This window comes from Carassius carassius, chromosome 5, assembly GCF_963082965.1.
Source record: "Carassius carassius chromosome 5, fCarCar2.1, whole genome shotgun sequence".
Classification (NCBI taxonomy): Eukaryota; Metazoa; Chordata; class Actinopteri; order Cypriniformes; family Cyprinidae; genus Carassius; species Carassius carassius.
In genome coordinates this window covers 41861040-41981039 of record NC_081759.1, presented here as the reverse complement: position 1 = coordinate 41981039, position 120000 = coordinate 41861040, and the positions used below count along the sequence as shown (strand labels likewise).

The window sequence follows — 120000 nt, the reverse complement described above, 5'->3', positions numbered from 1 at the left end:
CCAACCATATGACTAAGTCCAAAATTCCCAAAAAACACTAAGTCCAACCCCCACAAAAACACTAAGACCAACCATATGACTAAGTCCAAAATTCCCAAAAAACACTAAGTCCAACCCACCCAAAAATACTAAGTCCCACCCATACATTCGAAAATCAAGTAAGTGATCAACTCCATATCTCGGCACCTGGTGGCGCTAGACCGAAGAAACCAAGTGCAATCGACTGGGGAGGGCCCAAGGAGTATAATAAACCACGTTTCAGCTCTCTAGCAGATACGGATCACAAGATATGGGGGGTCGATCAATTCAAAGGTGATCAATCTTCGCATTTATCCCTATAACCTAACCCTAATCTAACCCTAACTCTATTCTAACCCTAACCCTAACCTAACCTAACCCTAACCCTAACCTAACTCTAACCCTAACCCTAACTAACCCTAACTCTCTAACCTAACCCTAACCCTAACCTAACCCTAACCCTAACCCTAACCCTAACCCTAATCCTCCATCCATACAGATGTCGAGTTTTTTCAAAGATGTACTGCACCATACAACACCCTAACCTTAACACCCATTTTGTTGTGCAAACCTAGTGGAAATAACCACAAATGTTTTAACCCCATTTGGGATTTTTTTTGCGTTGACTCATGGACTCGGTCTGGCTTGGGTCGGTCTTTAGTGGTCAGTGGACGGATGGACCGTGCACAACCAGGTTCAGACCTCAGGTCTGGACCTTGGACGTTTCATTCCCCTAACCCTAAAACCACCCAAAACCTAACCAAACCACTCCAAAAACACTTGGGGACCCCCGAAAACCACTGGAAACCACTCAAAACCAACAAAGACCCCACCAAAACCACCCAAAACGTGACTAAGTCCAAAATTCCCAAAAAATACTAAGTCCAACCATTGACTAAGTCCAAAATTCCCCAAAAACACTAAGTCCAACCCCCACAAAAACACTAAGTCCCACCCATACATTCGAAAATCAAGTAAGTGATCAACTCCATATCTCGGCAACTGGTGGCGCTAGACCGACGAAACCAAGTGCAATCAACTGGGGAGGGCCCAAGGAGTATAATAAACCATGTTTCAGCTCTATAGCAGATACGGATCACAAGATATGGGGGGTCGATCAATTCAAAGGTGATCAATCTTCGCATTTATCCCTATAACCTAACTCTAACCCTAACCCTAAAACCACCCAAAACCTAACCAAACCACTCCAAAAACACTTGGGGACCCCCGAAAACCACTGGAAACCACTCAAAACCAACAAAGACCCCACCAAAACCACCCAAAACATGACTAAGTCCAAAATTCCCAAAAAATACTAAGTCCAACCATATGACTAAGTCCAAAATTCCCAAAAAACACTAAGTCCAACCATTGACTAAGTCCAAAATTCCCCAAAAACACTAAGTCCAACCCCCACAAAAACACTAAGTCCCACCCATACATTCGAAAATCAAGTAAGTGATCAACTCCATATCTCGGCAACTGGTGGCGCTAGACCGACGAAACCAAGTGCAATCAACTGGGGAGGGCCCAAGGAGTATAATAAACCATGTTTCAGCTCTATAGCAGATATGGATCACAAGATATGGGGGGTCGATCAATTCAAAGGTGATCAATCTTCGCATTTATCCCTATAACCTAACTCTAACCCTAACCCTAACCTAACCCTAACGCATTTATCCCTATAACCTAACCCTAACCCTAACCCTAACCCTAACCCTCTAACTCTAACCCTCTAACTCTAACCCTAACCCTAACTAACCCTAACCCTAACCCTAACTCTAACCCTAACCCTAACTCTAACTCTAACCTAAGTTTTTTCAAAGATGTACTGCACCATACAACACCCTAACCTTAACACCCATTTTGTTGTGCAAACCTAGTGGAAATAACCACAAATATTTTAACCCCATTTGGGATTTTTTTGCGTTGACTCATGGACTCGGTCTGGCTTGGGTCGGTCTTTAGTGGTCAGTGGACGGATGGACCGTGCACAACCAGGTTCAGACCTCAGGTCTGGACCTTGGACGTTTCATTCCTCTAACCCTAACCCTAAAACCACCCAAAACCTAACCAAACCACTCCAAAAACACTTGGGGACCCCCGAAAACCACTGGAAACCACTCACTAAGTCCAACCATTGACTAAGTCCAAAATTCCCCAAAAACACTAAGTCCAACCCCCACAAAAACACTAAGTGCAACCATATGACTAAGTCCAAAATTCCCAAAAAAGACTAAGTCCAACCATATGACTAAGTCCAAAATTCCCAAAAAACACTAAGTCCAACCCCCACAAAAACACTTAGACCAACCATATGACTAAGTCCAAAATTCCCAAAAAACACTAAGTCCAACCCACCCAAAAACAATAAGTCCCACCCATACATTCGAAAATCAAGTAAGTGATCAACTCCATATCTCGGCACCTGGTGGCGCTAGACCGACGAAACAAAGTGCAATCGACTGGGGAGGGCCCAAGGAGTATAATAAACCACGTTTCAGCTCTCTAGCAGATACGGATCACAAGATATGGGGGGTCGATCAATTCAAAGGTGATCAATCTTCGCATTTATCCCTATAACCTAACTCTAACCCTAACCCTAACCCTACGCATTTATCCCTATAACCTAACCCTAACCATAAAAACCACCCAAAACCTAACCAAACCACTCCAAAAACACTTGGGGACCCCCGAAAACCACTGGAAACCACTCACTGAGTCCAACCATTGACTAAGTCCAAAATTCCCCAAAAACACTAAGTCCAACCCCCACAAAAACACTAAGTGCAACCATATGACTAAGTCCAAAATTCCCAAAAAAGACTAAGTCCAACCATATGACTAAGTCCAAAATTCCCAAAAAACACTAAGTCCAACCCCCACAAAAACACTAAGACCAACCATATGACTAAGTCCAAAATTCCCAAAAAACACTAAGTCCAACCCACCCAAAAATACTAAGTCCCACCCATACATTCGAAAATCAAGTAAGTGATCAACTCCATATCTCGGCACCTGGTGGCGCTAGACCGAAGAAACCAAGTGCAATCGACTGGGGAGGGCCCAAGGAGTATAATAAACCACGTTTCAGCTCTCTAGCAGATACGGATCACAAGATATGGGGGGTCGATCAATTCAAAGGTGATCAATCTTCGCATTTATCCCTATAACCTAACCCTAACCCTAATAGAAACGAAGTGCACCCCACCCTATAAGGGGGTGCAATTTCGCATTTTACCCTATATACCTAACTCTAACCCTAACCCTAAAACCACCCAAAACCTAACCAAACCACTCCAAAAACACTTGGGGACCCCCGAAAACCACTGGAAACCACTCAAAACCACTCAAAACCAACAAAGACCCCACCAAAACCACCCAAAAAGTGACTAAGTCCAAAATTCCCAAAAAATACTAAGTCCAACCATATGACTAAGTCCAAAATTCCCAAAAAACACTAAGTCCAACCATTGACTAAGTCCAAAATTCCCCAAAAACACTAAGTCCAACCCCCACAAAAACACTAAGTCCCACCCATACATTCGAAAATCAAGTAAGTGATCAACTCCATATCTCGGCAACTGGTGGCGCTAGACCGACGAAACCAAGTGCAATCAACTGGGGAGGGCCCAAGGAGTATAATAAACCATGTTTCAGCTCTATAGCAGATACGGATCACAAGATATGGGGGGTCGATCAATTCAAAGGTGATCAATCTTCGCATTTATCCCTATAACCTAACTCTAACCCTAACCCTAAAACCACCCAAAACCTAACCAAACCACTCCAAAAACACTTGGGGACCCCCGAAAACCACTGGAAACCACTCAAAACCACTCAAAACCAACAAAGACCCCACCAAAACCACCCAAAAAGTGACTAAGTCCAAAATTCCCAATAAATACTAAGTCCAACCATATGACTAAGTCCAAAATTCCCAAAAAACACTAAGTCCAACCATTGACTAAGTCCAAAATTCCCCAAAAACACTAAGTCCAACCCCCACAAAAACACTAAGTCCCACCCATACATTCGAAAATCAAGTAAGTGATCAACTCCATATCTCGGCAACTGGTGGCGCTAGACCGACGAAACCAAGTGCAATCAACTGGGGAGGGCCCAAGGAGTATAATAAACCATGTTTCAGCTCTATAGCAGATACGGATCACAAGATATGGGGGGTCGATCAATTCAAAGGTGATCAATCTTCGCATTTATCCCTATAACCTAACTCTAACCCTAACCCTAAAACCACCCAAAACCTAACCAAACCACTCCAAAAACACTTGGGGACCCCCGAAAACCACTGGAAACCACTCAAAACCACTCAAAACCAACAAAGACCCCACCAAAACCACCCAAAACGTGACTAAGTCCAAAATTCCCAAAAAATACTAAGTCCAACCATATGACTAAGTCCAAAATTCCCAAAAAACACTAAGTCCAACCATTGACTAAGTCCAAAATTCCCCAAAAACACTAAGTCCAACCCCCACAAAAACACTAAGACCACCCATACATTCGAAAATCAAGTAAGTGATCAACTCCATATCTCGGCAACTGGTGGCGCTAGACCGATGAAACCAAGTGCAATCGACTGGGGAGTGCCCAAGGAGTATAATAAACCACGTTTCAGCTCTCTAGCAGATACGGATCACAAGATATGGGGGGTCGATCAATTCAAAGGTGATCAATCTTCGCATTTATCCCTATAACCTAACCCTAACCCTAATAGAAACGAAGTGCACCCCACCCTATAAGGGGGTGCAATTTCGCATTTTACCCTATATACCTATAACCTAACCCTAACTCTAACCCTAACCTAACCTAACCTAACCCTAACCCTAACCCTAACACTAAGTCCAACCCCCACAAAAACACTAAGTCCCACCCATACATTCTAAAATCAAGTAAGTGATCAACTCCATATCTCGGCAACTGGTGGCGCTAGACCGACGAAGCTAACCCTGAAATCTGTTCGTCCAGCATACCCTTAGTGCAATTTCATATTAACTCTATGAAAGGATATTTCTGTGGCCACAGAAAATACTTTCATACAGTATTAATGCATTATGGCATGTAGCAAAATCGGAATCGTAAAGGGAAATTGAATTTTAAGGCAGAATCAGTAACTCTTCAAATTTTTGTCACAGTGTCTGGTCTGTGTAATACTGGGTGTCTCACTTCCCCATATAGTCACCCCACTGCAGGTACAACATTTCTCACAAGCCTTTGTCTGATTGATCACTGTTAATTGCACACCTGTTAATTGCGCTCAGCTGTTCCCACTTTCATTGTTTTAACCTGTCCATACTAACCCAGTTTTTTTATATCAGTTTCAATCCTTGGTTTATATCACCCTGCTTTTCGTGTTCCCTAGTGTTTGTCATGTTTCTTGTTTTGGACTGCTTTTGTGGATATTGACCTCTTGCCTGACTGGATTACGATTATTGGATTCTCTTAATAAAACAATGCAATTGGATCTTTCTGTTTGTGTGTACGTTCGTGACAATTTGTGCACAGGATTTTTATTAACCAAACACTAACGCAAGCTAGTCTATAAACAAATAAACATACAAACACACATACAGATTGTATGTATTGTAAGGTGGAAGCAATCGCCCATCTAATTCTCACTTAAAACACCCCCACAACAACCTCTCTTTTTGTGGCATTTCCATAGGGAAGGAATGCAGCAAGGTACCTGGTAAACATACTCTGGTGCAGGATGATTGGAAGAGGATTGAGACTGGGAGCAGAGAACAGGGCTGCTTGCCAGGTAACCAGCTTCCATACAGCATTTGATGTTAAATAGGGTTTGGCGATCATAGGTCAGCACTGAGTCTACATGATAGTAGTGCAACACCACACAGAGCACAAACAGTACAGGTACTACTGACTGAAATAGAAAAGAGAGACTGCATGTCGAGTGCACTGGTGCCATCATTTTTCAAACAGGTCCTGTGTCAAATCTTAACAGAGTAAGCCAAGCCATCAAGACATGAACATGAAACTACATCTACATATAACAAGCAACACTAACAAATATAAGGTATGAAACAAACCTCAATGACCTGCAGCTCTGGTGTACAGAAGAACAGCTTCTGTGCCAAACTCGCATTTAAACACTAAACACCTTCACACTGAGGCCAGCTCGCTTGTATGATCAACCCCAAGCATGTGTCTTGTAAACAATTGCTAATCGAGCTTGACCAGGGTCCTGTACTATGAAGCTAGATTAGCTGGCTAGTAGGGTTGTGCGATTGGAGGAAAATATCTAATTGCAATTTTTTTTTGGACAGATATTGCGATGGCGATTTAATTTGCTATTTTAATTTTGCAAAGTCAAGCTTCAGCTTAAAATTGTCAATAGTATGCAGCACAGTATGGATATTGTTACCCTGCTGAAAAACAACAACACCACCACCACACACACATAAAAAAAACACAATATAAACCATCACAGAAAGTCTTGTGGTTTCCATTATAACAATTACAAAATAATTTGTGTAGTGTGTTTTGGGAATTACTCCCATATGAATTACTGTTGTTCTATTGTTTCCCATCTGACAGATTACATCCCACCAATAGAATCCATCAAATACCAGTAGACACCATTATAGTTTACAGAAAAGCTGATATAATTACCATTTTAACCCTTAAATCCATTACATTTTGTATTGTGTTTTGGGAGGAGTTCTATTTTTATTGCTTTTTTTTATTTATTTTTTTGCAGGGAATATTATAATTGTATTACTACTTTTACAGAATTTACTTAATTATTTAATTTTGCAGGAAATATTTGTTTATTTTTGTGTAAATAAAGAACTAGTACTTTAGTCGATTATTAAAGTGTTCCATAGGTTACGTAGGCTGATTTATTCATTTTTAAGTATCTGGGATTTTAAGAACAAGAGGAAAATGTGTTGAATGTTTCATTTCATCCGAGTGAAATTAGTAAAGCAGTTAGACTGAATTAAAAAAAAAGCGGAGCCAAACAATTTTAAAAGCGGAGCCAGGCAGGTTGCGCGCGTGCGTCGGGTCTCATATTGCCAGATGCGCTCGTGGAGACCTGCGGTGCGGTGCGGAGCCGCGCGCGAGTATAACCGAACATTACGAGAGAGGCTGAGTGTGAGCGGTGAGTTTAAACGGCTCCTCCGTGAGACGCGGCAGAGAGGAGCGAGTATGAGAAGCATTCAGAGACACAGGCTGTGTGTGCGCTCTTCTGAATTAGGAATAGCGAACATGCATTCTAAACTTCAAATTAGAATCTGTTGGGGAGATAAAATGTGCAAGATAACGTTCATGTACTAATAAAAACATATAAGAATATAAATTTTATTCTCCGGTACTGAAAGCAGAATATGTGTTGTGGCAAAACTCTTGTAAATTAACGTTACCTTTTTTGTTTGTTGTCTGTCATTTCGAAGCCAAGTAATCTCATATTACATAAGTTTTCCTTTAACTTGCCTAACCATCGACCCTGCAAACACCATAATCACACACATATATACACACACACACTCTCTCTCTCTTTCCCACTTTCGGTGTATTTTATTATTATTATTATTATTATTATTATTATTATTATTATTATTATTATTATTATTATTATTATTATTAAACGGTGGGCGTTTATGCAGTTAGAGCAGTGCTGATTTAGAGGAGAACGGATTGCGCTCACTCTACTGTTTAGTAAGACTGTCACTCAAGGCTGACATTCAAGCATATGCTCTGGAACAGAGTAATATAGCGTCCACATCGCAGGCTTTGTGATTAGCAAAATCCCAACGTCTCAAATCGCGATTGCGATTAGATTTCAATTAATCGTACAGCCCTACTGGCTAGCTCTTTCTCCAAATTAAAGGTCACTAATGCTACAAAATAAAAGTCTGACTTTAATTATGATTACTGAGTCATTTTATGATTTATATAATTATTGTGATTTATATTATTATTATTAGAATTATTATTTTTCTTTTACACACAAGCAATTTTAGTTCAACAATTATTATAGTTTATTCTAAATAAATATTAATGTATACATATCATGTAATATAAATAAGCTGTAGTATCAAAAGATTGCACTCTTTACAAAATAACAAATTTGACCTTACATGTGCGAGTCTCTATCACTATATATTTTCAAATATAAACTAAGTTAATAAGTTTCACTTCTCACTGCATTGATAGAGATTTATTTTATTTGTCCTACTTCAATTTCATATGATGTTTAAATTTGTCATATTCTTCAATCTCTTAAGAATTGGAGTGATAGAAGCCATTTTTAAAAATGAAGGAACAGTAGCAGTTGATAATTAATGTTAGTTCATCCATTAATGATAAACACACAATAGCTGTAATAATAGAAGAAACTGAATGGATACAGGACTTCACTAAAACAGTAGATGAACAGGTAGAAGTCTTCGATCCTTAAGCTGAACAGCCAGAATTTCAAAAGTTGATTGCTCTGATATAGAAATACAGAAACTTTATATCAGTCACGATAAATAAGTGCAAAACCACCTCCCTTACCAGAGCAACGAGGTTTACAATATATTGTATATATATATATATATATATATATATATATATATATATATTGCATATATATATATATATATATATATATATAATCTCTACCAAAAAATTCTTTTATTTCTGCTAACTGTATGCTCCATGTTTATTGAGTCAATTTATTGAGAAATTATCCAGCAACACTATATATCAATCTGTCTCAATTTCCGGTTCCACCTGAGAGCCGATTTAGGGTTAGAGTCCCTTTTTTTAAGAGGAGGTTGAGATATTAAAGATTTTTGAATGCCAAAATGTATAACTGAGTATTGATAATATTGAGTGCCTGATAATGTTACAACTAGTGCAGTTCAAAACATGCTGTTTGTTAGAAACGATCGTGGCTTGCAGCTTTCTGGAGAAATGCTCCTTCAAATAACTTCACACTCAGCATCCTAAACAATATGCAGGTGGATCTCAAATTAGAATGTCGTGGAAAAGTTAATTTATTTCAGTAATTCCACTCAAATTGTGAAAATTGTGTGTTAAATAAATTCAATGCACACAGACTGAAGTAGTTTGGTAGTTTTACCAAGTATTTGGTAGTTTTAATTATGATGATTTTGGCTCACATTGAACAAAAAGCCACCTCAACAAATTAGAATACTTGTTGGCCTTCTGGAAAGTATGTTCGTTTACTGTACATGTACTCAATACTTGGTAGGGGCTCTTTTTGCTTTCATCACTGCCTCAATTCAGTGTGGCATGGAGGTGATCAGTTTGTGGCACTGCTGAGGTGGTATGGAAGCCCAGGTTATATAGATAACATATCAAATGTCATGCCAAATATTGAGCTACACATTCCAAAAGGTTTGGGACAGGTAGCAATAAGAGGCCAGAAAAGTTAAATGTACATATAAGGAACATCTGGAGGACCAATTTGCAACTTATTAGGTCAAATGGCAACATGATTGGGTATAAAAAGAGCCTCTCAGAGTGGCAGTGTCTCTCAGAAGTCAAGATGGGCAGAGCATCACCAATTCCCCCAATGCTGCAGCAAAAATAGTGGAGCAATATCAGAAAATAGCTTCTCAGAGAAAACTTGCAAAGAGTTTGAAGTTACCATCATCTACAGTGCATAATATCATCCAAAGATTCAGAGAATCTGGAACAATCTCTGTGTGTAAGTGTCAAGGCTGGAAAACCATACTGGATGCCGTGATCTTCGGGCCCTTAAACGGCTGTGCATCACATACAGGAATGATACTGTAATGGAACATCACAACATGGGCTCAGGAATACTTCCAGAAAACATTTGTCGGTGAACACAATCCTTCCCAACTTTGAGATGCTGATGCCATGAAATTTAAAATCAACTTATTATTCCCTTAAAATTATACATTTTATCAGTTTAAACATTTGATATGTCATCTATGTTATATTCTGAATAAAATATTGAAATTTGAAACTTTCACATCACTGCATTCTGTTTTTATTCACAATTTGTACAGGAATCTGAAACTTTTTTGGAATTGGGTTTGTATAAACCCAAGGCCTGTTCTACTTTTAAAGCGAGTGGGTAAACTGTGCATAGATGTAGTAGGCCCAGGATTAGGCTGAACATTTCCAGATAACATCAATAAGAGCATTATCATACATCATAATTTTAGTTTAACAGGAAAAGATTTATCAGGAACCCCATCAATGGCAAACTGAAGAAAAATTAAAAAGTGATTTAATACCATAAGATTCTGAAGATACAGGATCCCATTTACATACACTTGGAAATAAAAAAAAAGTTCAGTTTATGAGGCAGGCTGACTGATGACACAGCTCAAGAATTTTTGTCTGTGAGGTTGAGAGCTGTCTGAAGTGTAACAAGTACAACCAGGGTTCACTCTCCTTATTGTGTCCATTTAATACATTTGATAAATCAAAGGTAGGATAAATCAAGTAGCCATGTGGATTTCAGATTGAACGGTTTAAAAGGGAAGATCTATAAACTCAAATAAACTTCTGTTTCACAAAGGATCCACAGCTTTAACAGTAAATATGGTACTGGGCCTGGATAAAACCAGCAGCAAAATTGAGTCCTTATCTTAGGGAATTTAAGAGCTGTACACCATTAGCCTAGGTGGATTCCTGATAGACCTAAGCCTCAGTGAGGGAGAGTCAAAAATATGTGGTGGCAATCCAATAACTTCTAATGAAATATTTTAATCTAAAGATCCTGGGATGATCGTAGAATGTTGCTCTTAAGAAAATCCTCACCTTCAAGCCTCAACCAAGGTCGCACCCTAAAGAGAGCAGCCCGAAAAATGGAGCGCAGCTGGAGGAAAATAAAACTAGAGGTATTTCGTATTGCTTGGCGGGAAAGTAACATATCCTACAGAAAAGCATTAAAAACTGCTAGATCCGATTACTTATCTTCTCTTTTAGAAGAAAACAAACATAACCCCAGGTATTTATTCAATATAGTGGCTAAATTAACGAAAAATAAAGCCTCAACAAGTGTTGACATTTCCCAACACCACAGCAGTAATGACTTTATGAACTACTTTACTTCTAAAATCGATACTATTAGAGATAAAATTGCAACCATTCAGCCGTCAGCTACAGTATTACATCAGACAGTGCACTATAGACTCCCTGAGGAACAGTTCCACTCATTCTCTACCATAGGAGAGGAAGAATTGTATAAACTTGTTAAATCATCTAAACCAACAACATGTATGTTAGACCCTATACCATCTAAGCTCCTGAAAGAGGTGCTTCCAGAAGTCATAGATCCTCTTCTGACTATTATTAATTCCTCATTGTCATTAGGATATGTCCCCAAAACCTTCAAACTGGCTGTTATTAAGCCTCTCATCAAAAAAACACAACTTGACCCCAAAGAACTAGTTAATTATAGACCAATCTCGAATCTCCCTTTTCTGTCCAAGATGCTACAAAAGGTGGTATCCTCACAATTATATTCCTTCTTAGAGAAAATCGTATATGTGAGGATTTCCAGTCAGGATTTAGACCGTATCATAGTACTGAGACTGCTCTCCTTAGAGTTACAAATGATCTGCTCTTATTATCTGATCGTGGGTGTATCTCTCTATTAGTTTTATTGGATCTTAGTGCTGCGTTTGACACAATTGACCACAACATACTTTTGCATAGACTTGAACACTTTGTTGGCATCAGTGGAAGTGCATTAGCATGGTTTAAATCGTACTTATATGACCGCCATCAGTTCGTAGCAGTGAATGAAGATGTATCCTATCGATCACAAGTGCAGTATGGAGTACCTCAAGGCTCAGTACTAGGGCCGCTACTCTTCATGCTTTATATGTTACCCTTGGGAGATATCATCAGGAAACATGGTGTTAGCTTTCACTGTTACTCTGATGATCAATCAATCAATCAATCAATCAACCTTTATTTATACAGCCCTTTACAACACTCAAAGTGAACCAAAGTGCTTTTCAGGAGATATAAAATAAAAATAATAACAATAAATATAAATATATAATGACACAAAAAGAATAAAAAAAATAATAATAATTGTCTGCCACAAAGAAAACACAAAATGCCACAACAACTGCTATAAATTAAAAGCCAGTCTAAATAAATAAGTCTTGAGCTTAGCCTCAAAGAGGCCCAAGTCGGTGATTGTACGTAAATCAGCAGGTAGCTTGTTCCAAAGGCTTGGCCCTGCTACAGAAAAAGCCCGGTCACCCCAGAGTCTGTACCTTGTCCTTGGGACCTCCAGCAAAAGTTGATTTGTTGATCTAAGAGCCCTGTTTGATTGACGCAAAGTTAACATCTCAGTTATGTACGGTGGTGCGAGGCCATTGAGAGCTTTAAAAACAAACAATAAAATCTTAAAATCAACTCTAAAAGAAACTTGAAGCCAGTGGAGCGAAGAAAGAATTGGAGTAATATGCTCACGTTTGCGTGTGTTAGTTAGAAGACGGGCTGCTGCATTCTGTACCAGCTGAAGGCGCCTGAGTGATGACTGTGAGACTCCGACATAAAGCGCATTACAGTAATCTAGTCTTGAACTAATAAAAGCATGAATAACTTTCTCAAGGTCCGAACAATTTAAAAATGGTTTGACCTTGGCCAATAGACGTAGCTGAAAAAAACTAGCTTTCACCACACTGTCAATTTGTTTATCGAATTTCAGGCTACTATCAAAAGTCACACCAAGAATTCTGATAGTCGGTTTAAGCTTCGAAATTAGCATATTAGGGTCAGTGGTTGCAGATTCACCAAATAAAATATATTCAGTCTTATCTTCATCCAAATTGAGGAAATTTTGCTCTAACCATAATTTAATGTCATCAATGCAACCAATTAGCAACCCTAGTGCATCAGTGTTTGTTGGACTAATAGGCAAATAAATTTGCAAATCATCAGCATAGCAGTGATAAGCTATGTTATGCCTGGCTATGATGGACCCAAGAGGCAGCATGTAGAGCGAAAAATAAAACCGGTCCGAGAATAGAGCCTTGTGGCACCCCACAAGAGAGAGAAGTAGTAGAGGAGGATGAGTTTTCAATCACTACAGAAAAGGTTCTGTCAGTCAAATATGACGAGAACCACTGAAACGCAGTACCCTTAATGCCAACATAATGATTAAGGCAAGACAGAAGGATTGCATGGTCCACTGTATCAAAGGCAGCCGTGAGATCGAGGAGCACTAAAATAACAGGGCTCTTGACATCAACAAACCGGGCAATATCATTGTGCACCTTTAACAGTGCAGACTCAGTACTATGTCGCGATCTAAATCCTGATTGAAATTTCTCAAACAAAGAGTTATTTTCTAAAAAAGATTGTAATTGTATAAAGACAACTTTTTCTAACACTTTTGAGAGAAAAGGCAGATGAGAAACTGGTCTGAAATTAGACAAAACTGAAGGATCCAAGTTTGGTTTTTTAAGAAAAGGCCTAACCACAGCGTGTTTGAACACAGCAGGGACAGATCCTGAGCTAAGACATTTATTAATAAAAACCAACAGGAAAGGCCCAACTGTGGTAAAAACTTCTTTTAACAATTTAGTTGGAACAAAGTCCAAGGGGCAGTTTGCAATTTTCATCTTTTGCACTACTTCATTAAAAAATGAAGCTAAAAATTCGGAAAACTCTTGAATAAAATTCTTGTTGTATTTAGGTGGACGATAAACAACAGCACACAAAACAGGGAGTGTAAACTCAATTAAAAATAGCTGTATCTCAAAAGAAAAAAAAATCATTTATAGATAAAAGTCGACATTTAAAATTGTCTTTAAAAACAGTAGCCACGGCTCCTCCCCGCCCCGACACTCGCGGGGAGCTGAAAAAACAGCATCGAGGTGGGAGGAGCTCTGAAAAGGCACTATTGTCACCTGGTTTAACCCAGGTTTCCGTCAACAAAAGAAAATCCAAAGAGTGAGAAATAAAAAAATCTTTCAAAATGAAAGTTTTGTTAGTTAGCGATCTAGTGTTGATCAAAGCAACACGTAATGTGTTGAGGCCAGACTGCTGGGAAATAACGTTACGTGCAAGCGGGAGAAGATTCTCCTTTACGGAATGCCGTCTGCAGATCCTTACGGGCCGTCGGCAAGCATGTGCATACTCGGCATCAGGAACGATGGGTCGAAGCCACCGGTAGCAATATTCTGGGGAACACTTCACAGCGCAACCGTCGTACTCTCGAGAGAGCGCCGTTAGACTGCGAGGATCAGATGCCGAAGTCAGAGTCAGGTAGGCTCTTCTTAATCTGACAAGTCTACCGCCTCTTCGCCCACGCCGTCTGCTGCGCTTTCTGTAGCGGCTGATATCAGGTAACAAGCCGGGCACATGCCACAGGTGCAAAGGTATGGATGACAGTAATGGTGGTGGCATCTTAGACTGTCCACTAGAGCCACGAGTTGTAGATTTAACCACATAATCCCTTATATTCAGAAGAGTCTGGCGATCGTATACTAACAGTGGTGACACATTCTGTGCAAAATGTGACAAAATTACCAAACACAATAACACACAGAGCAAAGGAAGACGGCTAGCCAAACACAGTGGCGCCATCTTTTTTCTGCTGTTGAGTAACCACTTGACAGTGATGATACTCAGCTCTATATTTCTTCGCGGCCCGGTGAAACACACCAATTTAAAAAACGAATGGAATGCATAGTCGATATAAAAAACTGGATGACGAGTAATTGCTTACTGCTAAATTCTGAAAAAACAGAGGTGTTAATTATAGGACCTAAAAACTCAGCTTGTAATAACCTAGAACACTGTCTAAGACTTGATGGTTGCTCTGTCAATTCTTCGTCATCAGTTAGGAACCTAGGTGTGCTATTTGATCGCAATCTTTCCTTAGAAAGCCACGTTTCTAGCATTTGTAAAACTGCATTTTTCCATCTTAAAAATATATCTAAATTACGGCCTATGCTCTCAATGTCAAATGCAGAAATGTTAATCCATGCATTTATGACCTCAAGGTTAGATTATTGTAATGCTTTATTGGGTGGTTGTTCTGCACGCTTAGTAAACAAACTACAGCTAGTCCAAAATGCAGCAGCAAGAGTTCTTACTAGAACCAGGAAGTATTACCATATTAGCCCGGTCCTGTCAACACTGCACTGGCTCCCTATCAAACATCGTATAGATTTTAAAATATTGCTTATTACTTATAAAGCCCTGAATGGTTTAGCACCTCAGTATTTGAATGAGCTCCTTTTACATTATAATCCTCTACGTGATACTGTGGCAGCTGAGTCAGCCGGCTGCTCTCTAAACGCTCTCGCGGTACTTTGATGACACACGTGACAGTCATGTGGCGTCGGCGCCGTCTCAAGTTGGACAAAATGTCTAACTGGCATGCTCTGCTTCAAGTCAGATAGCGATCGGTTTGCGCAATGCTGCGTGAAGTCGAACGCACCTAACGTGATCAGCCATGTTTACGTTATCATGTGACCTATGACGTTATAACAAGCGCAACAACTTCTAAGACAGGAGGCTTGTTTGAGATGTGCCTTGCCTCGCCTGAAATGTATGCGAGAGAAGGGGTCAACAAAAGCGCAGGCAAGCCGGACAGATCTCTCTTCTCGTATTGGATCTGACACCTGTGAGATCCAAGATGGCTATCGCGGGATTCACGCTCGTGCTCAGTGTTGCTAATAAACTGGATGTAATTCAAGTTCTGTTGCTTTTATATGAAAATAAATAAAATGGACAAGACACCCATTTAATTACATAACAAAGACGTGTTTATCAATATGTATTTCTTAAATACAGACCAATGAGCATTAAGCTGTGTTGTCAGCAAGTGGAGAGCAAACTGCGCCCGACTGCAGAATCCGACACGTGCGCCTTGCGCTCGCGAGAGTTTTTTGACATACGTCAGCATGACATCAGAGCAAGGCGGACATAACTCGGACACTTTTCTAACCGGCATGCATCCAGGGGGGCAGGGTTTCATATTTTTTTGAAGCACCCCTGGGCGCCGCCATTTGGCTAGCGGACCCCCACCTGCTGTTAGCATTCCAATGACTCCCATTCATTTTGGCGTCACTTTGACAGCGAATAACTTTACATCTGACGCGTTTAAAGACTCCATTTGTCCATTAATTATTTCTAAAGAACACAAAAATGTATAAAAGGCTCCATTACCTTGTATCTTACGTTATGGTCCCGTAGAAGCAGTTTTTGTAAAAAATAGGCTAATGATTGCGTCATAACCAGCAAATCTCTGTCGCACAGTAGAGAAATTACTGTATGGACAGGAGGAGAAGCTCGCAGGCAATCTTTTAATGTCTATGAGGCAATCGGGGGAACGTGGAGGCATAAAGTCAAGGGAGATAATTAATCAGAATACTTACCAAAATCTGCAAGATTCGGTGGGTGATTCAGATTTCTCTTGGCACAGCGATTAGAAGACTTACAGGTTGCTCATGTGACATCTACGTCATCAAGCTCAGTTTGAGTCTGCGCAGTACGCCTGACCCCCAGGAAGTGCGTGCTTCTAATTGACTTAATTTTTCTCCGTTGAATCCAATGGGGTCGCTGTGTCCATTTCTTTTACGGTCTATGCATGCATCTCGCGCTGATCACCGGTGATTGGTTCTGCGCAGATTTTGCCCATCTCAAACAAGCCTAGAGATATTCAAATCTTGCCTAAGAGATCCACTTTCCTGCATAGTTTAGCTCTTACACTAATCAAATACACCTGAGCATACTAATCAATGTTTTCAGGATCATTAGAAAATCACATGTAGGTGAGTTTGATAAGGGCCTTAGTTAAACTTTGCAGCAGATTGGCACTCCAGGGCAAGATTTTATGAACCCTGCTCTAAGATATGACTGACTGCGACAGGTTTACTATCTGTAAAGCTCATTTTCTGGTCTTGTTGAAGAAACAGCTGCCCCTTTATTGTGATTGTAGTATAACCAATACATTTTGTGTTCAGTTTTTATATTTTAACTCTACTGAAACGACCCACAGTTCAATCCTTACACAACCTTGCACAGAGAGGATGAGGAAGACCATGATTACGCCCCTGAACCACACAACCCTGAACAAGAGCAGAAGAACATGTGCAGGACAATCTGACTGATGCTGTGCTCCAAACATCTGTGTGTTGCTCTCCATGAGCACCACTACCTATAAAACATTTACACAGGGTAAAACACTTTACATCTCATGTCACCATTATATTTATTGCTAAATTTAATTTCATATTTTTACAATTGCATGCTAATTTTATAAAGCTTCATTACTTTTGTGGTGTAGTGAAGTGGACTGGTCAGCAGAAGGTTGCTGGATCTATCTCCACAGTCATCTCCACCGGTGTGTCTTTACTCCAGGTGGCTCCAGAAGGATTGAGATCCCTGTAATAAGAGCACTGTAAGTCACTTCAGATAAAAGTGTCAATTTAATACAAATTAATACATATAAATTAGATTTTTGTGAATGCTTTTTTGTGTCTTGGGCACAAATGCTCAATAAACCTGCTTATTTGTTAAAAGGTTTTTTTTTCAAGGTACTACTTTAATAATGCATGCATATTTCATACAGTCTCTATTTGGTGCTCTAAAGGGTTAGTTCATCTTAACATATGAATTCAGTCATTATTTACTCACCTCCATTCTGTTCAATCCTTGTGTGTGTGTGTGTGTATGTGGGTTTTCTGAACACAAAAGGAGATTTTGGTCAAGTTTCTCCTGCTGGTTTTTGTTCATACAGTATCAGTCAATGGAGCCTGACATTCAGATTCTTCATGACATTATTTGATGATGTTTTAGAAGCTACTGAAACTCAGGTTTTATTGACTGATGTTGTATGAACAGAAACAAGCAGAATAAACTTGACAAAAATAACATCTTCAATGTTTTTTGGTATTTGTCTAGACGTTCTCACTGGCTCTGGGCTCACTGAGTATTCATTTATATATTATAAGTAACAGAATTATATTACTTTATATTTTGGTTTTAGGTTTTCCTTTTTCTCCCCACAGATGCCGCCGTCACCTGCTCCACCACAAAAGATGTGCAGCAAATGAACCGAAATCAAGAATCAGAAAAGTGCTGTAATAACTCTATTTGAAATCACAATAATTAAAATAAACTACAACTTAAGATTTAAAAGATTTTATTGATGACTGTAGTTCACTCACTGAGAGGCTTTGATGGCAGCATTCTTTCATCAGTCACTCTTCACAAGATAAACACGTTTATTTTTTTTACTCAATTTATGAACAATACAACATGGTCAACTGAAATCGATAACGTATGTTTACTTGATGTAGATTTGTTTATTGAACTTGGATTAATCTAAAGCAGTGTTGACAGTGAATTCTACATAATAGCACACCCACATTTCTCACTCAGATGTCTGTTCATGTTAATGTGCATGTGATTTTGCTCCTATGCAATTTAATCGTCTTTAAGATGTACACTCACCTAAAGGATTATTAGGAACACCTGTTCAATTTCACATTAATGCAATTATCTAATTAACCAATACCATGGCAGTTGCTTCAATGCATTTAGCGGTGTGGTCCTGAGTGTCACTGAAACTGAATGTCAGAATGGGAAAGAAAGGTGATTTAAGCAATTTTGAGCGTGGCATGGTTGTTGGTGCCAGACAGGCCGGTCTGAGTATTTCACAATCTGCTCAGTTACTGGGATTTTCACGCACAACCATTTCTACAGTTTACAAAGAATGGTGTGAAAAGGGGAAAACATCCAGTATGCGGCAGTCCTGTGGGCGAAAATGCCTTGTTGATGCTAGAGGTCAGAGGAGAATGGGCCGACTGATTCAAGCTGTTAGAAGAGCAACTTTGACTGAAATAACCACTCGTTACAACCGAGGTATGCAGCAAAGCATTTGTGAAGCCACAACACGCACAACCTTGAGGCAGATGGGCTACAACAGCAGAAGACCCCACCGGGAACCACTCATCTTCACTACAAATAGGAAAAAGAGGCTTCAATTTGCACGAGCTCACCAAAATTGGACGGTTGAAGACTGGTCTGATGAGTCTCGATTTCGATGGTAGTCAGAATTTGGCGTAAACAGAATGAGAACATGGATCCATCATGCCTTGTTACCACTGTGCAGGCTGGTGGTGGTGGTTTAATGGTGTGGGGGATGTTTTCTTGGCACACTTTAGGCCCCTTAGTACCAATTGGGCATCATTTAAATGCCATGGCCTACCTGAGCATTGTTTCTGACCATGTCCATCCCTTTATGACCACCATGTACCCATCCTCTGATGGCTACTTCCAGCAGGATAATGCACCATGTCCCAAACTTGAATAATTTCAAATTGGTTTCTTGAACATGACAATGAGTTCACTGTACTAAAATGGCCCCCACAGTCACCAGATCTCAACCCAATAGAGCATCTTTGGGATGTGGTGGAACGGGAGCTCCTGGATGTGCATCCCACAAATCTCCATCAACTGCAAGATGCTATCCTATCAATATGGGCCAACATTTCTAAAGAATGCTTTCAGCACCTTGTTGAATCAATGCCACATAGAATTAAGGCAGTTCTGAATGAGAAAGGTGGTCAAACACAGTATTAGTATGGTGTTCCTAATAATCCTTTAGGTGAGTGTATATTGCTTATGTAAAATAAATATATGTAAAATAAAAGCAGCGTTGCAAATAAATTAGTGGATATGGCCATGGAAAATATGTTTTGTAAAATCATTGCTTTTACGCTGTTTCATTTATATTTAGCAAACCTTTTTTTGCCATTTTTCCTTTATTTGATAGGACAGTAGTTTGACTGGAAAGGAAGTTGGAGAAGGGGGGGGGGGGGGGGGGGCAGGAATGGTCCACAATCCGGGACACCAACATGGGTCACCCGAAGCACAATGACACTACATGTTGGCACACTGCCCACAAGGCTATCTGAGGCAACAATATTCGTCACTTTTGTTGCAAAACTTCTTTTCTTCTTGCAATACTTAATTTTCTTTAGCAATTCTTTATTTTTGTTTGCAAAAAGCACATAAACTTTTTTCTCAATACTTTCATTTTCAATAGCAAAACGTAATTTTCTTTTGCAAAACGTTATTCTTTTTCATATATATGTTACATCATATTGACTCCATATAGAAACGTCATTGATAGTATTTGGAAAAGAAATGCTTTCGCTAGGGTTTTTTTTTTTTTTCAAAAATGCGGGAAATGTGACTGGCTTACTGGTATTCAAAAACCTTTGCAACAAATCTCAAACCTACTGTTGCTGTAGTTTCAGCCAATCACAGTGAAGCAACTCACCCTTTAACCAATGAGCAAGAGGATCGCTTTGGCTGCGCGAGGGTTCGCAGGGCGGAGCAATAGGGGTTTGGGTTCAGAATGTGTGCGGGAGTTTGCTCCTGCCTGGTCAGAACAGAAAATGAGACAACAAAACAGCCGATGGGCAAGCGTGTGCTGTAAATAATACAACATCATGGCCTTGATACAAACGGACTCCAGTGGGAAAGGAAATGGACTAGCTAATGCTCTACAAAGTGGCGTCAGAAAAGTCTGTCCAAGTTCTAAAATTGCGAACATGCAACCAAAGGACACAGAGTTCAGCACACAAGGTCTCCCAAAAGCTTTCCTTCACAGTTTACGGACTTTATTCGATATTCTTGACGACGGAAGAAGGGGTTACGTTCATATCTCCGAGATTGAGAGTCGATGGCGCGGCGCGGAGGCTCGCGATTTACCCGCTGGGGTTCTGGAGAGTCTGAGGCGCGTTGCGCCGCGTCACGGCTGCCTGAGCTTCGAGCGGTTCGTAGCGGGGCTCAGAAACGCGATGTTCAATCCCGAAAACGGCAGCAGATCGATCGCTTCAGACCACCAACACCAGCTGAAACCCCAGCAGAGAGCCGTGCGTCCGCTCGGACCGAGTAACGCAACAAACACACTCCACAGCCGCCAGAACGGACCGCAGGACAGCTCTGTATATTCTACGCTCTATCCGGGGCTCTCGGTCACATCTCGGGGCTGCGGAGGACTCGAGAGAACCGACTGTTCATATCGATGCGATCCGATACACACCGGGAAAAACGCGCATCAGATCCGATCCATTGAATCGCTCGCTCTGGAACCTCCTGACGCCCAAAACACAGGCAAGAACATCCTTTCACTTCATCTGATTTTAGTTCGGATTAGTTCTAGTTTAGTTACCGAGACCTACTGATGATCGGCGGTTAGTGAGAGCTGATCACATTTATATCCAGATTTAAGATCAGATTGATTTTTTTTTAAATGTGTAAAACTCTGTCAGTCTCAGACGGAGTGGAAAGAAAGAAAACACTTTTCAGATGAGATTTATCGTGAATAATTACTGTTAAATCTTGTCCAGACGTTTAATGATGAAATACGGAGAACAGCTGGCTTTCAGTTAGAGAAGCTCTTCTGATGTGTTTGATATTTAATTGTGAGAGCTGTCCTCCATCAGCTTGAGTGAAAGCAGCTCTCAGTGCTTCATAATGACAGGAATGTTTGGCATGAGACAGTTTGAACATCCCAGAGCCAAACCCTTCACACACAGCAGTCAAAGCCGAAATACAGAGACAGTGAATCGACAGCACATCACACATTGTTAATCAAGTTGGTAAAATAAATTAACTTTTATGTATACATATTGCACATGATGAAGCCATAAACCAATAAACAGTTTTAGTCTTAGAAGTAACAGACACAGTCAACCTCACACACAGGGCGTGTCTAGAGAATTTTAAATGGGGGGGGGGGGGGGGGCGTCGTGACGTCATTACTTGGCGTGGCACCATGTTGATGGCCTCCTTTACTGCTATGACTACTGCGCAGTGTTTAGACGTACTCCCTTTCAACATTGAACTTTGGAAATAAGGGAAATTTCCCGGGTTGATCATCCAAAATACAGGAAAATTTCAACATTCATCTTCTGTTGCTATCCCTCTGCTGACAGCAAAAATTCGTACTACAAAAGTGCGGCATTAACTAGGGATGGGCATTTTGGGAAATTTCTCATTTCGATCATCGATAGGTTTCAAAAACGATTAATCGGGGGTGGGGCTTGTGAATCTGAAGATTATGAAAATGAAAAAATAAAAACAAAAATCTGACATGAAAATCTGTCTATGAACACATGATTAGGACACGTTAGATTATGATTATGATCAAGCAATGTTATTAATAAAGGAGCAAGAAATATCTGCCTGAGGTGAAGAGTATAGGCTACCAATAAACGGAAGCTAATTCTATGACACATCCTATGATAAATCAGATAACTGAGATACATATCAGACGTAACATTACAACTTGTATCAGCACAATAGGATGCTAAGTTATGCGTTAGACAGAGAGAGAGAGAGAGAGAATGCGCGCCAACTCCCTCTGACGCGTTTTCATGACAGCGTACTGGAAGATGGGCAAGGATAGATTTTTACTGTAGATTCCTATAAAGTTCTCATTATAAATGTATGCCATATTTGTGCTATATTTTCACCTACGTTATTAAGTGTAATAGTTGTAATTAAGTTTTTTTTTTTTAAGTTAAAGTTTTATTTTCCATAAACCCCCTGCGTGTTTTCGAAGCCATATGAATTGAATTATGCCCACAAACATGACGGAAAAAAAGCTCGGCGGCATTATTATAACATCAGTATTACAATAATAACAATAATAATAGAAAAATTAAACATTTAAGAGCAATATCATTATCGGGCATTGCTTATATGAGCATGAAACGAATTGCTGATATGCAGCGATTTCAGCATAATTGTTCATGTTAATTAATCGGACGTAGACTAGCTCTTGCAACTTTTATCTGAAAAAAATTTGTAGATGCAGATGTGAACTTGACCGAAAGTGTAACTCGGATTGCGCTTTACAAACACGAAAGTACAATAAATTCACATTAGTGTCACTATCGTTATTTTTTTTTATGTATTCTAATATTTAATTAATATTTTGTATTCAATTTGCACTTTCTGATCAACCAAAATATTATTTAAATATTATTTAACAGCATGGAAATCACTGATTATTGCTAAATAATTGAATACAATTTAAAATATATTTAAGATAAAAACTATGACAAACAAATTATTTAGATTTTCGTCATCTCTACGAATATGTTTAATGTAATTAGGCTACAAATATATCCAATGCATTTTTATTTTATAAAGACCATTTCATTATTTGTCTGATTTAAAAATTAACACACAAAGATACTTTTTCTTTTTTTGCTACTTTATTCAACAGAATTAAAAAAAAAAAAACATTGTCTTCCAGTATAACTTTAGCAGCATATTTTGATCCAGTGGTGAAACGTAGTTTTTAAAAGATAAAGAAAAATAAAGAAAAAAAGTTCACCAAATTTTAACCAAACAACTATTATAAGGTATAAAACCGAGACCAAACAGCCTAGATATTTTAACTATGGCTAAAACTCAAAACTAAAATAATAATATTATTAAAAAAAAAAAAGGATATTATATTTACCACGACCGGTGAAACATTCAAATGTCTATTCAAAAAGATAAGTCGGTCTACGTGCTCAGATGAGAGCTGAGTGCGCAGCCTGTTCACATTTAGTGGAATAAATTCGCTTCGCTGGAACAGATGTTGCAGGAACAGCCAGGTACCACTGGACAAGTATGCTTAGCTTTGTAAACCGATTCTCATTTACCTTCCACCACAGTTAAGGAAAACTTTAAACCTTCTCTGTTCCTGAAACTAATGGGCAGCAAATCTTTCACCACCATTTCAGCGAATAGCTTTGTCGTCTTCTCGGTTCTGCCTGCGTTGCATTTAGGTCTTACGGCATGTGATTCAATGCTCATCTGAGTTGCCGCTCTGTTATCGCCAGATATTTTATGTACAAATTTTAGATGATAGTGCATTGTATTTGTTGTAGATTTGTGTGACAAATGTACCCTGAACTGTATTTTCATCATTCTTCTCAAAGGGAAGCCAGCCATCACTACGTGACTTTGAGGCCATTATTATCTGTCTTCTTACGTCTTTTGAGGCATCAAGTGGGAAGCTAACCAATCAGAGCTCAGGGCGCCGCCCAACGTGCTGCCATAACCAATCAAAAAAAAAAAAAAATCGATCATGGTTTACGTGATCGATCATCACTGTCGCGGTCGAGTACTCGATTACTCGATCACTGTTGCACATCCCTAGCATTAACTAAGCGAGTTGTGAAGCTAGGCCTAACGTGACTTTGCTTACAGATTGGCATGAATTCGTGCTCTCGTAACAACCAAGCTTTTATATTAAAAAAGACAACATCACGCTAAGGTTGCTTTCAAGTAAGCAAAACGATGCTTTAAAAACATTTGTTTCGCTGGAAGGGTTAGGGTGTAACAACAGTAAAGAGACTGACAGGTCCGATCGAAGGGCTGACGGGATATTTTACAGGAAAATACTAAAACAGGAAGACAACTTTAAAAGCGCTCAAATACGTGAGAACCCTGGAAAAAAACGGGAGGGTTGACAGTTACTAACTACACTTTTGAAACACATAGTTAAAAGTACATTTGTGAGTGGTTGTTAGCACTAACAGTTACTAAACTAGCAGCTAGGTGGAGCGCAGGTTATCTTTGTCCGGATTATTATATTACTGTTTGCCAGCTTTATGATCTGCAGCTCCTGAACCCATCCATTTGTGAACTGCACATGAGACTCCAATGACTTGTAGCTTCGTAACTGTTCTGAAGTGTAGGCGCTCACAAAACAAACAAGGTAGCCGAAGATCTCTGTAATGCAGAAGTGCGACAGCAAGTTGTCGTCGGTGCTCCACTCTTTGTTGGGAATTTTTTATATGGAACCAAACTGTTAATAGTGCCGATTTTGTCCGCATACCTGTCCCTGGCATCCATATTTAGCGTATCCCTGTAAATCCCACAACCTTTTCGCAATTTTAACATCTTTTTTTATTTCCCCTCAACTCTGCTTCTTCTCGTTCGACTTGCTGAATGTTTACATTCGTGAGGCCATCAACATGGCTGCCTCGTCCCAGAATGCAACACGGCGCCCAAGTCCTATTTAAAATGTAGAACTGTGTTTTTCGGCCACACACACGTTGCAAAGTTTCGGGATTGACGTCGGGATTCACTGTCAATGTAGCAGTGATTTACATAGTGATAACCATAGCAATAGATGGGACAAATATGTGCAAAATGTGCATTAAGACTAGAGCACCCTTACTAATTCAGAAGCACCCTCAGTGATAATTTCTGGAACCTGGTTGATATGCTTTTACTGCAAAACTATATACAAAAACAACAAAATACAAATGCATTAAATAAAATAGAGTTAAGCACGTAACTAAAATAAGTAGGCTATTAATAAAATAAATAACTAAGGATGACTATAATCAGCTTGCTTCCATTTAAGCCCCTTTCACACTGCGACACAGGTAATGTGCCCTGCAATTGTTCCTGGGTCGCTAGATTTTGCCCCTTTCACACTTCCAGTGATTACCCGGAATGTGTGCATGGGTTCACAGACAACCCGTAAAGATCACGTAAAGACACGTCAGGATGTACGTGTAAGCCTACTCCTTACCTGAATTAGAAAAAAGGATATGTGCAACCTCGCACATTACATGGATCTTGTAACATTATGCGCGCTCGATGGGTTAGACTAGGGTTGTAAGAAAATATCGATACATGTATTTTGTTTGGTGATACTGTATAGATTCTCAAAAATGTAATATCTATATATATATATCATTATTATTATTATTTTTTAAATCAAGATTCATGGTAGTTGTTTCGTTTCGAGTTTATATCCCAACCACTAGATGGCAGTCTTCATCTCTGAACAAATCCCGAGGAAATACTAGCATTAAGCCACACCACTAATGTTAGCATTATTAAAGTTCTCTGCTAGTAATAGAGGAGGAAGGAACTGTCCCAGCTCACGCAGGTGAAGGATCGCCGCGCTCCGCTTTCTCTACTTTTGGGGGCGTTGTGTGCATTTGGTGCGGTGCTCATGTCGCGGTCTCTGTGATTCCATGCAGAACATAAATACAAACTGAAAAACCTGTGAAATTCAAGTGGAAAGGTTCAACATCTGTATTTATTTTGTTTTACAATTGTTTAGTTTTCTTTAGGAATCCTGTAAGCAATTACGATATTAAGCAGATGTAGTTCTTTTGTTCAGATCAAAATGTTATGACATTGTATGTTACAATTGTAAACTTAAACTTTGAACCTTTAAAGCAGGGTATTAAAATATATATGGTCTTTTTAATGAAATACATTTTATACATATAACACATTTAACTAAAGGATCCTGAAAGCACTTTTTTCCCCTTTACTCTTACTGAACAAAGAGTGGTTCAATAACGTTGAATGTTACAGGGACTGATGATTGCAAATGCAGATCCCACTGTGAACTGGTTGAATATTATTTATTTATTTATTTATTGCTAAGGTTTGCATATGTTGGTGTGTTCTTAATGACAGCTTTCTTAAAAATATATCCTATTTCTAAAATAAGAAATATCCCAATATATCTTGTCTTGCTTAGAGTATCATATATATGCAAATTCATTTTCTGCCAGCAGGAGTCGCTTTAAGAGCAGGAGAGAGAGAGAGGTTTGTCCATTAATGGCTGCAGAATCAGCGCTTAGCTCACAAATGCTGCCTTATCAAGCATTACATCCAAGATGAAAATGAAATAGAAATTTTTCTAAATACAATCGGTTCATTCTGAGATGCAGTGATCTATAAACACTCGCACCGGTTTTTGATTTTGAAACATGCAGTGCTCATGTTTACTCAATGAAGTCAAAACCTTTTGGAAAATCTATTCGTGCTAGTCAGTTTCGATATTGTGACGGCCCGCTACAAATAAATCAATATGTGGGAATCCCTGCCTGTATCGTGATATGTATCGTATCACCAGATTTTTGGCAATACACAGCCCTAGTATACGCCCCTGCTCACACATCCAACACATGTAAACTGTGTACTACTGCTCGACCGATATCTTTGAGAGCAGAATGGCCTATATAAAATGTGTGAGTGTGTATATTTATGATTTAAAACAACCAGATTTAATGCAAATTCAAATTCTGTTGTATTACAGTTTAACTCGGGGCCGCTTCTTGACATCTATAGAATGGTGGGCTGCCAGATATCCTGCGTTGTATTGTAAGGGGAAAATGTCTAGATAATTGTACTGTAGATATTGCAATATTAACTATGCGGGGTGGTGTTGGCGCAGTGGATAAGACACACGTCTTTGGTGTGAGAGACCCGGGTTTTAGTTGCTCCAGAGGTGTGTGACCTCTGACATATATAGCAATTGTAAGTCGCTTTGGATAAAAGCGTCAGCTAAATGGATAAATGTAAATGTAACTATATTATAGGCTGTTATATGTACACTGGGAAAAAAGCTTTTATGGGAAGCCCAGAATATCATGCACTTTCACAACAAAAACCTTTTAAAAAATTTTTAAATTATTACAAGAAAACCCTCTTTGTTCTCTTTCTTTGGATCATTGTTTCTACACTGACGATTTTTCATCTAACTTTTTTATTTATACCAAACAAGGCCATAATTATATCTAAAACATTAGGGGGGCTATTGTTTTGAGGAAAATATTAAGATCAGACCACTATGGTAATGGTAAAATAAGATTTTTTGCAAAGTAATCCATCTGAACTGCAAATATGTTTTTTTTTTTTTTTAAATATGCACCCATTCATTTTTTAGTTAAATAATGTTGAAAATTCAAAACAGAAAATGCTAGTGTCATCACAATAATTATAAATTAAGTGAGTCACATAAATGACAGCCCAACTTTCAATTCAATCAGTGGAATTTGACAAAAAAAAAAAGGCTTAAAGAATAGTCAAGCTGACTGTTGCTATAGTAACGAACACAATTTAACTAGGGGTGTGCACGGATAGTCGAACATTCGAATATTCGTTCTGCTCTAATTATTCAATAAATAAAAATTATATTCGAATTTAAAAAAAAAAAAAAAAAAAAACAAGTTCACAATAAAACCTAATTTGGTCACTTTCTGTGATTCTCCACGGCATATTTGAAGATGTATGCAAGCAAAAAATAATTTATGAATGAATAAGGGGCCGTTCACATATATTTTCCTTCTCCAAAGTGCTCAGGCAGAAGCGCTGCTGAGGCGACTGCCATTGCTAAGCAACAGTGACGGGCTCTCTCCATAATGACGCGGAAATTTCAGCAAAGGATAAATGGATTTGCAGCACAAAAAAATCGCTTGCAGTAGCTCTGCTACTAAATTTATGATCAGCTGTTCCTTCATCTTGGCTGAGCTTTCAACGTTGTTACGGGAAAGAATGAAGCTGAATGTTTAGTTCTTGTCACATGACCTGCGGTGCGCTTGCAGCATTCTGAAAAGTTGAGATGTTTTTAAATCAAATGCTTTGCGGACGTGCCTGGAAAAACGGGCGCGTCGCACCGTGTGCGCATCGCGACCGCGTCGCTTCCATTATGAGCGCGCATACCTCCCGCCTACATTGGAAATAACGAACTTGAGCGCACAAAAGACGCGATATGTGAACGGCCCATAAGAACTGCGGTCTTCTACAGTACTTCAAATATGCCGTGGAGAATCACAGAAAGTGACCGAATTCAAGAACATTGTTGCGGCATCTCTCAAGCAACGAATAAACACCGCTAACTTGGAGAATGCAGTGAAAACTCCTCTTCTCGCATCTGCCCTAGACCCTTGGCACAAACATCTCAGGTTTTCTCGATGAAAACATGAGAGAAGTAAGAAAAAAAAACTTTTTTGAACATTATCACATCATTTCCCTTGATGTGAGTGGTGCGGATGCAGCCGCCAACGATAAAGCGGATGCAATGCCCACTCGTCGGAGAAGGCTGAGCCAGTTCTCCAGCGATGATTACAGAGAGTCCAGCTGAGACGAGTGGGAACAGTTCTTGCTGGAGCCATGTATTCCACCAGATGAGGATCCCATTCAGTGGTGAAACGAAAACACGAAGCGCTTCACAAAACTTATTCGTTTAGCACACCGTTATTTGTGAGTCCCGCCAACGTCTGTGCCGTCAGAGCGCGTTTTCTCCGCGGCCGGCCTTATTGTTAACAGACTAAGAAGCGGACTTTCCCCCGATCATGTTTACATGCCCGTGTTTCTTAACAAGAACATGTAAAACAATAGAAAAAAAGAAAAAAAGATTTGCTGACAGTTTAAAAGTTTCAAAGTTAAGTGTAGGCTACGTTCTACAATAGCCTAATCTCTGCAGACTGCTTTACATTTTTTCTTTGTTCACTTTTTTTTCACTTTTTATTTTGCTTTTAATCTGTACTTTTGTTTTATTTATTTAACTATTGTTAAAGGTTTTCAACTACAAAGCACGATGTGTAGACTAATGTTCAAGCTTATTGTGTGTAAGCTTGTTCAAAATGACGGAAACAATAAATGTTGCTGAAAAATAACGTCTGTCTCATTAAACTTAATTTAAATAAACGAATATTCGAATATTCGTTTTTTGTGAGCTCAAATATTCGAATGTGATATTTGCAGAAAACGCCCATCCCTAAATTTAACGCACAAGCTCTTATTTCAGTGTTTACTTTCAGTTTTCATTCTTACATTCAACATTAACAGCAAGTCAAAAGGGGAAGCTTTCAACTGAATTCATTATGATTCATATTCGTATATTTAACTCCTCATAACATGAAAACTACCTGTGATAGCAGGGAAATATTTCAAAAATCATTCCAAACACTATCATTGCAATTTCTTCCTGCATATCGTCCGGAATGCTTATTCTAAAGTCTCGTGAGATTTTGCGAGATTTCCTGTGTCTACAGTCGAGACTTAGGGTGAAAATCTGTTTGTGTGTGCTGTCTTTGTCACATCATGGCACACCACACACTATAGGAGCAGAACGGTTAAATGTAGGATTTTTTATCCGCATGTTTGTGGTCTATCACATTTTGAAAATCTTATAAGATGTAAAAAATCTTTTGGTGTGTACCCAGCATAAAGCCTTCGCATGAATTCCACTCACCATGCATTCAGCTAATAATGAAGTAACACCATTTCATTGACAACATAAGAGGCCTGCTCATCTGTGTTGCTGTTTTCTTCTGCTAGCCAGTTTTCTGTTACCATACATGATTGTAGGTTATAGTTTGATTTAGCAAGCTGATTGAAGGGTGTTCATCTATTAATTTAGCCTATTTCTAGTCATGTGTGAGATTCATATGTTCATATCAGGATTTCACTTATCAGTGTTGCAAAAGGAGCATGTTGGAGCATGTCTATTATGAGCTCAACAGGAAAATCTGACTAGCCTATGTGTTCAATCAATCTGAAATTGGACTAGTAATGTATTTTAGTGCTTTTCAACAGGGATGTGATTGTTTTTTTGTGCATATCTATGTGGATTTTCTATTTATTTTCCAACCTGAGGAGTATGACTCGCAGGAGTTGTGTAAATCAGGAAATTGCTGGAATTCATACATTGATAGTGAGGGCCTTTCCAAACACCCACACTTGTGGTCTTGGCCACTTGAGAGTGTGTGCAGTGAGTGCAAGCAACAGGAGGTTAGTGCGCAAGACCAGGCGCCTCATGTATAAAACTTTGCGTAGATTTCATCCTTAAAGTGTGCGTACGCACATAAGGCAGAATTTGCGTACGCACAAAAGCTTTCAGATTTATAAAACCGTACGTACGCCAGAACCTGCGCAAGGTTCACTTTATAAATCACAAATATCTGACTATTGTGCGCAGGTGCACGTGCTTATAGCTTACCCCAATCTCCTCCCGAAATAACCATATTTAGGAGGTTAAGACCGCCTATTTTGAATATGTATGATCTCCCTGCATATTAATACGACTGATAATTGTCATTGATCTGTTTGGCTAAAAATGGAAGAACAGAAACGAAAAGCAAAAAAAAGAAACTTCACCGACTGCGAGATGGAGGTACTGCTGTCTGAGGTGGAGGGCCGAAAAAAAGTTTTATTTGATGGGCTCTCTGGGGGCATTTCAAATAAAAAGATATTAGAATGGGAGCAAGTAACAGAAGCAGTCAATGCTGTTACCTCGGTGCCTCGCACAGTCCAAGAGACAAAAAAAAAATGGTGTGACTTAAAAGTAGTCGTAAAAAAAAGAATATGTGCACACAGGTGCAGTGTCTTAACAACTGGTGGTGGTCAAGGAATCACTGACCTCTCAGCCTTTGATGCAAGGGTGGGTGCGATGATGGGGGAAACAGGATTAAGTGGAGTTCTTCCAGAATTCCAAGTGATACGGATGTGATTTGCGGTGACGATGGTAAGTAATTGATTTATCTACACATTATATAAGTTTTTTTCTGTTTAAAATTCAGCTTTTTTATTGTGGATAATTTAAATCAACCAATTCAAATTCCGTGGAAGTGGAAAGTCCTAAAATATCCAAGTGACAAATCTAGCAATAGATGCAGCTGCCCTTAAGATATACGTTTATTAAAATAGTCGATTTTCCTGTTTATTCATATGTTAAAAATTTAACTTAAAAAGACAAAAGCAAGTCATCAAGTGCATATTTTATTTCACACATGTACAGATATGCAATACAACCTTTATTTAATTAAACGTTTTTTAATGATTAAAGGAACAGTAAATCCTGGAATGCCTTCAAGCCCGGTGAGTGGTCCAAGTGGGGTAGACAAGGGATGTAGGCTTAGATCCTACGTGCCACCGCCATCCTCTGTGCCACCACCGGCATCTTGTGTGCCTCCACCAACATCCAGTGTGCCGCCATCATCAAATGCCCAAGCAACCCCATCCTGTGTGCAATCCAGTGCATCATCATCATCATCCTTTGTGCCACCACCGAGCGCTGGTAACTCAAGGCGTGTACTGACGGAAGAAGTCATGCAGACCCAACGTCACATGGTTCATTGCTGTTAATGCGGTGTGTTCCGAACTGAAAGAAATAAAAACAATTTTGTTAGAAATAAGTTGTTCACTTAAAATTCACTTGCCTTTTTACATTCCATTTATTACATTTATACGCCGCTGTATTGCCATAGCATTATGCATTAGGAGGGCCAGGGTCGGGTTCATTATCTTCAGTATGGGCGTTCGATGGAACAGGTATACCATTCTTTTGAGCAATGTTGTGCAACACTGTGCAAGCCACCACAATGCGGCAAACCTTTGTAGGGCTGTACGATACTGTGCCACCAGACCTATCCAAGCACTTCCAGCGTCCTTTTAGCAGACCAATAGTGCGTTCGACCATTGAACGCGTCCGGCAATGCTTCTCGTTATAACGCCGTTCTTGTTCGGTTTGGGGTCTAGTTAGTGGAGTTAGCAGCTACGTTCTAAGGGGATAACCACTGTCTCCTGAGAAGTAAAACATTTACACATTTTTTTTAAGAAAATATAACAAAACAATGAATGTAAATACAATGGGACAATTAATATAACATTTCAAGTGCTAGACAGAGGTAACAATTATAAACAATATTATAAGAATACTTTAAAGAAAATACATGCTTGTAAAATAGCCTACAGATAGCTTTTTATTTTTTCCAGGGCAATATTGATTCAATATAGCATTTCACTTAATTTTTTAATTCTATAAAACATGTTTTGTTTCCTGAAAATTTGCATTGATTAATGTGAAATTTTGCTTAAAAAAATATTAAAATAAGTGTGGGTTTGTTTATCATTGGAGATTATAAATATCCCTAAAAGAAAAAAACATTTTAAAAGGTATGCTTTAAACACATTTACATCATTACTCAATTACAATTACATGCGCATTCCTGCCGACTTACCAAGAAGCCATCCATCACGCACAGCTCCTGTTTGCAGTCTGTTCCCTACACTGCTGTTGGACAAAATGTAGGAAACATGAGTTTACCCAGGCCATCTCGCAACTACATTTGTCAGAGACATATGCGCATCACATATGATCTGCACGTTCAAAGAATGAAAATGTTTTCGGTTAACAAAAGCAAATTCATTATCAGATGGTGCCTTTATTGCAACATGAGTGCAGTCAATAGCACCGATTACATTGGGAAAACCGGCGATTGCTGCAAATTGCATTTTGATGTTGGCCTGTTCAGCTTGCGTGTAAGGAAAACGGATGTATCGGGGTGCCATCCCCACTATGGCATCCCATACATATGGCATGACACGGCTCAGGGATGACTGCGACATACACGATCGGTCTGCCAACTCTCGCTGGAAAGTACCAGTGGCCTAATGTGGTCAATACTTGTACAGGAACACACAGCGCGTGGTTTCTCCGTGAGTAAGAGTTGATGGAGGAGCTGGTGGAGGTGGTTTAAGAAGAGAAGAGAAAGAAGACTTTCCCATATCAAATCAAAATAAAGTATCAAATCCAAGTAGTTACATGGCTTTATTGAATAACACTAATAAAATAGGCCTACATAATGTAATAGGTCTACACAAAATATGAACATAACCAACTTAAGTTTATTATGTATTATAACAAACACCTGCAGAGGGCGCCAAATGGCTTGGCCATCCTTCACTTTACAGCGTGATTCAAGGACATTTAAATCCATGTAATTTTAATATTTGTCCGCCTTTCGAATTACAACAAGTTGTCCTCACTGTATCTAGATGCCTAATTTGCGGCCATGTGATTGGCTCTGGAACACTGGAACATTTCCCTCAGCATTCAAGCAGGCTCTGGTAAGCCCACTGCTCAAGAAACCATCTCTAAATCCAGCGCTTCTTGAAAACTACAGACCGGTATCCCTTCTTCCATTCATTGCAAAGACACTTGAGCGAGCTGTGTTCAACCAGCTTTCTATGTTCCTTGTACAGAACAACCTCCTGGACAGCAACCAATCTGGCTTCAAAAGTGGCCACTCAACTGAGACTGCTCTCGGTTACTGAAGCCCTGTGACTAGCAAGAGCAGCTTCAAAATTCTCTGTACTCATCTTACTGGACCTTTCTGCTGCTTTTGACACTGTTAATCACCAGATTCTCCTGTCCACCCTCAGAAAGATGGGCATCTCTGGAACCGCACTCCTGTGGGTTAAGACCTACCTCTCTGACAGATCCTTCAGTGTGTCTTGGAGGGGTGATGTTTCTAAGTCACAACACCTTGCTACTGGGGTTCCTCAAGGCTCAGTACTTGGACCGCTTCCCTTCTCCAGCTACATGACGTCATTAGGTTCTGTCATTCAGAAGCATGGCTTTTCTTATCACTGCTACGTTGATGACACCCAACTCTACTTCTCTTTCCAACCAGATGACCCGATGGTAGCTGCTCGAATTTCAGCCTGTCTGATTGACATTTCTAGCTGGATGAATGACCATCACCTTCAGCTTAACCTTACGAAGACAGAACTCCTGGTGATTCCAGCTAACCCATTGCTTCATCACAACTTCTTTATACAGCTGGGTTCTTCAAACAATACTCCTTCGAGGACAGCCAGAAACCTAGGAGTTGTGATGGATCATCAGTTAAGCTTCACAGACCACATTGCTACAAGATTCAAGATTTTTATTAGTCACATACAAAATTATATATAGCATATATAACCAGCAGTGAAATGTGAGTCAGGTCCGCTCCATTGACAGTGCAATTATTAAAGAAAACAACACAGATGAAAATATACATAAATATAGCTATGTAAGAATGAAATAAAAGTAAACAATCAAAATATAAGAATAAAATATAAAAAAGATGTATATTGTAGAATTAAATATAGAACACAAAATAATGTGCATGAAAGTAAACTGTAGTCTTAAATATTAAGATATACAGGGATGTACAATGTGCATATGTGCATTTTACTGTAGTCTTAAATATTAAGATACACAGGAATGTACAAGAAGCAAATGTGCAAACAGGGTGACACTGTCAGTGTGTCTAGTTGAGGAAGTGAATAATGAATATCTTACTGATAAAGTGAACATTAAGTGGAGGCATGAGGATGTTAAGAGGCTGGTTTAGAGTTTAGGAGCCTGATGGCCTGGGGGAAGAAACTCCTCCTGAGTCTCTCGGTTTTTGCCATCAGGCTATGGTAGCGCTTATCAGATGGCAGCAAAGTGAAAAGATGGTTACTGGGATGGGTGGATTCTTTGATGATTTTAGCAGCTCTACTTCTGCAGCGTTTGAGGTAGATGTCATGCAGAGAGGGGAGAGCAGACCCTGAAATGCGCTCAGCTAAGCGCACAACTCTCTGCAGGGCTTTGCAGTCTTGACTGGAGCTGTTCCCATACCACACTGAGTCAATACTGTTTCTATAGCCCCAGAATAGAAAATTTTCAGGATTGCTGGTGAGACCCTGAATTTCCTCAGCTGTCGCAGATGGTACAGTCTTTGCCTGGCTTTATTAACCTGTGTTTGAATGTGAGTAGTCCAAGTCAGGTCCTCGGAGATGTTTACACCAAGGTACTTGAAGCTGCTCACCCTCACCACAGGGGTCCCGCTGATCATAAGAGGAGGCCGAGGTCTATGAGTTTAGAAGCTAGCTTTAAGGGGACTATAGTATTAAAAGCTGAGCTATAGTCAATAAATAGGATTTGAGAGATGGCATCATCTGTGGATCTGTTTGGGCGATAGGCAAACTAAACGAGCTGATCAGCACAGGACCGCAGAACACGGCCAGAAATCCCATCAGGTCCGGCTGCTTTCCTTACATTCACTCGCTTTAGTGCCCTCCGAACCTCATCCTCCGACACGGTGATCGCATAATGATCGCTAATCTGACTGCTGCTTCCTGACGCGCTGGTCGGCAGACTCGCACTGCTTGGATTGCTTTCAAAGCGGCCGTAGAAAGTGTTTAGCTTGTCAGCCAGCGACGGATCTGGTCTCACCTCTGTAGAGGATTTATGTCCAAAGGCACAGATAGTCCTTAGTCCTTGCCACATGCGTAGGGAGTCATTTAGCTGGAAATGTGACTCTATGCGTTCCCTGTATCTGTGTTTGGCGGCTCTTACTGCACGTCGGAGAGCATAGCACGATGCTTTGTACTCGCTCATGTTTCTCGACAGAAGACCGGCATTGTAAGCAGCAGTGCGTTTGTTTATGTGGCGAGTGGGGCGGTGCCGAGGGACGTGGGAACAAGGAGTGAGGCCGGCAATGATTTGGCAAATCAGTGACACCTGCGACCCACCGCCGGTCTCGAGTCCCACGTAGGAGATGGAAGGATATAAAACTGGAGAGACGACAGTGAAGGACGAGAGAGGACCAGGCCTGGGCTTTTAGTTGTGTTTTGGTTTTTATTTGAGCGAACCAGTCATCCGTGAGGGGCTGGTGCGCTGTTTTGTGTTTATTTTGGAATTATTAAAATGTTATTTGATTGTCCGCCGGTTCCCGCCTCCTTCTTCCCGAAGATTAGGAAGTTTTTATCATTACAGTGGTGCCGAAACCCGGGAGAAGGAGGGGACGCGCTGCTTAAGATCCCTCGCCGCTGTGGTGAATCCGCGGTGCCACGGAGCTGGCGAGGAGGATGCCGCCATGGACGCTCGAGGCGGTGGACTGAAACAAGTTGCCGGGGACGGGCGAGCTCGCTGCCGACCGCCCGCGATGTGGAGGGACGGCTGTCATCCGTGAGGGAGCGGAGGAGTCGGCGCTGTTCGCCAGGGGGCCAGAGCCTGCTGCCTCCGTGAAGGTATCCGGAGGAGCAGGGAACGGGGGACTCCTGCCGGCTGCCCAAAACCGGAGGAGCCGTCGCCGTCCACCGGGCGGCGGAGGGGTGTCGTGCCATCCGCCGAGGGCCGTCCAGTGCCACCGCCAGGCACCGCGGAGGAGATCGCCCAGCCGGTCGAGGGCCGAGCAGCAGTGCATCTGGGAACCGGAATCTTTTTTTTTTTTTTTTCTCTCTCTTCCCTCTCTCGTCTCTGTCGCTCCTCCTTCCATCTCCTTTTCTCTCGTCTGTCCTACCCCCAGGTTCCCGCAGGTCCCCGTGAGCGGTCCCCCCCAGAGGGAGGGGGGGGGGGTTGGCGAGTGGGGCGGGGCCGAGGGACGTGGGAACAAGGAGTGAGGCCGGCAATGATTGGGCAAATCAGTGACACCTGCGACCCACCGCCGGTCTCGAGTCCCACGTAGGAGATGGAAGGATATAAAACTGGAGCGACGATAGTGAAGGACGAGAGAGGACCAGGCCTGGGCTTTTAGTTGTGTTTTGGTTTTTATTTGAGCGCACAAGTCGTCCGTGAGGGGCTGGTGCGCTGTTTTGTGTTTATTTTGGAATTATTAAAATGTTATTTGATTGTCCGCCGGTTCCCGCCTCCTCCTTCCCGAAGATTAGGAAGTTTTTATCATTACAGTTTACTGCTGCACGGATTGATCTGTCCACCCACGGTTTCTGATTTGAGAATGTCCGTATAGTTATTGTGTTCGTAGCTTGTTCGGCTATCGTGTTTACAAAGCTTAATGCTACATACGTGAACTCGCTGACGTCAGATGAACTTGCGCAAAACATGTCCCAGTCTACGTCATCAAGAGCCGCCTGCAGCATGGCTTCTGAGTGGGCAGACAATCGCGTCACCACCCTCTGCACCGGGGGATCTTGAACGAGCCGTTGTTTATATTCCGATGTGAGGAAAATGGCGGCATGCAAGACGACCACTGGCACGGCACCAACAGACCTAAACTCACTGGTTAAATCTTATGTGCCCTCCAGAAGTTTGCGCTCTGCAAGTGAACGACACCTTGTGGTGCCATCCCAAAGAAGTTCAAAATCACTCTCACGAACCTTTTCCTGGACTGTGCCCAGCTGGCGGAATGACCTCCAAATCTCAATTTGTACAGCTGAGTCTTTACTCTTTTTCAAGAAACATCTAAAATCTCATCTTTTTCGTCAGCATTTAACCTTAAACTAGCACTTCTCCTTCTTTTCTTTTCATTTATAAAAAAAAAAAAAACATAGCTCTGTGTTCTGTACTTGACTAACTGAGACTTGTCAAGGCACTTGTACACTGTTGTTGTTCTCTTGTTGACCTGACTGCTTCTATTGTTCTCATTTGTAAGTCGCTTTAGATAAAAGCGTCTGCTAAATTATTAACCCTAAGGTTGTGGGTTTGAGTCTTGGGCCGGCAATACCATGACTGAGGAGCCTTTGAGCAAGGCACTGAACCCCAACTGCTCCCCGGGCACAGCAGCATAAATGATGCTCACTGCTCCGGGTGTGTGTTCACTGGTGTGTGTTTGTGTGTGTGTGTTCACTGGTGTGTGTTTGTGTGTGTGTGTGTGTGTGTTCACTGGTGTGTGTGTGTGTGTGTTCACTGGTGTGTGTGTGTGTGTGTGTGTTCACTGGTGTGTGTGTGTGTGTGTGTGTTCACTGGTGTGTGTGTGTGTGTGTGTGTGTGTGTGTTCACTGGTGTGTGTGTGTGTGTGTGTGTGTGTGTGTGTGTGTTCACTGGTGTGTGTGTGTGTGTGTGTGTGTGTGTGTGTGTGTTCACTGGTGTGTGTGTGTGTGTGTGTGTTCACTGGTGTGTGTGTGTGTGTGTGTGTGTGTGTGTGTGTTCACTGGTGTGTGTGTTCACTGTTGTGTGTGTGCAGTTTGGATGGGTTAAATGCAGAGCACGAATTCTGAGTATGTGTCACAATACTTGGCTTAAGGTCACCTTACTCACTGACATTTGAACCAGTTATTATTGCCTCCTTATCATATTATATATAAATAGTCATCTTAAAGCTTGTTTTTCACTTAGGTCTATTTGTATTGCTAAAAATATCAGATTACCCAATTATTAAAGTAATCATTAGTTACAGCCTAAATTATTAAAATATTTCAAAATACAACTGCATTGTTTTGATTTGTTTGATTAAAATACAGATATTTTGTCATTTAAAAAAATCTTACAAATACTATAAAAAATAGTCTCATTCTAGTGAGCCAAGTATCTGTATCATCAAGTGTATTGTCACACACCCTAGTGTTGATAACTGGTGATATAGCTCATAATTTCCCAAGTGTTTGATGCAGCTTTCATTCCTCAGTTCAATCATATTCATGAAAAAAAATCACTTTGAATAAGGAAAGTGATAACTTTGTCAGAATATGCTTTCAAATGTTAAAGTTGCCACAGTCGTTCCATGCCTTTGTGCTGCATTTAGTTTCATTAGTTTATTAGAATTCGAAACGTAATAACATAAGATCTCTGATTTTAGTCCCTGAAAACCAAAAAAGTAGTGCTTGAAAAGTTCTTTTAATTTTGCAGTTTCTGTACAAACCCTGTTAAAAGATCTGTAATACCTGGAAATCACTACCTGTTATCATTCTCATTCAAAGACACCAGATAGGGAAAAAAAAAATCAAATTCCAAGTCCATTTCACACTTTTAAAATCTCCAGGTAAAAAAATAAAAATAAAAAATCAGATGCTACAACATTTACTGTTATTTAACAAAATTGTATCTATGTGTATATTGCTTGCAAAAGTGTTTTAATGGCTAACAGGGTCATGTCAACCAGATGAACTTTAACCCTTAGGCAGGATACAGTCTGCAACTAAATTAGTTACAAATGTAACAAAATAATAACATTTACAATATTTGATGTAGTCATTGACAGTCAGCAAACCTGTTTTTCCAGCTTGCCTCACACCAATTCAATAGAAAACAAAAAACATTCCGAAACAGTTTCAGACTTGATTTACAGTTTGAGTCAGGTTCACTGTAACTCACACTATTAACTGAGATCATAGTCGACTCCAAATGCTTTTTAGTAATTCATCATTCATAATGAACCAGGAACATAATGAAACCGGCAAAATGTTTTCTACAAAACGGTGACAAGCTGATTTACTAGTCATAGCATCATGTTTGAACAAATATTGACTATAACTATTAAAACACTAGTTTTAATGCATTATTAATTTATCAAAATCATCAGAAGTCTTATGTTAAGAGTAATTTTGTCATCAATTGCTTAAGTTTCTCGATTAGAGCCTGACCAATGAGAAGCATGATTTCTTACCCTGTTCAGATTAAGCAAGGGAAGTTTATTTATAGAACACATTTCATACACCATAGTAATTCAAAGTGCTTTATATAAAAATGAATTAAAATAATCATAAAAATAATCACAACAATAAAAGCAGAGTGCAATCGTTGGAAGATTGAATTTTCTTCATCTAGTTGTTTAGTGCAGTGTGTGTGTTTTATAACTGTTTCTAATTGTTGTTCTCTCTTATTCTGTAAGCAGAGAGTGGGGGTTTGCCTCGGTCAAAGAGTGAAACTATGACCGGATTCACACGATCTCGACGCCACGCGAGGAGCCGCGACGAGAGACGCCACACCATCACTAACGGAGTGGATTATGGGATGGTAAAGATTACTTTCTTCCCAAATAAAGTTATATATTATATATTATTATATATATAGTTATAATAAATAAATATATATAAATAAATATATATATATATATATATATATATATATTATAAATTTGTTATAAAATTGTTATAAAATTGTAATATAATTATTATACAAGTTGAAAGTTAATTCACTTTGCCAGTGAATACAAAAATGCTCTGTTCACACAAGCAATGCCGTTCCATTTTTTTTACTGGTAAAGCACCACTCACACATCAGTTTCAAATTACCAGTAAATACTGTGACATCATTAACCGGGATTGACCTCTTAACCAAGGTGGATGATAAATTAAATTAAAATTAAATTTATGCATTTAGCAGACGCTTTTATCCAAAGCTACTTACAGTGCATTCAGGCTATCAATTTTTACCTATCAAGTGTTCCCGGGGAATCGAACCCACAACCTTGCGCTTGATAGCGCAGTGCTACAGGAACACATCCTTCTGTTCCGACATCACTTTTTTAAAAATGTATATTATTATGTTATTTGTTATTTCTTTAAGTAGAACACAGGAAAACAAATACGGCTACAACATACACTAGGGATGTCAAATTTCGATTATTTCCATGATCGATCGTCTTTTAAATTAACAATCATTAACCATAATGCTGCAAAATGCGTGCGTCTATGACAGGATGTGCAAAAGCCACACACACACACACACACACACACACACACACACACACAAAGCGCTTTCTAACTTGAATTAAAGGGGTTTTAGTCTGAATAAAATGCTAGTAGCAGGATTATAAAATGAATAGATGTGATTGTTCATTTCATTAAAGGAAGAGAGTGCACCATACGTTTGAGATCAATTTACTTTGTTTACAGTTTCCTAACCCGCACGGAGACCGATGAACAAGCCTCTTTAAATGGTTTTGTGGTGCTCGTTGTTGTATTTTAAAACACAATTGCAATGTTTTCAACTGGCATTATGGCTTTTAAAATAAAATTTTCCCAAACTTACCAGTGGCGGGTGTGTGAACCGCTTCCATCGGCGCTGCTGCAGCAAAACTCATGTCTTATTCGGCACAAATCCAAATGTTTCCATATTCGCAATGTATTTGAATGTTAAAAAATTATTTGTAATGTAAACTAGCTTGCATCTAACACGCATTCGCACATAGACTGAAAAGATGATCCTCTTCATCTGAGCAAAAGTGTCCTTGGCATAACAGCAGAGTGGACCGATATAATGATCTGTTTAAACTGACCAGTGTGAATGTTTAGTTGACTACTTTATTTTGATAATGAACAGACTGCGATGTAAGTTTGAGTTGCTGGAATACGTGTGCTCCAGGCTCTGGCGTGATCAAAACCGATGAGAGATAAAAAAAAATACAAATAAAAAGTGTTTACTTTTGCACACTCGCAATAAAAAAGACTGAAGATCTGTGCTCTTGAAAAATAAAGCAAAACAAAGAGAATCTGCATTATCTTTTTTTTCCGTGAACTTGTGGAGCGCTGCCACACTTCTGTTTTTAAATTTTAATTAAGTCAGATATATTTAGCATATAAAAAAATAAATAAATAAATAAAAACATATTGTTATTTTTATGTAAGGCCTATTACTTATATAGATAAGTGTCAGTCACAGTGCCTATAATTTGCTGTTTTGAATCCAGCAATTATTTATTTACAAATTATAAATTCTGATTATGACAAATGTGGAATAAAAGCTTTGTTTATTAGAGGAATAATAGGTTAAGTAGAAAATGTTAGATCACGACCATGCCTCTGGATGCCGTTCGCGCCCATAGCCTTCGTTTACGCGTTTGTTCAGGTTTGCTTGTTGGTCAAATTTCCACAAATTTAATAACATTTAGGCATTGTTTCTTTTCCTAAATCTTCACAGTCTAACCCTATTATTTGCAGGCATTAAACTTAATTAACTTAATAAACGCAAATTATTATCTTTGACTTTTAATCACGGTTTTCGTATCTCTTAGCCTACTGTGCTAAACATGGGAAGGGAAATTAAAGATTTCATGAATTGAGAATTTGTTTGATTTATTAATTTGTTCCCTTATTTCAGTTAAATCATAGGTTATTTAGGGAACAAAATTAATGAAACATGGACAATTGCCACAAATTAATAAGTCGTAGGAACGAATAAACTAGTTGTAGGGATGAATAGCCTTGTGTTTCGCAGCCCTGCCGAAATAATCCATCCACCTCACAGGTGTGGCATATCAAGATGCTGATTAAACAGCATGATTATTGTACAGGTGTGCCTCAGACTGGCCACAATAAAAGGACACTCTAAAATGTGCAGTTTTATCTCACAGCACAATGTCACAGATGTCACAAGTTTAGAGGGAGCATGCAGGTGTCATGCTGACTGCAGGAATGTCCAGCAGAGCTGTTGTCCATGAACTGAATGTTCATTTCTCTACCATAAACCATTTCCAAAGGCTTTTCAGAGAGTTAGGCAGTACATTCAACCGGCCTCACAAGCGCAGACCATGTGTAACCGCACCAGCCCAGGACCAACACATCTTCACCTCCAACATCGTCTGAGACCAGACACCCCGACAGCTGCTGCAACAGTGGGTTTGCAAAAACAATTCCTGGAAGCTGAATCCCAGTTCTTGCATGGTCCCATACTCACTGGACATGTCACCCATTGAGCATGTTTGGGATGCTCTGGATCGGCGTATACGACAGCGTGTTCCAGTTCCTGCCGATATCCAGCAACTTCACACAGCCATCGAAGAGGAGTGGAGCAGCATCCCACAATCAACAACCTGATCAACTCTCTGTGAAGGAGATGTGCTGCACTGTGTGAGACAAACGGTGGTCACACCAGATACCCCCCCCCAGTACAGTTAAACTGCACATTTTAGAGTGACCTTTTATTGTGGCCAGTCTAAGGCACTCCTGTGCAATAATCATGCTATCAGCATCTTTATATGCCACAGCTGTGAGGCAAAGAAGTGCTCACTAACACAGATTTAGACAGATTTGTGAACAACATTTGAGAGAAATAGGCCTTTTGTGTCCATAGAAAAAGTCTTAGATATCCGAGTTAATCTCATGGAAAAATAGTGGCAAAAACAAAAGTGTTGCGTTTATATTTTTGTTCAGTGTATATAAAACCCTGACAAGCTGTGAAACAAATCCGATACGGAAAAGATTGATTTTGTGATTCTAATGTGAAAGGATGTTTTGTAATCATAGTGTCTGTGGGTTTAGTTGAGTGGAGAAGTGAAGTGGTTTTCTGTTTGAATGGTCTGAACGGTCGTCATCAGCTCCTCCTCTCAGCTGTCTTTCTCTCTTTACTCCTCGCGTGTACGTTCGCTCTGTCTCTCTCTTTCGGTGCGGTTCTCTGTTCTCCACTCATGGTGGTCAGCCGGCTCGGGCCCCGGGGCCTGGACGCTGCCGTGTGGGCCGCTTACACCACTGTCTTCATCCCTCTGAGCAGCAGCCTGTTCTCCAGCAGAGCCCTGCACTTCTACCTCTGGGTGAGTGAGACACTGACGTGTTTGTGATGGTGTTTGCTGGGCTTTTCATGCTTCCAGTGACTGTTTTCTCTGTTTCACTCATCAGTCACATTGCCATGAACTGTCTGTCTGTAAAAGTTCCACAGTTTTTGTGTAATATTTGTGGAGATTGGGCTATGTGAGATGCTCTGTGTGGGACTGTCGCTCGTTTCCCTCGTGTGGTGTCTGCATGATTTCTCTTGTGAAAGCGGACTGTTGATGTGATTCTGTCTGCTCACCATCTCTCTATACAAAGTGGATTTTCCCTTTCGACAGCCCACCGCACAAACACACGGCACAAAGCCTCTCCCCTCCCTTTGTTTCTCTTTCACTCACACGCTTTAAAAAAAAGAGTTTAGACGGCAGTTCATCGGCCTGCAGAAGATCTGCTGGCTGCTTTGAGCAATATTTCAATCATTAACATGCTCTGTATTAAATGTGTTTGTGACCTGTTACCTGTACAAAAGTAGCTTTTTTCCCAAAAGTAGCTGTTTTAGTAACTAAAATATCTTAAAGTATGTTAACAGACTGAAAGTGTTTATTTAAAGAAAATCTTCCCCCTGCTGTAGGTAACCATTACAATATCGTATAGAAGCTTTTTTCCATCATAAAAGCAAATGCCATGTCTTGTTTTGGGTATGCAGAAGTACAAATGAGACTACATGTGTGAGGCATTGGTTTTGGTGTGTTTGGTGTTGTTTTTTTTGTTTGTTTTTTTTTCATTTGTCATGGCATGGACCTCTAAGTTATGATTAGATATTTAAACCAGACATAGTATGGTGAGGGAGCAGAATTAATTAACTGTAAATGGAAATTGTGGTACTGCAAATGTATTATTAAAACTGTCATTCATTGCATTTCTCATGTGATATGCATCAAGACTTCAGTATGTTGCTTGCTAATTTGGTGTGATAAAGATACAGGATCGCAGAGTTCAAATCACCAGTTCGGTTTTATTTTGGTTTTTGTTTTGAGAATAAACCATATGTGAGGACATTGTGCTAATAAGCTTTGAACATAATCGTAAAATCAAATAAATCTTACCTGACATTTCAGAGACAGATTTGTGTACAGTAGCGTGGTTGAAGTGTGTTTGTGTGTACAGGAACATTGTTATCTGTATTTTCTTCTTTCATCCTTCTATGGCTGTGCTCAGTGTTTCTGTGCTGCAGTGTTTGGCCTGTAGCTCAGTCGACTGTTTGAAGCCATCGTGTCTCAACTAGAGATACACCAAAATGAAAATTCTTGGCTAAAGCCAAACAAAATGAAACCCTGGGCCAAAGGCCAAATACCAAACACTGTTGTTTGCGTCCCCCCCCCCCCATGTATTTTGCCTTTTTTTTCACCATTGCATAAATTTAAATAGACAAAATAAACAACAATTGCAAAACAACAATTTGAAATTATTTACTTCACACTGAATTTTTTGTTTTGTTACATTCTAGCAGACACTATACCAACGAAGCACAATTTAACTTAAAATTAATAAGTTAGAACAGTAAAACTTTTTGGCCATTTTTGAGACCCCTTTCTTGAATCATGCAAGTATTTTTTTTTACTGTTCAAATAAATGCAGCCTCGCTGAGCAGAAGAGACTTTTAAAACATTAGAATATTACAGATCCCAAATTGAACACAAATGTGTGAATATTATAATAAATGTGTTAATAGAGCTGTTGGAATTATTATAATAATTCTTTTTATTTTATTTTACAGAACAACAGTAAAATTACAATACTAACATTTATGAATGTTAATGAAGCTTTTGAAAAAAAAAATTGTTTTTGTTTTTTGGCAGAAACCCGCAGGAAGACCTCGGTGCTTCTTTTTGTTGACAACAGCAGATTTATAAATGTTTATAAAAAATTCATTTATATAATGATGTCACATGCCTTGTCAAACTCAAAGTCAAGTCACCTTTATTTATATAGCGCTTTAAACAAAATACATTGCGTCAAAGCAACTGAACAACATTCATTAGGAAAACAGTGTCAATAATGCAAAAATGATAGTTAAAGGCAGTTCATCATTGAATTCAGTGATGTCATCTCTGTTCAGTTAAATAGTGTCTGTGCATTTATTTGCAATCAAGTCAACGATATCGCTGTAGATGAAGTGTCCCCAACTAAGCAAGCCAGAGGCGACAGCGGCAAGGAACCGAAACTCCATCGGTGACAGAATGGAGAAAAAAACCTTGGGAGAAACCAGGCTCAGTTGGAGGGGCAGTTCTCCTCTGACCAGACGAAACCAGTAGTTCAATTCCAGGCTGCAGCAAACTCAGATTGTGCAGAAGAATCATCTGTTTCCTGTGGTCTTGTCCTGGTGCTCCTCTGAGTAAACTGGTTTCCACTTTAATAAAAAAGTATATAACAAACACAATTAGTGTAACCATTTTAAATAAAAAAAAAGCATGTTTTGTTTTAGCTTTTGGAGCAAGGGCGTGTAATGTCATGGGGTTGGTTCTCTCCATTGGCCAGTGAAGTAAAATAAGAGTTCATTTTGTACACAAAAACCTGTATTGAGCACATTTTAAAATACTTCAATTTAGAGCATCTTGAGTTTTTTCATTTTCATTTGTTGTTTTCCATCACTTTCTATTAAGAACAAGAATTGTCTCCAGAATAAAGTGAGGACAGGTAGGTTAGGACAGCAGGTAGAAAGAAAAGCATGGTGTATCATGAATTGATTGTTTACTATTGTCATTTTGCATTATTGAAACACTGTTTTCATATTTAATACTGTAAAGTTTTTTGACACTTTGACACTATCAGTATTGTTAAAATAGCTATATAAATAAAGGTGACTTGACTTGAATGATGACCGCACCCATTGCATGTACACTTTTAGGCAATGCCCTCTGGTAGGAAGCTTAAAGAGTTAAATATTTGACTAACACTGCAGTATGTTTACTTTTGGACCAGAAGCCATTCGGTTTTGCTATTTTTTTTTTTTTTTTTTTTATTAATTGTTTTATAGAACTCTTAAAGGTGCGTTAGGGTAAGTGACTGTATTGCTGCGTTTCCACAGCAGGAACTTTACCCAGGAACTAGGGACTTTGGGCTGGTACTCGGTGTGTTTCCACTGCAGGAACCAGGAACTAAATAAAGTTCCGGGTAAAAAAGTAAGTCCCTGCTGGCGAGGTGGTACTTTTCCAAAGTCCGGAACTTTCGGGGGCGGGACTTTGGTGCTAAACATCCTGATTGGTTGAGTTCACGCAGCATTGGTTGAGTTTAATCACCATTTATTCAGATCATTTTCAAAATATTACTGTTATTGTGTCATGAAATGTAATTTTAAAAGTATTTCAGGCGAGAATGTAGTTTTTAAAACTCAAATCTGTGGTTTATTTATAAAGACAGCTTCTATTTAAAATTGTGTTTCGGTCAGCTACACGCGATCAGCGGGAGATCAGTGTTCATCTATCTGCCGAGAGCAACCTCACCTCGGCTAGACCTTCTGATGTGTGCCGCTGGCTCTGATGTCTCTTTAGTGGTTAAACATAACATATCATTCGTTTTGGGTAAATCTAACCGGTTATCTTTGGTCTGTATTAAATCTATCTATATGTTAAAATGAAAATAAAAAAGGCAAATTTATATAATATTTCGTTTCATTGTAATGGCTGTATATACACACATATCCCTGAACTAAGTACATTTCTGCAGCTGTTATTGTGTTTAAATGAAAACGAAAAGAGGCAGTGGTATTTGATATCCCATTTCGTTTTATTGTAAATATACAGAGAGGAAAATTGCAGTAGCTATGGTCAGCTGACTGAAGTTATCAAGTAAGCTGCGTGAGCAGAATTACTGGATTTGCGTCATCGCGGACATCACACTCCCGAGTCGAACGCACAAAGTCCGCACTACCGAGGATACACGTCTGAAATCAGCGTACTTTGTATTGAGAAACGCGCGCAGACCTACGTCACCAGTCTATTTGCCTAATCTTCCCGGTACTTTACACCGCGGTGGAAACGCAGAAAGCAACAGGTCTGGGGGAAAAAAGTTCCTGGTACAAATGTTCCGGGTAATTTCGGTGGAAACGCGGCATATGTAAGGTTTTGACTCTTCATAAGCCAGAAAAAAATTACATATGCTTGTAGATATTTAGGAAACATGTTATGTTTACATACCTGTTTCTATGAAAAATAATGCTATAGTAGTAACAGTGTTGTACTATATAGAGATCTTAAAAGTGACTGAATTTACTAACCCATATTGTATTGGTATGAGTTGCATTGTCACAATTTGCAACTGTGTGGAAGTGTTTGTATTGATTCTTTTTGTGGTTAATTTATATGTGCTGTTATGTATAGCTGTGAAGCCCTAATGCAATTACCTGACTCTTGCGGGATTAAACGAGTAGTAAAGAAACTAATTTCATTACTTTTGGAACACACCCTTGTTTTGAAATCGAGGGAGCTGAACTTGAAAGGACTGTTGAGCCCATAGTAAGTCCAATTGCTTGTGTATTTGAGCCGAAAGAGTGAGGGGACGAAGCAGTACTACCAGTGGAACAAGTCGTGAACCTGCTAATTAGGGATTTATGTGGATACCCGTTAAAACAGACATTCTGACATAATTTTGTGTGGAACTGCTCCTGCTTCTTGCGTGAGTACCACATAGAGATCTATTTAGCTCTGCCTTCGCGCAAATGGCTTTAAACACTTTAAAGTTTGAACAGACAAGACTTAAAACATGTTAGCTTGCTAAACTTTCTTGAGGAAAAGTGCAAATCAGTTTACTAAATAATGTAAACTGACTGCCTCACTTCCACTTTAAAATCTAATCTAAATCTTAACGCTCCAGAGTCTCCGTTGTGTTAAATATGACCTGACCACTCACATTGTAAATCATTATTGTAAGCAAAAATTTAAAAAAGGCAACCACAAAGGGTACATACTGCAGCTTTAACAATAATTACCAATATAAGTAGCCTTACAAATTTTTTGTTGTTTTCACTTTGGATAAAAGCATCTGCTAAATGAATAAATTAAAAATATAATAGTCTTCAATAACATTCATGCATGTATCAAATTTTGTCTCCATATTAGACAGCTTCAGGTCATATCTTTCACATATATAATAAGTGTGTGTGTGTGTGTGTGTGTTGTCAGCTGAAGCAGATGAAGGAGCTGGAGCAGGAGAAAGACTCTCTGCTGGCCGGACTGGATGTGTTGGAGCGAGCCAGAGAATGGTATCAGACGCAGATCCACAACATCACTGAGACGCAGAGACACATCGGCCAGAGCCGCCACTCCACCGTACGTCCTCCTCACAAACACCAGTCCGTCGAGTCCGACTATATATCACGATATAGTGTGTGTTTTATATATATATGTATATACAGGTTTTTATTATATATCATAGAATTTCCACAATCCTTATCACCAATGCCAATATCAAACTAATACTGGCCTAAAAAGAGAAGAAAAACATCTCACTGAAGATGAAATGAGGATAAGAAACTAATTGCAAGCAATAGGACAATTAATTTTTTAATTTCTTACAATAAATAAGAAATGCTACATACATTGTGTAATTTAATTAGTCTTCACTGTGCTAATTATATCTGTCTATCTATAGATAGATGGACATATATTTAATTAATGTGTGTATTACTGTACAGGGCCGTAGCTGGGGTCATCGTGTTGTACAGTGGGCCGTTTTAAAATGGTTTAATTTATATGTTCGTTCTATTTATTTATCTGTGCCATTTACACAATGTTTACAGAAAACAGAAACAGAATAATTAAATGTAAAATAGCCCTGCATAGTCTTCAATGTAAAATAAAATATACAGTCAAACCAAAATTTATTCAGACGCTTTCAACGTGTCTTACATTATCACCGTTTATTTGCTATAGTTTAGAAATCTGTATTAAAGTATGACAAGAACTCAAAGAGTTAAACTGTAAGAACAAATTCATCTTGATAATGTCAGAAAACTTTGATAGAAAGGAATGTAATGGATAACAATCAACCAAATCTGCAGACATCTGTATGACAATATTCACACTTCTATCAATACTTTGTTGAACAATTACCAAGCAGTGTTTCATTTTGTACACTCTGTGGTGTGAAAGGGTTGCATTAGCAATTAACGAAAAAAACACGTTAGCAAAACATGGTCAGGTAAAAGTGTCTGAATAATTTTTGTTCCCAAATTATTTTTTTTAGCAATTTCAATGGTAGTCTAAAGTATGAAGAATCTTGTTGTATAATGTCACAGTTTGCTTTATTTTGCTTTACTTGCATAAATTAACTATAGTGTCCTGTACCCACTAGTAAAACAATATAAACGATTATATCTGGTGTCTGAATAATTTTTGGTTGGACTGTGGATTAATTATTGTTAAAACTACAAAGTAATTCAGTCAAGAGCAGCGAGTGATTTTCTTTCTTTCTTTTTCTTGGATTAACATTAAAGACACTGACAACCGAGATATTAAAATATGCGCAGTCACTTTAAGAGACAATGCATCCATTATAATGATACACATCCGATTTCTTTCTCAACTGTTTACTTTCACTTAAGACATAACTGACAGTTTTTTTTCGAACACACTTTCCAGGACGGGTATTGTAATATTTTGTATGAATTTGTTGGTACAAAAGCAAGAAGAGGCAGATTCAGTGTTTAAGCGATTTGAGACACGTCTCTGCGTGTGCCCTGAACTACAGAAGACCACGGTGCTCAATTGGGTTCTTTCACATCCTTTTCTGTTCACATCCTTTTCTGAAACTGCGATTTTGTATTAGTTTGTTCAAGTGCAGGAGAAGTCCTGAAGAAGAGCTGGGTTCAGTGTAGCTGTCCGTGACACGGCTCTTTGGTCTCTGATTGCACCGGGCGAGTTGAGCTTTCCCGTGTCTCGTTTGAATGCTTTAAACTCTTTTGAATGTTTAGATTGGCAAGGTTTAAAAACACGTGAAAATGATAATCTTTCATGACTCGCAGCAGTCTTCTTTTAGGCTGGCCTCAGCTGTGGGCCCCTATAATTGTCACCACCTTTCACCCCACTATCGACGGCCCTGACTGTATAGAATCTACACATAAATATATAAATACAATCACTGGCCACTTTATTAGATACACCTTGCTAGCACTGGGTTGGACCCCCTTTTACCTTCAGAACTGCCTTAACTCTTCTTGGCCACATCCCAAAGCTGCTGAATGCTGTCAAAGCGGTCTAATGCGATACTGTAGCTGACGGCTGAATGGTTAAAACTTTACTTCTAAAATCGATACTTTTAGAGATAAAGTAGTTCATAAAGTCATTACTGCTGTGATGTTGGGAACCAATTTCCTAACCTTACCAAGCAATTGAACAGGTGTACCTAATAAAGTGGCCGGTCAGTGTATATCATTATCATTATTTTTTAATTTCTTCTTATTAAATTTACAAAAGTGATTTAATCAAGAGCAATGATAGATTTCTCTCACTGTTGTTTGATTAAAATGAATGGCAGACAGGATGAATATTGAACAGTTACATTTTTGCTTTCTTTTTCAGCTGTTTACTCTCTCTTAAGACCTAAATCTCTGTGGTTATGAGGATACTTGCAAAGACAAAAAAAAATGCACACTCCTCTCAAAAAACAAAGACAGCGCACGCATATAGCTCTGTTGTTTGTGTTTCAAAGGCTTAAAAATCAGTTGTTCTAAAACCGCAGTGCTTAAAAACTCTTGTCCATGCTACAGATGTAGTCCCTGGTGTTAGGAACGAGAGCCTAGTGTTGTCCTGGCTGCTCGTTCTCCATCTGGTTCTGTCTCCACTTCATGCCCCGTTATGGCGTGTAAAGATTGCAGTAACCCAAATGATGAATAAGTGTAAACAATGTATTTTTTGACACCACGAAATAATTGATAGAGCATAATATGAAATAATAGGCTTTTTATTTGGTCTATCCAACATATCGTCATATCGTACAGCCCTAGTAGACAGTGATGATTCACGTCATTCATCATTTAAAGGAGCTTCAAAGAGAAGCGGCACCAAACCGAGCATTGGATTTAGATCAGTCCTGAGTTTAGCTTTGACTCAAACACACCTGATCCAGTTCCTTCAGCTACAGGTCTGTGTTCTCCAGGAGCTTGATCATCATAAAACACATGATCACAAAAATTCAAACTTCCTATTCTATTGCAGTATTAGACATAAATCAACAGCACTGTGTTTTAATTGTTAAAATAAATATTCATCAGTTCCAGTAATCAAATCTTCACCTTTAATCAAATATCTGTGTTTCATTATTTCAGGAGTTTTTGGCTGAATCTGGTCAGAGTCATTTGGATGTTGTTCTGCCTAAACTACAGGACGTCACACGCTGCCTCCGCGATTTACTCTCATTCTCTGGGGAGGTTGGTATAAAATCTCCTTTCACTCTGATATATTATTGTTGTTGCTGACCTAATTGAAAATGTGCCTTTCTCCAGACCCTCTCACCCACCGGCTCCTCAAGCACTCCTCCTGCTCCTCCTGCTCCTGCGCCTCCTCAGGCCATCCACATACTGAAGGAGCAGAACCGGCTCCTCACACAGGTCTCACACACACACACACACACACACACACACACACACACACACACACACTCTCTCTCGCGCTCTCTCTCTCTCTCTCCCTCACACATTTACATTTAATCATTTATCAGACGCTTTTATGCAAAGCGACTTACAAATGAGAACAATAGAAGCAGTCGGGTCAACAAGAGAACAACAAAAGTACACAAGCGCCATGACAAGTCTCAGTTAGTCTAGTACAGAACGCATACCCAGGTTTTGTTTTTAAATGAAAAGACAAGAAAAGAAAAGAAGGAAAAGCACTAGTATTAGTTGGTTACGTGCTGGTGAAAAAGAGTCTAAAGAGTCTTTAGATAAATCTTGAAAATGAGTAAAGAGATCTGGAGGTCATTCCACCAGCTGGGCACAGTCCAGGAAAAGGTCCGTGAGAGTGATTATGAACTTCTTTGGGATGGCACCACAAGGAGTCGTTCACTTGCAGAGCGCAAACTTCTGGAGGACACATAAGATTTAACCAATGAGTTTAGGTAAGTTGGTGCCGTGCCAGTGGTCGTCTTGTAGGCAAGCATCAGTACCTTGAATTTGATGCGAGCGGCTACCGGTAGCCAGTGTAACCTGATGAGGAGCGGAGTAACGTGAGCTTTTTTTTGGCTCATTGAAGACAACCCTCACTGCTGCATTCTGGATCAATTGCAGAGGCTTGACAGTACATGCAGGAAGAGCCAGGAGAGCATTACAATAGTCCAGTCTGGAGAGAACAAGAGCTTGGACAAGAAGTTGGGTGGCTTGCTCTGACAGGAAGGGTCTAATCTTCCTAATGTTGTATAAGGCAAACCTGCAGGACCGGGTCGTTGTAGCAATGTGGTCTGTGAAGCTTAACTGATGATCCATCACAACTCCTAGGTTTCTGGCTGTCCTCGAAGGAGTAATGGTTGATGAGCCCAGCTGTATAGAGAAGTTGTGATGAAGCAATGGGTTAGCTGGAATCACCAGGAGTTCTGTCTTCGTAAGGTTAAGCTGAAGGTGATGGTCATTCATCCAGCTAGAGATGTCACTCAGACAGGCTGAAATGCGAGTAGCTACCGTCGGGTTATCTGGCTGGAATGAGAAGTAGAGTTGGGTGTCATCAGCGTAGCAGTGATAAGAAAAGCCATGCTTCTGAATAACAGATCCTAATGATGTCATGTAGCTGGAGAAGGGAAGCGGTCCAAGTACTGAGCCTTGAGGAACCCCAGTAGCAAGGTGTTGTGACTTAGAAACATCACCCCTCCAAGACACACTGAAGGATCTGTCAGAGAGGTAGGACTTACCCCACAGGAGTGCTGTTCCAGAGATGCCCATCTTTCTCTCTCTCTCTCACACACACACACACACACACACACCATAAATATCAGATATGGTTTTCAGTCTTTAATAAACACAAAATTTCTCAAGAGCAATTTTTGAAGGGGACACAAATAATACAGCTAACATTGTACTTGTAAGGATATGTATACACAGAGGAAAGCCTTACTGCTATTAGTGCAGCAGGGAGACCGAGCCACATTAGACAACTTCAAGCTGTCGTGTTCAAGTCCATGGTTTTCCTGAGGAATAATGCTACATTATCACTGTTGCTGTGGGTTGTATCAATAACGTGATTTTCATCAAGGCCCCTCGAAACACAGTTAGTTTGGGCTAGTTTTGAGTAGCAATTGGACTGGTTTTGTTGTGTGAAACCTGGCAACCCTTTCTGTCAAGCAGGTAACATTATCATTGCTAACACAGCAGACTTGTTGAAAAAAATAGACTCACATAATTTCTATTAAAGAGATAATAATCACTTCATCTAATGTTTAAGTGAATAAAATAGCCTTGACAGCCTTACTTACTGGAGTTACACAACTATTGAAGTCTCTCTCACAGGACAACCCTCAGATGATCCCATGGACCTTTTGCAACAAAATGCAACTTATATTCGGAAAAATATGCCAGTCATATTCTTTTAAATGTCTGTGTGATCCATTACTGCACAGGAAGTGTTTTACTACTTTGTGGAAAAGTTGCATCAGTCATTTGCACTGGGCCTCTTTTTATAAATTCAAGCTCATATGAAGACTAAGTGTGCCACTGTTTTTATTGTGTAAAGCACGGCTATCAGTAGATCTTAACTTCACACACATTTGATGCCTCTTTCTCCATTGTATAAATAAGAGATCGAAACAATCTTCTGATTAACAGAAGCATAATGGTTTGTCATTCTCTACAGCAGCTTTGTTCTGTTCTATTTGACAAAGTGGCGTGAAATACAGCCAAGTATGGTGACCCATACAATTCGTGCTCTGCATTTAACCCATCCAAAGTGTACACACACCGTGAAGACACACACACACCGTGAACACACACACACACACCGTGAACACACACCCGCAGCAGTTTTTGAGCATAATTACACGTGTTAATATTTCAGTTATTCTGTTAAATGTGGTCAGGTCTCTTGAGATGAAGTTAAATGCTGTTAATTGCTGGTATGTCCAACTGTGCATTCTGACGTGGTGTTGTCATTGCAGGAGGTAACAGAGAAAAGTGAGCGCATCACTCAGCTGGAGCAGGAGAAATCGGCTCTGATCAAGCAGCTGTTTGAAGCTCGAGCTCGCAGCGCTCATGATAGCAGCGCTCTCGACTCCACCTTCATCTGACCGCATCAGACATCACCAATCACACACCACACTCAATCATCTGAGACCGAGAGGACCAGAGCCAATCTACGGCATCAAAACATGACTCACGAGGAGCTCACATGTACATGAGATGAGCAGAAGAATAAACTGGATCCCAGTGTGGAACAGATAAACACGTCTGAACAGAGGCCTTCTCTTGTATAGTCGAGATGAACAGAACCTTTATCTGAACAGTTGGTTAGTGAGGGCAGGTACTTATATAGACTTTTCCTTTTGGTTTGGTTTCATTTGGTTTATTTAAGCTGCGATGCTTTAACAAGTGTGCTGTTTTCTCTGAAAGAGTAGTGTTTTTAAATTCCTCTCCATTACAGGTGACACGTAAGGTAAAAAGTCTTCTTGAAGACGTGATGTAGCACAAGCAGTGATGGATAATCTGTATTGTGATTGAAAAAGACTAAATGCAAAATGATTAAATGTAAATGTAGTCCATCACTTGTTGATTGGATGGAGGTGGATCTGAATGTGAACTTATACAACCCAAATTCCGGAAAAGATTTTTTAAAATTTTTTTCCGTTTTTTAAATTTTAATAAAATGAAAACTAAAGGAATTTCAAATCACATGAGCCAATATTTTATTCACAATAGAGCATAGATAACGTAGCAAATGTTTAAACTGAGAAATTTTACACTTTTATCCACTTAATTAGCTCATTTAAAATTTAATGCCTGCTACAGGTCTCAAAAAAGTTGCTACGGGGGCAACAAATGGCTAAAAAAGCAAGCAGTTTTGAAAAGATTCAGCTGGGAGAACATCTAGTGATTAATTAAGTTAATTGATATCAGGTCTGTAACATGATTAGCTATAAAAGCTTTGTCTTAGAGAAGCAGAGTCTCTCAGAAGTAAAGATGGGCAGAGGCTCTCCAATCTGTGAAAGACTGCGTAAAAAAATTGTGGAAAACTTTAAAAACAATGTTCCTCAACGTCAAATTGCAAAGGCTTTGCAAATCTCATCATCTACAGTGCATAACATCATCAAAAGATTCAGAGAAACTGGAGGAATCTCTGTGCGTAAGGGACAAGGCCGGAGACCTTTATTGGATGCCCGTGGTCTTCGGGCTCTCAGACGACACTGCATCACTCATCGGCATGATTGTGTCAATGACATTACTAAATGGGCCCAGGAAGACTTTCAGAAACCACTGTCGGTAAACACAATCCGCCGTGCCATCAGCAGATGCCAACTAAAGCTCTATCATGCAAAAAGGAAGCCATATGTGAACATGGTCCAGAAGCGCCGTCGTGTCCTGTGGGCCAAGGCTCATTTAAAATGGACTATTTCAAAGTGGAATAGTGTTTTATGGTCAGACGAGTCCAAATTTGACATTCTTGTTGGAAATCACGGACGCCGTGTCCTCCGGGCTAAAGAGGAGGGAGACCTTCCAGCATGTTATCAGCGTTCAGTTCAAAAGCCAGCATCTCTGATGGTATGGGGGTGCATAAGTGCATACGGTATGGGCAGCTTGCATGTTTTGGAAGGCTCTGTGAATGCTGAAAGGTATATAAAGGTTTTAGAGCAACATATGCTTCCCTCCAAACAACGTCTATTTCAGGGAAGGCCTTGTTTATTTCAGCAGGACAATGCAAAACCACATACTGCAGCTATAACAACAGCATGGCTTCGTCGTAGAAGAGTCCGGGTGCTAACCTGGCCTGCCTGCAGTCCAGATCTTTCACCTATAGAGAACATTTGGCGCATCATTAAACGAAAAATACGTCAAAGACGACCACGAACTCTTCAGCAGCTGGAAATCTATATAAGGCAAGAATGGGACCAAATTCCAACAGCAAAACTCCAGCAACTCATAGCCTCAATGCCCAGACGTCTTCAAACTGTTTTGAAAAGAAAAGGAGATGCTACACCATGGTAAACATGCCCCGTCCCAACTATTTTGAGACCTGTAGCAGAAATCAAAATTGAAATGAGCTCATTTTGTGCATAAAATTGTAAACTTTCTCAGTTTAAACATTTGCTATGTTATCTATGTTCTATTGTGAATAAAATATTGGCTCATGTGATTTGAAAGTCTTTTAGTTTTCATTTTATTCAAATTTAAAAAACGTCCCAACTTTTCCGGAATTCGGGTTGTAGAAGGTTGTAAGAAAAGAATAAAGAAAATGATCAGAGAAATCCTGCGTCGGCCACTAGAGAGAAACCTCAAGAGCATTTGATTCTGTTCAGTCAGGCTTTGAATCTTTGATTAAAAAAACCATATCAAGCTTCTCTCAGAATAATAATAATATAATTTCATCTGTGACATGCTCTTAGATACCACAGAAAATGGACTCTTACGCCAGTTTATTTAGAAGGACATTTTTAATCATGGAAATCATTTAAAAGCAGAAATGTGAAGCTTGTTTTCATTGAAACGCTTGGATTCATTCTTCAGTAAAGCGACTGATAATTGAGCTGTTGCTGGCTCATAATGATTGACAGCTGCTCACAGATGCCCTCTATAGGTATTATGTTGAAAATCACCTGAAATATTCCTGTAAAACTTGCTCTTTAATATCTGTCTCTCAGTTCTTTAGGTGCTGGAAGGGTTTCATATGGTGAGCAATGTTTTTCTTTCTGCCTTCTATTTCACCTGACGGATAAAACAAGATTTTCAAGATAACATGAATCTGTGCTGGATATTTCGTGATTTTATGAAAGACAACCATGACTCCATAGGAATCATTTCTGTTAATGTTTCCAGAGTATATTTACTATATTTTACAGCCATATGTAAGCACGACATGGCATGAAGGCGGATTTCAGAAAGAACAAGAACCTGATGACACAAAGTGAGGAGGGAAGGATGTTTGTGGATGTGTTTTACGATCATCATCAGATCACAGTGAATGTGAAGAAATATATATTTTGACAAGGGGCACTAAAACATGATTCATTTCAATCCAGTGAATCCTCAGTCTGTCCTCTTGTTGTTTTCTTTCCAGTTTTGATTTGAAGCATTTATACCCGTGTGCTGTATGAGCTTTGCTAATAACCTCGCCTCTGTAAGGCCCTGGTGATCTGCACCGTGGCTCTTGTTTTCAGTTATCACATGGAATAAACAAGCTTTCAAGTTTACAGGAGCTGATCGTGTGTGTCCATGTTCATAACATCATCAGATGAAAAGTAGAGTGGAAAGAAGGCAGTGTTCTTCCTCAATATGCAGGGAGCGATGGTGCTTTGGAAAAATTATCCTTAAATGATTGTTAAGAGACTCTACAGGAGAACAATCAATGAAGCTGAAGAGCACTAATGTCATTAGAGGTTTTATATTTGCCGCAGCTGTGTGTTTTACATGTGAATCTCATCAAACTTGATTTAACTCTCAACACTACTCTTCTTTTTGCATAAGTGATCCACAACAAACTCTTCCATTAAAACAAGCCGTGTTTATTCTTGACATTCTGTTTTTGTGACATTTTCTTCTGATTCAATTAACATTTGGCTTCTATAAATGCCAAGTTGTTTCTTTCTCTTGTTGATTTGTAGATTAGTGTATTGCATACTTTATGGTTTTAAGTTACATTTTCTGAAATAATAATTGAACTGTTCCCATCTACTTGGGACAAAAGCAAAGTTTAAAAAAAATAATCTTTAACGTGTTAATTGATAACTGAAACTTTTCAGTTCAGTGGTCTATTAGGTAGGTCTTTCAGTCTCTTCATGTGAATCCAGACGAACTGAATGATGCTCAGATCTGACACCACATCTGGACCCTACACAAAAATTACTCGATTGTTACAATGAAAGCTAATAAGAATGTTTAATAAATCACTTTAATATTCATATCCTACTGGTGCACAGATGCAAAAGATGTCTTGAAACATGCCTAAGACTTACGCAATATTGTATATGTTCCACATTTGATTGTGGGATTGATAATCAACAATATAATAGTGTAGTAATGTGATTTTCTTTTTCCTCCTACAAACGCAGTCAGAAGAGTTCACTGGCATGTTCATGAATTAATCACTTACTGAATCACCAGTTTGTCTGTGTCTCTTTCTGATTCTTCTTTTTTATTAGTTAATGTAATATAGTGTTTTATATTTTATCTCATATCTTATTTGGCATTATCCTTAACTTTACAATCAATAATCAAATAAGCCGAGCAGAGATTGTCACATATCTGAATATTGTGATATGATCTGCAATGACTACTTCATATGAGGCTGTGTTTAATAGAATGATGTAAATATTTTAAGATGTCATTTTGTGAGTTCTTGTGTTTCTTCAGCAGGTTTCATGCTGATGAAGAAAACTGAGAAGCTAAAGATGACAAAGGTGTGTCTGTTTGAGGTAAAGAGGTGTTGTCTTTTTCTTCCAGATGGATGAAGAGCTCCATGTCATCTTCACGTAACAAATGACACTTTGTTACACTGAATTTCAGAAGTATCCTAATGGACGGTTGCATCAGTTGTTTACCACCAAATTTCCGTCAGGAGCCAATGGCGAGTTGCATCATTGCCAATCGCTGTTAATGATGAAGACTTGCCACTACATGTTTTCTGAACGAATCCCACCATCCAGACTCGTTCTTCACAGAGCCAGTAAATATGTGAAGATGTTAGCATGTTATGTATTTTATAATCTCAATAAAATGCAAATGTTTCTTCTCTAAGAGAACCGTTCAGACCACACATTTCCATATTGGCCTTTAGTCTCCAGAACGCTTGGCTCTGATTGGCTCCTGGAGCTCTCTGCGGTGTTGAATCATGGGATTGAAAGTGTCATCTGCGTCTTCAGTTTAAGTGAGCTGTGGGTCCCACCAAAAACTTTATACGAGCTCTTGCGGCTGAAGATCATCTTTGAGACCACAGGAACTCATGAAAGGTAAGAGATGCTGCTTATAATAACTGCTGACAGGACTGTGTTTAGCTTTAATGACAGAATAAATGACACAGCAGACACATTAAGAGTTCAGCTGCTGATGAACGTGAATTAATGAACCGTAGTGTTCTGTAGAGCTGCTTTACAGTTCATTTTAAAGTTGTAATGATATTTAAAATGATTTAAAAGATTCCTGAAACTGAAAAATGTGTGACACTGATGCGGTGTATTTCTGTGGAGTTGCTTTGAGATGATCTGTAATGTCTGAAGTGCTATAAACCTGCCTTGACATCAGTGTCCTGCAGCACAGAAGCAGTCATCAGTGTCACAGACGTATATCTGTAGAAATAGACAACAATACATTGTATGGGTCACAATTATACATTTCTCTTTTATGACAAAAATCATTAGGATATTAAGTAAAGATCATGTTCCATGAAGATATTTTGTAAATTTCTTACTGTAAATTTAACAAAACTTAATTTTTGACTAGTAACAACTTTAAAGATGATTTTCTCAGTATTTAGAAGTCAGATTCCAGACTTCTAATATTGTCCTCCTAATAAACCAGACATCAATGGAAAGCTTTCAGATGATGTATACATCTCAGTATTGTAAAATATATGATTATGACTGGTTTAGTGGTCAAGGGTCACAAATATATATATATATATATATATATATATATATATATATATATATATATATATATATATATACTCAATGTATACAGTATGTAATTTATAGTCACTTAAGAATGTTTTATAAAATTTTTACGATATATATAATTACTGTTGTAAGTTTCTTACTGAATAAAAGATGTTTGTCTTTAAAATACTATTTCATATTTCAAACAGATATTTTTCTAAAATCAGTTTCCTGAAAAACACTGGTGAATTTCTGCATCATGCACTGCTGTAATGAATGAACCACAACAGTTATGTTTTTCCTTGTCAAGACTTTAATGTTTGACTGAGGAATATACAGTACATTTTTTAAATGAGTGTAGAATGAATGTCCATGTAGATGAATTTGAGTTGTTAAGTCCCAGCCGTACTGAACAGACTTCGATCAATGGTAAATGGACTGCTTTTATGTAGCGCTTTCAACAGACCCCATGGCCATCCAAAGCACTTTACAAGTTTGCCTCACATCCACTCACTCACTCATACCCTCATGATTGACTCAGGACTGAGGTGAAAGCTGGAGCAGGTTTCTGCTGTTCGATGTGATTCTGAATGAAGCACTAACCAAGAGTTGGGTTGCATTTGATACCTGTTTGTGTGTTTCAGACGTTGAGAGGACGATGGCAATCCTGCAGCTCTTCAGACTCATCAACTCGTCTCTGCTCCTCAGCCAGCGTCCTCTGAACGTCTCGGCCGAGCAGACGGTGTACAGCAGCTGTGCAGAGATGCCCAGCGTGCTCATCTTCTACCTGGTGCTGCAGCTCATCAACATGTTCCTGGGCATCCCGGCCAACATCATGGTTCTGTGGCTCATTCATAAGAACAAGGGCGACTCGTCCACCTCAGACATCTTCATCGTCCACCTGGCCGTGCTGGACACATTCTTCTGCCTCATTCCTCCGCTGGAGCTGGCCAACATCGTCTACCTGAGCACCAGCAGCACCTGGTATGTCCTGCGCTTCTTCTACGGCGTCAAAGACTCGTCGCCGCTCTTCCTGTCCTGCATCTGTCTGGACAGATATATGGCCGTGCGGCATCCCATCACCTTCACTGAGCTCAAGGACAAGCGGCATCGCTCCATCTTCGCCGCTGGCGTCTGGTTCCTCATTTTGGTCTACGCAGCAGCCAAGTGTGTGGGAAGTATCCCTAACTTTGACAAGGTGTTCACCGTCATGATCCTGGCAGCGTTTGTGTTCATGCTCTTCTGTAACGTCTCCATTCTCTGGGCTCTGAGACAGTCGGCTCCAGGTCGAGACGAGAGACACCCGGTCAAGAAGAAGGCCTTCAGGATGGTCCTCATCATCTTGGCCATCATTGTGTTTAACTACTTCCCGCCGGTGGCTCTCTTTCCCTTCCAAGAGTATTTCTCTCCGGATGTCTTCCGCTGTTATATCCACTACGTCGCCTTTGGCTTCATGGACATCAGCAGCAGCATCCAGCCGGTTCTGTATCTGTCACGGGAGAAGCTGCCCAAAGCCCTGCGCTACTGCTCCAAAAACACTGACCCAAGCGCTGATCTCATTTACACCGTCAGTCGGTGAGCGCCAGCTCTCAGAGGATGTCACTTGATTAGAGCTGAGTCGCTGCATGCACACAGTACTGTAGGTTTGTGCACGTCTATAAACAGTTTTAAAGCTGCTGTTAAGAACTATCTTTTGTCATTAGTCTGGGCTAGAATGTGTGTTTTAATTGATCCATTTTGGTTTACTTTTTTATGAATTTGTATGTTGATAGTACAGTGCTTTGGTCTGCATGCGCATTACAAATTAATAAATAAATGCTTTTCCTGCTAAACCATGTGTAATGTAACTATATTAGACTCATTCTGACCAGAATCTGCAGTTGTTTTATGCTTAAGCAGAAATAGCTGACAACTGCATTTTTTTGTGCATGTAAAATGTTGTTAATTACTATATTACATATTTACTTAGTGAATTTTCACTTAAATAAGGGCGTTTGTGTTCTGTGAATTCTGGATTATCTTGCAGTTTATTCAAGACAGCTGTCACATACACTGTATGAAACAAGTTGACTAGACAAAATCAAACTAGGGAAAGAATATTTGACCTTTTTTCTGTCATACAATAAAACGTGATTATGAGTGGAAGTCTCAATATTAGTGTATAAGAAGTTTAATGAAGTCAGCTTTATTCTGTTCATTATACTGTGTCTTTAACCTGTTTTCAGCTTGTCAGATCCACACATGTTTAATGCTCTGTCATACAGTCACTGATGCACACCTGTGGCCCGTCTCACAGCTGCTTACACTAGTCTTAGTCTTCACAGATTAGTCTAACTCTGTCAGTGGATTAACATAGGGGCTGTTTTTGACTGGTGAAGTGCAGCTGATGGAGGATCTGGAGTCACTGCTATTACATGAGTGAACGCATGTAAAACAACTGAAATAATAGTATGAAAAACCGGTTTGAGAAAACACCATTTGACACTTGGGCCAGTTGTTCAAAAAATCTGGATCAATATGATCTGCACAAATACCATGTTTTGCTATCCAGGATAAGGTAACCCATCTTACTTTTGTGCTTGTTTTTTTCAAAACAAAATTGGTTAGTACCACCCTGATCCAAATACACACTTTTTCAGATTCCCAAATCTGTATTAATGGTGCTCTACGGAGCCCCTAAAGCAGTGATCCTCACTATTTTTTTCACAAGAGCCACATTGGCAGAGCAAAATCAAAAGGCGAGCCACTTTTACGACAACATACTAAGTCACCTTTGCAAATGTGCATTTCTACATATAAATTGGACATCCCACAAAAAAGAAATAACACAGCCAATACATTTTCGTTTAAGAACAGATTTACTTTAATAGTGGGATGAGCGAAAGCTGGCATGCATGTCAAACAAAATGCCCCCAAAAGAAAAAAAATCTCTATGTTTTCAGTGCTGATGTAGCCTATATCAATATAAGTTGGTATAGGCTAACTTATAGTTGGTTGGCCTAGCCTCGCACTGGACTATAAGTCGCATTTATTTAGAAATGTATAAAAAAAATAAAAATGTTATGGACGGGACAGTTCTCCGTTAGGGACGTGAGCGCTCTGACAACTAAGACTGCTTTAAAACTTTCACTGAGACCTCAAACAGAAAGCACAAAGCCTGTCTTTAAATTTGATTTCGTTTTGTATTAATTGTATCTTAATTTTAATCAAGGTTTCATCAACCAATTGTCTGGATTTAATAAGAAGTAAATAGAAAATAGATAACCACGATACGAAGGAGCCGGTGTGAACCTGGAGTTTGTCTCACGAATGAACCGAAACTCAGCGTATAGCCTACTTACTTTAATCTGAGTGCTGGTGTTGAGTTTTTATTTTCAAAACGAGTAAAAAACGATCCAGACTTTCTAGAAATATATCCTGGACGCTTATTATGTGCTGATATAACAATAGACAATAATTGTTTTTTTTTGTTTTGTTTTTTTACATTTATGCTCCTAATATAGGAAATGAACGAAGTGGTTTTTTTTTTGGAAAACTTTCTGAAGAATTGTTAAAATGTCCTCAGGAGAACATTGTTATAATAGGAGGTAATTTCAATTGTACTGTAGATAACAATTTAGATAGAAACCATGAGGAACCTCATCCTTATGGAAGCATATGGGTAGCATTATTCAATTTGGAATGTAATATGTAAAGTGACAATGCATTTCTGTATTTACATTTACATTTTCCAATACATTTGTGCAACGTTTGGTGCAAAATGAAAATGAAAATTAAATTACATAATTTTAATTTGCCATTTCATATACCAGTTTTAATATGTAAAATGAATACTAATTTTAATGCTTTATAAGTTGCAAAATTAAAATGAAAATGTATTACAGAAATGAATAGATATGTATAACATGTTCAAGCAAAAACTGTGGCAAAATGATCATTTAAATGCTATTTTTCTTAAATGCATTAACACTCACAGTCAAGACACTTACGATTGCATTTTCATTCAGTGTCCCGCAATGAATGTAGCAAAATTCAATGTGCACATTGAAAATGCATTCTGAGCCGATCACGTGTCCGCCCCCCCGCGCCATGTCAATCACTGCGTGAACAAGGCGGGGCTTGCAGAAGGTCAAGAGACTCAAATCTCAAGAAGAGGATTCAAGTGAGAGAACATGGACAAGACAGTTGGTCCGTGTACGTTTTGATCATTTCGGTTTATGGCTTCAATATTTCATTCGCACTTGTGGGCGGAGCTGAAACGCTGCTTTCATTTGATTGGTCGAATCGCTCCAGCTTCAGCTCGGTCTTTTCATTCTTTCAGGCAGAATAAGAGTCAGTGCGAGTGAAGCACTGTAATGTCTGAAACCACCGCTCACTGTTAATTAGCATAATATCTGAATCAGATGTAGCTGGGCTCTCTCTCTCTCTCTCTCTCTGTGTCTCTCTCTCTGTGTGTGTGTGTGTCTCTCTCTCTGTCTCTCTCTCTCTCTCTCTCTCTCTCTCTCTCTCTCACTCTCTCTCTCTCTCTCTCTCTCTCTCTGTGTCTCTCTCTCTCTGTTTGTGTGTCTCTCTCTCTCTGTGTGTGTGTCTCTCTCTCTGTCTGTGTGTGTCTCTCTCTGTGTGTGTGTGTGTGTGTGTGTGTGTGTCTCTCTCTCTCTCTCTGTCTCTCTCTCTCTCTCTCTCTCTCTCTCTCTCTCTCTCTTTCTCTCAATCTCTCTCTCAGTGTCTCTCTCTCTCTCTGTGGAGGTTGTTTGTGGTCAGGAAGTGTGAATGTGCCTCAGTGCTGCTTGAGCAAAAGTCATTGCAGAGCACATCCGGCCTGTGTGTCTTTAAAAGAGTGCAGAAGACTTCACTGAAAGACACGGCTGAGGTGAGCTTCATTCTCTACATTTGTTTGAAAAACCATCATATTAGATATTATAAATCACATCATTGATTGTGTTCCGCTTGTTAGGGGAATGTGTACATGCAAACCAGGCATGTGTCTTAAGGAGGGCTCCATTACTTTATGAATGACACGTTAATATGGATTCTATGCACATTTCTGTGAGTGGTTTCAATGCTGCAAACACAGATTATTATCCTGTATTTAGGAAGTATATATCATGAGAAATGTATAACTAGCAAATAAACTTGACTACTGATACTCTATGCAGTATTTCATGTCAGCGTGATGGTTTATATTGCCTTTATTAATATTGCCTTTGTGTAAATACTGAACACAAGCATCTGTTCTGCGGATTGTCTATTAAAACAACAGAAGTGAATGTTTCGGTGGTCTCTTGCACATGACTATCGTGGTTTTGTGTCACAGCGACGTAGATGTTATGGCTAATGAAAGGGTTTTTTCCTCTACCAATGCACTTTGACACACTCAAAATGTTTGATCATATGCTGTGTTGAATGGTCATGTTATAGATGTAATTTGTCTTCTGAAATCTCAGGCTTTTGGAGCTTGTTGGTCGGCGTGGGAGGAAACAGCGTTTCTGAACATCAGTCTCAAAATGGATGCCCTGCTCATCATGGAGGACCAAGCCTGAAGCTTTTCTTCCTAATCTCTAGATGATAACCATCTGAATGAGAAGACTATGGAGGATATTGTAGACTGTCAGGAGTCTGAGCCTTATCTGGAGGCCATGCAGTACATAGAGAGGATGAAGCAGGAGAAGGAAAGAAGCCTTGAGAGCGAGAGCGTCCCGATGGATCACGGGGTGTCTCTGTACCCCATCACCGTTCCCTGCGCTCCTCTCTCTCATGCTTCTGTGCAATGGAACACCCCAGAAACACCCGAAGAGCCTTCCGGATCGTCTGAGGCCTGCCCGAGGTTTGACTGGATGCTGGATCTTTCTTCCACAGACCAGGACGCCGCTGTTGTTTTCTCACCTAAATCCGAGTCACAATCAGACGTCACGCTTGTGTCTTCCCAGGTATGTCATCGAAAGCAGAAGGGCCTTGTGGTTTTTCTTGTTTCAGTAACTGGTGGCCTGCTTTATTAATGCTGTGTGTGCGCTTATTTTTACAGAGAGTTTAACAACTTGCAAAACATATAGTATATTTTAATTAATTAGAATATAATTTTGACCAGAAGAGAAATATGGCAAATATTTCTGATGTTTTTTTCTTCGATAGACATGTGATGCTCAGAAGTCAGATATGCAGACACAGCTGGCACTTTCACATGAAGAGCACCCTGAATCATTTGCAGATGTAAACGGTAAAATTTTAAGCCTTAATTATTCAATCATGTTTTTTTATAATGTGATGTGATTTAAATAATGGAAGTAATAGGCAGAAATCCCTGAGGGGTTGTGTAGTTGTGTAACTCCAAGGCTATTTTATTCACTTAAACATCGGATGAAGTGATTCTTTTCTTTTTAATACAGATGATGTCAATGCCTTTTTTCGACAAGTCCGCTATGTTAGCAATAATAACGTTACCTGCTTGATGGAAAGGGTTGCCAGGTTTTCTCAACAAAACCTGCCCAATTGCTACTCAAAACTAACTGTTTTCGAAAGGGTCCCTCGGTAAAGTTCATGTTCCGGGGGCTAAATATCACGTTATTGGGGTTACTTCAACCCACGGACATGAAAAACAACCCGCGCCAACAGTGATAAAGTATCCCAGTTCCATGGGAAAACTGTGGACTTGGCAACACTGTAGTAATGTCTACGACGGACACGAGTGCTGTCTCTGCATGAACACAGAAGCTTGAAGTTGTCTAATGTGGCTCGGTCTCCCTGCTGCACTAATAGCAGTAAGGCTTTCCTCTGTGTATACATATCCTTACAAGTACAACGTTAGCTGTATTATTTGTGTCCCCTTCAAAAATTGCTCTAGAGAAATTTTATGTATATTGTCCCCCCCCCCTGCAACTGTTAGACGAAATTTACGCCCCGATTTAAGTGCATTAAAGCATACATGGGTGTGGTTGTAATTGTGTGACAGTTGTGAAATTGCCATGTGTTTGTCAGCTGTGAATGTCGGTCGATTTGGCTTCCTCTTGGTGAGATTTGTTGCATAACTTTTAAAATGTGGCCACATGCACATCAGTTCCCCATCAGCTATTACATTCCTAGAGGTTTGGACTTGGTGTTGTTTTGTTGTTCTCAGAAATCAGTATGGTGTGGAAGTATTTATCTGTGCCTTTTTCCATCAGACTCCAGAACAAATGTGCCTGAAGAGCATTTTGAAGCTTCTGATGGCTTTCAGATCTTTATGGACACACGAGACTCAGAGATTCGACCGGGTCTGGAGAGCTCAACTTCGAAGGAAGAGAAGAGACCCGACATGTTAGACTTTTCAAAAACAACTTTTGCTCACGAGGAAAGTACAGATTCAGGCATGGAAGAGCAAACTAGGGAGTGTACTGAGACCGAGGCAAACAGAGAATCATCAGACGCAAGAGCCAATATTCAGGATCAGATTCAAGGACCTGATGAATGTCTGGAAAAAGAAGAGTCAAGTTCCCCAGAGATCCGGTCCGATTGGTCAAAGGATGCCATCATTACAGACACGACAGAACCACCGGAGCCGCTGCTGGACCTCTCGGACGATTCGGTGCAGCTTGAAGAACTTATACTGACACAAGAACCAGAAAATATAAGCACATTAGTTACCGTGGCAGAGATGAACCAGAATTATGGCACTTTACAACATGCAGAAGACGTTCAGGGCGTAGACCTCTCCAAGGAATCCAATGCACAAGACCAAGCGCGTGTAGAAAGACCTGTAAGCTCAGAGCAAAAGTCTGACCCTGAAAATGAAGGTCCAGAGCAAAGCGAGCAGTTCAGATGTCCAGAAGAGAACAGATCCTCAGAGCAGATACAGAGTTCAGACACGTCCAGCAACACAAAGCAGCCGACAGCGCTGGCAGATGTGGAAGCGACTATACAAGAAGAGACATCAGAGCCGGTTATTGTCCTCGAACCCGCTGGTCCCTGCATCAACGGTAGCACAGAGCTCGTAAACAGGGCTGATGCCCAGCGGTTGGCTGAGAAGCTCTATAGACTGGACGGTTTTCAGCATACAGATGTGGTCAGACATCTGGACAAAGAGTAAGTCTCATAGCATTGATTAAGTGTCATGCAGCTATTTGTTTTTCCACTAAATCTTCCCATTTGCTGTATCTTTTGAAAGCAATGAGTTCAGTCGTGCCGTTGGGGAAGAGTACCTCAAATTCTTTGACTTCACCAACCAAAGTCTGGAGCAAGCGCTTCGGTAGGCTCCTCATTTCCAAACTCTGAGCACACACTGAGGAGATCCGTCAAGAGTCACTTTCCAAACCAGGTGCTCTTCCTGATTCTTAGGTCATTTCTGAAGGAGGTGGTTTTGATCGGTGAGACTCAGGAGCGCGAGAGAGTCCTGCAGCACTTCTCTGCTCGTTTCCAGCAGTGTAATCCTGACATCTCCTCCTCTGCCGGCTCCGTGCTCACACTCACGTGTGCCGTGATGCTACTTAACTCTGACCTGCATGGACAAGTGAGTCTCTTACAACCACAGAAAAAGATGTCATTAAGACCCCAGTCAAGTCTTGAATCATCTACCATCTCTGTGAGAGTAACTCTTTTGTGCCACCAGAATGTCGGGAAGCCCATGTCCTCAGCTGAATTTGTGTCAAATCTGGATGGCATGAATGGAGGCGAGAACTTCAGCAAGGACTATCTGAAGGTGTGAGAGCTAAATCGTCTTGGTCCCAAGCTGTTCATGGGTCATGTTATTGAATCAGTAGTAACTCTGTTTCTTCTGCCTCTTTCAGGGTCTCTATATCTCCATAAAGAGCGATCCGCTGCAGTGGGCTGTGTGAGTAAACTGACCCGCGGCACTGATCTGACTGTGATCTGGTGTTTCGTGATGTTTATCTTTGTTCCTAGAGAGGAGGGGGTTCTGGTTAAATCCATGATGCCAGAGTCATATTTGGACCAGGATGGATTTCTGCGCTCAAAGAGTAACCCGTTCCAGGATCTCCCTCACGACACCAAGGCCACTGTGTTCCAGAAAGGCTTTTTAAAACGCAAAGCGCACGCAGACATTGATGGCAAACGCAGTGAGTCAGTGTGGATAAAGATAGTTGTGCCGTACAGTTAGGGATGCTCAGTAGTCAGTCTTTAGGAGGCTACATTCATCTGTGTGTGGCTCTTCAGTAGCGCAACTGACCGATACTTAACAAATATAGACAGAAGAGAGTTTGCTTACTAACAGCATTGCTGCTCGCAGCAGACAATTTGAAGTATGATGTTAGTTGAGGCTTTTAGTGACGCTTTTAGTGACAATGTTCACTGTGCTGCTGACAGTCTAGTCACTATAATAAGCAGCACACGCTTTCACATAAGACACAAATATTAAACCATTATTTTGATTTCAAATCCACACAGTGATACTGAAAATGCTTCTGAGCATTGCATTTTTTAATGCAATTTTTCATAGATGTATTCACAATAAATAGAAACAGCATCTTATTCATTTTACTCCTATTTAGATCAAAGACTATAGAATAACCAAGACATGTCACTCATATAGTTTTGAATGGGGAAAATGCAACACTCAATATGGCCTCAATCGCAGGAAAACCCCGCCTTCTGAATGAAAGAGCCAATCGCTAGGGGTTGTGCTCTAGGGATTGCACATGCACACTGGCTGATCTAGCCTGAGAAATAAGCTTTTAATAATGCCATTTGAGCAAAAGTAACAACATTTTTGACATAGTTGTTGTCAGATTTCTTTGGGGATTTCAGATATGAAATTTAATCGTAGGCTTAGTAAAAAAGTTTTGAAGAATTAGATTTTTTCCCATTCAAAGAGATAGGAGTTGCACTTGCATGCCCGAGAGGCGTTTCAAAGATGGTCGTCGAGTGACATGACTTGTCGCAATGTGTAATATTTACAAAGATCTATTGACAGAAATGCAATATAATATACATAACTATGTTTTTAGAGGTGTATATAGACCTTTCTAAATAAACTGTTATGTTTTATTACCTTAGATTGAGCCATTTCTATCTACATACACCGCAGGTCCCCTTACATGACACAGTCAAGATTTTTGTATTTAAATCTTCATTACAAGCAATCCTACAGGGACACAAAGAACTTTGTTTTTCTACCTCCATGAGTGCCATCTGTTATTGCCTTGTTCATCTAAAAGTGTACTTTTCCTTGTTTTATAAAAATCTAGCAGAGCTCCCAAATGAACTCGTCATCAGTCATTATTCAGTAATTATTTACATGTCTAGTAAATTAGCTCAAGCACTGGGCAGGCAACATTTGACACACACTAGCCGCGTTTCCTCTGTCAGGCTTAAAGCGTGCGTGTTAGTGTGTGCCAGGGCCAGTCGCGTTTCCACTGTCACTTCCAGGGCTTGATCGTGCCTCGTCTGGGTTTTTTGGCCCGACGAAAACCTTGGGCCAAAGCGGGCCAGCTGGGGCTAGAAGAGTGGTTACGAACAAAGGAATAGTTTCTCTGCATCTGGAGAGCTTCAGCACTGCGGATCATTTCAGAAAGATAACAGCTTTAACACCTGTATTAAAGACATTTTAAAATAAGTTGAGCTCAAAACTCACTTTCAGTCAGCAGCGAGTGTTTGAAATAATGTGATCTGATCCGATGTGGATTATAATCACCATACAAGGCAGAAATATTTTAAGCGATGTTAAAGACTATGCACGCTAAACACTAACATTACCATAGTAAACATGGTAAATATGACCGCTTGGAGAAATCAGACATCAGCTTCTTATTCTCTATCACAATCGTGTATTTATTTAGTAACTTATATTATCTGTCATAAATCTCATCTCGAGAGTTTAGCTCCACGTTGCCTATCATAAAAATATAATAATGTTTTTGTTCGGGAGCTTTTATAAAAATTAAGATTATTATCATTCATTCTTAATGTGACGTATAGGCTACTGTGGCTACAAATAAACAGAAACAGACTCGGCTGAATAAGCAGGCTATTTTCAGAAGTGTATAAAATAAATAAATAAAATATAAATACATTTATTTCTGTGTGATTAATTATGGGTCCTGATAAATTAATTCATTATGATCAATGTATCATTTATTCTATAATAAAACATCGATGCTTTTGAATTTGAATATTTAACAAAGCATGCAAACAAACTGCCGCTTTTATCATGTTTCTGTGTGATCGCGCATGTTCCAGTGATTTGTTTCTTATTAGTTTTCTAATAACTTCTCTTTGTTGGTGAAATGATGGGGTTGCGTGACGTTGTTCCTGAGAGGCGTGTAAAGGGCGTGTTTTAGTGAAGTGCAGAGGAGCTTCAGGCTCGACCCTGCGCTATTCTGGCCTCAGTGCTGCTGGCCCGAGACTATCAGCCCCACGGCCCGCTTCAAGCCCTGGCTCGCACTGACCCCACAGTGGAAATGCGGCTACTAATAACCAACTGAACTGATTTGCAGCTCCATGGGGGAAACGAAGCTGGAAGACGTTTTATGTCATGCTGAAGGGAATGGTGCTTTACCTGCAGAAGGTTTGTTGGCAGATACTGATGCTGGATATTAGTGAGATGTAACTAAGAGCATATGGACAGCCAGAGAGTTTAACAGTGTTTTAGCATATCTGCTTTTTATTGAACCCTTCCAAAGCATCAATACAAGTATCAGTAAAAACAGCCGTTAGTGATCTGTGTCTCTGTCTGTCCAGGATGATTACGTGAAGGACTGCCAGAGCTCAGAGGAGGTGGTCAGTGTTCATCATGCTCTGGCGGAGCAAGCTCTGAATTACACCAAAAGGCCGCACGTGTTTCGCCTGCAGACGGCCGACTGGAGAGTCTTCCTCTTCCAGGCTGCGTGAGTTTGTGTGCAGTCTCCTTAAACCCAAATCATTTATAGGGGTCATAAACTGTGAAATCCACATTCCCTTGATCCTTTGACATATAAGAAGTCATTGTGCTATAAACACATTCTTTAAGGTTCAGAACACAAAACTTTCTTGTTAGTCTAACAACAGCTTATGAAGCTAGTCTGCCCAAAACAACAGCTTGTGGAATGTTCTACTCTGATGGAATAATGTGGATAAGCACCTGTTTAGCCCCGCCCACCAATTCTACATCACTGGCTGTTAAGCCCTGCCCTATGATCTGTGTGTATAAGTAAATTAATAGAGAGGAAAATGCAGGAACCAAATGTGACCGTGGAGCACAAAACCAGTCAAAAGGATCAATTTCTCGAAATTGAGATTTATACATTATGTGAAAGCTGTATAAATTAGCTTTCTTTGATGGACAGGTGCTGGTCATATAATTAGAATATCATCAAAAAGTTGATTTATTTCACTAATTCCATTCAAAAAGTGAAACTTGTATATTATATTCATTTATTACACACAGACTGATATATTTCAAATGTTTATTTCTTTTAATTTTGATGATTATAACTGACAACTAAGGAAAATCCCAAATTCAGTATCTCAGAAAATTAGAATATTGTGAAAAGGTTCAATATTGAAGACACCTGGTGCCACACTCTAATCAGCTAATTAACTCAAAACACCTGCAAAGCCTTTAAATGATCTCTCAGTCTAGTTCTGTAGGATACACAATCATGGGGAAGACTGCTGACCTGACAGTTCTCCAAAAGATGACCATTGACACCTTGCACAAGGAGGGCAAGACACAAAAGGTCATTGCAAAAGAGGCTGGCTGTTCACAGAACTCTGTGTCTAAGCACATTAATAGAGAGGTGAAGGGAAGGAAAAGATGTGGTAGAAACAAGTGTACAAGCAATAGAGATAACCGCACCCTGGAGAGGATTGTGAAACAAAACCCATTCAAAAATGTGGGGGAGATTCACAAAGAGTGGGCTGCAGCTGGAGTCAGTGCTTCAAGAACCACTACACACAGACGTATGCAACACATGGGTTTCAGCTGTCGCACTCCTTGTGTTAAGACACTCCTGAACAACAGGACTCGGCACCTGCACACAGTGCCAAAGCTACCAGTACCTGGTTTAAGGACCATGGTATTCCTGTTCTTAATTGGCCAGCAAACTCACCTGACCTTAACCCCATAGAAAATCTGTGGTGTATTGTGAAGAGGAAGATGTGATATGCCAGACCCAAGAATGCAGAAGAGCTGAAGGCCACTATCAGAGCAACCTGGGCTCTCATAACACCTGAGCAGGGCCACAGACTGATCGACTCCATGCCATGCCGCATTGCTGCAGTCATTCAGGGGAAAGGAGCCACAACTAAGTACTGAGTGCTGTACATGCTCATACTGTTCAGTCGGCCAAGATTTCTAAAAATCCTTTCTTTGTATTGGTCTTAAGTTATATTCTAATTTTATACTGAATTTGGGATTTTCCTTAGTTGTCAGTTATAAATAATCATCAAAATGAAAATAAATAAACATTTGAAATATATCAGTCTGTGTGTAATGAATGAATATAATATACAAGTTTTACTTTTTTAATGGAATTAGTGAAATAAATCAATTTTTTGGTGATATTCTAATTATATGACCAGCACCTGTGTGGTTTGTTCGGAGGACAATATTTGTCTGAGATACAACTATTTGAAAATCTGAAATCTGAGGGAGCAAAAAAAAAATCTATATATTGAGAAATTGACTTTTAAAGTTTTCCAAATGAAGTTCTTAGCAATGCATATTACTAATAATAATAGGTTTTGATATATTTATGGTAGGAAATTTACAAAATATCTTCATGGAACATGATCTTTTGGCATAAAAGAAAAATCAATAATTTTGACAATGTTTGCAATGTTTTTTGGCTATTGCTAAAAATATACCCCAGCGACTTAAGACTGGTTCTGTGGTCCAGGGTCACAAATTATAAACTTTATTTAATGAACTGTGTTATTAATGAAGATTCAGACCACGTTAGTAAGAACTCGGTCTTTTGTTCAGCATTTTACTGTGGATTTGTTTACAAATAAGGCATAATTTAATGCAGGATTTTCAGAAAGATTGAAACTAAAAGACGATGCTGTGTGACTTTATTAGATCCGACAGTAATGTTGCAACACAGGAACTGTTTTTATTACATGATCAATATTGTTTTAAAGAGATCACTTGATATGTACTGAATATTTATGCATTTTTAACCTAAATCACAGCAGTGTCTGTCTGTGAAGGGTAATCACAGCAGTGGGTGTTTACTTCAGAGTTTATAATCATCCGTGTCTATTTAAACAGAGCATTCTGATGAGGAGGTCAAAAACAGGACAAAATAGCCTATTACTTCTAAATTATAATGCTTTTTGATGTAAAAGTCTTGATATCATTGTAAGAGGACCTCAGAGAACAGAACAAAAACAAAGCAGTTCATGACCCCTTTAACAACTGTGTCTGAGTGATCGTCACGTCTCCTTCAGTTCCACGGAGCAGATGAACTCCTGGATCGGCCGGATTAACCTGGTGTCTGCGCTGTACTCCTCGCCTCCGTTCCCCGCTGCTGTCGGCTCTCAGAAGAAGTTCTGTCGACCGATTCTGCCCGCTACACAGTCCAGCCTCATGCTGGTAAGGGCTTTCTCTGTCCACAGTCATGATTTACAACCATTTAAACTCATTTGCGGTGAACAGTATCACTGAATACACAAAAGCCATAAAACTGTATTAGCGTCAGTCCACACCAAAGGACAGTACTGTCAGTGTATAGCGTGCAGTAGCTTCATGAAACATCCAGGTCTCGTTTGGGTGTGGATGGGTGTATTTGCATCTGTTATTGTTTCCATCAGGAGAAACAGCTGCAGTCGCACGCAGCCATGCTGCACAGTTTCCAGCAGGACCTGACGTCTCTCCAGCAGGAGGCGCCGGAGAGCAGGAGGAGCCGAGCCCGGGAGCTGGAGGAGATTCGGCAGAGAGAGGAGTACTTACAGTACGAGGTGCGTGTTCCTCAAAACCTTCTCATAACACAAGTCACAACAACCCTCATGTTGATCTATGATGACAGAGTTTTCTTATTTCTTATCTTATTAAGGTAATAGAGCTTTTGTATTCACCATTATTCTGGTGCATGTGCAGATCTAGCGTACATGAAGTTTCCAACATTTTCATAAAGAATGATGTCTAGAGATGAGTGCTTTTAAACTTTAATATGTCGTATCATTTGTCATGGTGTAACACTGCTTAATTACACTGTAAATGGTGTGAGTAAAGAGTGTTTTCTGCTGGTTTTCACAGAAGTCTCGTTATGAAGTCTATCTGAAGGTTCTGGAGGCCTGGCAGGCGCTGGAGAAGTCCGATCCATCGGTCGCTGACAGACTGAATGCGCTCGATGAGGGATTGTGGCCCGGATTGATGGACGAGCAGCAGGACGAGGCTGACGCAGGGATGAAGAGATCTCACTCCAGTCCGTCTCTGGAGTTAGAAACGCCTCCTCAGCCGGTCGTCAAAGTCCGACGCAACATCTCTGAGAGACGGACCTACCGAAAGATTGTGATTCCCCGCCGGAACAAAGAGCTTTGAACAATCAGACTCTTACACAGACATGCTCAAAGCGCTTGAATCCTTTAAGGATTTACAATTTAAGGTATTTTTAAGGTCAGGCCCATCCAAGGTAAAAACAGCAACAACTGTAGTCTTTTTTATTTACAGAAGTTTTGCACAACACTCTCTATTAATTGACCCTGTTCATAGTGTCCACAAGAGGGAGATGTTGCGCAAGAAGTTTAAGTGACGGACATTAGTTCTACCCTCACATCTCAAAAGAGCTTCTGGATGAATGTGTGGTCAGCAGAACCGTAGTAAACCGAGTCGAGACTGGAACGGTGTGTGTGTTTCTCTGTGCGAAAGCATCACATTAGTGCTGCTGAATGCCTCTTGTGTATCAAGTGTTTGTGAATATCTGATATCCTTTCATTTAAACAACAGACCGTCACTAAACTCAGATGCTGAGGATGTGTTTGATGGATTGTGCCTTCAGGCTCAGGATGTGTCGCTTGATAAAGATCTGAAAAGCCAATATCAGATAATGCCGCCTGTTGACACGTAAACAGATTGTGAGGAAAAACAATCAAATTGTCAGTGAGTCAGAAAATGACTGAATGCCACTTATAGCCAGACTTCTGCTCTCACACCGCATTATGGAGCACCAGTGTAAGTACAAATGTGCTTTAAACATGGCGAGACGACTGATTTTATACTTGAGCGATTTGAAATCCTGCGGCCGCTGGATAGAATTATGTTTAACAGACCAACATGGACACACGTTCCTCACAGAGTACTACAGAAATTGAGAATGTGTGTTATTTTGAAGCATGCTCAGTCGAGCTGTTTTCACCGTTGCGTCTGAAGCTCTTGTGTTTGCTGGAGTGAGGTGATGACCAAACTCAGAGCCGGAGCCACGGAGCGTGACGTCTGCGCTTCTCCTGGACTGACCTCAAGTTCTCTGAGTTTTTGTTCCTGCATGTCTGTCTGGCTGAAGGGTTTTGTGGCTGCTTGTCAGGCCTGGTTGAGTAATTAAAAAGGCAAGCAGAGGCTTTTCTTCATTAAAGGTCCTAAGCAGCTCTTGTTCTCGCTTGATCTGTCCCAGAAATTTCTGACATCATTCCTCTGGATTCCTCTTTGTGCCGTGCCTCGGCGGATGAAGAGTTAACTCTGGTTGGGATGGTGGCTGCTCTTCTCGTTCATTCTCCATCTGCTCCGGCGCTCCTCATTACTCCCCTGTGTTTATCTCCTGATGTTTGTTGGAGGTCCGTTCTCTTCCCAGACGGAGAGCCATTCATCCGTCCATCTCCTCACACTTTACAGTGGGTTTGTTTTCTTGTGTGTGTCTTAAGAAATGATCCATACTGATCAGATGTTCCCAGTTTAGATGAGGATTCATATGTGGGTTAAATGCAAGCTTTGTTTGGGTTCTTTCATATCTGTGATTATTTCTTTCACTCAGAGACTTTTTTTTATCAAATTTGTTGTAATTTAGAATCATCTTGTAATAACTCATATCTCATATACAAAATTATTTGGACTGATTTACTTATTTTGAGGCAGTTAGAGTAAAAATAAAGCATGGTCTCATTTTATTTTATCAATTTGTTTTACTTTTGATTATTTTTCTGAAGATGTAAAAGGAGAAATTCCTTACTTGCTTAAAATCAGACATCAGACTCATTGTAGGGTCCGTGTCCTGGCAGTGGTTTATTTGATCTTGTTCCTTGTTCTTGCTCAGTTTGATGACTCTCCATCAGTGTGTGTTTATGTTACACGCTGAACACAGCACTGCGGTTCATTTATTTTTCATAATAAACTATTCTAAACTATTCATAAACTATTAATAAACTATAATATAATTAAAAATTCTATAAAGTTTAGAAAAGAGCAAATGTTTTGGCTGTTTAAAATGTAAATTTACAGATGATTTATCAGTGATTGTTCTGTTTGGGCCAACCTAAGTTAAACTCATAGAAATGTTTGTTTAGTGAAAATGAAAAAATGTGCTCAGGAAATCTCTGTGTTGCTTTGAATCTGTTAAATGCAGAGCATAAACTCTGAGTATGGGTCACGATATCTGGCCACACGTCACTTGACTTCACTAAATGTCTGCGAGACACGTCCTGTTGGCATTTATTAGGGCTGGATGTGTTAAATTCCACTTTTGAGGAATGCTGTCCGCTCCACAAGTGCACTATGCAAGACAATAACCTCAACAGAATAATCTCTAATTAATTGGTATTGAAAAGGCTGCAAATCTGATGTCATAAACTGACAGTGTTTGCTGCTGAAATCAATTAATGAGGCTGTTCATTCACCTGATCTGGGTCAAGTGCTCTGTCAAAGCTACAGTGACCCGCTTGATGAAGACCGGCCTCATGATGTCAGCGGACACGGCTCTTGATTCATTTTGGCAGGCTGGACGTTCTGGAGTTAGTTGTTGACAGCGAGCTGCGTGTCGGCCGGAGCTCCTGAAGGGCCCCTGTCTGTCTGTGCTTTGGCTCCTGTGAGGATCGTTCCAGAGGCCATGTCCTCTCTCAGCGGTTCCAGCTCGCTGACTGTATCGTATCTGTGCTGCCGGACTCATTACTGGCAAATCCACAGCAGAGCGCCGGGCTAATAGGCTTGGAGCGGCCCAGGGCGAGGGGAAGGGAGGGCTGACGGTGTGAATGAGGCACAAATACAGAAAGAGGCTGTTTAAAGAGACCTTTATGGCCACACATTCTTGTTTTTCTCACTCTCTTTGGATTTCAGAAGCTTCAAGGTTTGATAGTTGCGGTCATTACGCAGCGGGCAGGAGCCCAGTTGGCATCGCTGGCAGACATTGTTGGAGGTTGATGACAGAAGGGGACTTTGTAACATTTTTGCCTCGATGAAAGGCACACACACACACACACACACACACACACACACTTGTACATTTTTGTTCCTGGTTGTTGGTCTCTGCGTTCTTGAACACAGAAGGTTAAATGTTTTCAGTGAGTGCATTTACATGCATTTACATGCACAACAATACAACACACTAAAACGTAGCTCACTGTAAAATCTTGATAAAGCGTTTACCTCCGGTTTTGTCGTGAAAACGGGCATGCGCAGAAAAATCAGAGCAGATGCGATTTGTGTTTCTTAAACGTTAAAATTTCAATTTCTTTTAATATTTCCATTATTTACCGACTTCATCTTATGTAAGTACGAGCGCATTTCTTACAATCACTGTGCTATAGGACTAATAAATTATACCCAAGGCTACTTTTTCTACATTAATTTTGCCAAAAACACAAGTTCTCCTTCAAAATGATAAGCATAGCTTACGGGAAATGTTTTAATTCAAACTTACTTCAATATAAATACAAAATGTGTGTGTGTGTGTGTGTGTGTGTGTGTGTGTGTGTGTGTGTGTGTGTGTTACTCTCCCGTTGGTCTATCTTTGTGGTCCCAACTTTAAATGAAGTCACAGCTGGAGTTATTAACTCTCCGCCCGCTCGTACATTCAGAACTCCTCAGGAAGCACGTGACCATCGCGGGTCTGCGGCGCGCGCTCGGGATTCTCGGTTTGCGCTCATTCATCACGGGATCCAGGTGGACCGCGGCACCGGCGAACCGTGGCCTCGTTAAAGAGCCATTATAATGAGGCCACAAAGAGGCGAGAAATAATTGCAAATAAAAGTACGTGATGCAGAAAATAAAAAAGGAAATTAAACAGATGCGCATGTTTTCAGGATCATTGCTTTCGTCCCTTTCATGTGTTCAGTTAAACTGCTGACTGACGAAAAATATGCAGCATAATAAATGATGGTTTTCAACAGGAAAATATCAGAAACACCACAATAATCACCGCCAGCTACACGTTGTGATAGGCCTATATAAACGTTTGATCTCAGAATAATCATTCGAGCTGTTTGCTCTTATATTTATACTTATCTGACAGTACGGAATATATAATTACGCTTATTATTATTATTATTGTTGTACAAGACAGGAAAAAGAGGAAAACACATGATTGTAGTTTGTCATGCTTTATTTAATAAAAAAAATAATTCTGTAGAAATTATTAATTTACATTTGAATAATATAATCAACAGTACAATAAAACGTAATCTCTGAAACTCAAAACTCGTTTAATTAAAGAAATAAAATGGAAAAAATAGAAGCGAGAATATAAACATTTTAAAACGAATGATTCCCCACACGGTTCAGCCCTAATAAGCAAGGCTAGAATATAAATGAATTTTATTTTAATAGGGGTTTTCCCTCTCTACATTATTTAGGCTACACATTTCCTCAAAACATCAAACTTCTGTATTGGTTGGGACTGAATATGCTGTTTCTGAATATGATGTTTTTGATTTGTTAGACGATGGTGAAATGCGGCACAATGAAGATGAAAAGTCCGCTTGTCATAGACAACATTATTTATATCTGCTGTAAGAATAGAGATGAAGCGCCCATCAGAGATTATTTGATTCAGATCGAATGCAAACTCAATTAAATGTCACGTCAACAAAATGACCATCTCAATGGAACAGCAATGTTTCTCATAGAATCCTTTATAACCTTTTGATTTCTATAGTTTATTTGTTCAGTTTTGTGGATATAGTTGTCAGTTTGGTAGTATTTGTAAATCGTGTAGCTACAGTTCAGAAGTTCCAGCTGTTAAAAACAACGTCCGAGTGTTTCTGTACAATATAAAGATGTAAACGTGTGGCTGCAAAAGGCCTTGAACAAAGGACATAAATAGCTTTACAGGCAATAAAAGGTATCGTCCGTCAATATGTTTTCGTTTTTCTTTACTCCTCGTGTCTTTCACTGGACGCTCCACAGTAGAAAGAGAAAGTTCTCCGGTTCTCCGGCGCTAGAGATGATCGTAAGCGGCGGCGGAGGGCGGCGGCGCGCGGGAGGAACTGTAGTAATACGGAGAACCTGCAGGGGGCGAGAGAGTCCGTGAGTAGACGTTTGTTATGTGTCCCTGCAGCACAGAAGAAGTCATCAGTAGCACAGGTTTATTTGTAGAAATAGACAAAAATACATTGAATGGGTCAAAATTATCACTTTTTTCTTGCATGCAAAAAATCAACAGGATATTAAGTAAAGATCATGTTCCATGACGATATTCAGTACATTTCTTAGAATAAATATACCCAAAAATGTTTGATTAGTAATATGCATTGTTAAGATCTTAATTTGGACAACTTTAAAGGCAATTTTCTAAATATATAGCTTTTTTGCAGCCTCAGACTCCAGATTATCAAATCGTATCTCTGACAAATATTGTCCTCTTAAAAAACAGATTATTTATTCAGCTTCATGTAAATCCATTTTTTCACAAAACTAAACCTTATGACCAATTTTAATGCTCCAGGATCATATATTATTTTGTATTGTAGCTTCAGTTAGCCTGCACTTCCAATTCTAATTAAATCAGAAGCTGGAGGGCTGATGACGTCTTGTGTCTTTGGGATTATTTCCTTTCACAGAAATGCTCAATAGCCTGAAGACAGTTACTAGCAGAAGGTAAACCCACCTCAGAAGACATGTGACTGAAACTTTATGCAATAGTTGAAGGGCAAGGTGCTCCTATTTGTGTTTATGTATGTGTTTTTTTTCCTCACATGCAAAAAGTGAAAACCCTCCACTGGACAGCCATAACCACGTGTGGATGCCCATGTTAGCCAAACAGAGAGAAGTGAAAGTGCTCAGAGAGACACTGCTAGACGTACCTAATATGCTGGAGTTGGTGAATCTCCAGGCGTCGCTGTAAGACGTGTAGGGCGCGTGGCTGTAGGACTGGCCCGTGTATTCTGGACCTGCAGATGAACACGCATCCGTTAGAAACACATAAACAAGGCAACGGCAACAACAAGCACACCGTTGACCTCCTGACGGCAGACTCAGACTCTGTCGTCCTGCGTGAGGTGGCTCAAGCTCGAGATCATCGTTCACTCGCGGTGAGAGGTTCTTGTAAAGCATTAATCCGGCAGGCCAGGACGGGCCGGGCAGGTGGACTCACTGCTGCATACAGTCTGACTGCTTTAGCGCCCCTCCATCCCTCATTTCCTCCTTTTGCCTTTCATGCTCTTGCCGCCTCCCTCTGACATTCTTTTTTTAACATTCCAATATCTAATTGGTAATTATGGGAGCCGGATTCAGTGAGTAATTGTGTATGAACGCTTCCTCTCAGCAAGCCCACCAGAAAAATAATAAATCACACCCTCTCATTTCGTGCTTGGCAGGACAGACTTCATATGATAAAAGAAAAGTGCTTTGGAGTCTGAGCAGGGGTGCGTTCTCCGAAACTACCTTAACGCTACGTCGTTCTTAAGTTGTACCTTAAGAAGTACCTTATCGTTAATACGTGGTTTCCGAAACCTTCTTAGTTAAGTATACCTTCTGCAAGTCATACGTTCGTAAGGTTGGTCTGGAGCGATATCCAATCCAAGATGGCGCCGCACATGGCTGCTTCAGTGCTTGGCTCTCCAGTGTTTGTACTGTTTTTGTTCGTTTTTCCTGTTTTTTGTTTAACAAACACGATCAGTTTCACCAGGGATGAACTGCTGAACATTCGGCAGAACACACCACATGATATTTTTCCGGATTTCTATTATACAGACGTTTTACTGAACATTGTTATCGGAGGAGCAGCGGCGCTGATCAAGCGCTTCAGGACGCGCAGACGGGGAAAGCGAGCGGGAGCGCTCGTCAGACTCAGGAAGCGCGGATTTCGAACGCCGTTGCCTAGCATCCATCTCGCAAATCTCCGCTCTCTACCCAACAAAACGGACGAACTCCTTCTGCTCTCTCGGACAAATAAGGATTTCTCTCACTCTGCTGCTCTGTGTTTCACGGAAACCTGGCTGAATGACGCCATACCGGACAGCGCACTCCATCTGCCGGGCTTTCAGCTGTTTAGAGCGGATCGCGACGCAGAATCAACGGGGAAATTGCGCGGCGGCGGGACATGCTTTTACATCAATGAACGGTGGTGTACAGATGTAACTGTGTTAAAGAAGATGTGCTGTCCTGATCTAGAAACGCAGTTTATCAACTGCAAGCCGTTCTATTCGCCGCGGGAGATTCACTCGCTCATTCTGGTTAGTGTTTACATTCCACCTCAAGCGCATGTGAGCTCAGCTTTACAGCAACTCGCTGATCAGATCACAGACACAGAACAACAACACCCGGACTCTGTTTTAATCATTCTTGGGGACTTTAATAAAGCCAATCTCTCCCATGAATTGCCAAAATACAGACAGCATGTTACCTGTCCCACCAGAGACAGTAATATACTGGATCACTGTTACACCACAATAAAGGATGCATATCACTCTGTTCCACGAGTAGCTTTGGGACGTTCTGATCACTGTCTGGTTCATCTTATACCGACATACAGGCAGAAACTTAAATCTGCTAAACCTGTAGTCAAAACTGTGAAGAGATGGACCAGCGAAACAGAGCAGGATTTACAATCTTGTTTTGACATCACAGACTGGAGCGTTTTTGAAGCTGCTACCACCGATCTGGACGAACTCACAGAGACTGTAACATCCTATATTAGTTTCTGTGAGGATATATGCATTCCTACCAGGACTTATTTAACATTCAACAATGATAAGCCATGGTTTACAGTAAAACTCAGACACCTTCGTCAGGCCAAAGAGGATGCCTACAGAAATGGGGACAGGGTCTTGTACAATCAGGCCAGGAACACACTGAACAAAGAGATTAGAGCGGCTAAAAAGACCTATGCTAAAAAGTTGGAAGACCAGTTTACTTCCAACGACTCTACTTCAGTTTGGAGAGGACTGAGAGCCATCACAAGCTACAAGACACCATCCCCTTGCACTGAGGCTAATCAACGACTTGCTAACGACCTGAATGAGTTTTATTGTAGATTTGAAACCCCCAACACCCACTCTGACCATCTCCCTACACAACCATTAACACCTCCTGCAATCCCCCTCTCCATACCTCCTGCTCTTCAAATCTGTGAAGATGATGTGCGCCAGGTCTTCAAGAAAAACAAAAGAAGAAAAGCACCAGGCCCAGATAGCGTTACACCAGCCTGTCTGAAAATCTGTGCTGACCAGCTGGCCCCCATCTTTTCACAGATCTTTAACAGATCTCTGGAGTTGTGTGAAGTGCCTTCCTGCTTCAAACGCTCAACCATAATCCCCATTCCAAAGAAACCCAAGATAACAGGACTTAACGACTACAGACCTGTGGCTCTAACGTCTGTCGTCATGAAGTCGTTTGAAAAACTGGTTCTGGCTTATCTGAAGGACATCACTGGACCCTTACTGGACCCCCTGCAGTTTGCGTACCGAGCAAACAGGTCCGTGGATGATGCAATCAACATGGCATTGCACTTCATCCTGCAACATCTGGACAAACTGGGGACTTATGTGAGGATCCTGTTTGTGGACTTTAGTTCGGCTTTCAACACCATCATCCCAACAACCCTCCAAACCAAACTGACCCAGCTCTCTGTTCCTAGCTCTATCTGTCAGTGGATCACCAGCTTTCTGACAGATAGGCAACAGTTAGTGAGACTGGGGAAATTCATGTCAAACAGCTGCTCCACCAACACTGGTGCCCCTCAGGGATGTGTTCTCTCCCCTCTGCTCTTCTCCCTGTACACCAACGACTGCACCTCTAAAGACCCCTCTGTCAAGCTCCTGAAGTTTGCAGACGACACTACAGTCATCGGCCTCATCCAGGACGGTGACGAGTCTGCTTACAGACAGGAGGTTGAGCAGCTGGCTGTCTGGTGCAGTCTCAACAACCTGGAGCTGAACACGCTCAAAACAGTGGAGATGACTGTGGACTTTAGGAGAAACCCCCCTGCACTTTCCCCACTCACCATCATGAACAGCACTGTGGCTGCAGTGGAGTCATTCAGATTCCTGGGAACCACCATCTCTCAGGACCTGAAGTGGGACAATCACATTGACTCCATTGTGAAAAAAGCCCAACAAAGGTTGTACTTCCTTCGCCAGCTGAGGAAGTTTAACCTGCCACAGGAGCTGCTGAAACAGTTCTACTCAGCCGTCATTGAGTCAGTCCTGTGTACTTCAATTACTGTCTGGTTTGGTTCAGCTACAAAATCAGATATCAGAAGACTACAGAGAACTGTTCGGACTGCTGAAAGGATTATTGGTGCTCCCCTGCCCACCCTCCAAGAACTGTACACATCCAGAGTGAGGAAAAGGACTCAGAAAATCACTCTGGATCCCTCACATCCAAGTCACCCCATCTTTGAACTTTTGCCATCTGGCCGGCGCCTCAGAGCCGCAAATACAAGAACAGCAAGGCACAAGAATAGTTTCTTCCCCCAGGCAATCTACCTCATGAACAGTTAAATGTTTCCCACTTAAACGTATGCTTATGCAAAAATGTGCAATATCCTTATTTATTTGTTACCCCTCCATCCTAGAACATTCCTGCATCTCACTCAATCCTATTCCATTATCATTTATAGCACAATTGTTTATACACTTATTTATTTGCCAATTTGTTAATCTCCTGTAAAGTGTTTTTTTTTTTTTTTTGTCTGTGTGTTGTTGTCTCTGTTTACTGGAAGCTTATGTCACTAAAACAAATTCCTTGTATGCGCAAGCATACTTGGCAATAAAGCTCTTTCTGATTCTGATTCTGATTCTGATTCTCTTAGCTATACCTTATCGCTGCTGACGGTTCATACCGCTAGTGGCCACCACTACGCAAAAAGATTTTTTACATCGCAGTTTAATTACACATAGAAAATTTTATATGAACATTTAATATAAAATCTGATTTAGTATTAAAATTACATTTTTACTTTACTTTAAAATTATACACATAAAATACTTAAGTTGTTATAGCCTACACCCAGTGTATGGAAGTGTTTTCATTAATAAAGTTTCCATACACTAATGGTTGTTAGCTTTTTTAATTACTATCCTAAGGCACATCAGCTGGCGAACCATTTGACAGAAAAGGCTTAGGAGTCTATATAAAGAAAGATGAGTTTACACAAACTTTATAGCTATGGCAGCGAGACAGCGAGTACTTGTTTTAAATCAAAGACGGCGGCGTCCGCGGAGCCAGTTAGAGTTTGTCAACTACTTTATAAGAGAAACAGCACGGAGCTCGACGGAGCTACCCCCTCAGCCCCGAAATTCAGCTGCTGGCGGCTCTTCGTTTTTATGCCGTGGTGGAGTTTTCTGGAGGTTGTTGGGGATGGATATGGGCTGAGTAAGACCTCAGTGTGGCTGGGCGATCTCTTTTTGCAGACTTTTTTCCCCCACATAGTGAATGTCGGTATGTCTCTCATGCTTGCGCTTTTATTGAGGAAATCATCCAATTACACAAATGAGCGATTTGCGCCAATAATGTGATACGGCTGGTGGATAATCAGCATACGTTGTGGAGAACATTAACACACTTATGGCCGTGAGGGTTTGGGATTGTACACTTGCTAAATTATAAACACATACTCGTATTTATTTCTGCATGTACTTATTTCAATAAGCCCCGATAAATGCAGTTTGTACTATTTCTAAAATGCTTCTTTATAAAGAATATTGTTTTCTCAATACTTTACCTATACCACTGTGAAGGAAAGAGCGCACAATCGATCATCGAGGCGTCGATATCAACCTATTCAGCACCTCCACCATGGACAGCAACTGCTAAGGTCGAACTTAAGAAGGTTTACCTTAAGCAACATCCAAAGGTATAGTTCGGAGAACACACGTAGCAAAGGTATACCTGTAGTTAAGGTGTACCTTTTGAGTATTCGTAGCGCGCTAAGAGACAACGTTATCGGAGAACGCACCCCAGCTCCCTCGAGCTCTGCTGCATCTCCTCCTGCCCTTTGCTCATTAATGGATATGCTCTCTGTATACGCTTTCCATATAGAGTGTGCATTCATTCACAGGGCTAGTCTTTCTCTCTGTCTCTGTGGGGCCGATGCTCATGATCCGTCTTTTGTTGCCCTGGCAGTTGGGTGAGAAATCTCCCAGACCTGCTCTACCACAGTTAACCGGCTACTAATTAACCCACCCGTCCCTCTGTTAATCTCTAACCAGCCTCCCGGCACTCTCACGGGCTCTGTGCGCTCCTCACATTTGACTGTTTTCAGAGAAACTGTGTTAATGCGAATGCTGAATCACATCACAAGACATTTGTCATCAGAGCCAGATTCACAGTGTACAGTGGCGAATAAAAGTCTAATCTCGAGTAGCGATGCAATGCAGAAAGGAAGACATATGATTATTTTAATAACTAGGAATCGCTATCAGTGCCTTTATTGCTGTGGATTTGTTGTGCAGTTGCTAGGCAGTTCTGGTTGGTTGCTAGGAGGTCACTGCCCATGCCTCCATTAGACTGTAGGCCTGTGTTTTTGTGCATGAAATTCACTTCACAGACATACAGTATTGGAAATATAAATATTATAAATATTGGAAATTGGAAAAGTTGCTGCTTAAGTCTTTATAATAGCAATTTGCATATACTCCAGAATGTTATGAAGAGTGATCAGATGAATTGCATAGTCCTTCTTTGCCATGAAAATTAACTTGAATTTAACTCAGGTGAGAATGTTGACGAGCACAAGGCTGGAGATCATTATGTCAGGCTGATTGGGTTAGAATGGCAGACTTGACATGTTAAAAGGAGGGTGATGCTTGAAATCATTGTTCTGCCAACAGTAAAGCATCCTGACACCATTCATGTGTGGGGTTGCTTCTCATCCAAGGGAGTGGGCTCACTCACAATTCTGCCCAAAAACACAGCCATGAATAAAGAATGGAACCAAAACACCCTCCAACAGCAACTTCTTCCAACAATCCAACAACAGTTTGGTGAAGAACAATGCATTTTCCAGCACGATGGAGCACCGTGCCATAAGGCAAAAGTGATAACTAAGTGGCTCGGGGACCAGAATGTTGAAATTTTGGGTCCATGGCCTGGAAACTCCCCAGATCTTAATCCCATTGAGAACTTGTGGTCAATCCTCAAGAGGCGGGTGGACAAACAAAAACCCACTAATTCTGACAAACTCCAAGAAGTGATTATGAAAGAATGGGTTGCTATCAGTCAGGATTTGGCCCAGAAGTTGATTGAGAGCATGCCCAGTCGAATTGCAGAGGTCCTGAAAAAGAAGGGCCAACACTGCAAATACTGACTCTTTGCATAAATGTCATGTAATTGTCGATAAAAGCCTTTGAAACGTATGAAGTGCTTGTAATTATATTTCAGTACATCACAGAAACAACTGAAAACTCTCAAAACTTTTGGCCACGACTGTACATTGTAATTTGAATATTGTCTGAATTGAACACATCTGCTGTATTTCACCACAATTCACTGTGAATTTTGAACTCTAAGAATGAAATTGTTCAAGTTTGGTGGTTCAGACACATCCACCATATTAAAAATAAAGAGATTACAAGTGCAAAATTTTCTCTGGACAGCCAGTGTCACTTTAATTAACTCCTTCCCCTAATTAGATATTTAATTTAAGGATTATATCATTAGATGTCAATATAGTTTTTGAGCACAGGACCTCATGTTATGCCTCATCCAGACCAAAGACTTAGACCTGAGCCATAACCCATCCGCATCAGAACAGAAAATGTTGCTTGAATAATTGTGTTGTTTAGAAAAATAGTGACCCTAACAAACAGCACATGGGAATTCATAAAGCTGGCTCACCTGCTACCATCCCAGTGATGGTGGACGAGGAGAAGCCAGTCTGTGCGGCCGAGGGAATGTGTGGAGGATAACCGGGCAGCATTGAGCTTGCCACATCTCTGCCTAAAACCAATTCACCCATCCGTTAGTCTCACAGTACCAAACACAATAGACAGCTGGGCCACTGCGATGAGGGATGCATGAGCGAGACGTGAAGCTTTACCTGCGATGAGCGGCGGGCTGCCGAACTGCCCGTGCACTGGGGCATGATGGGAAAATGAGTTGAAGCCATGAGATAAATGAGTGGCATTGCTGCAGCTGTTAGAGATGGGTGCTGATGATGAGGTGAGCTCCAGGAAAGCCGCATTAGAGATGATGTTGGGGGAGGGGCTTGAGCAGTTCACCTCGGGTGACATTTCCTGTTTCAGACAGAGTGGGAGGGGCTGTAGAGCTTCTGGGGCGGAGCAACGGTTGACAGACAAGTGGAAAAGTTTATGCATGAATGTCAATTGCTGTGCAGCAGAATGGATTACAATAATCACACATACGCAAAAATGATGACAATAATGGTCAATATAACAATCAAATGAGTAATGAATTCAGGGAATACTGGACAGAGCGGCATGCTAAATGTCATTGGACACGGCACTCTGGAAGTGTCTTTTTGTGCCTCTCTTCTTGTAAATATCATTCTGATGAGAATAAATGAGGAACTAAAGGCTTATAATGGTTATTACCTGCAACCACTGTGTATCCCTGATGGGCCGCCAGGTTTCGACTGAGAGCTGAAGCACCTTTACCCTCGTCCAGACTGCCATTGATGAGTGAGAGAGGATAGAGCGCCTGCAGGAATGAGAGAGAGAGAGAGTCAGTAGCTGAAGTCTGCGCAGTGTCCGGGACAGATTTTCCTCCATTACCTGCTCTGTTTTCCCGGTCGTGGTCCGGCTGAATGTTTCAGAGCTGTAGTGGTGCTGCTCAAAGCCACAGTCCAGGCGCTGGGTTGCAATGTGTTCGGTCCTCAGCTGTTTCTGCGGCCTGCCACCGCTGCCCTGAGAGTCCAGGCTGTGCCGACAGCTCTCCTGATCGCCTGCCAAAACACAAGTCTCCTTTATTTCTATAGCGCTTCATACTATACTGATTGTGTCAAAGCAGCTTTACAACAGAAAAGTAGTGTTTCAATAATGCAAGAGGACAATGACAAAGCGTGATTCTGTCTGTGCAATCAGTGAACCATCCCCAACTAAGCAACAGAAGCAAATTATTTCTTTATTGACAACATCTGAACATTTCTGCAAAACCTGAAAAATGTGCCGCAGCAGATTCCATTCCGGTGACGGTCAGAGACTTTCTCACTTTCACAGACACACATCAGCTAACTCTGTTTCAGTACGTTTGTTTTTTCTAATTACAGCCATGAATTCTCCCTAAACCATCTGCTAATGCTACCTGGGATTTCATTTAATGTTTAAAATCAAAATTATACCTCATGGAAACAGCAGTAAGGAACACCGGAGCAGCATCAGTCAGTATGTCACAGTTCATTTGTTAAACTTTGATATGTTTAGCGTCGGCCGTCTGGAGCGGTGCATTAGAGTGAGACTCACTGTCATCGAGGCTCCTCTTGCCCTCGGCGCTGGTCTGTGGGATTCCCAGCAGGCCGCTGATGGAGTAGGTGGAGCCCAGAGAGTCCGACTGAGGAGATTCTGGAGGAGTCACGGTTGAACTGGGAACTGTCAATCAAACAGACAGTTTATTACTTTATTACTTCACTGAATTGAATCCGATATTATTGGGAAGTGTAAGTGGATGTTCATACTAAGTGTGTGTCCAGGACTGAGGCCTTTGCTGTCCAGAGGAAGGTTGAATGGCTGTTGAACTTTTGTGCGAATAATCCTTTAAGAGAAGTAAACAGTGGGTTAGCAGAGTTAATCAAGAAGTAAGGTAAAATGTGTACAAAGAAAATGAAGCATCAAATTTTTTGATTTTCCAGCACACTGGCGCTCTGTGTATGAGGTCAGGGGTCATTACCTGTTGATGGAGCTGACACTGGGCACGGTTTCGCCATCACAAACGCCCTCGGCCAGCAGCCGGTCTCGGATCTCCCACGCAAACATGGTGGGGTTCTGCCGCTTGTACTCCGCTATCTTATCCACCACTTTAGGAGTCGCCACTTTCGGCTTGGAGCCCCCGATGACTCCTGGTTTAATGCTTCCCGTCTCATAGTACCTGAAACAGAAATGACCATTAAAACAAAACTCACGTGAGTTTCACTGACTGCTTTCATTGATTCCTTCTGACACCCATCTGCTCACTTAGTCCTCATTCATTTCTGCTAGATTCGATCTGCATGTGTATGTCATGTGAAGTGCTGTCTATTGTCTTATAGATTGTATACTGTGCAACCCTCTACGCACACCTTGGCAATATAATCGCCATTGGCTAGTCAAATTTTTAGTTTACTCACTGGACTAAAATACTATTTTACACACACACACACACACACACAGACACACACAAACATGTATATATATATGATTCCAATCAGCTTATCTTTGTAAAATGGCACAGCTTCTTAAATCTTAGCTTCTTAATCAGTCAGTCAAGCATTATATTATGGTACTAAGCACTATATAATGATAGAACTTTAGTGATTAGAACTAAAACTTCAGTGTGGTAAGACTCTCTATCTCTCTCTCTCTGCATGTGTGAGAAACAGCGCGATCAGTAAAGTGACGGCGAGTCGTGGGTCTTCACACAGAGTTTACTGAGCGTCAAACAGAGGTGCGCTGTGTGTCCATTTAGATGAAGTGAAAAAGTACAGAGCATGCGTGCATGTGAGTGTGAGTGTGTGTGTGGGCGTGGGCGTGTGTGTGTGTGTGTGTGTGGCCGTGCATTCGTGCGTGTGTGTGTGTGTGTGTGTGTGTGTGTGTGTGTATGAGTGTGTGTGTGGCCGTGCGTGCCTGCATGTGTGTGTGTGTGTGTGTGTGTGTGTGTGTGTGTCTGTGTGTTGGAGTGTGTGTGTGTGTGTGTGTGTGTGTGTGTTGGAGTGTGTGTGTGTGTGTGTGTGTGTGTGTGTGTGTGTGTGTGTGTGTGTGTGTGTGTGTGTGTGTGAGTGTGTGTGAGTGTGTGTGTGTGTTGGAGTGTGTGTGTGTGTGTGTGTGTGTGTGTTCCAGCAGGGCCGCTCTGGACTCTCTACCTGCCCAGGATCTTGCTGACACAGCCGTGGCTGACCCTCAGCTGGCGAGAGATGTCGCAGGGTCTCACTCCCTGGTGTGCCATGTCCACAATCCTCTGTCGGATGACCTCTGGGAGCGGGCGTCCGTTCACAAACATGCCGCCTAGTTGATTAAGACCCCCATGACCTGGGGGAGAAAAGACATGAACACACATAAACATCACTCCAGCTGTGTGAGACAAACAAACACCTCTGTCAGCACAAGTGAGTTTAATGTGAAATCCAGGTTTCTTTTTGTAATCACCGAATCACATAAACACTCTTCTGAAAGTTGCATACATTCTAAACAGTGTAGAGAATCAAACCAGATTCAACAAGCTCAGCAGAAAAGGAGTCACATCAACTACTACGATGTCTTCAGCATTTCTTATGTTTTCTCAGTTTCTCTAAACCCAGCAAACACTGTTTCCATAACAGTTCACTAGTAGTGAAAGTGACGTGACATTCAGCCAAGTATGGTGACCCATACTCAGATTCGTGCCCTGCATTTAACCCATCCGAAGTGCACACACACACAGTGAACACACACACACACACACACACACACACACACACACACACACAGAGCAGTGTTCATCATTTATGCTGCGGCGCCCGGGGAGCAGTTGGGGGTTCGATGCCTTGCTCAAGGGCACCTAAGTCGTGGTATTGAAGGTGGAGAGAGAACTGTACATGCACTCCCCCCACCCACAATTCCTGCCGGCCCGGGACTCGAACTCACAACCTTTCGATTGCAAGTTCGACTCTCTAACCACTAGGCCACGACTTCCCACTACATATCTACAACTTCTGCTCTAGACCGCTCTGTGCCAGTTTTCTGGAAAAGCTTCCAGATCTGCGTCTCATGATCCTCATGATTTTACGACATTAAACTCTGCTAAAATGTAGAAGAAATTGTAATAATAACTTTAGCACTTACTATTTTAATTGTATTCTTAAACTACCTTTCCAATCTTTTTGTATTCTATCTATTTTCTTTTCATTTATTATACATATATATATAAGACCTCTAACACTAGCTTGCTCTATTCTTTTTCTATTCTGTCTGTTTTCTTTTTATTTATTATATTATTTAAAAGCCCTTGATACGAGTACAGTGTTAATCTAACTGAGACTTGTTATAGCACTTGTAAATCATTGCTCTTTCGTTGTTTTTGATTGCTTCCACTGTCCTCATTTGTAAGTCACTTTGGATAAAAGCGTCTGCTAAATTACTAAATGTAAAATGTAAATGTAATAATATAGGAACTGTCTGATAATACCTTCAGCTATTACCAGTGTTAGCCAGAAACGGGACAAATGAGTACAAATAACTCTACTAAGATCATTAAAACTATGAAACATGTAAAAGTTTACCAAAGGAAAAGAATGATGTTTAAATGAAACTCATCCTTTGCACTGAAATAATGGAGAGGGGCTTACGTGTAAAAATGTAAATACGATAAAGGAAACCATTGCTCAGTAACAAGTAATTAGTTTTTTAGTGTCTGGATAAGGGATTTGATGATAATATTTCAATGTCCCTTCTTCGTGTTTTCGCCCTGCGCCCTTTTGTGCCGAAATGTGTGGGCGCTGTGTTTCGTGCTGCTCCGCACCAGCGACTCTAACAAGAGCCTCGCTTTTAATTTAACCCATTCAGCCGCTTCTTCCCCTTTTGCTCTTTTGCAGCTTTCATTTCCACATCAAACGACGCTATTAACGGTGTTAGCGGAGTGTGTCAAACCCTCCAAGAGTCTGCAAGCGACAGGATATTAAAGCAGAGAAACCCCAGGAGAACACAGAGAGAGAGAGAGAGAGAGAGAGAGAGAGAGAGAGAGAGAGAGAGAGAGAGAGAGAGAGAGAGAGAGAGAGAGAGAGAGAGAGAGAGAGAGAGAGAGAGAGAGAGAGAGAGAGAGAGAGAGAGAGAGAGAGAGAGAGAGAGAGAGAGAGAGAGAGAGAGAGATCTAAATGGTGACCTTTATTCGATTTAATTAATTCTATTATTTTTCTTTTTCTTTAATAAACAACTAGTAAATGCCTATATACCGTTAATACCAATCAAAACCTAAGCTAACAGAAAACCTTCACAAATGAGGACCCATGACATTAACTCACTTCTGGGTACAAGTTTCCAAAATGTTTGTGTTGTGTATAATTCGTTGGCCGTATTTTATGTAAACACAACCATGCCAATTTAAAAATGTGGAAAAATAGGGTTACCACGCACAGATTCCAAACGCTTTACTAAATTATGTTCGTTTTACATTCACTTTCCCGCGGCAAAACCTTCTAGCCTAGTATTGTTGATTGATTAATTATTTATTCAAATTATTACTAGCCTTTTTAAAGAAACTGGTGCTGGATCACGGCCTGAACTACAAAAATCTACAGCGCATCGCTTATAAAATGATTTTAGCTAACATTTTAAGTAATTATTTACAGAGCTCTTCACTTGTTATAAGCTATTGTAAATGTTAGAATCTGTTTTGTTCAGCCAGTATAGACACTTGATCTTTTGCATACAGTACATTTCCGTACGCAATGAGGTAAAGAAAATGAGACAACACTCCAACAAATTTGGACTATAATAATCGTTTCAATTATCAACTGAAAAAAAAAAAAAAAAAATATATATATATATATATATATATATATATATATATATATGTGTGTGTATATATATATACATCAATTTTTATTTAGTAAACATGGAAATTGAAACGTGAAAACGAAGATCTTCTCAACAGAACTATACGCTAATGTACACAATAAAACAGCACGTGAAAGCAAACTTATAAAATGCACAATTAATAATATGATCATATTATTAATAATAAGAATATATCGGTGCCAATCACAAACTGACATGTCTCTACATCGCCGCTCGTAAAGGCTACAGGCTACAAAATTATGTGTGTATATTTATATATAGGCCTATATATATATATATTCTTTCTTACCAATTTACGACTATACGAGCGGCGATGGAGAAACATATCAGTTCACATATTCTCAGTCATATATATAATTGAGCATATCGATATCAAGCAACAGTGTCCAAATATGGATATCACTAAAATCCCGACAAAAATCCCTAGATTTGTGTTAAAATGCGGTTCCTGGAACAGGTTTCCTCTTCTGTTGCTATGCTCTTGTTGTTGAACTGAAACTGATGTAAACCATTGACCTCTAAAGGAAAAGTCAATATCTGTGCGAGCAAAGACTTCATGTCCAACTCAACTCAAGATTTCTGCCCCTTCCTCTGCACTCCAGCATTTCAGATTTCACCCAGTCGGATTTGTTATGAATGTGAGAGAGTCTCATTTTGTCATGGTATATATCAGCAAGTATTCCTCGCTTACACACACATGTTCCTTGATGACAGGAGAATAAATCTATTATAGGCCTATATAATAATAATATATTTATATATATATAATAATATATATATATTTCTCTTGCGATTAATAGGAAATTAGCAGTAGCTATTTGTAAAATAAACGAATAAAACTAAATGGAAGGTTTGTCTGATATTCGCTGAGAAGATTCTTGAATTGTAACTATGCTGAAGATAACGTTGCCTGTATGTGGTGAAATATTCTGCCTAAATTAATGCATGCCGTTATTGCGACATTTGCTATTCATTTCTTAGACATTTCTACAGATTCCGTTATAGATTTCAAAATGACTCGTTTATTGTTTTTACCTCGCCCAGTTGTGTTGGACATTTCTCAGAGAAGTCTTGGTCTCTTGATGTCCTGGTTATATGTCCAAGTATCCACTCTCACTTAATTTGCTGTGTGTTTTAGTCCATGAGGTCTTGCGTGAAAATATTCCTGCGTGGATAGTTTTATTCCCTGCAAAAGGACATTTATGGTGAACCTGACAATTACGGCTATTGTTATATTAATTATTTAATATTTCTTTACGACTATTTGCATCAGACAGCCTCGATTATTAAGCACTCTGTTTAGTCGATGAGTTATTACCGACAAGCTCCTTGTTTTAATGAATTACTCAGAGATCGTGTTACAGGCCTGTGCTCACACAGAAGTTGTTGGCTGAGAAACCTGCAGTTATCAATAAGTTATTAGCAGCCGACCCCATCGAATCCATGCGCAAAACTATATTCAGTGCATGTTAGGCATGTTTTACCTTTTGCAGAAGAAACGCTTGACAATATCCGACGGCTTTTATCCAACGCCACAGAGTCAGTTATGACGGCACATTTTCTGTTCGTCTGCTCGCTGGGATGGATTAGAGTTTCTCCGTTATAACGGAGCGGCAAGAGCGGCTGGCGGCCGGCGGAGGTTTTATTGCGACGCGCGTCGATCATTGGAAGCGGAGGGTTGAGGGGCGGGGCCTGCAGCGTGACGCGTGCATCTGGGTGTGGCCCAGACCGAAGGGCACGGATGGGTGATTCTGAGGGATCAAGCGCTTCCAGAAAACAACAAAACACCGAGTGATATACGTCAACGTTTACGGAAATATTTGTCGAGGATCGGGTTTGTTTTCGTTCACCCCCTCAGTGATTAGAAGCGACGCGCCTCCCGGGGCATCTTTCACACACTATTGGACTCATGATTCGCTGTAATCTGTTATTATGTCATGACAAATACCTGATCCTTCACTTGATGGATCCCAGCACTTTACAGTGGTTTACCTCAGCTCTCTCCTGACAGAGCTGGCGACAAATAATAATTACTGGACTCTATCAATTTATTATATTTGTTGTTGCTATTATGATTAGCCTATTAGGCCTATTATTATTCTTGTATATTAGTATTGTACATTATTATTATTGTATATTAGTATTGTACATTATTATTACTGATAGTAATTATAATGTTAAGGTAGTACTCTCTAATCGCTTAATTGCAGTTAAGTCTTTAGTTCTGCATGAAATTGGTCTTTTCGCTGGTTTATTGGGATGTTTTGACACTTGAGAGCGGCTGCTCGTGAATACACCAACTCTCAGCAGGGCAACTACATCTTCACACGGTTTATGTTGTTCTCACAACTTTAAAACCAGCAGAACAACCAGAATTACTCATTTATGACACCCCGTTGATTAGCCTTTGCCATATGGCGCGTGGCAGTGCAGAATAGTTTATTGGCACATTTTAACACCAAACATGAATGAAGAAGAGCTAAACGTGGACGAGTGTTAATACGATGTTTTGTGCTTCGTTGGATGCTTTACATTGCTGTGGTACGATTTTGCTAGCAGGTAATTAAACCACATTAAACGGCTGAAAAGAAAAGTTAGACGGGTCAAACGCACTCCATTCTTATCTTTCATTTCATTCATTAGCCCAGTGTTCAGTGTAAAACAGCGAGTGCAGAACAAAGCAGCCTACGGGTGATGTCCGATAAATACAGAGTTAAGAGAATCACAGTAAATGGAAGCAGAACATTAATTTCTTAAGTGCAAAAAGAGCGAATGGAGAACAAACGCCTGAGGAGAGGGCAGAGAACGGGAGAAAGAGACAGAAACAGAGGTTACAGAAAGTTTAAAAAGGGAGTAAAGCCATGAGCGATAGTTATCTGCTTTTTAAATGTAAGAGTTGTTAGTACTGAATTAATGATCCATTAAACGCCTAAAAGTAGTTAGTTATTTCTTTAATGGAGTAACCGCTTATGATAAATGATTCGAAGCCAAACAAAGAAAAACACGATCCTCTGAAGTGATTTTCATGTGTCCTGTTGTGTTTGCAGCATGAAGAGATTGTTAATATACGGCTTTATGTTGGGTGGCACATCCATTTGAAAGAGTTAACAATTATGTTGCGACGAAAACAAATCCTACACCGATCCGTGGTGTCCAGATCAAGCCTGGTCTGTTCAATAAAGAGCAGTTACAGTTGAACAATTCACGTTAATTCTGAGTCTTAGACAGAGACCAAATATATTGCATTACAGTGTAACAATATTCCCCTTTCATCCTCGAACTATTGTTTCATTATGTCACAGATAGAATACACTGTTAAAAATTGCTGTAGTTTTTACAGTAAATATTTACAATAGTCTACTGTGTTTTTAATTTTACAGCATTACTGTATTTTGCCATGTAGGAGCATACATAATTGCTGTGAATTTTAGAGGTCCAATAATATACTGTGTGTTTTTTTTTAAGGTAGATCACTGTTATTGCATGTTCCTATGACTTCTGCAGTAAATGCTTTTTTAAGAAAAAGAAAAAAACAGTTGAAGAAGTTTTCGTCATCTTCAGTGGACATCTTGGGAGTTGGGACTTTCCATTGTTTGGTTTTTATGTTTATTTAAATTTGTATAAATTATAAAAGCAAACAACTTGAGCCATATTCCATTCCAGTTGGTGGCGATAATGCACCAATAAGCTAGGTTGCCAACCGCCAATAAACACCAAAAAAGAAGAAGCTGGGACTTTCCACGTGCTTGCGTCATCATCACCAGCACTCAATTTTCGCGCTCACCTCGTGCTCTACGGTTACCGGAGGAGGAGGATCTCTAATGAAAGCGAGTCAAGGTGTGTTACATCTACAATATGGAATTCTTTTACATCCACGTTGCAAAATGGATAATCTATATTATTTGTCTAATTTTATGATGAATTTGCTTGATGAGTCGTCACAGATTAACGATTAGCTCAGCTGTCTATATTTTCTTCACCATTAAAGTGTGGCCTGGCTGTTATTTTACTATAAAATTTTTGAAAACTGCTCGGTATAAAATTATTTTACATTGTTGTTGGTAGTAGACATGTAAGCTTTTAAACGTTTTAAGCTTTTAACTTGATTGTGTTGGTTTTATGCAGTTAAATAGTGTTTACCATCACCAGTCTGCTGCTAAAGAGCATCAGGTACAGATGTGTGATAAAACATTTAAATGCCATGAAGACATTTGTGAAGTTCAGTGTGGGACCCTAACACAGCTTTTGTCTCATTTAAAGAGCCATATTCAGTCAGGTCTGGAGATCCGGTGCCCATTTGGTTGCAACAGGACATTTAAGGTGAGATCTACATTTGCATCACATGTATCACGGACACATAAAATGTTGTGATAGATCCTTCTATGACCATGGAAACCCCAGTTTCAGATGTGTCTCAGAGTGAGAGATTAGAAGTTGCAGATCAAAATCTTTCTGAAGTTGTGGATAAATCGCTTTTTCTAAGAAATGTAACCCTCTTCTATCTGAAACTGCAAGTTAAATTGCTATTGCCTGAGTCTACCATTCAAGGCATTGTTGAAGAATTTCAAAACATCCATGACATTGGGCAGTCATATTTTCTCTAGCAAACTGAGAGAAAAGCTTGCTTTACTTGAATTACCAGAGGAAAGGATTAATTAATATGGTTTTAAACATGGATATTTTTCTTAAATAAATGCATCGCTTCACTTCAGAAGGCCTGAGCCATGTGGAGTACTTTTATGATCGATGGATGCACTTTTGGGGCTTTCAAAATCTTGCCTGTCATTCACTACAATAATAAAGCTGAGAAGAGCTAGGACATTTTTATTTTTATTTTTTTTATGAAACTCCGATTTTATTTGTCTGAAAGAAGAAAGTAATTTACTCCTAGGATAGCATGAGTAAATCATGGTAATTTTCACTTCATTTAATTCTTTTCAGACTATCCCTTTAACATGAGCTATACAACACTTATTAATCTATGCCCTGCCCTGCCATATTCGTATTTTATTTTTTGTAGGTGAATCCATGACCCCAAGCAAGTAGATGTTGTCCGTCGAGAGGGAAGTTGTCCTGGGCCCATTTTCAGAGGCATTTGTTGAGGGCCTGGCAGCATTGTTTGCGACCTATTACAACTTAAATCTTGCTTATCAGGATGACGCTGCATGCACGCTGGAATTTATTCAGAGGTATTTCAGAGCATATAATCTTACTTAGTATTTGTTACTTGAACTTTTTTTTTTTTTAGGTTTTCAATTTAGGATAGCTTATCTAAATTAGATTTTTTTTATGGAAAAGTTTTCAAATGAACAACAAAAAATTGCTAACCACATACTGAATAGAGAATTATTTTATTCACGGCATGTTACTAAAAAGTGCAAGGTGCATCTGGATTAAAAACTTGACAAGCACAAGCAGATGCTTAAAGTTGCTTTTTTTCAGTACTTCCATTCCAGCAAACATTCACTCTTTTGTGTTGTAGACTATTTAAGAATAATCACCTGGATTCAATTAGCAAGAGTAGAATGCCAAGAGTATAGCAGTTACGTATAGCACAACTGTAGCAAATGATCTATTATAAATATGCAAATAATTCAAATGCTACAAACAATGCAAAAACCATATAGAAAATAAAAAATTATTATAATGACTAAAATAACAATGAAAGATGCTATTTTAAATCTGTATTATAATATAATCTATACATTTTGTTTATTGTAAACATGGAACGCAAAATGTTTTTACATTAATTTCTATAAAATTAAATGACCCTAACTCTTTATTGAAATTAAATGTAATTTGAATTGTCAGAGTAATTTTGTATTTTATTTTTAAGTTTATAATGTTTTTGATAATTAGATGGTGTGTGTGTGTGTGTGTGTGTGTGTGTGTGTGTGTGTGTGTGTGTGTGTGTGTGTGTGTTTTTTCCCACAGAGGACTTGTGGGCATCAACCTGGAAACTGGATCAAAAGTTACTGCTGGAAAGCGAGACAAGAAAATGCATGGAATGAACCCACATGTATGCATACTGTTGTGTAAACTAATGGACTTTGAATGGCTTGTCATTTAAAGTATTCCAATAGAATTGATACCAGAGACTGACCTGATTTCCAAGTTCATACAGTATTCTTGCCTTTAAGGTAGGCACAGTTCAGACCATTTCTTTAGTTTATGACTTGAGAACAATCACTTTAGCAATGTGTGCACTGCATAGTTAATATTAAAGTGCTGCTGTTCTCTGTTAAAGTTTTGCTGTTTTTTCCAAGGCTAAAGCCTTAAAATTAATGTGCAATATCCTTTTTTTTTTTTTTTTTTTCATTGTTTCTCCAAATACATTTTTGAATCGGGTTATGTTAAAGGGATAGTTCACCCAAATAGCAAAATTATGTCATTAATAACTTACCCTCATGTTGTTTCAAACCCGTAAGACCTCCGTTTTTCTTTAAAACACAGTTTAAGATATTTTAGATTTAGTCAGAGAGCTCTCAGTCCCTCCATTGAAGCTGTGTGTACGGTATACTGTCCATGTCCAGAAAGGTAAGAAAAACATCCTCAAAGTAGTCCATGTGACATCAGAGGGTCAGTTAGAATTTGTTGAAGCATCGAAAATACATTTCGGTTCAAAAATAGCAAAAACTACGACTTTATTCAGCATTGTCTTATCTTCAGTTTCTGTTGTGAGAGAGTTCAAAACAAAGCAGCTGGATATCCGGTTCACGAACAAATCATTCAGTTCACCAAATCGAACTGAAACGTTTTAAACGGTTCGCATCTCTAATACACATTAATCCACAAATGACTTAAGCTGTTAACTTGTTTAATGTGGCTGACACTCCCTCTGAGTTCAAACAAACCAATATCCCGGAGTAATTCATTTACTCAAACAGTACACTGACTGAACTGCTGTGAAGAGAGAACTGAAGATGAACACCGAGCCGAGCCAGATAACGAACAACAGACTGACTCGTTCACGAGTAAAGAACCGTTTCTGTCAGACGCGTCCGATTTGAGAACCGAGGAGCTGATGATTTTGCGCATGTGTGATTCAGTGTGAAGCAGACTGACACACAGAGCGCCTGAACCGAACTGATTCTTTTGGTGATTGATTCTGAACTGATTCGGTGCTAGTGTTATGAGCGCGGTAAACCAAAGGTTTAATCAAACCAAATCAAGGGCAATCATCGCAAATGAAGTCATTAGGTCGAGCGCAAAAGAACCGGTGGGAGTTTTTTTAACTGGTTTATTGAATCAAACTGTCCGAAAGAACTACTGGTGATCCGAAAACCGATGCAACCAGTTCTTGACTCGAGAACGAGTCAATCTTTTGTTCGTTATCTGGCTCGGCTCGGAGTTCATCTTCAGTTCTCTCTTCACAGCAGTTCAGTCAGTGTACTCAGTGATGGATCTACAGTTATTCGTTCGCAAACCGGATATGACAAACTGCTGTGTTTTGAACTCTCTCACAACAGACACGGAAGAGAAGACAATGATGAATAAAGTCGTAGTTTTTGCTATTTTTGGACCAAAATGTATTTTCGATGCTTCAACAAATTCTAACTGACCCTCTGATGTCACATGGACTAATTTGATGATGTTTTTCTCACCTTTCTGGACATGGACAGTATACCGTACACACAGCTTCAATGGAGGGACTGAGAGCTCTCAGACTAAATCTAAAATATCTAAAACTGTGTTCTGAAGATAAATGGAGGTCTTACTGGTTTGGAACGACATGAGGGTGAGTTATTAATGACATAATTTTGCTATTTGGGTGAACTATCTTTTAATTAAAATAAATTTGTTATATAAATAAAGGCTAAAGCCTTGCATTTAATGTGCAATCTCCTTTTTTATTATTATTGTTTCACTAACTACATTTTGGAATCTGGTTATGTTAAATAGCCATTACAATAAATTTTTTGTTAATGAACCTGTTATTGTGAGTTTTATTTGACAAAAATGCTTTAACTTACAGCAAACAAATAGTGAATTGAATTCCACATCAAATGCTCTAATTTACTGTAAAATGTATAGCAGTACATGTAAGTTCATTGTTGCTCTTGTAATTTCACTTGCATTCATAAACATTTTGACTTTAATTTTAGTTACAGCTGTAAAAAATCTACAGCATATATAAGGCAGTGTGCTGTTTTTTACAGTACAATTGTAGTTAATGATTTACAGTACTCTTGGAAATTTTACAGTATTACTGGCAACCAAAGTTGCCAGTAAGTTACTGTAAATTTTACAGTACAATTGTAGTTAATGATTTACAGTAATCTTGGAAATTTTACAATCTTACTGGCAACCAAAGTTGCCAGTAAGTTACTGTAAATTTTACAGTCAATTTTTTACAGTGTAGGCTATAATAAAATATTTTGAAAGGGCAGACATTCTGCATTTTTTTTTCATTTCTAGACGGCTGATTTATTGCATTTATTTTAATGGACAGATATCGTGTACGATTAGGGTTAAAGAAATGCTCGCAAGGTCAGTTTATGGTTTACTGGGAGAAAGTTTCTGTGACACACATTGATCAGTGACAAATATCAACACTCCAAGAAAACCTGACGAACGCAAAAAGATTCTTAAAATAACCCTTGTGTACCTGCACCAAGGCCTGGAGGCTACTCGTATAAAACCTAAAGCCTACAAACGTGTAGCATTTTATTTTAAAAGACTAATAGGATAATAGAAACTTGTGTGATATAATAATAATAATAATTATTGTTTTTTAGTTTTTATATATGTATTATGAAATGTATCTGAAAACCTTGTAAAGCTGCTAAATCAGTTTCCGATCGAGATATAGTGCAGGGCTCGGGTGTTTCCGTGAATCAGGGCAAAGGTTCGTGTTGTGCCTCTTTCAGGTCCAAACCGATCAAACAATGCGACTGTTGTCATCCACTTTTCCTCATTACATCAGAAATGTCACCGTGGGTTTAGGGCAATTTCATTTCACTTTATTTTTAAACAAATCCTTTTTGTGGTGTTTTACAAATGTTTGCTAAATTATGCACCCCAAACTTAATTCGAAGTATATGTCTGCGGGTTTTTGGTTGATGTTAAGTTATGCTGAAACTTAAACTAAACAGTGTTCATATGGTATTTAAGTAATTATTCGTTTCATTATCTTCTCTGTAACGCGTTTTTTTTCATCCGAGAGAAAGACTGCAAACAATCATCTGCAAATTCTGTAATTTACAGTGGTTAAAAATATGGTTATAAAAGAGCAACTAACTGTCGAGTGATGGTGTTTGGCTTCGTACATTTCAGTTTGTGCTTACCTCTACTTTATTTAATAGATCATAATAATTAGATTTTAAAGCATATACAGGAAACGCCCCAATCTCATTAGGTTTTCGTAAATTTGTGTCATTCATTTTTTTTGTTCTACAAAATGGTAATAATTGGTATGTAATTATCAGTCTATTCCACTGTTTGTGAGCCTGCTCTTGTCTTTAAGGAGGACCATATGCATTTTAGGCAGACACAGATTCTCTCCTGATTGTGGCTATTCTTTCTTCTCTCTTTCCCTTCTTTAACCATCTGTTTTCAGCTCTCTCTGTTCTCTGCTCATCCCTGTCTTCCTGGTGTTTTGTGCGCCGTCACCTCCCTCCATCTCTGTCTGCTGGTCCAGCCCTCAGCATTGTTTGGTCTCTGTCTGTCATTTCTGCTTTGGCCTGCGACCTCTGACCCCAAACCCTGTTCCGATCGCCCCCTGTTTCCTAAACCTACTCCTTCCTTTATTGGTGACTCGTCCCTAAAGATTGGGGGTCTAATAACTGTTTTAGAGGAGCCATGACAAAACCTCAGCAGGCTGGCCATTGTACGTGCCACAGTAATGCGAAGGCATTAAAAGCCCATTAGCAGGAGGACTGAGCGGCACAGGGCAGAACATGTGGGGTGTTTAAGAGCTTCATCAGGGTTCGAGGAGTCCAGGTGAGTTTACAAAGGTCATGATGGAGGTACAGAATCATCAGCACAGAAGAGTTAGTCCGTCTTAGACTTCATCGCTAGAGAAACATCACTGTCCACATGCAGAGTTCAGCTGAGAACGACAGCATGCAGATGAAATCAATGTGTAATAGTTTAAGAGTTTGGGTGCATTGACATTTTCAGCATCAAAGCAATGTGAAGCAATTCAGGTTTATATTGTCACTGATAAAAGTGAAATGATCTAGATCTGTTTTTACTCTGCTGATTTACTTTTCACTGCTAAAACATCTTTTTACAGAAAAAAAAAATTATTCAGTGTCCTTTTGCATTTGGATGTCAGCTTGATTCAAACATGACTGTGATGTGCAAAGTTTGATCTGTGCTTCGAATGCTCCATAACATGAGCAGATCTTATAATGTGGAATTTTTGTATATGAACATGCAAAGAGCTCTGAAAGGTGCAATAGTATCTAAAACAGATCAGAGGTCACACCTATTCTTGTTTAGTATGAAGAGACTATTATAAACTTGTGAGGTTGAGCTGTTAAATGTACAAAGCACTGAATGGATGTGGGTCAGTGTGACTGCTGGCCATCAGTAAAACACAGAGCATAAACATACCATCGCTGCAGAAACCGAAGGACGGCGAATCTGTTTGCAGCTTAACAGATGAAGACGTCTGCAGAATGATCTCCATAAAAATGAAAAGTAACACAACCCTGAACTTGAGTTCAGAGAGTTTAAACAAGCGCTTCATGCCTGAAGATTCAAAATCCTCATCACAGGAGTTTACAGAGAGAAACATGAGCGTCTCATTCTCTCTGCTCTAGTCAAATATATTCATCACCTCTATGCAGTAAAACTGAGCCACGCTTTATATTCCAATTAGCAGTCGATACATTTCAGAGTCATTAAGTTATAACAAGGGAGTTTTCCCCCATCACACGAGCGTCTGCAGGAGATTTACTGCCAGGAAACCCTGTGGAGAAATCCACTGAGCTTTACAAACACTCTCATGTAAATTCAGCGCAATTAGGCCTTTATAGTCCTGTAACTCTCCATCAAATGCTTGTGTGTTGTTTGTTGCTGGCAAGAGAGAAAATTGGATTTGCTGATCTTGGTCGAACCCTGTGATTCTGTAAACCCTCAATCGCAGCTCCTCAGGAACGTCAGGTCGATGTGTGACCAGAGTTTCATGACAAGATTGCTTACACTCTTTGGGTTTGACTCATCACTTCAGCAAGTGTTTGGCCTAAAACTGATCAAACATCAGATGAATCTCAGGCTTTATTTGCGACTTCAGAAACACAGCAAATGAGACCGAAACAGAATTAGAGACATGTTTACATGCAGAATATCAGTGAAATGCAACATGTTTGATATGACTACAGTCAGTGAAATGAGCATTATGTCATTAGATCTCCTGAACTCCTGTAGTCTCCTGGGATCATAGTGGACCGTTGTGGACATTACTAAGATTGTGTGTGTGTGTGTGTGTGTGTGTTCACATATAGACACAGCGAGAGCCAGCTAGACATCTCTTCATTGCGTATCAAGTGTGTTGGAGTGAAGGCTGAATCTTTTCCTTCAGTGACTCTATTAATTTACCTCATTTATCTGAAACCTCACATACATACTCAGAGTATCCGTGTGTGTGTGTGTGTTTGACACTCAAAGTGCCTCATATGTTCGTGTGTGTGTGTGTGTGTGTAAAAGAGGATAAAAACACAACTGCTTCCCTTTTCATTCCCAGAGGACAAATCCGTAGCGGAAAAACTAATTTTCCTGCAAATAGTTTGTTAGTTGAGCTAGAAGAAGTGATAAATGATCACAGACATTTGGAGAAAGACAGAGAGAGAGAGAGAGAGAGAGAGAGAGAGAGAGAGAGCAGCACTGGAGCAGTTCTTTCTCCTCTCCTCGTCTTCCTCTCTTCTTTATTTAAGAGCATTGAGAGTCCTCACACCTGTCTACTCCACCAAACTACTGTTATAAGCATGAGCCCCGTCAGACTGGTCGTGGAGGAGGTGTCGCAACAATATATAGTGATATTCTCAATGTTACCCAGAAAACAGGATACAGGTTTAACTCTTTTAAAATACTTCTGCTAAATGTTACACTGTCAGACATGCAAAAGAAATCTAATGTATCTCTTGCTCTGGCTACTGTGTATACACACTCTTGCAGTTTAAATCTAGATTAAAGACCCATCTCTTTAACCTGGCTTACACATAACATACTAATATGCTTTTATTATCCAAATCCGTTAAAGGATTTTTAGGCTGCATTAATTAGGTAAACCGGAACCGGAAACACTTCCCATAACACCCTATGTACTTGCTACATCATTAGAAGAATGGCATCTACGCTAATATTTGTCTGTTTCTCTCTTATTCCGAGGTCACCGTGGCCACCAGATCCAGTCTGTGTCCAGATCAGAGGGTCACTGCAGTCACCCGGATCCAGTACGTATCCAGACCAGATGCTGGATCAGCACCTAGAAAGGACCTCTACATCCCTGAAAGACAGCGGAGACCAGGACAACTAGAGCCCCAGATACAGATCCCCTGTAAAGACCTTGTCTCAGAGGAGCACCAGGACAAGACCACAGGAAACAGATGATTCTTCTGCACAATCTGACTTTGCTGCAGTCTGGAATTGAACTACTGGTTTCGTCTGGTCAGAGGAGAACTGGCCCCCAACTGAGCCTGGTTTCTCCCAAGGTTTTTTTCTCCATTCTGTCACCGATGGAGTTTCGGTTCCTTGCCGCTGTCGCCTCTGGCTTGCTTAGTTGGGGACACTTCATCTACAGCGATATCCTTGACTTGATTGCAAATAAATGCACAGACACTATTTAACTGAACAGAGATGACATCACTGAATCCAATGATGAACTGCCTTTAACTATCATTTTTGCATTATTGACACTGTTTTCCTAATGAATGTTGTTCAGTTGCTTTGACGCAATGTATTTTGTTTAAAGCGCTATATAAATAAAGGTGACTTTGACTTTGACTATAGACCACCAGGGCCGTATACAGAATTCCTAAAAGAATTTGCAGATTTCCTCTCAGACCTTCTAGTTACAGTTGATAAGGTGCTAATCATGGGAGATTTTAATATTCACGTTGATAATGCAAATGATGCATTAGGACTTGCGTTTACTGACCTAATAAACTCCTTTGGAGTCAAGCAAAATGTCACCGGGCCCACTCATCGTTTTAATCATACACTAGATCTAATTATATCGCATGGAATTGATCTTACTGCTATAGATATTGTACCCCAAAGTGATGATATTACAGACCATTTCCTTGTGTCGTGCATGCTGCGTATCACTGATATTAACTATATGTCTCAGCGTTACTGTCTGGGCAGAACTATTGTTCCAGTCACCAAAGAAAGATTCGCAAATAACCTGCCTGATCTATCTCAACTGCTATTTGTACCCAAAAATACACATGAATTAGACGAAATTACTGACAACATGGGCACTATTTTCTCTAATACATTAGAAGCTGTTGCCCCCATCAAATTGAAAAAGGTTAGAGAAAAACGTACTGTGCCATGGTATAACAGTAATACTCACTCTCTCAAGAAAGTAACTCGTAGTCTTGAACGCAAATGGAGAAAAGCTAACTTTAAACTAGAAAAACAGTATGTCCAGGTATAGACAGGCTCTAAAAACTGCTAGGGCAGAGCATATCCACAAACTCATTGAAAATAACCAAAACAATCCAAGGTTTTTATTTAGCACAGTGGCTAAATTAACAAATTACCAGATGCCACCTGATTCAAATATTCCACCAACGTTAAATAGTAATGACTTTATGAATTTCTTCACTGATAAAATAGATAACATTAGAAATACAATAGCGAATGTAGATTCTACAGCGTCTAACACTTCAGTTTCATCCATCGCACCCAAAGATAAACTGCAGTGCTTTACAAATATAGGACAGGAAGAGCTAAATAAACTTATCACTGTATCTAAACCAACAACATGTTTATTAGATCCTGTACCCACTAAATTACTAAAAGAGCTGTTACCTGTAGCCGAAGAACCGCTTCTCAATATCATTAACTCGTCGTTATCTTTAGGTCACGTCCCAAAACCATTCAAGCTGGCGGTTATCAAGCCTCTTATTAAGAAACCAAAACTAGATGCTAGTGAACTGGCAAATTATAGGCCTATTTCAAATCTTCCATTTATGTCTAAAATATTAGAAAAAGTTGTGTCTGCTCAATTGAGCACCTTCCTGCACAAAAATGATCTGTATGAAGAATTTCAGTCAGGTTTCAGGCCCCACCATAGCACAGAAACTGCACTTGTTAAAATTACAAATGACCTGCTTCTTGCGTCAGATCAAGGCTGCATCTCATTTCTAGTCTTACTTGATCTTAGTGCTGCGTTCGACACCATAGATCATGACATACTCATAGATCGATTACAAAACTATACAGGTATTCAAGGGCAGGCTCTAAGATGGTTTAGATCCTACCTGTCCGATCGCTACCATTTTGTTTACTTAAATGGGGTGTCATCTCATTTATCATCAGTAAAATATGGAGTGCCACAAGGATCCATCCTAGGTCCCCTTCTATTTTCAATATACATGTTGCCCCTTGGTAATATTATTAGAAAATACGGAATTAGCTTCCACTGTTATGCTAATGATACTCAGCTATATATCTCAACGAGACCAGATGAAACTTCCCAATTATCTAAGCTAACAGAGTGTGTTAAAAATGTAAAAGATTGGATGACAAATAATTTTCTCCAATTAAATTCGGATAAGACAGAGATATTAATTATTGGACCAAAAAACACCACACAGAATCTTGTAGATTACAATCTGCAACTAGACGGATGTACTGTTACTTCCTCTACAGTCAGAAATCTGGGTGTTATATTAGACAGCAATTTGTCTTTTGAAAATCATATTTCCAATGTTACAAAAACCGCATTCTTCCATCTTAGAAACATTGCCAAGCTACGAAACATGTTATCTGTTTCTGATGCAGAAAAGCTAGTTCATGCATTCATGACCTCTAGACTGGACTATTGTAATGCACTTCTAGGTGGTTGTCCTGCATCTTCAATAAACAAGCTACAGGTAGTCCAAAATACAGCAGCTAGAGTCCTTACCAGGTCAAGAAAATATGATCATATTACCCCAATTTTACAGTCTCTGCACTGGTTACCTATTAAGTTCAGTATCAGTTACAAATTATCATTACTTACCTATAAGGCCCTAAATGGTTTAGCTCCTGCGTACCTAACTAGCCTTCTACCACGCTACAACCCATCACGCTCCCTAAGGTCACAAAACGCTGGACTTTTGGTAGTTCCTAGGATAGCAAAGTCCACTAAAGGAGGTAGAGCTTTTTCACATTTGGCTCCCAAACTCTGGAATGGCCTTTCTGATAATGTTCGGGGTTCAGACACACTCTCTCTGTTTAAATCTAGATTAAAAACGCATCTCTTTCGCCAAGCATTCGAATAATGTATCTCTTAAATTGTGAGTGTAGTTGCATCTGCATTTTTATTCTTTAGCTTGGGTTAAACTAATTTTACTTTGTTGGATCAGCAGCTATGCTAATGATGTCTCTATTTTGTTTCTATGTTTTGCCACGGGATTTACATCCCTTGGTAACTAGGATTTACACAAGCTCCAGTCTGGATCCAGAACACCTGAGAAGAGATGATGCTGACCCTCAGAGGACCCCAGATGATGCTAACCTTGAATCAACAAACAGAACTAACAATTATTGCTACATGTGTGACTGCATCATATAATTACTATTAATTAATAATATTGATAGTTCATCATCTAGCTGACTACGTCTTGTATTATTATTATTATTTTTATTTTTCTAAAATCCTGTCAAACGTTCCACAAACTACTAGCTACTACTAAATATTGTAGAAACATAATTTTCTGTAAAGTTGCTTTGTAACGATTTGTATTGTAAAAAGCACTATACAAATAAACTTGAATTGAATGAATTGAATTGATGGAAGCACACATGACTCTTTTGTGTGGGCCACTTCTGCAGTTTGCAGGTGGCTGAAGAGGATGCATGGCTTTGGTGATAACTGGCAGCTGGAGACAGTGGGTATCTTCTTCACCCATACCCCCTGACACCTGTGCAGCATCCAGCCACCGCTGCAGTTTAAACCATTTCTTTAATCTGACATAACATTTGTTAAATATTTGGTTTATTTGCAGATATGCATTAAATGAACACCAAAAAAAATTAAAAAAATACTTTTGCATACAGTGTAGGCTATACTGTCTCTCTCTCTCTCTCTCTCTCTCTCTCTCTCTATATATATATATATATATGTACTTTCACACACACTCATTTGTAGAGAGAATTATATATTCTAATTCTGTAAAAACATCAAAATCACTCACTTATTTATACATTTTCGTTACTTTATTTGGGTACGTTTGTTTACTATAAAAATACTGTGTTTTGAGTGTTAACATTTAATAGAAGTGAAAACCAACATACTGTTTTACCAATATTGTTATATGAGAAATATGTATTTTGGGATGTTTTTACAAAGATAACTCACTCGAGTCAATTTAACGCCGTATATATACGCAAAAGATTTACGTTTTGCAAAAGAAAATAAAGTTTTGAGGAAAATAAATCTGCTTTTTGCAAACAAAAATTAAGAATGGCAAAACATAAATGAATCGGTGTGAAAGCAATGATTTTGCAATACATATTTTCCATGGTCATATCTATTAATTTATTTGCAACGCTGCTTTTATTTGGTGTGTCAATCTAGTTTGAGCTTGCGATAGCATTTTTCCTTTGCGCTTCACTGTTCCGCACGTCTCTTTTTGTGGCACTGTTTGGACGTGGGGGCGGAGTCAAGGGACGGGGGCGTGTACAACATGCCTCCCTGGAACGCTTCTGTGCGCTGGCGTCCTCCCACAAGTTAAGAGATTTTAAACAAACACTTGCAGTTAACCAAATAAAACAATACACATTTTAATGCTATAAAAGTGTGCACATCGAGAGAAATAAACAGCAGATGTTCATGTTAACAACTTATTTAACTTGATCAAACGCTGTTAATACACATACATTTGTTAATAAAGTAAATAAAACGAAAACATGAATGTTTCAACGCTATTGAATAAAAATGAACGATCCACTCCAAAGTCTTTGCTCATCATGACAGGACCTGCAGTGAGCTGCGTCTCGGGCCGATGACGTCACTTCCAGGAAGGCGTGTTGATTTCCGAACATCAGTGTAACTCGCTGCTTCACTACCATACACTGTTGGAGAAACTAGCTAGTCATGTCTGAAATCAAGGGAAATTTGTCACACATTCTTCATTCAAACCACATTGTTGTTAATGACATCAAGTGGGTGGTGGATTGATAATTTCTGCTAATTAATCAGAGTTAAATTTATAATGTCAGATTGTTGCTAAATATAATGCACATCATCTGAGGACTGCTTTGCTCTGTTTTGTTCTTTGATATTTGCTTTATTTTGTGGGTCCCTAATGGTATACAAATGAACACTGCTTAAATTATCTTAACGAACTAGAAGTCATAGAATTATATTTGAAAAAACTGCACTACTTTTTAGCTTGCTGCTAGCAATGTTCATTGTGCGGTGTGTGGTCCGCCTAGGGAGAAATCCCGGGGCCCCACGCAATTGCGTGCTTTGCATTGTGGGTAAACACGCTGGTTCTGGGAACTAGGCAGCAGGGTCATTCCTAGAGAAGCAGGTTCTCTCTCGGTTGTTTTCCTGGTTGTGTTCGCACCGGCAGCTGCTGTCAAAAACCAGTGATCAGAGCTGTTTTTGTTGTGTGGGGGTTTCGTGATTATAGAGATTAAAGAGCATTACAAATACGTGTTACATATCATAGAGACGGAATACAATGCTGTGTTTCATATTCGTCATGGATAGTCAAGTCAAGTCAAGTCACCTTTATTTATATAGCGCTTTAAACAAAATACATTGCGTCAAAGCAACTGAACAACATTCATTAGGAAAACAGTGTCAATAATGCAAAATGATAGTTAAAGGCAGTTCATCATTGGATTCAGTGATGTCATCTCTGTTCAGTTAAATAGTGTCTGTGCATTTATTTGCAATCAAGTCAATGATATCGCTGTAGATGAAGTGTCCCCAACTAAGCAAGCCAGAGGCGACAGCGGCAAGGAACCGAAACTCCATCGGTGACAGAATGGAGAAAAAAACCTTGGGAGAAACCAGGCTCAGTTGGGGGACCAGTTCTCCTCTGACCAGACGAAACCAGTAGTTCAATTCCAGACTGCAGCAAAGTCAGATTGTGCAGAAGAATCATCTGTTTCCTGTGGTCTTGTCCTGGTGCTCCTCTGAGACAAGGTCTTTACAGGGGATCTGTATCTGGGGCTCTAGTTGTCCTGGTCTCCGCTGTCTTTCAGGGATGTAGAGGTCCTTTCTAGGTGCTGATCCAGCATCTGGTCTGGATACGTACTGGATCCGGGTGACTGCAGTGACCCTCTGATCTGGACACAGACTGGATCTGGTGGCCACGGTGACCTCGGAACAAGAGAGAAACAGACTAATATTAGCGTAGATGCCATTCTTCTAATGATGTAGCAAGTACATAGGGTGTTATGGGAAGTGTTCCCGGTTCCGGTTTACCTAATTAATGCAGCCTAAAAATCCTTTAACGGATTTGGATAATAAAAGCATATTAGTATGTTATGTGTATGCCAGGTTAAAGAGATGGGTCTTTAATCTAGATTTAAACTGCAAGAGTGTGTCTGCCTCCCGAACAATGTTAGGTAGGTTATTCCAGAGTTTAGGCGCCAAATAGGAAAAGGATCTGCCGCCCGCAGTTGATTTTGATATTCTAGGTATTATCAAATTGCCTGAGTTTTGAGAACGTAGCGGACGTAGAGGATTATAATGTAAAAGGAGCATAGACCGTAATTTAGATATATTTTTGAGATGGAAAAATGCAGTTTTACAAATGCTAGAAATGTGGCTTTCTAAGGAAAGATTGCGATCAAATAGCACACCTAGGTTCCTAACTGATGATGAAGAATTGACAGAGCAACCATCAAGTCTTAGACAGTGTTCTAGGTTATTACAAGCAGAGTTTTTAGGTCCTATACACCTGGGGATAGTTCTTATAGACCCAGCTCTGAAGTAGCTTCTAGAACCAAACACGTTCCTGGTTCCCGCGGTGCGAATACGCCCAAAAACCAAGAACTTTTGCCAATATTTCTAAAAATCTATGAAAAGGTTGCTCCTGTGCGAATTAAAGCCCCCATACCTTCAGGCCTGATGTAGACTAACAATAAACTAACACTCTTTGAATGTTGCGATTCTTTTTTCCCCATCAGCATCTGTCTGTCTGTAGCCTAACTGAACAGAGATGACATTACTGAATTCAATGATGAACTGCCTTTAACTATCATTTTGCATTATTGACACACTGTTTTCCTAATGAATGTTGTTCAGTTGCTTTGACGCAATGTATTTTGTTTAAAGCGCTATATAAATAAAGGTGACTTGACTTGTAAGTCTAATGCGAGGCTGATATCAGTTTAGTTTTTTTTTTCTCCTGCAACAATGAACAGTTTTCACTGCAAACGCGCATTGGCACGATAGAAGAGGATATGACATCATCATCATGATCATCATAATCATAAACGGGATGATAATTGCCATCATCGCAATAACAGACTTTATAATCGCGCATGTTCGCTGAAGGCAATCCGGCGGCACTTTCTGCGCGTAAACACTGCGCCTTTCTGTGTGTTTTTGTGTCTCCGCATTGTTTGTCGTGGGGAGCTCTGGGCCTGTTTTTAACAATATCTCTTTTACTCTGTGTAGCCCTCTCTCTCCGGTGATTGATGGAGTGAAGCAGGAGCGCGGAGCGGCCAGCGGTCCGAGACACACACACACACACACACACACACACACACACACACACACACACACACACACACAGAGAGAGAGAGAGAGAAGGAGCGCGAGGAGCTCAGCTGAAAGCTGCAGACTTAATTCTATGCATCATTAAACAGTCTCACTCAATGCAACATCCCCTATACATCATCCACGCTCAGTAAACACAACGATGACATTACATTAGCAAGCGCAAATGAATTTTCTTTTTAAAGGCAAATTGAGAATACTCTCTCTCTCTCTCTCAGTCTCCCTCTCTTTCTTTAATTTCCTGGTTTGCCTCGCTCCACGTCACACATGCTCGCTGAAACGCACAACATAACCATCAGAAGAGAGAGATATCACTGATATTTGACTGTGCTCGTCTCTGAGACTCGGGTCTGGGGCTTACAATCTCAGTATTAAAGACATGTTTCTGCAGCTGGACACACGAGTTCACTGAGATCCTGTAACACAGCTAGACCTTCATTCAAAACTTCTTTCATTAGGAAAGTTCCCTTTCGTTGCTTGAAAGCACACAATAGTTGGGACATGTAATAACATTTGCTTTCATCGCCTAAACGCAAGAACATAAAGCCTCTTTTAGTTTAGCAAGTTGTTTAAATAATTATTTTTGGTGTTTTGCCTTTATTGTGATCCCACAGTGGAAAGCAGACAGGAAGATCCTGGGACACAGGAACACAACCGCATTAATGTGTCAGAGCACTTGCTATCAGCGCAGACTCGTTCAGTGATCAGACACTGTTCATTCTGGAAGCTTCTGATGATGCCCACCTCCTTCACTGGCACTGACTGAGAAACAATTTAATCAGTGTGAACCCTAGTGAAAAAAAGATTTAAAATTCATTTATTTTGTTTTAAGTGTACTACAAATACTTTACATATTTAAGTGCTTAATAAAAATACAAAAAAAATATTTTTGGTATAGTACTTAAAGTCTTCTAGATTTAGTGCTTACTTGAATTCACTTTAAAACACTTTACATACTGTAAAAAAAAGAAAGAAAGAAAGAAAGAAAATAAATTGTATATCCTGAATGCACTTTAAGTCGCTTTGGATAAAAGCGTCTGCTAAATGATTAAATGTAAATGTAAGTGTGTGGAAATAATGATCCAACTAAAGATATCCTCAAGTATATTTGTGCTGAAGTGGAACTATTACAAGTATATTTCAGGTACACTTCATATATAGCTTGCATTTATAAAATGATATTAACAGAAATCATACAATCATTATAAATAGTGACATTAAAACACATTTTAGGCATATTATAAAAATGTGTGTGCAATAAAGAAATATGCCAAATAAAGTTGAATTATGATTTTATTACATTAAGTCTTAAGTGAGATAAATATGTTAATGGATTTGAAGTATACTTAGTATGAAATAAATGTATTGTAAATAAATGATGGCATTTTTACTAGTGAAGGATGTGATCTGTGAATGAATTGTGCATCAAAGCAAAGTCAACTTTTAGTCAAGAGCCTCTGAATGTGAGCTGAAGCTCGTTCTTCAGCTTCCGGTGACCGATCCGCTCTCTATCAGACGTGTTTGAGCTGATTGTTCGTCTGATCTGATGTGTGATGACGCAGGGACAGAAAGTGCCTCTTTTTTTGTTGCTTCATTTACTTCTAAGGCCATGTTTGACGCTCCTATCTTATTCAGACAGTGGCAAATGCGGATGGCATAAATTTCAGGCCTAATCAATTGAATAATTATGTTTTTATTGCACACATTATGTCTTTTTCTCCTTAAAAGTGGAAGGCCTGTCTTTTCTCTAAAGTTGCCAGGATCCATTAAGAGCGAGCTATAGATCATCACATCTGTCTCGGCGTGTTCATATATATATATCGCCCGGCTCGTTTGGAGAATATTGAATCGGTTACACTAAAGTAACCAGCCGGATTTGGTAAAATGTACAAATCTATTTCTTTCATGCATGCGTGAGGAGCTGTCATCGTGTGCTATAATGACGGATGGCAGCGGTTCTCTCTCGAAGCCGAGGTGATGAAGAGTCAAAGCGCAGACAGACAGACGCACAGAAAAACTTCCTTTGAAGATTGAGGACGATCAGTCGGAGAACAGGACTGTGTGAGCCATGGTCAGAGAGGAGTCAGGATCATGACCTTCGACCTGCGGCAGGCCACTTGGTTCTTCATCCGTCCTCAAGAAGTTATTTGGATGTCATAATTATGATATGAAAAACGTGTCTGAGTGCAAAAAAAAAAAAAATCATATTTCGTTCTTTCTTGTTCATTTACCGACAACCTCAAGAATCTTTCTGTCATTACTGCAACAAGCTTTAGGTCTGTTATTCATGCTCTGTGTGTTTTATCATCCTTACAATGCTACAGAGAACAGCTGCTCATTATACTCCATCAAATGTGAAGAACTGTGATCTACGCTGATCAGCTTCCATCATGTGTCTTTAGTGACACACACTCCACTCAGAAACTCTCAGACAAAACTGTTTGAAACAAAAGGACAAAAAATCAGCAAGGTCAAGAAAAACATCCCATTGGTTCACGTTTCACCAGAAAGACTTTCTTTAAACCCGTCTCATGGTAAAGCTGTGGTTTGTTCTGTACTCTGTGTTTAATGCTCCGGCAGCTTTCTTCATGCTCTCCATCCAGCCGCTATCTCCTCATCTGTCTGTATCTCCGGTCTCCAAACAGAGCGCAGGAGCCCCGCTGGGTTCGGACCGTCCACTGACCCACGCTGAGGTCCGGGCAGCGCTTCACTTCTATCAGCGGTGGAATCAGTGGAATCAGTGGAATCAGTGGAATCAGTGGACGATGATGGGGATTGTGGCATCATCACAGTGGGACTTTTATGACACTACAAACAGAGCAGAGTTTGATTGAACACACTTTACAGCTCTGGATGGATGACTTTACTTGATGTTGAAGGAAAACTGCTTGTTTACTGAGAAATAAATTCAGTTGCTATTGGAGTATGTGTCAAAGCACTCGGCAGAACTTCAGCAGCACATAAAGTGAACATGATATGAGGGCACGTGTCCTGACCGTAATCTGAGTGGCGCACACAACAAACAGTCTGGACAAACTTTCGTCCAGACAAAAGGACAAAAAAAGAAGTACAGGGTAATATGAGTGAGCCAGTCATTCTCTCTATCAGGAAGCTCAGTGTCATGTGATCTAGTCATGTGACTAACACATCCTGTACACCTGACATCAACGTGTTTTTGTGCTCAGCAGTAAATAGAGGTGTAAACAGGGTCTTAAATGTACACTGAAAGCACATACGCAGGTGGTCAGAAACACATGAACACACCGTGTGTAAATGCTTTGCCCGTACTTCATTTCCCACCTCATTAGTAGAGACTCCTAAACCCTAACGAGTGTCAGACAGAGGAGACGTGCTAAACCTGCAGTGTTAGGGAACGTGGAACGTGGAACGAGGAACGTGGATCAGAGCCACTGGTGTAAAGGGAGATTTAATCCACTCAGATCTCTGCCTGGAAAACCCAGCACTCAACATGTGAAAAATAGAAATGTGTAAAGAAAGAGTTCATCAGGAATGTCCTTGTGCTCTTATGCTTTAGCAATGGTTTCCAACATTGCACATTGTCTCCTAAATGAAGAGCACCTGAGACGTCTCAAATGTGCAGATCAGAAACAAAAACACTGTTTAGAATCCAGAAGAATCCAGAACTGTTTTCAGTCAGAAGCGCAGGGCCCTTCTGGATCCCTTGTTCTGGGCTTTTCTGGGTCAGTGGTGAAATTAAACTGTAGTCATCAAAAATATGTCTAATTAATCAAGAAACATATACAATCTAATAACAATTCATAAAAAAGTGTAACATAAATTAGAGCAGAGTGTATACTTCTGTTCTTCTCTAGATCTGTGTATTCAGCAGATCTCCTCGCTGCTCCATCTGTCTGAATGTTGTGTGTGTGAGTGTGTGTGTGTGTGTGTGTGTGTGTGTGTGTGTGTGTGTGTGAGTGTGTGTGAGTGTGTGTGTGTGTGTGTGTGTGTGTGTGTGTGTCTGTATGTGAGTGTGTGTGTGTGTGTGTGAGTGTGTGTGTGTGTGTGTGTCTGTATGTGAGTGTGTGTGTGTGTGTGTGTGTGTGTGTCTGTGTGTGTGAGTGTGTGTGTGTGTGTGTGTGTGTGTGTGCGAGTGTCTCTCTCTGTGTGTGTGTGTGTGTGTGTGTGTGTGTCTGTATGTGAGTGTGTGTGTGTGTGTGTGTGTGTGTGTGTGTGTGTCTGTATGTGAGTGTGTGTGTGTGTGTGTGTGTGTGTGTGTGTGTGTGTGTGAGTGTGTGTGTGTGTCTGTATGTGAGTGTGTGTGTGTGTGTGAGTGTGTGTGTGTGTGAGTGTTTGCGCAAGTGTCTCTCTCTGTGTGTGTGTGTGTGTGTGTGTGTGCGAGTGTCTCTCTGTGTGTGTGTGTGTGTGTGTGTCTGAATGCTGCTGATTCTCCTTGAGCTCCAGCTGATGTCCGGCTCTGAACACACACAAGTCAAGGCTGGGCCGCTGGGTTTTCATCATGGCAAAACACTCAAATCATGCAGCTATGAAGTGGGCTATTTAAATGCAAATTGTATTGGAGATCTATTAGAAGTCTTGGAAAGAGAGTCGTATGTAAATGTCCCATAAGAGCAAAGCAGAGGAGAATGCTGGCGCCTCGCTGTAAATCACGCCGAACAAGGTGAGAACTCTGGAAATTGAATTGTGTGGAGGTGCTTTTTGATTTATTGAAAATGCAAGAAAGATGCACAGGTGCAAAACATCAGAACTGCTGGCAAAAAACGAGTCAAGCACTAAAAGAGTGTTTTGGGGCACAGAGGTCTCTCAGGTCTGGGATACAGACACCTCTTCTCTTTGATCATGATTACCATTACTCGAGGAAACAGACTTGATCTGTTATTGTAACTCGTATGTGTTTGAGAAAGGTGAAACAGTGTTCGCTGAGAAAGGCCTCCATCTAGTGTTCATCACGAGGAGCTGCAGATGCAATATTCATATATATTTTTTCTTCTTCTTCTTCATATAATAATCATATAATAGTCCAATAAACTCGCGCAGAAGTCTCGTATGTGTAGTGATGTAATGAGACGCTGCGGAACTGTTAATGTTATTGTTGTTGTTGTTGTGGCTAAATGTGATGCTGCTGCCCTCTGTGTCCGGATCCCATGAAATCGCGTTCATCATCACAGACATGGCCTTCCGACGGTCATTGTGTCTGTTCAACTGAAGCTTTATGATTCCGCTCGAGATGCCGCAGAAGACGCTGGGCTCCGTGGTGGGGCTCCTCTGCTCAGGGGCGTGTTTGGTTGAGGTAAGCCGGCGGCGAGGCCTCTGAGGCAGCGAGCGCTGAACTCGAGCTCGGGGATCGGGGCGGCGCTAGGCCTCGATAAACAACTCTAGATAAAGCCATAAAACCAGCATCGTGTAGCAATGGTTAAAATATCTTATGTTCTTTAATACTGGTTATTTAAATCTGTATAAATATTGTAAATTTTAGATCACAGACATTCAGGAGATGAAAAGATTCGAGACAAAGCAGTTTATTTATTTTTATTACTCTGATTATTACTCCGTGTTTGTGTTTGTGGGGTTCTGGAGTGTTTTAGTGAGTC

The 120000-nt window shown here is 40.0% G+C and overlaps 5 protein-coding genes across 12 annotated transcripts in view; 4 read left to right on the top strand and 1 right to left on the bottom strand.

Moving 5' to 3' along the window:
- The first annotated feature begins 20335 nt into the window (after nucleotides 1–20335).
- On the top strand, nucleotides 20336–55553 carry sapcd2 (suppressor APC domain containing 2). The gene is made up of 9 exons (XM_059551341.1): nucleotides 20336–21076; nucleotides 21207–21230; nucleotides 36274–36279; nucleotides 36592–36602; nucleotides 40185–40309; nucleotides 48960–49106; nucleotides 52103–52204; nucleotides 52280–52384; nucleotides 54913–55553. The coding sequence occupies exons 1-9, from the start codon at nucleotides 20484–20486 to the stop codon at nucleotides 55039–55041; spliced, it is 1242 nt and encodes a 413-aa protein (XP_059407324.1). The 5' UTR covers nucleotides 20336–20483; the 3' UTR covers nucleotides 55042–55553.
- A 5655-nt stretch (nucleotides 55554–61208) lies between these two features.
- Nucleotides 61209–62641, top strand: LOC132140482 (proteinase-activated receptor 3-like). Its single transcript, XM_059549264.1, has one exon. It carries the CDS (start codon nucleotides 61214–61216, stop codon nucleotides 62132–62134), a length of 921 nt encoding a protein of 306 aa, XP_059405247.1. The 5' UTR covers nucleotides 61209–61213; the 3' UTR covers nucleotides 62135–62641.
- Nucleotides 62642–66143: 3502 nt separating this feature from the next.
- On the top strand, nucleotides 66144–76011 carry LOC132140535 (PH and SEC7 domain-containing protein 1-like). The gene is made up of 13 exons (XM_059549304.1): nucleotides 66144–66482; nucleotides 66685–66769; nucleotides 67713–68610; nucleotides 68693–68773; nucleotides 68863–69034; nucleotides 69134–69223; nucleotides 69312–69355; nucleotides 69427–69599; nucleotides 71976–72046; nucleotides 72220–72365; nucleotides 74911–75055; nucleotides 75274–75420; nucleotides 75719–76011. Exons 1-13 carry the CDS (start codon nucleotides 66144–66146, stop codon nucleotides 76001–76003), a joined length of 2676 nt encoding a protein of 891 aa, XP_059405287.1. The 3' UTR covers nucleotides 76004–76011.
- A 4289-nt stretch (nucleotides 76012–80300) lies between these two features.
- Nucleotides 80301–96147, bottom strand: LOC132141639 (paired box protein Pax-8-like). 6 transcript variants are annotated; one of them, XM_059551334.1, is made up of 12 exons: nucleotides 96009–96121; nucleotides 95560–95710; nucleotides 91836–92001; nucleotides 90668–90865; nucleotides 90456–90532; nucleotides 90244–90369; nucleotides 89557–89726; nucleotides 89377–89482; nucleotides 88863–89093; nucleotides 88661–88762; nucleotides 81685–81771; nucleotides 80301–80887 (listed from the first exon to the last, which is right to left on the bottom strand). In XM_059551334.1, exons 2-12 carry the CDS (start codon nucleotides 95579–95581, stop codon nucleotides 80820–80822), a joined length of 1353 nt encoding a protein of 450 aa, XP_059407317.1. In that variant the 5' UTR covers nucleotides 95582–95710; nucleotides 96009–96121; the 3' UTR covers nucleotides 80301–80819. The 6 variants fall into 6 exon arrangements, with proteins under 6 accessions (XP_059407317.1, XP_059407318.1, XP_059407319.1 ...); XM_059551335.1 differs by having other exon boundaries at nucleotides 88863–89090; XM_059551336.1 differs by having other exon boundaries at nucleotides 91836–91977.
- Nucleotides 96148–119493: 23346 nt separating this feature from the next.
- The window catches only part of LOC132141638 (WW domain-binding protein 1-like), an 18725-nt gene continuing 18218 nt past the window's right edge, over nucleotides 119494–120000 (top strand). For all 3 annotated transcript variants that reach the window (XR_009433908.1, XM_059551333.1, XM_059551332.1), the window contains exon 1: nucleotides 119494–119699. Coding sequence is in view for 2 of the 3 variants with exons in the window: in XM_059551333.1 (XP_059407316.1) it covers nucleotides 119622–119699 (78 nt within the window). In the remaining variant the exon portion in view is untranslated. The remainder of the gene's footprint in view (nucleotides 119700–120000) is intronic.

Bases quoted from the DNA above. Each gene is read 5' to 3' on its own strand.
- LOC132141639 (XM_059551334.1), bottom strand. From the start codon at position 95,581: ATGTCCAACACAACTGGGCGAG. The intron at 90,533-90,667 runs GTAATGACCCCT...CTTCTCTTAAAG, and splicing joins AGTGTCAGCTCCATCAACAG to GATTATTCGCACAAAAGTTC. The intron at 81,772-88,660 runs GTGAGCCAGCTT...GTTCATCTGCAG, and splicing joins CATCACTGGGATGGTAGCAG to GTCCAGAATACACGGGCCAG.
- sapcd2 (XM_059551341.1), top strand. From the start codon at position 20,484: ATGGCCTTGATACAAACGGACTCCAGTGGGAAAGGAAATGGACTAGCT. The intron at 21,077-21,206 runs CACCGGGAAAAA...TCTAGTTTAGTT, and splicing joins TATCGATGCGATCCGATACA to ACCGAGACCTACTGATGATC. The intron at 40,310-48,959 runs GTAAAGATTACT...GTGTGTTGTCAG, and splicing joins ACGGAGTGGATTATGGGATG to CTGAAGCAGATGAAGGAGCT.
- LOC132140535 (XM_059549304.1), top strand. From the start codon at position 66,144: ATGGAGGATATTGTAGACTGTCAGGAGTCTGAGCCTTATCTGGAGGCC. The intron at 69,600-71,975 runs GTGAGTCAGTGT...ACTGATTTGCAG, and splicing joins AGACATTGATGGCAAACGCA to CTCCATGGGGGAAACGAAGC. The intron at 75,421-75,718 runs GTGCGTGTTCCT...TGGTTTTCACAG, and splicing joins AGGAGTACTTACAGTACGAG to AAGTCTCGTTATGAAGTCTA.
- LOC132140482 (XM_059549264.1), top strand. From the start codon at position 61,214: ATGGCAATCCTGCAGCTCTTCAGACTCATCAACTCGTCTCTGCTCCTC.